The 139,981-nt window shown below is 54.1% G+C and overlaps 2 protein-coding genes and 1 pseudogene across 2 annotated transcripts; 2 read left to right on the top strand and 1 right to left on the bottom strand.

Moving 5' to 3' along the window:
- Positions 1 to 17,728: 17,728 nt before the first annotated feature.
- On the top strand, positions 17,729 to 20,247 carry LOC122207217 (elongin BC and polycomb repressive complex 2 associated protein). Its single transcript, XM_042917137.1, has one exon. The coding sequence runs from the start codon at positions 18,182 to 18,184 to the stop codon at positions 19,319 to 19,321; it is 1,140 nt and encodes a 379-aa protein (XP_042773071.1). The 5' UTR covers positions 17,729 to 18,181; the 3' UTR covers positions 19,322 to 20,247.
- A 13,406-nt stretch (positions 20,248 to 33,653) lies between these two features.
- On the bottom strand, positions 33,654 to 51,528 carry LOC122205866 (annotated as a pseudogene).
- A 15,220-nt stretch (positions 51,529 to 66,748) lies between these two features.
- Positions 66,749 to 129,649, top strand: SRCIN1 (SRC kinase signaling inhibitor 1). Its single transcript, XM_042914479.1, has 19 exons — positions 66,749 to 66,872; positions 90,104 to 90,405; positions 93,427 to 93,525; positions 103,789 to 103,984; positions 104,650 to 104,848; positions 105,256 to 105,349; positions 105,858 to 106,732; positions 107,867 to 107,959; positions 108,210 to 108,253; positions 108,572 to 108,759; positions 109,807 to 109,982; positions 115,185 to 115,315; positions 115,469 to 115,616; positions 115,957 to 116,200; positions 116,659 to 116,893; positions 118,503 to 118,657; positions 118,920 to 119,072; positions 123,427 to 123,573; positions 129,287 to 129,649. Exons 1-19 carry the CDS (start codon positions 66,749 to 66,751, stop codon positions 129,419 to 129,421), a joined length of 3,738 nt encoding a protein of 1,245 aa, XP_042770413.1. The 3' UTR covers positions 129,422 to 129,649.
- The last annotated feature ends 10,332 nt before the right edge of the window (positions 129,650 to 139,981 follow it).

Here is a 139,981-nt window from a genome sequence, read left to right as displayed (position 1 = left end):
TCTGGTTCCCAGAACCGAGCGGGGGAGGCTGAAGAGTGTCGAGGTTTCGCTTCTGCCTAGCCGGCCGGGCGCTTGGTTTCGCGCGTCCCGGGGACTGGGGGCGCGCCCTCCCCGTTAGAAAGCCCCGGGCTCCGGGAAAGAACTGCGCCGGCGCCCGCGGGTTTGCGTTTCGTTTGCGTCTCGCTTTTCCCTCCCGAAAGCAAAGCTTCTGACCTTGGGGCGTTCAGAGAGGTTAAGTTACTTTCTCTAGGTAACCCAGTAAGAGGCTTCAGGTGGTTTCCTGCTGGGTGGGAAAGCCTGTACGTGGCCGAACGGAAAGAGGAGCGCTAGCGTCAGAAAGACGTGGGTTCAAGACCCAGCCTAGCCACTTACTGGCTTTGACCATCGGCTAGTATTGCGTTATCTGCGACCCTCAGTTGCCCCATCTCAGAGTGTGGACGGTAGTACCAGCCCCAGGGTTGATGTGAATAGTGACATTGTCAAGTCCCCGGCACAGGGAAGGGTGATTTCCCAGTCAAAGGTTATGACTCTACGGTGGTCTCTCCAGTAGGCCTGGCTGGGGTGCGAGGGCGGGTGTACAGGTTCTTTCCTAAGTCAGACCTCCTGTGCAAGAGGGAAAGAGGATTGATTTAAAGAGGAACTGGTGGTAGCGAGGGGATTCCCCAGGCATTAGGCGGCCAGTCGTCATGATTATTGTAAATAGTGACTCTGCATGGGTGGGATTTTTGACTTTTCAGATCTTTCTACGGGAACAGCACGGTACTTAGTGTAAAATCCTGCCTCTGGCATTAGCTAGCAGGGTGACACAGAGTCTCAGAACCAAAGTTTGCCAATCTGGAAGATGGGGATAATTGGATGCCCTCTTCCAATCCTCGGGGCTTTGGCAACTCCAGCCTGCCCAGGTCCCAGCAGGTGCTTTAAGAGCTTCCAGTAGCCCAGGTAGTCCCTCGGATTACATTAGAGCATGGGGGACTTCCTCTAGGGATGGAAGATGGATAGGAAAGGAAGAGGTTCGTGGAGTGAAGTAGCCATCTGCCCCAATTTTCCCCAGAGCTACCTGGAATCTAGTTCCAGCCCTGCCCCTAGCCGGCTGTGACCTTGGCCAAAGCCCTTGCCCTCTCTGGCATTTGGTTGGGTGACCAGATCTTGAAAATCTCCTTGGAGTTAACATTTTGTGGTTGATGACTTTGCTCTTGGGAAGTTTCCAGACTGAGAGATGCCAGATGAATAGCGTATTTGCCCTGCTGTGTTCCCCTTTTCCACCAGTTCCTCCTGAAGTCTCATCTCCATTCTTCCTGTTCTAGTTGCTGTCACGACAGAAGTTGAACAAGTTGTATTATTCAGCCTTTTAGCAAATACTTCATTGAATCATCATGGATGGGCCCTAGGAGAGACACAGCACCCAGGATGGTGGGACTGACAGACATATAGAGAAATAACTTCAAGGATATAAGAGCCATGCTAGTGCTCAGAACAGTGCTGACACGGGCAGAAAGAAAGTAACTGTGTTCATGGAGTCAGAGAAAGTCTCAGCTGGGACCAAGTGTGTACAGGCAGATAAGAGGCAGGGCATTCCAAGCAAGGGGGGGTGGGGTGGGGACAGCACGTTCAAAGGCACAGAGGTAGGAACCAGCAAAGTGTATACTGAAGGTGTGCCTTGTGGCAGCCACCAGGTTTTTGTGGTTTGTGTGGCCAGAGAGCAGGAGGGAAGGTTAGAGGGATAGCCTTAAGGCGGACGCTAGATTAAGGAGATCTTGGATGTTTTGGTGAGGAGTTTGGGTTTAATCCTGAGGGCAGTGGGGAGTCTCACTGAGGGCTTTTAAGAGGTGCAAACCATATTTGCACATCGGTTGTCAAGTCTGGGGTTGGTTAGAGTTGGGGGGAGGCTAGAGGTTGGGAGATTGGTTAGGATAGCAATTCTCAACCTTTAAAATGCATGGGAATCCCTGGGGGGTCTTGTTAAAATGCAGATTCTGATTCAGTAGGTCCGAGGTGGGGGTCTGAGATGCATCATTTTTAACAAGTTCCCAGGTGATACTGTGTTGTTGATCCGGAGAGCACATTTGAATAGCAGGTGGTAGGAGACTTATAAGGGCCCTGCTGAGAGAAGATGGTTTGACTCCAGCAGAGCGGAGGGGGATGAGTGGAGGGCTGGGTATGAAGATGTCAAGAAGGTGGGATGTTAAGAGTAGGACTGGGGCTGCTTGGGGGGCGGGCAAGACCGAGGGGATGACTCCCAGAGGTGTAGCCTGGGGGTTTGGTGAATGGGGCTTGTCTGTCCTCTCACCGGTAGACCCCAGGAGTGAGGGGAGGGGCGGGGGTGGAGCTGGTAAGGAACCGCTTGAGACATGCTGGCATCGGGTGTGGCACACGGGGCGGTGATGCTCGGTAGGCAGTTGATTGTTTGTGTCTGGATCGGCAGAGTCTGGGCTGGAGAGACCCAGAGGGAGAGGGCCAGAAGGCTCTCCTGAGAAGTTGGAGGGTTCGCGTCATGGAAGTCAGAGAGGGACTTTGAAGAAGGAGGAAGTGATGCCAGGGTCACATGCCATTGGGAGGTCAAGAGAGGAAAGGGTTCTGCAAGGAGGAGGTCCCTGGTGATCTCAGCCCGGAAAATTCCAGGCGCTGGCGGTTGTGGGTCAAGCGTGGATTGGGAGGCGAGAAGGGAGGGGGTAGTGGAGTACGCGCTAGGGGGATGGGAGGGTCAGGAGACAAGGATGGACACCTGGGAGGATTATGGTGCCAGCGGCAACAGCTCACTTTTGATGGAGCTGGTGTGCCAGGCACGGTGCCAGACATCTAATGTGACAGGTTCTCTTCTTGTCCCCATTTTACGGGGAAGGGGACGAGCTTGGGGGCACAAAGAGCATACAGCCAGTAGGTACAGAAGCAGGATTTGAACCCTGCTTTTAACCATGGGATCCAAATTGTCCGTAAGAGGGCTGTTCTGGAGCCAGTTCAGAACTCACTGTCCCCTTCTCCCCAAGCCTCTCCCTGTCTGTGACACCAGTACTAATTCACTGCCGGTTATTTAGCCCACTACCATTTCCTGACCCCTACTATGTGTATGCCAGATAAGGGGGCAGACGGTGGTGATGCAGAGAGGATCGAAGCAGGTTGCAGCCCTGCAGACATTCAGGGTGGAGAGGAAGAGCCAGCTGGTGGGCAGGCGAATGGCGCCACACAGTATGATGTGTTATGATGGGGGCTGGGCCACCCTACGGGGAGAGCCCCTTCCCCGGCATCTGCCTGGGGAAGTCGAGCAAGGCTCCTTGGAAGGGACAGGGTCAGAGCTGTGACTTGAAGGTGACCAGGAGTTTGCCGGGTAGTCAGGTGAGGGAAGCCCTGAAGGCAGAGGACCGGGAAGTGTAAGTGTTAGCGCGAGAGCACCGCTGTGTTCCGGGGGGGGAGGAGGGTTCGGCGAAGGAGTAAAAGGAGAGGGCAGGGGAGGAAAGCGGACATGAGAGCAGATGGGAGGGAAGGGATCAGGGCACCTCACATGTGGACCAGACTTGACCCCAGGAGCATGAGATCCCGTGGAAGATGCTGAGCAGATGCACATAATGACAAGTCCACTGTGGCCGCAGCAGAGTTGGAGGTCAGAGGGTTCACGCGGATGATGGAATGACCTCGGAAATTATTGCAGTGCCAGGATGTAAGTTCCATTGAGCAATGATTTTTTTTTTAATGTTTATTTTTGAGAGAGAGAGAGACAGCGTGTGAGCGAGGGAGGGGCAGAGAGAGAGGGAGACCCAGAATCGGAAGCAGGCTCCAGGCTCTGAGCTGTCAGCACAGAGGCCGACTTGGGGCTCGAACCCACGAACCGTGAGATCATGACCTGAGCCGAAGTCGGACGCTTAGCCGACTGAGCTACCCAGGCGCCCCTTCACTGATGTATCCTAAACATCTGGGTCAGCATCTGGCACGTAATGGGTGTTCAGTTAATACTTGCCGAATGAATGAATGAAGCAGCCGATGAGTCAATGGATGAATGACCATTGCTGGGAGTAAGGAGTCAGGCCTGTACTGGAGTGTGGTACTGGTGTGTAGGGATGGAGAGACAGGAGGTGTAGAGGGTGAAGTAGAGAGAAGGGAGTAATGGACAGTAGGTAGTCATGGAGTGTGAAGGTGACTCCCAGGTTTCTTCTTCTTTTTTTTTTTAAGTTTATTTATTTATTTTGAGAGAGAGGGAAAGAGAGAGAGTAGGGGAGGAGCAGAGAGATAGAGAGAGAGAGGGAGAGAGAGAATCCTAAGCAGGCTCTGCACTATTAGCACAGAGCCCAATGTAGGGCTCGAACTCACGAGCCATGAGATCATGACCTGGGCTGAAACCGAGAGTTGGATGCTTAACCGACTGAGCCACCTAGGCGCCCCTAGTTTTCTGTCTTAAACAGCAGGGCTCCTGAAGAAGTGAGGAGGAGGGGGAGGAGGGGGAACAGGATTGGGAGAGTTGATGAATTCGCATTGGGGCTTGCCGATTTTGAGGTCGAGCGGACTGTCCCTGAAGAGGGTTGGATGTGCGTGTCACTTTAAAAGTTGTAAAATGCTTTTGAAGCACACGTGATATTCTTCCCACCTCCTCTGCCATATCCTTGATACTCTGAAAAAATATCAGAGATATCTTTGAGCATTGTCAGCAATAGATGGTAACTGAAGCCCTGGTGTGGGTGAGATCACGCTGGGAGGCTGTGCAGGTGCAGAGAGCAGAAGGCCAAGGCCGGACGCATTTAAGAAGGGGCAGAGGGAGAGAAGCCAGGGAAAGAGCATGAGAAGTGTCCAGAAATGGAGGAGGACCACAGAGAAAATGGTGTCATAGAAACCAGGGAGGAGAGAGGAAGGAGAGAGGGAATGGCTTGCAGGGCAGGTGTCTCAGAGTGGGGCAGCTGGTCCACGTGGCGGAGGGGACGGCAGTGGATTGCATGAGGAGGGGGAGACAGTGTGAGTCCAGACGACCTCCCGAGGGGCTGGGCTGAGAGCTAGACGGAGACACGGCAAGGGGAGAGGCGGGGAGGTCAGGGAGGGCCGGCTGGCCGTTTTCCAGGTCAGTCTCCCGCACGAGGCTTGGGTGGACCAGAGCAGGTGCTCTACTTCCCCCAGAGAGAAGGAAGGAAGTGAAGGATGTCACTGGTGAATGTCTGAGTGTAGGACTTTTCTGCTTGTTAGCATGCATTTTCTCTTTTTGCAACACTTTTTAGTCCTCTGGGTTTTTTTCCCCCAGTTCTATTGAGATACAATTCATAACTTTGTATTAGTTTCAGGTGCACAACATCATGATTTGATATATGTATATATTGTGCAATGATTACTGCAAGGAGTTTAGTTAACATCCATGGTTCTCTGTTTTTTTTAATCAACTTTGTATGGAATAATTGACATATAATCAAACGCACACATCTTAACCGTACAAGTGATGACTTTTGACAAATCTATACAGCCACGTAGCCGCCTCCCCAGTAAAGATATAGAGCATTTCCATCTCCCCAGAACGTTCCTTCATATCCCATTACATTCCTCCAGACGCAGGCAAACACCGATGTGATTTCTATCACTGTAGATCAGGAGAGATTCATTTTGCTGGTTCTAGAGCTTCATAAAAGTGGAATCTTACAATGTGTACTCTTCTGAATTTGATTTCTCTTACTCTGCACTGTAATTTTTTTTTTCTGAAACAGGAAGCACAGCCATTGCTGGGTGGGGGGCTCAGGCGGAGAGCAGGAGAGGGAGCCCCTTGGGGCTGGGGGACATCAGCTGGGCAGTATTCCCCAACGGTGGCCCGCAGCAGAAGCAGAGAAAGCAGCTGCGTGGCTTTGGGTTCAGGTAGGAGTCGGTGCTCAGAGCGTTGAGCCTTCTGGGTGCAGTTTACCTTGGCCATGGCAGGGTACAGGGTGAGGCCCCGCGGCTGGCTGGTGTGAAGATGAGGAAGTCTGGACTCAGAAGGGGACGCGGAAGGCCTTCAGGATGGATGGCGGAGTTGGGCTTGAAAATCCCGGAGTCGTGCCTGACTTCCCACTCTCCACCGTTGGCCTGGCCACTTCTGTCGAAATGTCCCTGGGACCTTTGTCTTTGTTCCCCGGCCCAAGCGCCTTGAGCTCGAACCTCTGCTTGTCTAGGCTAAGCCTCTGCTGGGACCCATCCCTCCTCCCTATTGTGGGGTCTCTTTATCCTGATCTGCAACCCCTCTCGCATCTACCTCTTTCCTCTCACCCTCCAAATGGGCTCAGGCCACCTCCGTCCAAAAGGCCACTCCCCGGCACTTGTCTCCTGGTCTCTCTGTCTCCCACCCCTGCTCTGCTTTGTAAATCAGGAGACCTGATTTACACCACTCGAGTTGACTCTCCGGCCCTCCTCACCCCTGCCGAAATTGCTCTGCCAGGGGTCAGTCACCAGTCACCACCTGTCGCCAGTGTTTTCTGGAGGTCATCGCCTGGCCAGTGCCCCGCTTTCTGTTTCAGAGGAATGCCCCACTGGGTGATCTGCCCTAGAAGTCTCCATCTCCCCTTCGCTCCCCACCTCCCCCTGCACCAACTGCTTCCCCCACAGCCTCCTCCATCTCCACTGACGGCAACTCAATCTTTCTAGCTCTTCGGGCCCCAAACCTGAATTTCTGATTTTGCTCACGCTCTGCTCGGTCCGCAGATCCTGCCAGCCTCACCTTCACGATGCACACACGAGCCCAACTCCTTATAGGGAGGGGCCCGTAAGGTCTCACAGAGCCTGCTGCCCCAACCCCTCTGGCCCCGTCTCCACCCTTCCCCTCGTTCCTGTGCTGTGGCCACACCAGCTTCCTTGTTGTTTCCCCGTGCACAGCTGGCATGCCCCTGCCTTCTGGTGGGCCACCTTAAAACTGCAACCTGTACCCTTTCTGCCCCACCCCTCATCTTCCTTATACTTTTCCTTTGTCCTTCACCGGCTCATTATCCCTGTGTTTCTGTGTGCGGTTTGTGGCCCCCTCCGATGTAAGTGCCACGAAGACGAGGATCTTTTTGGATTTGGTTGCTGTATTCAAGGGCCTAGAACTGTGCCTGACACATACTCGGTGCTCAGTAAATATTTACTAAAAGAACTGAAGGAATTCTGAGCATCTGTCTTCGTGCCCTGGACACGGAGCTGTGGGCCCAGGATCCAAGTGTCGCCAGTCTGAGGCCCTCATGCTGTGTTCTGGAGGAACCAAGTGGCCAGGACAGAGGCCGGTGGGGGGCCCTCTTGGTGGCTGTGCCCGCGGTGCCCAGGGGGTGCCGTGTCCGATGCCAGTTCCTGCTGAGAGACAGCTGTGCTCTTTGCCTCTTGGCCCCAGGGCTCCAACGCTAGGTGATCCTTTCCATTTCTCTACTTTTCCTAAGAAGCCAGAGGCGGTTTCCCAGACCCCTGGCTGGTTCATCTCAGAATCGCTAAGGCCAGCAGCTCCTTGGTCACGGTCCTGCTTAACCTCTCCACGGCACTGAATCCTCACGACCGCGCTGCACGCCTCACTCTCTCACGTTTCCCAGCCACCTTTGCGGAGGTCCTTTGCCTCTGCCCATCCCACAGGGGTCCTCTTCCCCATGCACATGACTTTCCCTGGCAGAGCGTGTTCACACCTATGGTTTCTACCCTGACCCATGTCCCCGTGAGTGAGTTAGTCCTGACTGTTCTCTAATCCAAGACCTCCCCCCACCCCCAACCCCGGGCTCCTCAGACCGCATCCACTTCCACTTATATTCGGTCCCTGGGAACTGCGACCAAAACTGAAATGACATCTCCTCATCCCTGGGCCCACCCCTCCTCTTGTCCTACTTCAGTTAATAGCCTCCTCTCTCTCCTGAGAAAGAAACGTGAGGGTCCTTCTCGAATCTTTATCTCTCTCCCTCCTCCTGTGAATCAGCCCCCAAGTCTCATAAAACCTGCCTTGTAAATACCTCTTAAATCAAAGTTTCCCTAAACGCAGCCCCCTTTCAGCCCTAAGCATCCCTGTGGCAACCTCAGCAGGTGCCTCCCAGTGGACTTCTGTTAACCATCTTTCTCCTCGCTGTACCTCCCAGTGGCTCTTGGAACCGATCTCTGGACTGCACTTCTGCTGGGCACAGAATGTTCAGGTTCCAGGACCCCACCCTCAGGCGGCTCCCTATCAGAGGGGGCATCCACACTTCTAAGCCCCAGAGGCAGACAGATGCTAGCTGAGAGGACAGACAGCCCATCCACTGGCTTCAGTCTCTGACCCACTCGAGCCAGGAGACAGACTGTAGGGCTCTAGGCTCACTGTCATCCTGTACCTCGAACAGAAAACAGGTCTCATCAGAATGAATGTAAGAGTGTCCTTGCTTTGAATGAAATGCCAAAGAAGGATAACTTAAGCTAATTATCGAGTCATGCCGGAAGCCAAATTATAGACATTGTCATGTAATAAACACCATTTCTCAAGAGAGTGGCTTGGAGACATCTGGGCAGCTGGAAGCCTGAGCTCATTATCTTCCCCTCCAACCTGCTCTGTCTCCTCCTACATCCCACCCATGATGTGCGGGAAGCCTCAGCTTCCCCTCCTCCCCACAGCCAGCTGCCTCCAAGTGCTGCCGATTCTCCCTCAAATACCTGTCCATGCTTGTGGTCACTGCCTTCCATCAGACCTTCACCATCTCTTGCTGCAACCTTGGGCGAGTGATGGGTGACGCCTCCATTTCCCTCATCTGCAAAATAGGATTTTTGTTTTAAACAGAGCGGAAGGTTTCACTTTGATCAAGTATGCCAAACCCCGAGCACACAGTTGAGTTCAGGCTGAGCATTCAGGAAATGCTAGTTCTCCTTCCCTTCGTGCTTCCTCACCCCTTTCCCTTGCCAAGTCTGACCACATGATTTCCTTGGCTTAAAAGTGGTCCTTAATTCCCAATCCTACAGGATAAAATCCAAATTTCTTATCAAGGCAGTCACCCCTTTGAGTTCCTGCCCACAGTCCTCATCACCGTTCAGCCACACTGACCTACTTCATTTGTTTATTAAAAACGTGGTCATCCATGGGGCGCGTGGCCGACTCAGTTGTTAGAGCATGTTGACTCTTGACCTTGGGGTCCTGAGTTCGAGGCCTCTGTTGGGCATAGAGCTTACTTTAAAAAAGTAGATAAAAAAAAAAACCAAAACAAAACAGTCACTCCAAAGTATTATCCCACAGATTATTTGCTGGCCCTAAAGGAAGAACATGCAACTTCTCAATAAATAAATCGGCTCTCACCAATGGCACCTACCAGTCAGTGTTCCGTTACTAAGGCTGGAACTCAGGCATTGAGGACACAAGACGTCGTGCAATATGAGGGAAGCATTACCCACGAGGTGTTTTTGCTAGTCTAGTCAACCTGAATCTAATCAAGCCTGTAGATCTAATTTCCAGTTTTCAGGAAATACAGGATAAACAACACCACAAGGAAGCAATCAGAGAAATCTAGAAGGTGGGACATGATGTCTGTAATTTACTTAAAATACTTCAGCAATTCAACAACTCAATGGCATGGGGGAAAAAGTTATTCTAGATTTAAATGAGACTTAAGAGACATAACCAATTGCAATGTGTGGACCTTATTTAGATCCTGGTTGGAACAAACCAAATGCAGAAACATTCTGGGAGGACGCTTAGGGAAATTTGAATATGGGCTGGATGTTAGATGATATAAAGGAATTATGGTTAATTTTGTAAGGTGTGAGCATAATATTGTATTAAGAGAACTTCCTATTTAGGGATGAACAGTCATGCAAACCCTAAATCACTTGAAAATATTTCAGCAAAAATGATAAACATGCAAAAATGTTAATAATTCTTTAATTTTTTTTTAATATTTATTTTTGAGAGAGAGAGAGAGAGAGACAGAGACAGAGCCTGAGCGGAGGAGAAGCAGAGAGAGAGAAGGAGACACAGAATCCAAAGCAGGCTCCAGACTCTGAGTTGTCAGTACAGAGCCCAACACGGGGCTCGAACCCACAAACTGTGAGATCATGACCTGAGCCGAAGTCGGATGCTTAACCGACTGAGCCACCCAGGCGCCCCCGCAAAATGTTAATAATTCTTTATATAACTACCCATCTAGGTAATGGGTACATAGGGGTTTATTTAACTATTCTCTCCTGCTTTCTAGGTTTTCAGATGTGCATAATAAAAAAGATTTTTAGAACGTATTTGAGTGCCAACCACATGCCAATCACTGGGCTGAGGAAAAAATCTAATGTGCTTCTTGTCTACGTGAAACAGAGTGTGGTAGGAGAGAGGTGAATAATCAGTTAATCACACTAATAAACGGTGACAACGGATGAAAATGTCTTGAAGGAAGGTGCACAGGTTTCGAGGGGGGATAAAGTTGGAAGCTGACCTGGCCACCGTCCGGAGGAGTGGGGGGAGAAGTTTTCTCCAAGGAAGGAATGCTTCATCGAAGCTCTGAATAGGAGCAGGTGTTGGCCAGGTACAGGCGAAGGGAGGTGGGGGGAAAGTTTGCAGTTGGAAGGAACAGTATGTGCTAAGGGAGGGAGCGGAGGGAGCTCGTTGTTTAGGCACTAGAGGAGACCTGGGTGGCTGAAGGGAGAGAGGATGGCACAGGGGAGGTGGGAGGGTGAAGGGGAGGGAACCCATCCCCTCTGCCCAGGAGGACCTGTGGGTAGAGTTGTCAGTCTTAGGTAACCCTGCCTGTGAGCCGAATTAATGATTTCACTCTGCATCCGGAAAGCAATGGGAAGCCATTAAAAGGTTTTGGCGGGGGGGGTGGAGGGGGAGACACAACCCGACTTGTGGCTTAGAAAGATGACTGGTAGCTATGTAGAGGGCATGGCAGGATGTGGGGGTACTGCCGGGGCGGGGGGAGTGGAGGTGGGCAGAAACAGACACGGCCACATGATTTGCAGGAGGTGTTAGCTTGGAGGGCACTTGGGTTTCTGGCTATGGAAACCTTCCGGGACAGGTTTCCCTGGAAGTGGCACACGGGGCAGAGGAGGCGGGTTGGTGCTGGTCTGGGACAGGCTGATTTTGCTGGGCTACCGAAATACGTGAGGTAGAGGCTGGGCGGGCAGTGGCGTGTCTCGGTCAGAGCTGAGCGGAGAGGTGTCCGCGAAGCGCTCCCAGCTGGACGGATGCTAACTGTGCAGTGCGCACAGAAGGTCCAGAGAAAGAAGAGAGAAACTCTGGACAGAGCCTCGAGGACCCCCGACCCTTGGGCTGAGGAGGGGAGAATGAGCCTGCGCTCGCACCACAGCGGGGAGCAGCCAGCGAGGCAGGTGGACGCCCAGGAAAGCGGTGCCCAGGAGGTGAAGGACTCGACGGTTCCTAGAAAGAGGAAGTGGCCAGTCATGTGGGATGCTGTTGAGAGGTCAAGACAAGAGGGCTGACAAGAGCCTGCCAGTTTTGATGAGAAGGAGGCCACCGGGACCTCAGCAAGAGCTATTTCGGTGGCGGGTGGGGGTGGCAGCAGATGGAAGTGGGTTGAGGAGTAAGTGGGAAGTGAGAAAAGGAAGACAGTGTGTAGACAGCTCTTCGGGGAATTTGACTGTGAAGGGGAGGAGAGAGGGATGGAGACTAGAGCCTATGGGGTCAAGGGAAGATCTGGCTTTTTAATGGGAGGGACAGGCTGATGGAGTTGGCTGTGTGAGAGAGATGAGGGATGGCCCGGAGGGCGGATGTGGCGGGACCAACGCCAGGGCGCCCCCTCTACTTAACGGGAGGGAGATGCTGATGGCAAGCGCCTGTCTCTGTTCCTTGCTCGGCTGTCTCTGTTCCTTGCTCGTACTGCTTCCTCAGTTGGAATTCTTCTCTCGTGCTTCCTTTGGTATTCCCATTCATCCTTTAGAACCTAAGTGGGAGGTCCCCTTCTCTGAAAAGACTTCCCTTCTGTAGGGTTGCCCTGACTTTACTGTTCCAAGGACCATGGTCACCCCTCCATCGCACCTTCTCAAAGTAGCCCATAATGTCCACCTCGTCTGCCAGCTGCATCCCCATCACCTCTGAGTACCCAGAGCCTGGTCTGGGGCTTGCCGCAAGGAGGGGAGAGCGCTCAGTGACTGTGGGGTGAATAGATGAATGAACTCACTACAGACCTGCGGAGGAAATACAGCAGGAGGAGGGCAAGCCTGGAATAATTCCTAGGGAGATGTGGAGCAGGGGTGGGAAAAGGGAAGACACAGAAGGGGGAAAGGCTAGACTGTTGCTGAGAACATTGCCATTCATCAAGGGCTTCAATGGACCAGGCATTAAACTTATGGGTTTCTTCTTTACTCCTCACAGTGTCCCCAGGAAGAGTATTGTCTGCTGGTATATTCCTTGGCTTCCCCCAGTTTCCTAGACTGTAAGCTCTATGGGGTGGTGGCGGGGGGGGGGAGTGGTCTGTCTTGCTCGCCACTGTGCCTCCAATGCTAGACGGGCACGCAGATAGGGTTGCCAGGTGAAACACAGGATGTTCAGTTAAGTCTGAATTACAGAGAAGCAAGCATTTTTCTAGTCTAAGTATGTTCCGCAATTTGTGCTACATTTGACAATCCTGTACACAGTAAATATTGGTGAGTAAACCTTGCTTGATTGAATGACACAATGGGGATGCAATCAGTAAATTCCAGACCGTGGGAACTATAATTTAAAAAAAAAATTTTTTTTTTTTAATTTTTGAGAGAGAGCACCAGCGGGGGAGGGGCAGAGAAAGAGGGGCACAGAAGATCCAAATTGGGCTCTGCTCTGACAGCAGTGAGTCTGATGTGGGGCTTGAACTCATGACCCTGAGATCAAGAGGCACAGGCTTTACCTACTGAGCCAGCCCTGCACCTCCAGACTATGGTGATTCTAGTATCAATAAATTGCAAGGAGAAAATAAAAAAGAGTTAAAGGAGGAATTTATGAATTAAAAGAGAGTTAAGAGACGTATCATCTACTTGAAATCCTTCTTTGGATCCTAATTCAAGCAAACCAAAGTGTAAAGAAAAAGATATTATAAGATAATGAGAAATTTGGACATTGGCTGGCTATGTGATGTTAAAGGATGACCATTAACTCTTCTTAGGTTTGATAAGAGTGTTGGGGTTATGTTTGTTTCGAATGAATCGTTATGTTGTGGAAATATGTATTGAAATATTTGGGAATGACATTGTATGATGTCTGGGATTTGCTCTCAGATAACATGGAATATGTTCTATACCTTAATTGTGGTGGTTACATTCATTCATGAAAACTATTTGAACTGTACATTTAACATGTACATTTATCGTATATGAGTCGTACCTCAGTAAAGTTGGTTTTATTAAAAATTGGAGTAGGGGAGGAAGTGGGTGGGGGTAAGACTGAAACAAGATTGGCTATTGGCTGATAAGTGTTAAGGCTGGATGTGGGGTACACAGAGGTTTGTTATACTTTTCTGTTTACTTTTGTACGGGTTTGAAAATTTCCATAATAAAGCACTTTTTCAATGGCATGAAAGGAGATGCTATTTCTATTTTACAGATGAAGACACTAAAGCAGAGGTTAAGTAACTTGGTCCCGAATGACACAGCTGGTAAAATGATGAGTCGGGGATATGAACAGACCATCTGAGTCCAGAACTTAAGCTATTAATCATGGGTACAGATTTCCAGAGAGGGGAGATCCAAGTGTGCTTTTGGCTAGGGGGACGCAGCCCTGCTGGGTGGGAACAGAGTCTGACTTAGGGAATTCTGGAAGTAAGAAGGGCAAAAATGGTGGTGGCTACATTGCAGTGGGTCAAGAAATAGTTTCCCTCTTAGATTCATTGTCATGGGGGTAGACTTATGGTTAGGAGTGTGGTCTTGGGACCCAGCTGCCTGGGTTTGGGTCCTGGCTCTCACACCTGATAGCAGTGTAACCTTGGGAAAGTCACTTAAAATCTCCATCCCTGGGACCCTGGGTGGCTCAGTCGGTTAAGCGTCTGACTCTTGATTTTGGCTCAGGTCATGACCTCATGGTTTGTGAGTTTGAACCCTGCTTCAGGCTCTGCGCTGACAGCATGGAGCTTGCTTGGGACCCTCTTTCACCCTCTCTCTCTGCCCCTCTCCTGCTTGCTCTCTCTCTCTCTCAAAATAAATAAATAAACTTAAAAAAAAAAAAAACTTCTTTCCTTACTTACAACATGAATATTAACAGCAATATAAAATGGTGTAGCCAGTTTGGAAAACAGTTTGGCAGTTTCTTAAAAAGTTAATACAATTTGGGGCACCTGGGTGGCTCAGTCGGTTGAGCGACCGACTTCGGCTCAGGTCATGACCTCATGGTTTGTGGGTTTGAGCCCTGCGTCGGGCTCTGTGCTGACAGCTCAGAGCCTGGAGCCTGCTTCGGATTCTGTGTCTCCCTCTCTCTCTGCCCCTCCCCCACTCATGCTCTGTCTCTCTCTGTCTCAGAAATAAATAAACATTAAGAAAAAAAAATTTTTTTAAGTTAATATAATTTACCATATATCGTGGCAATCCCACTCTTAACACAAAAACATATGTCCACACGAAGACTTGTATGCCAATGTTCACAACAGTGTTATTCATAATAACCGAGAAGTGGAAACAAACCAAATGTGATTGGTAAACAAAATGTGGTATGTCCTTACCATGGGATACTACTCAGCGATACAAAGGAACATACGTACTATGGCACGGATAAACCTCCAAAACATTACACTTTTGTGAAGAAGTCGGATGCAAAGACCGCATAGGGTGTGATTCCATCTCTATGAAATGTCCAGGAAAGGATCTATAGAGACAGAAAGTAGATTAGTCACTCAGGGCTGGGGGTGGGAATGGGGAGTTACTGCAAGTGGAGATGAGGGATTTCTTAGGAAATGTTCTAAAATTGGATTGTGGTGGTGGTTGTGTAACTCTATAAATTTAATAACAATCGCGGACTTGGATGCTTAAAATGGGTTATGTATGGTGCGTAAAAATAAAAAATAGTGCCTATCTCATAGAATTGTTATGGGGATTACATAACCTAAAGTTCCTAGACAGAGAATGGAATGCAGTCAGTGCTGTAGAAGTTATTATTATTGGGCTGGACCTCTGGGGCCAGTTCTCTGCTGTGCCTCCTTCCAGGGAAAGGGCCATTGGGCAGGTATTACTCCCAAATCCTTGAACAAAGGCCTTGGGGTGAAATCCAGATGGGTCACGGAAGGGGAAGGGTCTCCCCAGCTCTCTTCCAGGTCTCCCCAGGCCCTTCCTATCTCTCGTTCTGGAGGTGTCAGGTGGAACCCAGCATCCAGCCCTTTCCCTCTTTTTCTGCCATGGGAAGGAGGGGCTCCTGAGAAGAGTGTTGCCTCCTTCTCTGGCCGGCTGAGGATGGGGTCAAGTGCCCTCTACCGTCGGCAATGGGAATTGCAACAGCTGGGCCAGCCCGCTCACATCGTGTTTCCACTCTCCTGACGGTTGTGAAGAAGCTACTGTTGTCCCCTTTTCACTGACAGGGACACCGGTACTCAGAGTTTCTAGGTGACCTGCCCAGGTGGCACAGCAGGCACCTCCCCCCCCCCTCCCAGAAGTCCAAACCTTCTGAAAATGGACGCTTGATGACTCCAGGTCCTTTCAGCTGGAGAGTTAACTCACACTAACCCCTACTGTTTGTAAAGTTCTTCCATGCCCACAATGAGCTTTCCCATCCGGGCTGTATTCTGGGGTGCCTGATTCAAGGAAGGGGAAGAAGGAAAAGTGGAGGTGGAGGGAATTCCTTCTCCAGGGAAGTACTCCCAACAGTAATGATCCCCAATAAAGCCCCTAAACCCAGATCTGGAGCACCGAAGGCTTTTGGAGTGGGAGAAAGAGGAGGCCATTGTTCTGCATTGTTATGTAAGATGCATTCATTTATTCATACAGAAAAGTCTCTTGAGTCAACACTGCACTAGGCACAGGAATGCAAATACCAATGAGACTGTAGGGGATAAAAGGAGTTTCCCAGTTCAGTTTCCTGCAGGGGGGGCCCAAGCTCCCTTCCCAGGCATCTCAGTGGCAAAGAGGTTGGCGTACAGTCAGGTTGAAGCAGATGCCCTCTGCCCCACAAGCAAAATAAATATGTTACTGCTGTTTCAGGGTAAGAGTTCTCAACATTGTCCCCTGGAAGAGACAGCTGCGAAGATAATCATTCTTCCAGGAGTTTCCTCCTGTGTGTGTGTGTGTGTGTGTGTGTGTGTGTGTGTGTGTGTGGTGCCGGGGGGTGGGGTGGGGGATGAATGGCCGAGGGTGGGGAGGGGAGCTAAGGCTTTTGGAGCACTCAGGAACCCTGGAGTCTAGACCTGGAGGGACCCCAGGATCTCCCCTCACGACAACTGCCCTGAAGACTTCTTCAGAAGATGCTAGGGGGTGAGTGTTTGTAGCAATAGAACACCATACCCCCTAGTTCCTCAAACCCTGGCTCCTCAAGGCCTTTATCTGTGGTCTCTGCAGAAGGGAGATGGGGAAGGCAGACCTTCCTGATCTCTTTCCACTCAAATGTTATTTGATGACATGTAGAAAACCAATTCTTCTGTTGTCACTGCCAGAGGGGCCAGGATGCATCATTTGCAACCCTCCGAAACCCTCTCTTACCCTGGCCCCAGAATGAGATATTCTCTCTGTGACACCCTCCCCCACTTCCACATTGTTACTCTAAGCTATCATACCATTCTCTCTTTATGTTTCTGAGGATGGGAAGCAGCCATATTCTGATAACCTGATTTTTATCAAGAAATATTCCAGGGATTCATTCATTCACTTACAAATATTTATTGAGCACCTATCATGTCTGGGCACTGTTTTAAGCAGTGGGGATGCAGTGGTGATTAAGACAAACTTCTCACCAGCTCATTTCCAGACTAATGAGAAATAGACAATGAAGAATAAATACATTCACAGACTTTCATATAATAGTAAGCTGTACAGAAACTAAAGAAAGTTAAGGGGATGGAATGTGCTGTGGGGAGGTGGTCCTACATTTTCAGAGCGGGGGCAGGAATTCACTTTTTTTTTGCTTCACTCTTCTTGGGAGTGATAATGAAGGTCTGGGTGTCCCCTCCTCTGGACTCCTCAGCCCGTTTTGACAGCTCAAGCTTCAGAGGGCAGAGTCTTGGTATTGGAGGGGGCCGCAGAGCCAGCCCCTCAGCGTTCAGTCAAGGGATCATTAGGAACGGCATCAGAGAAAGGGAAACAAATCTTTTTATCTTCTTCCGTGGGTATAGTAATATCTACCCCCCGCCCCTCTCTGAATTTACCTTTTCCTTTCCTCATCTTGCACATACCGAATTCCTAACTAGTTTTCAACACTTTCTGAGCCCAGCGTGTGCCAGGCACTGTCCTAGGGGACCAGAACAGAGGTAGGAAACATTCTCTGCCCGCCGTAGTCCTGCTGTCCAAAGCTTGTAAACAGCCATTGTCTAATTTCACCTTTTCCCTCAACACTGTTTTTGTGATTCATCTATGTTGATTCACGGAGCCCCAAGCGGGTAGATACGAATATTCCCATTTCGCAGATGCGAAAACCGTGACCGCTAAGGGAAAAACGAATAGCTTTGCGACGGCTAAATAGCGGGACGCCACCGGGCCACGTGCAGCGGCGCGTTTAGCCCCTCGCGATCCCACCCGCACACGCTCCTTCCTTCCCTCCCTCCCAGCCGCCGCCGCGCCGGGTCCACGTGTGTGTGTCTGTGTGCGGAATGGGGACGGGGGCGGTGCCGCCGGAGGGGTGGGGTCCGGGCTCACGTCACAGGCTGTGCCGTCCAATCAGCGGCGGGCTCGCGGCCCCGGCGCTGGTATTGGGGCAGCGAGGGGGCAGTTCTCTATAACGCGGTCTCCGGGAGCCAGCGGGGAAGAAAGAAGCCGAGCGGGCGGAAGGCGCCCTCCCCGCCGCCTGGGCCCGGGCACCGGGTGCCGGGCCCGGGGTCCTTCCCGCCTCCCGCGGCCGCCGGCCGCTTTGTTTCCCCAGCCTCTGCGCTCTGGGCTACTCAAGAGGGGCTCCCGCCGGGGCTGCGCGGGGAACGCGGCGGCGGCAGGAAGGGCGGCCGACCGGGCCGGGACTCGCAGGGACCCAGGAGTCCGGCCGCCGGGAGGGCCGCGTGACGAGATCGAGGAGGGAGCCAGAGCCCCGCGGCCCAGGGTTGCGGGCCGGGGGCGCCCGTGAGCAGAGACCTCCCCGTCGAGGGGGGGCGATGTTCCCCTCGCCCGTGGGCTCTTCGGGCAGCCAGGGCACACCGCCGCTGGGACCAGGGCCCCCGCAGTGGGCACCCCCCCGGGCGGTTCCATGGAGACTCTGTGCCCCGCTCCCCGCCTCGCAGTGCCGGCGTCCCCGCGAGGGTCGCCTTGCTCCCCGACACCCCGGAAGCCGCGTCGGGGGACACAGGAGTTCTCTCCACTGTGCCTGCGTGCCCTTGCCTTCTGCGCCCTTGCCAAACCTCGAGCGTCCTCTCTGGGCCTGGGGCCTGGGGAGTTGGCGCCGCGGGCCCCGGTGCTGGTGGGCCCTCGCGCCCCGCTGTGCACCGGCGGCTGGGCCCCGGATGGCCTGAAGCACCTCGCGGGACAAGCCGGCCGGTCCGGTGATCCGAACTCCCCGGCCGGTCAGGATGCAGAAGCCGCAGTGTGCTGGAGCCGTGGCGAGGAGGAAGAGGGCGGAGGCAGTTTCCCGCACTTCAGCTCCCGCTCCGGCGTACCTCCCGGCCGCTGCCCGGCGCCTCGGCGCCCTCGGGAATCTCCGACCAGCTCCGCCTCGGCTCCGCCTCGGCCAGCCTCGGGTCTCGACTCCCAGCCTGGCCCCGCCGCCAGCCCCCATCAGGAGCCCAGTTCCCGGCCTCCGCCGCCACCTGCGGGCCTTTCTACCGAGTCCGCGGGTCCCGGGGCTGCGCCGGAGCCGCCCGCACCGGGACAGACGGCCGCAGGCGATGGAAACCCCCCGCAGGCCGCCCCCGAGGCACCAGCCGCTAGCCCCTCGACGGCCAGCGGAGCTTCGGCCGCGCCCGGCGATCTCCGCCAGGAACATTTCGATCGTCTGATCCGCCGGTCGAAACTTTGGTGTTACGCGAAGGGCTTCGCCCTCGACACTCCGAGTTTGCGCCGGGGGCCCGAGCGGCCGCCAGCAAAAGGGGCCGCCCGGGGAGCCGCCAAGAAACGCCGGCGACCGCCACCCCCCCATCGCAGCACGCAGCCCCGCCGCCCTGCACCGACGCTCCCCACGACGAGCACCTTCAGCCTCCTCGACTCCTTCCCCTGCCCCCCGGCCCTGGTGGTAGGGGAGGACGGAGACTTAGGGCCGGCATCCTCGCTTCGCCTCCAGGGAGACTCTAAGCCCCCGCCTGCCCACCCACTGTGGAGGTGGCAGATAGGGGGTCCTGCTGTCCCTGAGCCCCCAGGCCTTAAATTCTGGGGGATCAACTTGGAGGAACTCTGAGCAGAGACCTCTCCTACCAATGGGGAAAAGTTGGGGCCACGGCCAAACTTTGGGCTCGAGGACGGGGCCTCGTGTCTCGCATTTGCCTGTTCCCTTTACGTTTTAAGGGCTGCGGTCAGAGGGACCTCAAATGACAGTGATCTTCAAGCACCTAGCTGTTTGGGGTGACACCCCCTCCCCCTCATCCTTTGGAGTCGAACCAAGGGCTGGAGTCAGGAGAAGGCTTAACGGAAAAAGGCTTAATGACATAGATTCCAATCCCTCCCCTCTTCCATCTCGGATCTCTGGGGGCAGGGCCTTCACCCCAGGGGGAGCAAAGGAGGCTACCGCTCAAAGACAAGGAAAAAAAAAAAGAGGGAGAGAGACCTTGGTGATGGACAAACCGGTTGTTTCTGTGGGCGAGCCTGGGGATGAGGGGGCTGTGGTGGGGGTGGGGAGGTGATTGGCAGCTCCCTGGGGGCATCCCCCACCCCCACCATCCAGGCCTTTAACCCTTCACTCCCCTCAGGCATTCCCCCCGCGCTCCCAGCATCACTGGAACCTTCCTAGAGGGGGCAGCTCCGGCAAGGGGAAGATCACCCCCTCCCTGTTCTTTTCCTAAGCCCTCTCCCCGCCCTCCCTCCCCCCAAGGCAGGTGACTTCTAATTGGCGAGATCTTCAGTCTCAGCCACCAACCTTTCCCTTTTGTCCAGTTTTGGAGTTTCTTCAATTTTTCCTGTTTGTTTTCAGTTTGTAAGGTCTGATGGGTGAAAGAGGACCTTCTCCCTGGATCCATCCACCCCCTCCCCCCGTTTGCTTCTCCAATTAGGAGGGGACCTCCTCCCCCTCCAAAAGCACAGACTTTGCCTGGGGAAAGGGCCAGAGACTGTCCCAGGGAAAGTAATGGAAGGTGGAAGAAATCAATAAAATCAGACCAAACCAGTTGCCTTTCGAGGTCCTCTCCACCGATTTATGGATGGGAGGGGATGGAGGTAGAGGGCAGGCCTGGGTCCATTTTCGGACACCCAAACTCAGCCCCCTCAAAGGCTAGAGATGAGAGAGCAGCTCTTTGTAGAAGGGTAAGTTAAAGCGCTCTTGACCTAACCTCAAGGGTCTGGCCAGGCTTGAAGGGGCAAAGTTTGGGTTTGAATGGGAACTGGGCTGAGCCATCATCAGCTTCCTCCCCTAACTTCAGGCATTTCAGGAGTTGTCAGGGACCTGATGGATCCGATGGGGGCAGGGCCAGGGGATTAGTTTTGAGGTCAGAGGTTCTGTTTTCCAGGGGGGAGGGGAGAGGTAGGCCTGGACCACGCCCCGCCCCGGTGGCTGGGACGACCCCCTAGAGCCAGAGAGGGGGGTGAAATCGCTTTCTCCTCTGCCCAGGTGAGGTCGGGGAGGCGAGCTCTTAGGGAGACTCCCCAAGTTTGGGTGTGATGGGAACCTGGGGGTGGTGGATCTGCCCGACAAGTGAGTAACCCAGTGACCCTTCTGCCCACACCAGTGAAGAGCCACCCCTTTCCCCCCAAAACGGGGGCGAGGGAGGAACAGTTCCCACATACGATACTGGGGAAGGACTTGTCTCCTTTTCTGTGAAAATGCTTTGTAAAAAGTTGTTATTGTTTGCATAGAGCAGATTCTTGAGAAAAACTGTTTTGGGCCACAAAAGTTTTGTTTGTTTTAAAAGCTGTCTCTTAATTTTTTCTCCCCCCCCCCTCCGATGGGGGTGGGGTGGGTGGGCGTGGGTTGGGCTTTGCTCTCTTTCTCCTCAACATCTGGCCTTTATGAACCCTGCTGACCTCCCCTCCCCCCTCCAGCTGTGTTGTGGGGAGGTGGGGGGAGGGCGGGGAGAGTGCCTTCCACTCCTGGGCTACAGGGGTATCCGTCTTATTTTGCCCCCCCCTCGAGAATGGGGAGGGAAGCCGTGAGGAGTGGGGAAAGAGTCGCTGTGAAGAGGGGGTCATGTGTGCAAAGAGAAATCCAGAAAGGCAGACCCCCCCCCCTGTTTTAAAAAAGCTCTCTGCTTTTAGTAATTGTGGTCCTGGTCAGCTTTGACCCTTTTCAACCAGCCTGGGCAGGAGGGTGTGAGCTCTGGGCCAAGAGTCCTTTTCGGACTCCACTTCCCTGAGCAGTGGCATGTGATGCAGTTAATTTGTCTTCCCTCCTCCCTCCTCAAATGAAAGCATCAAACATTAAACGTTAGCCTGGAAGGAGTCCGGGGCGGTGAGTTGAAAAACACACCTTTTGGCCAGACCTGGAACTCCCCTCGCTTGCCGAATGGTTTAATTTGGAGAAACTCAGGGCTAGAAGCCTCTCTAGAAGCTTTCTAGTCATTTTGCAGAATAGAGAACTGCATTCGTTTCCTGTGGCTGCTGTAACAAATTACCACAAACGTGGTGCCTTCAAACAACAGAAATCTTTTTCCCTTCTAGTTCTGGAGGCCAGAAGTCCGAAATTAAGGTGTTGGTAGGGCCGCGCGCTCTCCGAAGGCTCTAGGGGAGAACCCCTTCCCTGCCTCTTCCAGCTCCTGGAGGCCCTACTATGTTCGCCACGGGACCGTCTGCACGTGGCCCTCCCCTCTTCTGTCTCTTATAAGGACACTTACTGGGTCCCAGGCCCACCCGGATAATCCGGCATGACTTCATCTTGACAATGTTCATTTAGCTACATCTGCAAAGACCCTGGTTCCAAATAAGGCCGCATTCACAGGTTCCAGAGGGAGGGGAGTTAGGACACAGACCTTTTTGGGTGCCACCATTCAGCCCACTGCAGAAACCGAGTCCCTGTAAGGAGAAACTTGCCCAGACTTTCTGGGGGAAGGAAGCCTGTGCTGCAGTTTGTGTGTGTGTGTGTGTGGGGGGGGGTGGTTCTGGGGTACTGCCCCTCTGGATGGGGGGAGGGGGCTGCACATCTCCCTGAATTGGAGCAGCTTGGGGAAAGGGTAAAGTTGGACTCCTTACTTTTTCCAGACTGCTCTCATGGATGCTAGGACTCCCCCTCCCCCAACACTCATTGAGCCGGGAGGGGAGCTCAGTCTCCCCAAGAGGGTCCCGGGAGGCTCCCCCTTCCGTGTTTCCTCAGTCTCCGGAGCCTCCGCCGCCCCAGCCCCTGCTCCCAGGTTGTCGGTGTGGGTGTGCGTCCTTTCTTCTACCTCTCCCCATCCAGGCTTCGCATCCTCTGTGGCTCAGCCAGTGATCACGGCGTGTTTGGCGGGATCAAGGGTCTTAGCTTCTGCCTGGATCTCTCTTACTGGGTTTTCTCTTTTCCTTTAGTTTCAGAGGGTCTCTCTCCGTGGGTCCCTATCTCTCCACAGCTCTGGGGCCAGTTGTCTGCCCCATCGTCAGGACCAACTGCACGCCCCCGAGAGAAAGTGAGTACCTCCTTAAATCTTATTCCCAAGGCGCCTCGCCTGCCTCACCCTAGTCCAGCCTGTTCACCAACACCTCCCTCCTCCTGGGAGCCGCCCACGCACCCTCTGCTTCTTGCCTCTTAAATCTTTGCGACTTGACTCCTCCCTGAAATGGCTTTTTCCAGGGTCACTCATGACATCCCACCCCCAAACACAAGTCCAATGGTCGCCTCCCGGCCATCCTGACCCCTGTATCTCTCCGTGACCCCGCTGGATGCTCACCGGTGCTCTGCTTCTCTCCTGTAAGAAGTCCCTCCTCCATTTTCTGTGCTTCCTCTTCCTCTGACCTCAGGAAGCTTTAACAGACAGGGAGCCCAGTGATGTCCAGGTGGCGTCTACTCTCCCCCCCCCCCCAAGGCTCCCCACGATTCCCTTTGTGTCTCTCTCTGAAGTCTTCATCCTGCACTTGCATGGGTAAGTGAGTCAAAATTACTGTCCCCGCCTCCTCTCCCTCCAGCTCTACCCCTCTCCTGAGCTTTGGTCTCCTATCTCTGAGTGGCTACTGTCAACTCATACTTTCCCTATTGAGAACCAAGCTTCTTGTCATCGTCCCCTGCCCACCTTAGTCCCCGCCCCCTCCCCCATCAAGCCCACGTTCTGGTTAGAGCTCTGCCTTTCTTCCCTAGACTCAGCCCCTTGAATTCTCACCCGCCGCCTCTCATTTGACTCACTGCTGTCTATTTCCAAACCTCTGTCTCCTTCTGGCCTCTCGAGTAGCTCTTTGTATCCTCTCCAGGAGGGTGCAGCGCCCACAATGTCTAGCCTGGACCATTGCAGTAGCCACCTAACTAGTTTCTGTATCTCTGGTTTTCCTCTGATCCCCTCTGATCCCATTACTTTCGAACTCAGCAGGTCCCCTGATTTTATTAAATGCAACCCCCTCGGCCTATCATTTGGGGCCTTCTATGATTCGACCCTAACTCGCGTGGCTCTGTTTCCTCACTTTATACACCACGTGGTCCATCACATTGGATCACCTTTCCTTCCCCAGCCACCCTCCCTTTTCTCTACTTTCATTCTCCAAGGCCCATGTGAAATGCCGTCTCTCCCCCAAAGTCTTCTCTGATTCCCCCAGTTGAATGTCATCCGTGGCACTTTCAGACCCTCTTCACTCTTTTCTGTCTGGGGCAGGAACGGTGGAGTGGGGTGGGAGGATGTGGGCTTTTGGAGCCAAGCACTCCCGGTCCCCCTTTCCAAGGAGAACCTGGGAAGCTAAGTCAGGCCCCCGGGAGGAATCCCCTTTCTGACCTAAGCTTTCATTTCATTGCTTTGGCCTTAACTGAGTGTTATGAACGCTAACTGGCCCCTTCAAAGTCACTCCTGTAATTGTAGAAACTTCCCAGGAAGACACGAGTGTGCCAACGCCCCCTACCTAGTGTGTTTATATTTTTTTTAATTAAAGGTAAAAAAAATTGAGGTTATTGATGACAAGGTTATGATTGTGATTTTTTTTCTTCATCTTTCTACAGTCATCTTGTTTCTCTGGCTTCATCTGTGTCCTGTACACAGCAGGCACTTAATCAATACTTGTCCAATGTAGAGTGTACATTTTAAAAAGGCTTATTTATATTTAAAGGGCTGGACTGCAGCTTGGGGAGTGGCACTTGGCCAGGATGCAGTTCCAGAGGCTTCCACTAGATGCTGCTGTCTGCTAGCACCAGAGGCTGGAGAGGGTGGGTGGGGAAGGCGGTGAGTCTTCTAAGCTATTGAACACCTCCCCGGGCTGGGGCTTGGTGAAAGGGATGTGTAGGACAAGATCTCTGCATTCGAGGAACTTCGGTGCTTTGCAGGTGTCCTTGCTTTCATAACAATCGATGGGTATTCTTATCTCTGTTAAATAGATGAGGAAATGGAGGCTCAGAGAGGTTAATCGATTTGCCTGAGGTCACACAGCCAGTGGAAGAGCAGTTTAATTCTGGGCCCCCTGACTGGGTTTTCCCCTAATAGCGGGCGTCATAGCAAACACTTACATGGCACTTGCTTGGAGGCAGGTGCTGTTCTCAGTGCTTTATGCTTGGTTACTCATCTAATCCTCAGGACGGTAAGAGGTAGGTGCTATCAGTATCCCCATTTGGCAGTTGAGGAAACTGAGCTACAGAGAGGTCAGGCCTCTCTGAATTGTGCTGATGGAGTTTGTGCCTGTAATGACCACACTGCTGCCATGTTTTACTACCCCAGCAGCGACCGGTTACAGACCAGAGGTAGCCTCCCGCCAATATCTGGGGGTCACAGAACTCTGTGCCAGAGACACAAAGACACAGAAGCTGACCCTGAGGGGCCTTAAGCTGCATGGAAAAAGCAGGACATGCAGCCTCCTCCTTAGGGTGTGGGCTCTCCACAGATATGCTGGGCTACTCTAGCTGAGTGGTTTACCCTTTCTGGGCATGGGGAGAGGGATGTGTGATATCACCACCTAAAACCAGAGGACTCTGTAGCAAGAAGTGACTCTCAGACACCAGAGGTTTTTGTTATCCGTGATAATCAATTGCAAAATTATAGCACTTAAAAAAAAATAGAGATGGGGGTGCGTTAGCATCCGACTCTTGATTTCAGCGCAGTTCATGATCTCCCGGTTCATGGGTTCGAACCCCGCGTCAGGCTCTGTGCTGACAGCTCGGAGCTTGGAGCCTGCTTTGGATTCTGTGTCTCCCTCTCTCTCCACCCCTCCCCTCATTGCGCTCTGTCTCACTCTAAGAAAAATAAATATTAAAAAAATTTTTTTTAAATAAACATAAAAAAAGAGTCTTTATCTTTTAAAAAACACAGGTAAAGTTATCTACTTTAAAATGCGCAAAAGACCTGTTTGATTAACATTTACACATGCACGTACCTGTGTGATCACTACCCGTTTCTAGTCTAGCCCTCTGAGTAGCTCCCTCAGACTTAGTCCCAGTCAGTCCCCTGACCTGGACATAGCCACCTTGCTGGCCTCTGTCGCTGCAGATTCACTTTAACTGTTTTTAACCTTCATAGAATTGAAAGGTACTTTTTTGGTCCTGGCTTCTGTTCAGCCTTATACAATGGTATTCATCTTATTGTTTCATGTGGTAGTTGTTTATTCTTTTCATTGCCATGTAGATTTCTATGGGATGAATATTCCACAATTTGTATATTCTGCTCATGGATGTTTGGGTCATTTCCAGTTTTTAGCTTTGTATATAAAGCTGTGTGGCCCAATTTTAAAGACACTGGGAGGGGCAGCGAAGAAGTGAAGGGCGCTAACATTTACTCAAGCATTAATTGGACAATGGGTTACGGGCTGGAGATGAGAAATGGCTAAAACCTTGTATTTCACTCCCAGCTTAGTAAGGGAGAGAGACGAATGAGCAAACAGCCCCAGTACTACATGACAAGATCGAGATCAGTGAGGCCGGGGGCACAATGGAACATGTAGGAGGCCTGGGGGATCAGGGAGGACTTCCCAGGGGAGGAGATATCTGAGTTGTGTCTCAAACATACATAGGAATTCATGAAGTGAAGAGGTCCAGGGAGGCGCTGAAGTCAGAGCACGAAGTGAATGGGAGCTTGAGTGAATGGGACTCTTTTTTAAAAAATATTTATTTATTCATTGAGAGAAAGAGAAAAATATTCATTCATTTATTTATTCATTGAAAAAATATTTATTCATTCAAAGAGAGAGAGAGAGAGAGACTGCATATGCATGCATGAGCGGTGGAGGGGCAGAGAGAGAGAGGGAGAGAGAGAGACTTCCAAGCAGGCTCCACGCTGTCAACGCAGAGCCAGACACAGGGCTCGAACCCATGAACCGAGAGATCATGATCTGAGCCGAAATCAAGAGTGGGACACAACTGACCGAGCCACCTAGGCCCCCTTGAATGGGACTCAGGCAGATCCTACTGCCCAGAACACAGGGTACATGTGACAAGAGATGAGGTAGACAGAGGTCAGATCACAAAAGATCTTGTGTATCAGGGTAAGGAGTTTATTCTGAAGGCAACAAGGAGCCTCTGAAGAGTAGTCCAATCAGATTGTGGCGATCATAAATTTTCCTTTACTTATTTTTTGTTCGACAAATATTAACCGAGCCCCTACTATGCGCAGGGCATTGAACCAAGCATTGAGTGACACCATGAGCAAAATAGGCAGGGTCCTGGCTTTCTGGAGCTTGCGGGCTGGGGGGCAGACAGATCGTAGTCAATAATCACACAGCTGAGACAAGCACTGTGAAAGAGGTGTGCCAGGGGCCAGAGGCTATGCCCGGGGTGGGGGGGGTTGCCCTCATCAGGGAGAGCAGAGGTGCCTTTGGGGAAGCAATCTTCGTGATTAGCTCAGAAAGATGACTAGGAGTTCATGACAGAGAGAGGGGTGGTGGGGAGAGTGTTCCAGGCAGGAGGGACAGCTGGATAATGGTCCTGGGGCTGGGGGCATTAGGTGCATCAAAGAACTGAGTGTGGCCGGAGCCTAGAGTAGGGGGAGAGGCTGCACCGGGGCAGGGCCAGGTCTTGCAGGGCCCTGTGGGCCGAGGTAAGGATTTTGGCTTACCAGAATTGGTTCTCAGAGCACTGGGGAGCCAGAGATGGCCAAGCGGGGCTGTGACAATCAGATTTGCTTCGGGGCTCAGGGAAAGACCGAAAAGGGAGAAGAGAAGAGGGCTAGGGCCTTGACGCATGCCCACGTTTCGCCGGAGGATGGTGCGAAGTATTGGGGGGCGGGTGGAGGCAGGGAGACCAGCTTGGAAGCTGTGAGAAAGGGTGGAGGAGTCAGCAGGGAGAAGCAGAACAGAGTCCTCATCGGAGAGGCCTTTATACAATAGAAATACCAGCATTGGTGACGGATGGAGAAGAGGAGTCTGGGAGTCTGGCTGCGATCCCAGATTTGGGCCCATGGTGCCCTGGTGGGCCTGCTGCTCAAGAGGGAAATCTGGACTAGAGATAGAAATGTTTGGAGTCGTTTGCATATGACTGGGCAAGAATGACCAGGTAATGTGTGTCAACTGAAGAGAGATCCAAGAAGTGAACGGTGCGGGACATTAATGAAGGTGAGAAGGACAGCTAGGAGGTAGGACGGAGGACAAGGAGGCTGTGGTGACCACTGTTGGTTGGCCACCAGAATCTGTGCTCCCATGGCTGCCCAGCTGACTCGCCTCCCAGCCTCCCTCGCGGTCAGGTGTGGCCATGTGATTTCGCTCCCGCCAATGGGGTGCCAGGGGGAGGTAGTGTGGGCGCTTTAAGACCCTAGATATACCTTTTCTTTCTTTTTTTTTTTTTAATGTTTACTTATTTTGAAAGAGAGAGATAGAGAGCGAGTAGGGGAGGGGCGGGGGCGGTGGGGGGAGACAGAGAATCTCAAGCAGTCTCTGCCCTGCCAGCGCAGAGCCCAACGCGGGGCTCGAACTCACAAACTGTGAGTTAGTGACCTGAGCCGAAATCAAGAGCCACCCAGGCGCCCCTAGATATCCCTTTTCTACACTCCTTTTCCCTTTCCTGCGCTGGAGCCCAGCATGGTGGCCACCCAGCTCCAGTCTTGAGTCACCAGTAATGCCCTAGGGGGCAGTGCAGCAACACCACAGAAAGAACCTGGGTCTCCGAATGCCTGCCCAGTGGGTCCCCACTGCCCTGGAATGTTCGCTCTGAATGTGTGAAGAAAGCTTTACATTTTTAAGCCACTGTCTTTTTTGGATTCTTTGTTATAGGAGTTTAGCTTGACTAATACAACTCAGCCTAACTCAGCTAATACAATTTAGCATAACCCAACTAATGCCATTGATTAGCCTAATAAAAAATTAGTAGCCTAGCACCATATAAAATTAAAATGCAATATAATAACACACTAGCCCACATAATACACTATAACTTATCCTAACTAATACGAGAGCCAAGGGAGGACAGTATATCAAGAAAGAGAAAGAGGGGGACAGTGTCGAATGTTGCACAAAGATCAGATAAAATAAGGAATGAAGACCGTCTACTGGCCTTGGCAACAAGGAGGTAGGTCGCTGGTGACTCTAGCGAGCCCTTCCAGGGGGTGCGCTGGGTGAAATGGGAGGTAAGGAAGTAGAGACAGCAGGTGCCACCATCTCTTTGAGGAACGTGGATGTGAAGGAAAGAGATAGAGAAGGATCTGGAAGGAGACCCGGAGAAGGCAGGTTATGGTGGAGCTGGGGGACATTGGGAGGTTGGAGACACTGGGAAAAGGATGAGTGAGGGAGGCCTCCGTGGAGGGGCAGGGGCTGAGACCATGAGCTCAGGTGGACAGGGAGGGAAATGTGTGTTCCCAGACATGCTCTGACTCACGTGCGCATGCACACAGACACGCACGCACACAAGACACACACACACGCACACACACAAGAGACAAAGAGCAGACAAGCGTGAAGACGGGCAAGTTGGCAGCTGTGGGAGCAGGGAGGCAAAAGGACTTTCCAGAGAGCTTCCATTTGCTCTGAGAAGTAGGAGACTAGGTTGAGGGGTGTCATGGGGGAGGGGAGACGCTTGGGTAGAGCTCAGCTGAGAGAAGGAATCTGCTGACAATTCAGAGACAGTTGGAACCCCGGAGCTGGTGGAGGCACCAGACTTCCTGGGGGTGGGAGCTTTTCCCAGCTGAACGGAGCCTCTGGGGTCTAGGAGTGCAGCAGGCAGGTGGGCAGGGGCAGGGTGGGATTTTTTCCCATGATAAGCAGAGGAGGTCAGAGATCATGAGAATGAGGGTCTGAAGGGATGGAGCCAGAGGTTGGACAGGGAAGGCCGTTGAGCCAGGGGTGGGGGGCAAGAATTCAGTAGGAAACTGAGAAGCATGGAGGACGTTGGGGAGGGCACAGAGCGGCTGCATGGAAGGAGGGAGGACTGGAAGTGGGGGAGGTTGGCTAGAGGAGGCTGCTTACCTTTCCAGCTTTGCAGGGACCCCAAGGCCACCCAGGATGACAGCCCGACTTGGGGTGGAGAGGCATTCTGGGAGTGAAGAGCCAGAGTCTTAGAAATATGGGGGTGTGGGCAAGGCAGATAGTGGCATGAGCCTTCCCTCTGCCCCTAGCCTGTCCTCCCCGGGCCTCAGTCCCCGTGTCCTCCTGGGCCCAGTGACTTCCTGCAGCCCAAGATAGGGCTGTTGGGAGGCAGATGTGGGAGATCCCCTCTACCCCCACATAGACATCGACAGGCAGACTGAATATGACCTCTTACATTTATGTGGCAGAGCTTAGCCATTTACAAAGGCTTTCATATCCCCTACCTGTGCGATCAAGTCTTTGTTTTCGCAGAGGAACATCTGAGGGATTAAGATGCCCAAGGACCTATAGTAGGGGGTGTTTTCTCCCACCTCCTGTGATGTCAACAGACCACGGCCTCACGACCTTAACTTTATTGCCAGGAAAACGGAAGAGAAGTAGCCGCCACCCTTGATCCCTCTCGTGGAGGTACAGGGTCCTGTCACTTGGAAATAAGGTATCTCGGGTCCATCGGGTGGGCACAGTAGAGGGAAGAGGGGGCCCTGGGGATCCATTCTTGGGTTTGGGGTGATTCCCGACCCCATGGCGGTGGCAGCATGGCAGCAGGGGAGCCATGTGCCTCCTTCGGTGTTTTCCTCGCCTGGAAGATGGGGACCTGCAAGCACGAGCTGGAGAGGGAGCGGGAAGCCTCGTGGGGAATTGTATCTGTGGCTTATGAGGGCCTGTATGTCTGTCCATGTGGGTCCATTGGTCCTGCGAACAAGGGAGCCTGTGTGTGTGTGCCCATGAGGCGGTCCCTGACGTGTTCCTGAGTAGGGGAGGCATTTCTGGACATGCAGACATGCACACATGTGTGATAAGTCTGAGTGTGTTGGTGACGCACGCCTGTGTCTGGTGATCCCAAACGCACTGAGCGTGTGTCTGACTCTTGGCTACGCGGGGCTCTGTGTCCAGGAGTGTGTAAGGCTGTGTCCCCTCTGAGGCAGAAACTAGGTCAGCGTGCATGCGGGGGTGAAGTTAGGGATCGATTCTCCAGCAGTAACAGGCCGAATGGGGAAAGAGGGCAGGGGTGGAGGAAGGGGAGGGCACAGGAAAAGGTATCCTTGGACCTGGGAGCCCCCAGCCTCTTCCTGACACCTGCCCTGGGGGGAGGGGGATAAAGAAAGGAGCGCAAGTAGGGGAGAACCTTATCACACAGGGACCAGGAATGGGGGTAGTGGAGAAAGGCAGAAGCCGAGATGTGGGGGGCGACCCGGCCTGGGCCTAGTGGGGTGGGGAAGCCAGATGTTGCACGAAACAGATGTCTGGAACTTTGGTCAAGAAAAAGGTCTCTTTTTCCCTTGGAAAAGAGGCTGGTGTCCCTCTGGCCTGAAACCTGCGGCAGCAAGAATCCATAGCGACACCCCTCCCTCCATCCCTCCTTTCTCTCCCTTGACCTGGAGGTAAAGGAAAGCGGCAGGTAGACCCTGAGTGGCCTCTTGCCTGGGTGGGGTAGAGGATTGAGGGCTGTCTGGTCAGATGGGAGAGGGAGGGCTAGATTTCATTAAGAAAAAGATGGAGATCTTCTGTCCCCAGGTACTGATGGGGGGAGGGGTCTTTGCCAGAGATCTGGGGAGAAAGAAACCTCCATTCTTTTTTTCTTTTCCCTGGGGAAGGACACAACAAGGTCAGGGCACACTGCCAAGGGACCTGGCTGCATGGGAAGGGTCTCCTATCCCAGGGAGTGAGATCCTTACTCCTTTGGGCCCCAAGTTCCCTAACCAGGGAGACCCTTGTTTGTCTTTTCCCCCAGTGCTGGACACCCCTTGGGGGCCCCTAAGCCCTAACCCCACAGCCCTGCATGTCCCTGGGTGTGCTGGGAACTGGGAATCAGAACGCCAGGGCCCCGGATACGGCAGTGGGGCCCCCTACCCGATGCCAGGCCTCCTCGGGTAGGACATGCTCTCCCCGTGCCAGGTCCCTGTGCCGCCCCGGCCCCGCCTCCACCTTCCTGCTTCCTCCTCCATCCGAGCTGCTGAGGCGGAGGCAGCACCTTCTCTCTCAACACCTTCCCCCTGGGGCCCAGCCAAGTACCACTCAGCCGGTGGCCAACAGGCTCACAGCAGCTCCAGAGCTGGCGGCTCGGCTCCCATCCCTCCCCTTCCTTCCGCAGCATCCTGCCCCTCCCTTCCCGTCTTCGTCTCCTGCATCCCAGGAGTCCGCGGAGAGCCCCTGCCTTGTCTGGGGCCCACGCTGCAGAACTTTCTTTAAGTCAGGGGCTTTACCGGGCGCCTGGGTGGCTCAGTTGGTTGAGTGTCTGACTTCGGCTCTGGTCGTGATCTGCCTGTTCGTGGGTTCGAGCCCCGCGTTGGGCTCTGGCCATGATCTGGCTGTTCGTGGGTTCGAGCCCCGTGTTGGGCTCTGTGCTGACAGCTCAGAGCCTGGACCCTGCTTCGGATTCTATGTCTCCCTCTCTCTCTGCCCCTTCCCTGCTCATGCTCTGTCTCTCTCTCTCTGTCAAAAATAAATAAACATTTACAAAATTTTTTTTAAAAAAGGTTCCCCGTCAGTCCAAACCCTTGTGCACTCCACATCACCCTGTGCCAATGTGGGTGTCAGCTTAGTCCTTTGGGGGTTCCAAGTCAGCCCAGACCCCTGTAGGCCCGGGGTCTAATTTCTCTACTTCAATCTAATTTCTCATGGGCTCCATGATACTCTGAAGCCATGTGGGCCCTGTATTCGTTAGTTCAAGCGCCCTAGACTCTGTCACCATGGGCCCTGTGAGCTACAGTGAGTCTGGAGCCCTGGGGACTCCAGTGTGGGGCGTGGGCTCATGGGGCTCCCTGACACTCTGGGCTGGGAGTGCCATGTCGACTTAGGCCCAGGTCGGTGCCGCTCGGCTGTAATTCCTTGACCAACCGGACACGGTGGATAGATACTCTCTTCATCAGCACCCAGGGCCCCTGGAGACTCGTGTGGGTTCTAGGTGCATCCGAACCAAGCGAGCTCCCTGTGTTCTAAGTCCTTGCAGACCCTTGCTGCTCGATCGGAGTTCACGGGCCAGCAGCACTGGCATCACCTGAGAATTGCTGGAAATGCGGGATCTTGGGCCCCACCCAGACCTTCTGTATAGGCAGCTGTGGTGGTAACCAGACCGCCGCGATTCACACGATACCGTAAAGTTTGAGTCGCATCATCGTCAACTTCACGTCAGTTTGGATCAAGGCAGAATGACACTGGCCCCATGCAATCAATGGGTGACGCCCAGACCAATGTGGGTGCTAAAGGGCCCCCAGAGCCCCATGAGAGTTGAGGTGCTCTCCCTGTGATTCCCAAGATCTCTGTCTCCTGTCTCCCAACTTTCTTCGTTCTTGAGGCCTTGCCTCTCACCGATTTCCTTCTCCAGAACCAAATGCTGGCCCCCCTGCCCTGCATCTCTGGCCCCCTCCGCAAAGAATCCAAGCACAAAGGGCTTTTGTCATCCCCACTCTGAGCTGGCTTTGGGGATCCTCCTGACCCTCCCTCCCCACCAGCCGCCTGCCGACCTTAGGCCACCCCAGCTGGAGGCTGCTGCGGTAGTTTTCCATGCCTGCTGTTTTCTGCCTCATACACACGTTGCACAGAGAGATCCAAAGTCTATATCTATATATACTTCTCACTCCCCCACCCCCGGACGGCGTGCGTCTCGTTTGCCAGGCTGTGGTCGTGCAGTCTGTCGCTCGTTAAGGCACTGTCTCAGATTTGCATGTTTAATATTTTATCCAGGAAGCGCTCCTGGCTGGGGCCCTGGGAGGTGGCGTGAAACCGACAGAATGTCAGGCCCCGGAACGATTGCTCACGGGTGGTGACGGTGGGACGAGTGTCTGGGGGACTGGAGAATGGTGACGCCAGTTCCTGGCTGCTTGTCTGGCTTTGGCATTGGGGTGGGGGTGGGGAGAACAGATCAGAGATCAGCACCCCCCCCACCTGCAGAGGGAGCCTCCCTTGCTAGGGGCACTTAGCCATTGGAAGGGTGAACTCTGATTTGAACTTGCTATTTTAGGTTCAGCAGTTCCTCCGGGTCACCGTCATTTCAGCGTCTGGGGATTTTCCAGTGGGAAGGAGCCCTTTGGCTCTAGGGAGAAGCGGCAAGTCACAGGGCAAACCGTGGAGGTGGACGAAGCGGGTGGGAGGAGATAGGCAGAAGAACAGTGAGTTGGCCAATGCCGTGCGACCTTCTGGTGTCATTGAGGTCTCTGGGCTCCTGTGAGTGACAGAGGAGGACCATCGGCAACTTTGCTCCCTCCCGGGCGTGTCAGAGACCTGAGTGAGTGGAAAGCAGCGCAGAGTATTGAGGGCAATCTTTTCTGTTCCCAGATATTTGTAAAGAACTTAGCGGGCAGGAGGGGGGGAAAGGCAGGGGAAAGATGAGGCTGTGCCCCAAGGGCAGATGGAAAAATCTGAAGATGGAAGGGGGAGGGGGAGGGGAGCACAGACAGACACAGGCCTTTCATTCTGACCCTTGGGAGGCATGAAGTGCCTGATTGTGTCCGCGTCCAGAGGTTCAGTGGGGCCGGGAGGTCGGGAGGAGAAGGGAGAGCCCTGCTCCATCCCTCAGACCCCTGGGAACAAGATCCCCACACATTCTGCTGTAGTCTGGCAAGGCTCCTACAGAAAGGGCTTCTTAGAAAGGGCAGGATGGGGCCTGGCCCCAGACCCTGCTCACCATCCCCCCTCCCCTGCTCTGGCCCTGGAGGTTTATCTGGTTGGGGGTAGGGACCAGGAAGGGGTGGGGGGGAAGGGTGTGTGTGATTATCCCTCAGCCTGCAGCTGGGACACCCTCCTGCCCCCAGAGCTGCCTGCTCCACAGCTGTTCCCTGTTGCTTCCCCCACCCCCCCACCCCCCGGGGTACCAAGTTGGGGAGTTCTTCCTGGGGTCTTGCCTCCGTTCTTACTGCTGCCACTTCAGTGCAAAGACTCTCTGTTCTGCTACCTTGGGGGATTAGGAAGGGGTCCCCCGTCCTGGGGTTGGCTGCTGCCTCCACCCAGGAAAAGGCATCATGGTTTGATACGGAAACCTGGAAGCCTGGTTTGCCTCTCTGGTCCATTGCTGTGCCCGCACGGGGCTCAGCCGGAATGTCAAGGGGTCCTCCCCTGTCGGCATCCCCACCATCCACCCAATAATAAGGAGCCGGAAAGGAAACTTTACGGGCTTCCAAACGGCCACGATGGACTCCACCAAGCTGTGCACCAAAGCACAGATATAGTACATGTTGGGGAGCTCTCTGCTCCTCACAGTGCGCCCCATCTAGGTCAGTGGTTTGCAAAAGCCTTTTACACCTGGGACTTTTTGTCCAAAGGGTATCATGCAGAAGCAGAGAGGAACAAAGCCAGGACTGCTGCAATGGAAACCACTGGCGGGGAGCTGGTGAGACCCGCCTGCTCTATCCCTCCTACCTCTTGGAAGCCTCTCCTACCCCTCCCGCCTCCCCCCTAGGGGCTCCTGAGAGGCCCCGCAGGACTCCTAGCGCTTAGCAGAGCACAGTTGGAAAAACACTGATCTGCAAAATCTGGTTTCTTAACTCCTGGAAGCTGCCAATCAAAAGGAATGAGGGCCGCAGAGATAGGAGTGCAAGTGACAGTCCCACAGGTGACAACTCGATGACAAGAGACAGAATGATGCTAAAAAGCAGACATGCAAACCTGAAGGGCTCGAGGCTGGGGCCAATTTAGTTTTGGGGTGACCTTGAATGCTCCTCAAGAATCTCTGGGGGCTGGACTGGGTAACAGCACCTGCTCGGAGTGGGGGCCTGGGTGTCAGTGGAGGGTCATGTTTGGTGGAAAGGAATTAGACGCGAAATTTGAGAAAGACTGGCCTCTACAACAGTTCAAGTACAAAAACATGGAACCAGCTGGGCCCTTGGAGCTGAACTCTGAGCTCAATGAATATGTAGAGACTCACCCAAAGAGTACAAGGCCTAGAGTTTTGAGCAGTGGTTCTCAGCCGCTGGGGTGATCGTGGTCCTCTCCCGATCCCCCGCCCGCCCCAGGGGACATTTGGCAATGTCTGGGGACATTTTTGGTTGTCATGACTAGGGGGAGGGTGCTATTGGCATCTGATGGATAGAGAGAGACCAGAGATGCTGCTAAACATCCTGTGACGCACAGGAAAGTCCCCCTCAACAGAGAACCCTAGAGCCGAATGTCAATACGCTAAGTTGAGAAGCCTCGGTCTAGACTCTAGATGATGCTGAGATCTTTACTGTATCTATTTCCCCCTCTAGGATATGCTCCCATAAGTCAGAGATAATGAGTCTTCTACCTTTCTACAGCATCTGCCTCTGCACCAAGTAGGCACTTTACAGGTATTTGTCAGATGAATGCATAAACAAACAACTCGCCTGGACATGGCGGGCAGCTCTCTCCTTCCGGCCCAGGGCCCAGTTTGCCGTGGGGGGGAGGTGCGTGCCACTTCTGCAGTTTAGTTAATAGACCCTGCAAGGGTCCCTGACCCTGGACAACCCTGGGAGAAAGCTGGGGCGGGCTCACCCAAAAGTGCTTGAGCGGTTGACTCAAAAAGAACAGATGCTCATTCGCGATGTAATTTACATATCATTTGCATATTGCTTTGGATATAATTTGCATGCTGCTCCTTTAAAGTCAAAAGGCACAGATCTCCTGTCCTGTCCTGCCCTTCCCTGCTTCTGCAGAGGCCTCTGTCTGCCTCTGCTGTCTTTCTTCCTACACTCTCTAGGAACACTCACCTGTTGGGCTCACATTTGCTTAGGTTTCTGGGGGGCGGGGGCGGGGGTCCAGCACAAAAAAACTTTGGAAATATGCATTGGGAGATGCAAAAAAAAAAAAAAAAAAGGCAGACGCCTTGCATTCTGCCCAAACCTTGGGGTCAAGGCCGTGGCCTTTAGTGTCCCACATGCTTGAGTTTCAATCTGGCTTCTGCCATTTCACAAACTGTATGACCTTGAGCAAGCTAATCTCTCTGCCCCTCAGTCTCCTTATCTGTGTAATGGGGGCAATAATGTTTACCTCATAGAGTTACTGTGATGGTTCAACAAGAAAATCCATTAAAGTGCCGGGCGTTTGGTCGACACTCGAGAACTGGAAACAGTTGTGCTTACTGTTACACCTGGTTTCTTTGAAGTCGCTGTCACCAGGGAGGAGCTGCTCCTTTGGACTCTGCAGCTAGTCTCTTCCCTGATCTGTCTTCCATTCCTGCCATTCTCTCTCTTCTTGGCTTTGAGTTGCCACCATCTTCTGGGTTTCCTTCCGTCTTGCCAGCCTCTCCTTAGTCTGATTCCTTCTCCTCTGTCCTACCTCTAAAGTTTGGAGGCCCCAGGGCTTGGTCCAAGACCCCTCATCTTTTCTCCCTGGGCGTCCATGGCTTTAACCATGAGCCCCACGCCAGGGACCCTCAATCATCTCTCCAGCCTGGAGAGATAATAGTCAGCATCTACCTGATACCTCCATTCCTGATATCCAAAAGGCATTTCAAAATCCAAAATTGCGATTTCTAGTCCTTTTCCTCTCCCATGCTTCCCTACTTCCGTACATAATACTGTCTATCTACCCAGTTGCTCAAGCCCCAAACCCAGAATAAGCCTTTGATTTCTCTCCCCCTCACCCCCTGTGCTGGTTATCTATTGCTATGGAACAGATGACTCCCCAAACTGAGAGGCTTAAAATAATAAGCATTCTATTATCTCACATAACACATGCTTCTCTGGGTCGGGAATCCGGAAGTGAACTCGCGGGGCTTCAGAGCCTCTCATGAGGTTGCGGTCAAGATGTCAGTGAGGGTACAGTCGCCTAGAAGCTTGCCTGGGCCGAAGGATCTGCCTCCGGTGGGGGCTCATTCACACGCCTGTTACGTTAGTGCTGACAGTTGGCAGGAAGCCTACATTCCTTGTCATGTGGACGTGATAGAGCTCTTGAGTGTCCTTATAACATGGCAGCTTGGCTTCCTCTGGAACGAGTGATCTGAGAGAGAGAGAGAGAAAGAGAGAGAGAGAGCAAAGAAGAAGTCGCAATGGTCTTTTCTGATCTCGTGTCCAAAGTCACACGCTGTTAATTCTGCTGTATTCTATTTGTTGGAAATGAGTCACTAAAGCCAGCCTGCATTCCCGGGAAGGAGAATGAAGTTTTCTCTCTTGGAGGGAGGCATATCAGAGAATCCGTGGACGTCTTTTAAAACCACTGTCTAAATGTGTCTTGAATTATCTACTTCTCTGCATCTCCACGGCCCCCACGCCCGGCCTACTGACGCCTCATGGCCCACCTCTGCGGTGGCGGTGGCCTCCTGGCTGACGGTCTTGCTTCCAGCCCATGTACAATCCGCTCTCCGCACAGCAGCCAGGACGGCAGCGGGACAACGTAAACCAGGCGTGGGGGCCTCCGGTTAAGGGTGACGACTTGTGTCTCCTCTCCCTTTTAAGATCCCACTAAAATGGTAGTAAAGAAAGAAGGAAGACCTCAACCCACAAGGACTGAGAAAACGATATCTCAGCAGATAAAGGATTTCAGCAAAGTTGTGGACGACTAGAAAAGGGCTGAGGAAGAGTCACAGACATAGAGACCAGGACAGAGGGAGACAGAAGATAAGAAGGAAAGGGGGTTTGGAGGCACAGATTGCGCAGAGGGGCGGAGGTGGGAGCACAGTGGATCCCTTCCACCCGTGCCCTGCACAGAAAGGCAGAAACAAGGTTCCCACGTCCGGGCAGAACACCAGAAGTTTCTTATCTGGGAAAATTGAACGCGCCAAAGAAAAAGTCCCTGCACTAACGTGTGGAGCATTCCTGGTGAAACAGCTGGCTTTTTGCCCAATCACTAAAAAGCAAAATCCACCAGTAAAAAAGCCTCACTCGTGCCCATCGAACTTCCAGTTTGCTCTTTCGTGCTGTTCCCTTACATACAAATGGCTGAGCCAGGATCATCTGACAAATGAAGAAAACTCCTGTGTCAGCTCGGGTCCTCTGGGAAACAGACACCAGATGGAGTTAGATGTACAGGAGATTTACTGGGGATAATGCCTGGGGGGAATAGAGACAGGAGGGGACAGAAGTCGACAGGGAAGGTCTTCAGATTGCAGTGCAGGATCGGCATGTGAGAAAGAAGAGAGGGAAGGAAGGAAGACTGGGTAGGAAGAGTTTCAGAGGGTGGTGCGGCTCTGACAGAGTCCCAGCCAAAGCTTCAGAGCAAAGATCACCCAGCAGGGGAGCCCGTTGGGCAGAACTGTCTGGGTGCTAATACCCCCAACCGGGCCCCATAATTGGCGAGAGTTATCTGAGGAGATCGTGTCCTCAGTTCAAAAGCTGTAGTTCGTCCAGAAAGTGTCAGAGCTGAAGTGTGTCGGTTGACAGCACTCCTCATGTCAAATTCTCTCTCCCGAAGTGAGAGCTGGGTAGTACATTTCCGTGGGGGCTCCGCTCTTGGCATGCAAGAGGAAGACACAATGAAAAAAGAAAAGGGAAAGCCAAGGAAACAGAAGAAAACCAAACAACCAACCAATTAAGGGGTGCCCGGCTGGCTCAGTCAGAAGAGCAGGTGGCTCTTGATCTTGGCGTTGCCAGTTCGAGCCCCACGTCGGGTGTAGAGGTTACTTAAATAAAATTTTAAAAATACTTAAACACCCAACCAACCAATTTAAACACACCGCTCCTGATAATTAATATCATCTAGTAGTTATTAAAAAAAAAATAACAGAATGCAGGGGTGCCTGGGTGGCTCAGTCGGTTGAGAGTCCGACTCTCGATTTTGGCTCAGGTCGTGATCCCAGAGTCACGGGATCGAGCCTCGCATCAGGTTCTGCGCTGAGCATGGAGCCTGCTTAAGATTCTCTCTCTCCCTCTTCCTCTGTCCCTCCTGCTAAGGCTCATTCTTTCTCTAAAGAGAGAGAGAGAGAATGCAGTGAAAAAAGAGCCATAGAGAATAAGAAAGTGTTCTTGCAAATTAAATATACAGAAGGGTTGGAAAGGCAAAACAAAAGGAGTCACTGAGAGAGTAGCACAAAAAGACAAAAGAGGAAATTTGTTGAGCGCCTGTTACATGCCGGTGTTGTTCTGGTGTCTGATGAAAAGCGGCAAACAAAATTCACAAAGCCCTTGCCCTTCAGGGTCTCCCAAGACGGGGAGTATGTGGGTGGGCCAGTCCAGGAGGCACAGTATTCCACTAACAGGAGTCCCAGAAAGAGAAGACCGCGATGAGGAGGGCAGAAAGTTGACCAAGAAATACCGCAAGAAAATTTTACGGGATTGAGGGACACGAATCTCCAAAATAAATGATTTGAACTCCTGCGTTAGCCCCAGGTGGAGCACCAGGGAATGGGTTTACCCTCCCGCCTGCAACAACTAAAAAGCGGGACAAAACACTTGCAACCGTGGGGTTCGGACTTTGGAAATCGGGGCAGCCGCGGACGGTGATCCCTGAGAGGAGAGGAGCTGAGCTATTAGTTCTATGGTCGTTCCTGCCTGCTGCCTGGAATAGGTTCCCCGGCCACAGCACAAGGAGGGATAACTCAGGCAGAGCCTGGTGGCCTCCTGGAGTTTGAGGAAATGTACACAATTGTGCAACCAAGATGGTGGATTTAAACTTGGCCCCATGGAGGGCGCCTGGGTGGCTCAGTCGGTTAAGCGTCCGACTTCGGCTCAGGTCACGATCTCGCGGTCTGTGAGTTCGAGCCCCGCATCGGGCTCTGTGCTGACGGCTCAGAGCCTGGAGCCCGTTTCAGATTCTGTGTCTCCCTCTCTCTCTGCCCCTCCCCCGTTCATGCTCTGTCTCTCTCTGTCTCAAAAATAAAAAAACGTTAAAAAAAAATTAAAAAAAATAAACTTGGCCCCATGGATAATCACAATCAATATGCATGGTCTAGACAACCCAACTGAAAGGCAGATATAAAAGGATGACCCAACTATATGCTAGCCACAAGAAACCCACTTTATTATTTATTTTTTAAAGCATTTGCTTTTTTTAAAGTTTATTTATTTTGAGAGAGAGAGAGAGAGAGAGAGAGCACATGCAGAGGGAGGGGTAGAGAGAGAATGCCAAGCAAACCACGCTGTCCATGTCGAGCTTGACCCAGGCCTTGATCTCACGAACTGTGAGATGATGACCTGAGCCGAAATCAAGAGTTGGGCGCTTAGCTGACGGAGCCACCCAAGTGCCCCAAGAAACCCACTTTAAAGACGAAAGTAGGTGGGAAGGAAATGATACACCAGGCTAACACTAATCAAAAAGTCTATATTAATATGAGACAAAATCGATGATAGAATGAAGATTGTAGCCAAAAGATGAAGAGGGCCATTTCATGATAAAAGGATCATTTCAACAAGAGGACACAGTTCTAAAGATTTATTCTTTAAAAAAATTTTTTTTTAATTTTATTTATTTTTGAGAGAGAGAAAGAGTGTGAGCCAAGAAGGGGCTGAGACAGAGGGGGAAACACGGAATCTGAAGCAGGCTCCAGGCTCTGAGCTGTCAAGACAGATCCCGACGCGGGGCTGGAACCCATGAACCGTGAGGTCATGACCTGAGCGGAAGTCTGGTGCTTAACTGACTGAGCCACCCAGGCACCCCTAAAGGTTTATTCTTTACCCCACACTGACTGAGCCAGCCAGGTACCTGTAAGAGTTTTCTTAAAAAAAAAAAAAAATCATGACGGTGGTGCCTGGGTAGCTCAGTTGGTTAAGCATCCGGCTCTTGATCTCGGCTCAGGGCATGATCTCACAGGTAGTGAGATCAAGTCCTGCTTGGGGTTCTGCACTGACAGCATGGAGCCTGCTTGGGATTCTCTCTCTCTGCCCCTCTTCTGCTCACATGCACTTTCTCTCTCTCTCTCTCTCTCTCTCTCTCTCTCTTTCTTAAAATAAATAAATAAAACATTAAGAAAATAGAAGCAATCATGAGTGGACGTTGAATTTTTTTCAAATTATTCTTCTGCCTCCATTGAGATAGCCATCTGGGTTTTGTATGCTATTCTGGTAAAGAGATAAATGACATTGATTTCTAATGTTCAATCAATCTTGCATTCCTGGAACAAACCCAATTGGGTAGGACGTATTATCCTTTTTATATATTACTGTATTAGATTTGTTAGTATTTTTGTTTAAATTTATTCCCATTAAAATTTTTTTTTAAATGTTTATTTATTTTTGACAGAGAGAGAGACAGAGCATGAGCAGGGGAGGGGCAGAGAGAGAGGGAGACACAGAATCCGAAGCAGACTCCAGACTCTGAGCTGTCAGCACAGAGCCTGACACGGGGCTCGAACCCATGAACCACGAGTTCATGACCTGTGCCAAAGTCAGACACTTAACTGACTGAACCACCTAGGTGCCCCTATTTCACTATTGATGGACATCTGGTTTGTCCCAGTTTTTGGCTGTACTTTCTTTTTTCTTTTCTTCTTTCTTTCTTTCTTTTTGCTGAAAATAAACAGGCATATTTCTTGTCTATGTACCTATGTACCTATTTCACCTATGTACCTAGGAGGTGAGTTGATGGACCATAAGATAGATTATGTCTATCTTGCGTAGAAGCTGTCAGTTTTCCAGAGGATTATACCCATTTACACTCCCATCATAAATGTTCAGTTTTTAACATTTTAGCCATACCCGTAGATGTGCATTGGTATCTCATCGTGGTTATAACTTGCATTTTCCTGAGGCCTAGTGGTTCGAGCACTTTTTCATATGTGCATTCACACGTGTTCACCCATTTGTATTTGTTGGCTATTTGGATATCCTCTTTGGGGAAGGGATTTCAAATGTTTTGCCTATTTTTGAAAACTTGGATTGCGTGATTTAAAAAAATGAATTAATAGGAGTTGTTTATGTATTCTGTGGTTTGCTTTTTCAACTTTCATTTTTTTCATTTTTTTATTTTAATTTCAGTATAGTTAACATACAGTGTTGTATTAGTTTCTTGTGTACAATATAGTGATTCGTCACCTCTATACATCACCCGGTGCTCATCATAAGTGCCCCCTTAATCCCTATCACCTGTTTCCCCCATCCCCCATTCTCCTCCTCTCTGGTAACCATCAATTTGATCTCTATAGGTTTTGTTGGTTTTTTTTTTCAGCCTTCTCTACTTTTTTTTCTACCAATTTTATTTTTCTTGGTTTGCCTCTCTTGCCCCTCCCCCCAACCGACGTTCATTTGTTTTGTTTCTTAAATTCCATATATGAGTGAAATCACATGAGATTTGCCTTTTTCTGATTGGCTTATTTCACTTAGCATTTTACTCTCTAGCTCCATCTATGTCGTTGCAAATGGCAAGATCTCATTCTTTTTGATGGCTGAACAATATTCCATTATTTATATACACCACGTCTTCTTTATTAATTTTCTTTATGGTGTCTTTTGTGAACAGAGTTTTTCAATCTTAATAAGTCAGATACACTACTTGTTCATGTTTACTGGTATTATGTCCTGATTAAGACATCTTTGTCTACTCCAAGGACGTGAGAATATCCTGTGATTTTTTTTGACAAGCTTTATTGTTTTTATTTTTCCCACATAAGCCTATGATTCATCTCAAATGAATTTTGGGGTATGTTTGAGATAAGAGCCAAGATTCCATTTTTTCTATGTGGCTATCCAATTACTCTAGCACCGTTTATTGAAAAGCACCATAATTTCCCCCACTGAATTTTAGTTATAACTTTATTGTAAATTAGGTGATGATATATGTGTAGGCCTGTTTCTGTTTAATTACAAAGCTGTTTTCCAAAGTGGTTGTACTATTTTACATGCAGGAATGTTTTGGTTGTCCACATGTTGCCGGTATATAATATTTTCAGACTTTGATTGTAGTCATTCTGATGTGTATTCTGTTGTAGTTTTTAAATTAAAAAAATTTTTTTTAATTTTTATTTATTTACTTTGAGGGGGGCAGAGGGAGGCTCTGTCAGAGCACAGCCTGATGTGGAGTTCAATCTCACGAAACTTGAGATCATGACCTGAGCCAAAATCAAGAGTCGGGAGCTTAACTGACTGAGTCACCCAGATACCCCTCTATTGTGGTTGTAATTTGAATTTCACTTGTGACTAATGGTGTTGAATATCTTTTTTAAAAAGTTTTTATAATTTTTAACCTTTTTATTTATTTTTGAGAGAGAGAGAGAGAGAGAGAGAAAGGGAGACAGAGGATCTGAAGCAAACCCTGTGCTGTCAGCGCAGAGCCCAATGCGGGGCTCAAACTCACGAACCCATGAGATCATGACCTGAGCAGAAATCAAGAGCCACTGCTCAACCAACTGAGCCACGCAGGTGCCCCTGAACATCTTTTCATTTGCTTATTCCCGCTACAATATCTTTTGTAGTGGGATATCTTCAAGTCTTTTGCTTATTAAAAAAATTGGATTGCTTGTCTTTCTAATTATTGGATTACAGAAGTTATTTACTGATTCTGTATATAAATTCTGTATCAGATATATGAATTATGATTATTTTCTCTTACTTGGTGGGCTTTTCATTTTATAAAGGTATTATTTGATGTGCAGAAAATTTTAATTTTCATTACATCCACTTTACTAGTTTGTTTTTTTTTTTTATGGCTAGTACTTTTTTGTCCTAAGATATTTTTGCCTACCCTGAGGCTGCAAAGATATTTTCCTACATTTTCTTCTAGCAGCTTTATAGTTTTAGCTTTTTACATTCAGGTCTATGATCTATTTTGAATTAATCTTTGTGTATGGTGAGAGGTGAGGGTTGGGGTTTCTCCAACTGTTCCAGCACCAAAACTTTCATTTTCCCATTGAGGTACCTTGATGCCTTGTTGAAAATTGGTTGACATTATCTATGCGAGTTTGTTTATGAGCATGCTTTTCCATTGATCTGTTTGTCTATCCTACACCAATACTACACTATCTTGATTACTATAGCTTTGTAGTAAGTCTTAAGCTCTAGCAGTGTAACTTTTCCAAGTTTGTTCTTTTTCAAGATTGTTTTGACTATCTTAGGTTCTTTGCATTTCCATATAAATGATAGAATCATAGAATCAGCTTATACATTTCTATTTTTTAAAACCTGCTGAGACTTTTATTGTGATGGTATTGAATCTGTAGATCAGCCTATGGACTCATGACATTTTAATGTTTTGTCTTCCATTCTATAAACATCGGGCATCTCATTATTTATTTAACTTGTCTTTTATTTCTCTAAGCAATGTTTTGTACTTTTGGTGTAGAGGTCTTGCACATTTTCCGTAAAATTTATTCATTGGTATTTTATATTTTTTACATTATTTCCAATAGTATATCTTAGATTCTTAATTTTTCAATTGTATGTTGTGTATATATAGATAGGCAATTGATTTTTGTGCGTTGACAATAAGTTAAGTTCACTCAATAGCTCTAGTAGTGTCTGTAGATTCCTTAGGGTTTTATATCCACGCAATCATACTGTATAGATTTACTTCTTTTCCAATCTTTTTGTCTTTACATCATTTTCTTTCTTTACTGAGCTAGCTAGGAAAATGTTGAATAGAAGAAATGAGAGTAGGCATCCATATTTGTTCCTAGCATAGGGGGAAAGCACTCAGTATTGCAGTACTAAATGTGATTTCAACTGTAAGATTGTTTTGAGATATCCTTTATCAAATTGAGGAAATTCTTATTCTAGTTTTCTCAGAGTTTTAAAAACCATGAACGGGTATTTTATTTTATCAAAAGCTTTTTCTGCATCTGTTAAAATGGTCAGATAGTTTATCTACTTAATTTAGTTAATGGGGGTAGTTACATTGGTTGATTTTGCAATATTAAATCAATCTTCATTGCTGGACAACACTGCATTTGGTCATTACAATGAATTAACTTTTTAAAAAATTACTAAATTTGATTTGGCATTTTTGTATGGGATTTTGCATCTATGTTCATGAGAGATATTGGCTGTAACTCTCTTTTCTTGTAATATCCTTGCCAGGTTTTGGTATCAAGGTTAAGTCTCATAAAATGAGTTGGAAAATGTTCTTTTTTTTCTCTATTCTCTGTATTTATGTAAGGTGGTGTTATTTCTTCCTTAATGTTTGGAAGAATTCCCCAGTGAAGCCATCTGGGCCTAGAGATTTCTTTGTGGAAGATATTAAATTAAGGATTCAATTTCTTTTAACAGACATGTAGGCCCATTGTGATCTCAAAAATCATAATATTTTTGTGACAATTTTGGATGTTCCTGTGACATTTTTGGCTAGTTGTGTTTTTTAAGGAAATTTCTCATGTAATCTAAATTTTCAAATGTTGACATGAAGTTGTTTGTAATATCCTCTTGTTATCTTTTTAACATCTGTAAGCTCTGTAGTAATGCTTCCATGTGTATTCCTAATATTAATTATATGTTCTTTCTCTCTCTCTTTCTCTCTCTATCTCGTCTTTCTTGCTAGATTTTTATCAATTTTTGTGGTCTTTCCAAAGAACCCATTTTTGGCTTTGTTGATTTTATTGAATGTTTGTTTTCTATTTCTTTGGTCCTCATCTTCTCAGTTGTGTGCTTTTCTTTAGTGAAACTCAGAAGCCTGGATGTAGGCACACTGAAAGCAGAGTTGGATTAATTAATTTTTAAGATATTATTTAAAAGATAATGCTGCCCTTCACTACCACAAGAGCAAGGGTTTTATTTGTTTTATTTAATGCTATGCCCCTAGCCTAGAACAGTGATTGATCAGAATAGGTACTTAATAAATATTTGTTGATTGAATGATTCTGTGCTCTTTGGAAAAATTCAAATCATAAAGCCCATATTTAGGGTTAAAACTGCATTCTCTTGGCCTTCATTGCCACCCTCTTAGGGATTAAGATTGTTAATAGTGTGTGTGTGTGTGTGTGTGTGTGTGTGTCCTTCCAGACCTTTTTATATGCATAGACATATATTTAAAAATTAAAAACAGAATAAGGGCACCTGGCTGACTCAGTCAGGAGAGCATGCGACTCTCTCTCTCTCTTTTTTAAAATTTTTATGTATTTATTTTGAGAGAGAGTATGAGCAGAGGAGGGCCAGAGAGAGGAAGGGAGAGAAAGAATCCCAAGCAGGCTCTATACATGGAGCTGGATGTGGGGCTCAGTCTCATGAACTGTGAGCTCATGACCTGAGCAAAAATCAAGACTTGGACGCTTAACCACGAACTGAGCCATCCAGGCACCCTGAGCATGCGGCTCGTGATCTTAGGGTCATGAGTTCAAGCCCTACATTGGGTGTGGAGCCTACTTAAAAAGAAAATTAAAAACAATAACATTTATACATAGTTTTCTGAAAAATTTTACACGTCAACAACAGTTGAGTAAATATTTTAAAGCATAGATTAAATATTTGAATTGCTCTGGTTTTTAAGTGATAGAAATATAGTTCAAATGGGCTTCGGTGGAAAAAGAAGGCAAGAGGGGTTTATTGGCTCACATAACTAAATCCCTAGAGGCAGCTGACTTCAAGCACAGTGAGGTTCAGGTGCCCAGATTTTGTCTTCATCAATCTTTCACCAATACATGGCTTTGATTTCCTTTGTTTTGGCTTTATTCTCAGAGCAACTCTTCCATATGAAGTCAAGATGGTCTTAGAAGTTCCAGACACAGGGGCGCCTGGGTGGCTCAGTCGGTTAAGCCTCCGACTTCGGCTGAGGTCAAGATCTTGCAGTCTGTGAGTTCGAGCCCCGCGTCGGGCTCTGTGCTGACAGCTCAGAGCCTGGAGCCTGTTTCAGATTCTGTGTCTCCCTCTCTCTGACCCTCCCCCATGCATGCTCTGTCTCCCTCTGTCTCAAAAATAAATAAAGGTTTGGGGCGCCTGGGTGGCTCAGTCGGTTGAGCGGCCGACTTCGGCTCAGGTCATGATCTCGCGGTCCGTGAGTTCAAGCCCCGCGTCGGGCTCTGTGCTGACCGCTCAGAGCCTGGAGCCTGTTTCGGATTCTGTGTCTCCCTCTCTCTATGACCCTCTCCCGTTCATGCTCTGTCTCTCTCTGTCTCAAAAATAAATAAACGTTAAAAAAAATATTAAAAAAAAATAAAGGTTAAAAAAAATTAAAAAAAAAAAAAAAAAAAAGAAGTTCCAGACACATTCCACCTGCTCTTCTTTTCTGGGAGATTGGAAAAATCACAGTGTGGTCTCTAATTTGACCCTCATTTAGATCATACACCCTGCCCTAAACCAATCAATTTGCTTGAGGGAGGATGGAATGCACTGACTGGTAAAGCCTACGTCACATGCTTCAAGGCTGAACTGGAAGGCAGGGCCAGTCCTACCAAACCACATGCCAGAGAGTAGGAGAGGAATGGTTCTCCAGAGAGTATGGGTGGGGAGAGGACTGTTGCTAGAAGAAATGATAATGGTTGTTGAGCAAGCTGAAACAATAGATTCCCATTAGAAGTAGAATAGCTTTCTCAAAGCTCATTTTGAGGAGTAATGACAAACTGCCTCCAAAACTGTGGTACCATTTTGTATTCTCATCAACAACTTGTATATTTCTTTCAAGCGTTTTTTTTTTTTTTTTGTTTTTGTTTTGTTTTGTTTTGTTTTTAGTAAACTCTATGCATAATGTGGGGCTTGAAGTCACCACCTTGAGATCGAGAGTCTCATGTTCCACCAACGGAGCCAGCCAGGTGCCCCTTTCTTTCATGTGTTTCATAGTTTAACTCTTTATACTTAGATGTTTAATCCATCTGGAATTCCCTTTTATATATGGATTTAATTTAAGTATTTTTTTTCCATAGATAGATAGCCATTTATTCCAGTACCGTGTCCCTTCCTTGCTAGTTTGCAATGCTGTTTTTATCATGTGCTAAATTCCCCTGTGGTGGGAGGCGGAGACTGAGAGATATCTTAGAAGGTAAAACTGAATGAGAGTGCGAGGGGGAGAAAGGGATCCAGGGTGACCACGTTTCCTGTTTGAGTGATTGTGCAGAACCAGGAAGTAGGGAGAGGAGCAGGAGTAGGGATGGGGGCCTCAGAGAGAGAAGGAAGGTGGGTAAGTCAATCAGGGACATGTTGACTTTGAGGTGCTCATGGACATTAAGGACATATTTAATAGAAATACATGATAAACTTTTTATTACAATATTCACCATATGAAAAAGGTTTTTGATATTGCTTCTGGACTATTTGTTCTATTGATCTGTTAGCTTATTGATTTACTTGATCATTTTACAAATGTTTGTGAAGTATCTAATATGTGTGAAGACAAATCCTATTCTTACTATAATACCGACTATTTTATGGTACATCTGGATTAGTGGTAATGTAAGCAATTCCCACTCAGCCCATTATCCTTATTTTTTAAATCATTTTTTTCTCTTGGTACCCATTTACTCTTGCAGATGAATTTTAGAATTATCTTTTCTAGTTTCAGTTAAAGAACTCTGTTAGAATTTCAAACTCAAGTTGCATTGGATTTATAGAGTAATTTGGAGGAAATTGACAGCCTTACCAAAGTATTCTACCATTGTGAGAAAATGGCATACATCTCTCCATTTATTCAGGTCTTCTAGTATGTCCCTGGCAAAATTTATTCCTATGTGTTTCATGGCTATAATTGCTGTTATAAATAAAATCATTTTAAAAAACATTTTAGAATTGGTTTGTGTTGGTAAAAAAGAAAACTATTGATTTTCCTACATTTTTCTTTTAACTAGCCATTTTACTGAACTTGCTTATAAGATTTATAAGGTTTCAGCGGAATCTTTGACTTTTCTGACTAGATAATAATATATCTGCATGTAGAGATGATTTTGCTTTTCCCAGTATCTATATCTCATTTTTTTCAGATTAACGCTACTGTTTTATTTGATTATTCCTTCTTTTTATTTACTTTTATAGCTCTATTGAAGAATAATTGACAATACATAAAGTACACATATTTAAAATACACATGCTCTGTCTCTTTCTCTCAAAAATAAATAAACGTTAAAAAAATCAAGGTACTGATTTCCAAAGTGGTTGTGCCATTTTCCATTTCCACCAGCAGTGTATGAAAACTCCACTTGTCCACATTCTCACCAACACTTGGTATTATCATTAAAGAAAATTTGTTCAGCTATTCTAATAGTGATATCTCATTGTAGTTTTTTTAAAAATATTGGTTCCTTTCTCTTTGTTTTTTTAAATCTTTATTTAATTATTTTGAGAGAGAGAGATGGGGAGCGAGTGGGGGAGGGGCAGGGAGCTAGAGAGACAGAGAATCCCAAGCAGGCTACCCGCCATCAGAACAGAGCCTGATGTGTGGCTCGAACCCACGAACTGTGAGATAATGACCTCAGCCCAAATCAGGAGCCAGATGCCTAACCAACTGAGCCACCCAGGTGCCCCTCATTGTAGTTTTAAGTGACATTTCCCTAATGCCTGATAATGAGGATCTTCCCGTATGTGTATTTGCCTCCCTTGTTTAAGCGTCAGTTCAAAGCTTTTGCCCATTTAAAAAACTGGTTTGTTTGTTTTCTTATTGAGTTTTGAGAGTTCTTTGTATGTTCTGGGTAAGAGTCTTTTATGATATATATGCTAGGCAAATATTCTCTCCCAGTCTGTAGCTCTTCTTTTTGTTTTTGTTTTTAAAAATTTTTTTAACATTTATTCATTTTTGAGAGAGACAGAGCATGAGCGGGGGAGGGGAAGAGAGAAAGGGAGACACAGAATCCAAAGTAGGCTCCAGGCTCTGAGCTGTCAGCACAGTGCCCGATGCAACCTGATGCGGGGCTCTCGAACTCACAAACTGTGAGATCATGATCTGAGCCAAAGTCAGACGCTTAACTAACTGAACCACCCAGGCGCCCCATCTTCTTTTTGTTCTTTAAACAGTATCTTTGATACAGCAAAAATGCTTAGTACTGATGAAATCCAATATTTCAATTTTTTTTATGGTGTTGTTATCTCAGAAATCTTTGCCTAACCCAAGGTCACAAAGATTTTCTCCTATATGTTTTCTGCTGGAAATGTTATACTTTTAGGCTTCTGTTTAGGTTTAGCATCCACTTTGTGTTAATTTTTGTACAGTGGTGTGAGTTATTTTGTTTTATTTGGAACATAGATATTCATTTCAACAAATGAAAAGACTATCCTTTTCCCACTAGACTGCCTTTGCATCTTTGTGGAAAATCAAAGACCATATTGATGGACCTGATGCAGGCTCGAACCCACGAACTGTGAGATCATGACCTGAACTGAAGTCAGACGCTTAACCGACTGAGCTACCCAGGCGCCCCTCAACAGGACCCTATCTTGATTACTGTAGCTTTTAACAGTCTTGAAATTAAGTAGTGTAAGTCCTTCAGCTTGGTGATTTTTTTTCTTCCACAGACAAAGCAACTTACTAACCCAGAATTTGTTCTAATGCTGCTTCTTCTTTTTTTAATGTTTATTTATTTTGAGGGAGAGAGTACACGAGCAGGGGGAGAGGCAGAGAGAGAGAAGAAAGAAGATCCTAAGCAGGCTCCATGCCCTCAGTGGAGAGCCCAACGTGGGGCTTGATCCCACGAACCGTGAGAGATCATGACCTGAGCCACGATCAAGAGTCGGTTGCTTAACTGACGGAGCCACCCAGGCACCCCTGTTCTGGTGTTTCTTGTTTGCGGTTGCCAACTCTCTGAAGATTCTGCCCAGATCTCTCTGTCCCTGAGGTGTTAGTTTGTGGCCCCCATCTTGGTCCTTCTCCACCATTTTCAGCCCCTCCAGGGCTTGAAGGATGCTGTGGGTCACATTCTTGGAGCCTTAGCTGAAGTGGCTGGGCACGACGCTGTTTGTCTGTTGGCCCCCATAGATCTTGGTCATGGATCCAACTTGGTGCAGCCAGAGAGATACTCTGTGGAAATGCTCATGTGTGGAACCAGTTCTTATCACAAGGAGCAAGCTCTTGATGCTTGGGCAGCTTGACAGTGTCTGCCCATTTAGGAAGCTTCAGCTTCCCAAACTTTTTGAGAAAGGCTGCTGGAGCTCTGAAGAACCCCTGAAGGTTCACGTCTTTTGCAGTAACTCCAGCCATATGTGGCCTCAGTGCTGACAGCCAGGGGATAGGGCCTTCCAGCTACCTGCCCCCACCTTCTTTTGCAAAGTTATTTTGGCTATTCTAAGTCCATTGAATTTCTACAAGAATTTTAGAATCAGCTTTTCAATTTCTACAAAAAAAAAAAAAAAGCTCCTGGGAATTTGACTGGGATTGTGTTGAATTTATAGATCAGTTTGGGGATAACTGATCTTGACTATTGAATCTGCTGATCCATGAGCATAGTATAGCTCCTCATTTACTGAGGTCTCTAAGCAATATTTTGTAGTTTCCAGTGCACAGGTCTTATACATTCTTTGTCAGTCTTTTCCCTAAGTAATTCATATTTTTAAAGTTGATTTATTTATTTTGAGAAAGAGAGAGAGAGAGAGAGAGGGCACATGTGAGTAGGGGAGGGGCAGAGAGAGAGAGAGAGAGAGGGAGAGAGAGAATCCCAAGCTGACTCTCACAAGCCATGAGATCATGACCTGAGCCGAAATCAAGAGTCAGATGCTTAACTGGCTGAGCCACCAGGCGCCCCTAAGTAGTTCATATTTTTAGAAATATAATTGATTGTATATCTTGATCTTATAATCTTGCTAAACACACACGTTAGTTCTAACAGCTATTTTTTAGGTTCCATCAGATTTTCCACATGAAAATCCGTGCCATCTTCGAACAAAGACAGTGTTACCTCTTCCTTTCAGTTCTGGATGCCCTTTTACCCTTGCCTTAGTGCCCTGGCTAGAACCTCAGTACAATGTTGAATAGGGATAATGAGAGTAACATACTTGCCTTGCTCCTGACATTAATAGGAAATCTACATTTCCTGACATTAATAGGTTCTTCTACAAAAATTCACACTTTTAGGGACTCCCTCTATGGCATCATGGATTCCTCTTCTCTGTTGGATTTTGCCATCAGTATAGTCTAATATGCTTTAAAACTCTAGGATATTTTTTTCTCTTTTAAAGGGGTTTTTGAGGATGGAGTGGTAAACAGATGTGCTAATGGAGACTTCTTGAATCGGAGGTACAGTGTTAGGGTTTTGCCAGGCAAGTGTGACCACAAAAGACAGAGGGTAAGAAGTTAAGATGATCTGATAAAGCAGAGACTCTGGGCTGAAGAAGAGAAGAGAATGAAGACAGAAGGGGGCTGACAGATGGGAAAATCATCTCAGGGTCAGTTGACTGGGGATTGAAAAACAGTTGTCTGAAGAAGAGTTGAACCAAAGGAGCAGAAGGTGAGTTCAGAACGGAAAATGGGAGCACGCATAGGTGGTGACAGTGTCCAGGATGGGAACAAGGGTGTGGGCAGAGGAGAACGTGAGTTGGCATACAAAGGTTGTAGAATGGAGATGCTGGGACTTTTAGAGTTACCCAGGGTGCATTAGGAATTGGGATGCGAAGAGGTTTCAATAAATGCGAAGCAGGGCTGGGAGGTCAGTGGACAACAGTCATGAGGGAGAGTGGCACAGGTGGATGGAGCAGGGGCTTTTTGCAAGAAAGTGACAGAGGGGCGCCCGGGTGTCTCAGTCAGTTAAGCATCCGACTTCAGCTCAGGACAAGATCTCGCAGTCCATGAGTTCAAGCCCCACATCGGGCTCTGTGCTGAGAGCTCAGAGCCTGGAGCCTGCTTCAGATTCTGTGTCTCCCTCTCTCTTGGCGCTTCCCTGACTTGTGCTCTGTCTCTCAAAAATAAATAGGCATTTTTAAAAGTTAAAAAAAAAAAGTGACGGAGTGATGTTCTGGAAGCAGCAATGGGGAGCTAGGAAGGACCTGACTCTTATCTCCTGACCCTTGGCGCCGTCCCAAGAAGGGGTCACAAAAGCAGCAACGACCCAGGGAGGTGCAAGAGTCGTTCCCCCCAGGTTTTGGGCCAGTTCCTCTACCTCTGGTTACACTTGGGGATTGGAGTTTAGCCCTGGCCTGCAGCCCAGTGACTGGAGGGCAAGGTGTGGCCCGTGGCCTGGAGGTAGAGAAGAGCCGCGGACTTGGATTCCTTGGGCAAGTCATTTTGCTTTTCTGAGCCTCAGTTTTATCAACTCTAAAATGGGATTTTAGACTGAGCCTGGGTGGTTCAGTCAGTTAAACGTCCGTCTCTTGGTTTTGTCTCAGGTTGTGATCTCACGGTTCGTGAGTTTGAGCCCCCGCGCTGGGCTCTGTGCTGACAGCGCGGAGCCTGCTTGGGATCCTCCCTTTCCCTGCTCTCTCTCTCTCTCAAAGTAAATAAATAAACTTAAAAAAATAAAATAAAATGGGATTTTACACACACAGGGGATTAAATTGAATAAAATAATATCCCAAGTGCTTAAGAATGGCTCCGACTATGATTATTTTGAATTCCTAGGGTCAGACTCTGCTTTTCCTGTCCCTCGGTAGGAGTTTCCTGATTTTGGCCCGAAGCCTGACAGACGAATCTGTCCATCCCCTTGAAAGCGAAGAGCTGGGTCCCTCCTCCTCAGGGCTGCATAAGGGTCTTGAACGTGTTCCCTGAACCTCGGGGCTCTTATAACCCCGGAGGTTCTTGCCTCAGATCCAGGGCTGGACCGGGTCGGGAGGCTGGGCAGCCCCCAGTCTGCAACCGAACAAGGAGCAGAGGCTTTAGGTCCTGGGAAGGGAGGAAACAGGAAGCAAAGTGTGCACCTATCACCAGCCACCACGAACAGGGGAGGAGGGGGTTTCACTGGCGTCACCCGGGTTGGAGGGGGGGGGCCGCCCACCTGGGAGGCTGGCAGTGACCTAATACACGGCGGGCTACTCCGCGAAGCAGCTCCCCGTTCTTCCAGATGCAGAGAACATCAGCGATTTGCCCAAGTTCCTGCAGCCAGTAGGTAGGACTTAGTGGGTGCGACTGGAGACTCTCCCTGTGCCGATAGCCCAATCTCCTCTAAACCCTCATCTGGGGGAGCGGGGACTGGTTTCTTTTCTTTCTTTCTTTTTTTTTTTTCAATGTTTATTTGGGGGGGAGGGGCAGAGGGAGGGGGGGGGGAGAGACACTTGCTCCTTGGCGAGTCATTTAACTTCTCTGAGGCTCTGTTTTCTGATCTGAGAGTGGCTATCTCATGGGCTTGCTGTGGGCCCTGTAGCCTGGTCCAAGATGGAGACTGAGATAGGGGTGCAGGTTGGAGCCGGAGTCATTTCTTTGAGAGGGACCCTTGGCTTTTTTCCGGGAGGTAGTGACAGAAGAAGGGGATGGGCTCTGGGGACAGACAGACCTGGATTCTTATCGCACTTACATGCTGTGGGACCTTAGGGAAGGGACTTGTGCTTCCCCTTTGCCTCTTTACCCCTGAAACCCAGACTTCAGTTTCCACGTTGATAAAAAGGCGCAGAGCATACCTACCTCTTGGGCTTGCGGAAAGGGTCAAGCAAGGAAATGTTGCAAAGTGCCCGTAGTAGGTGATTCGTAAACACGGTGTCCAGATGTCGCCTCCACCAGCCTTGCCAGGAGAATCCCTTGATGAGCAACCCCCACCCCAACCTTTACCTCTTTAAGCTAGCGGATCACTAACTTCTGCAGGGAATTCCTTTCTCAGGTTGGTTTCCCCTCCTGCAGTCAGGAGAGGTGCCCCTGCCAGCAAACTGGAGAATGACTTGGTCAGGGTGGCTGGTGGCTCAAAGAGAAGTCTCACTCGTCCTCTGCACCTCCGCCCTTCCCAGGGTGATTTGTCCCTGCCCACAGCGACATGTCCTTTCTGAATCGTGTAAGTTAAAAGCCTCCCTGGGCACCTGCAGGCGCCCCCCCAACCTTCCTAGCTGGGCATTCACCATAACACTCCTTCTCCAATGCTAGTACCCCTCTGCCCAGCCTCTCTTGCTGCCCTGGTCAGCCCTCGACCTCCCAGCCTCAGTGACTGCAACCCCCCACCCCCCCCAGCATACCCCTTGGCTGGGAACACCCTCCGCCCCAGCAAAAGTTTTGCTCACCTTTCAAGGCCCAACTCAGATATCAGTCGTCTCTCCCCTAACTAAAGCTCTCCCAGACCCCTTTCCCTGCAGGACTAACTGCTCCCTCCTCAGTGCTCCACCCCTAGGCTAGCCAGGCACAATGCTCCCGGGGCAGTGGGATGGTGTCCACAAATCACAGCTGTTCTGCTCCTGCTCCTCTGGGAAGAGGGCAGATATGGCTGGTCTCTTGTCCCATCCTGTCCAGGCGTCTGGACACGTGCTCAGGGCCCTTCAGGGTCCCCTGTGCAAACGTTCCCAGCCCCCATCTGGGCTCTGAGCCCCAGAGGTAGCAGGTGTACCCCTCATCCGGCACGGAGGTTCTGGCTCCGCCCCCCTTGGCTCTAGGCAATGCTATAGTACAGATGGGAATGTCGAAAATATCCGTGACATATTCCAAACTGGCCTACTTTCCTATCACGAGAGAGTCTGGGACTGAGACGGGCGAGGACACGTGAGATGGGAGTTTGGGACCTCTTCCCACCTCTGTCTTCCTCTCTCAGCTCAGTTGTTAGACAGGAGAGGGATTTGCAGCCTCACCCAGCAGTCCCCCCCCCCCGTGCTCTGCAGCTGCGCGCTGGAGGTGTTGGTGGGGAGGGTGGCGTGGGGGTGTAAGGGGTCTGGCGGAAGTTGGTGAAGGAACCAAGGCCGGGTCCTGTCGTGGGAATCCTCCAGCCCCAGGAAGGCAGTGGAGTTCATGTCATTGGACTTGGGGGCTGAAGGCTTGGGTTCCAGCCCTGCTTCACCTGTGAAGCCTCGGGCAAGTGTCTTCACTTCTCTGGGCTTTGGTTTCCTCATCTGCAAAATGGGCTCCTCGTGATCTGATCCTTGCTTTGCCCTCCTTGGCTTGGTTACGGGGTTGCCATGAAGACCGCAAAGCTCTGGACCCTGACTTATTGGTCCAGCTTCCAGGCTTCTCACCCAGGTGGGGCTGTGCCCTTGCACGCAGGTCACCAGCTCTGGCCCTCTGCCTCCCAGCAGGCCTGGCCGGGCCACCACCCTTAATCCTGGTTTAATGCTCTCTGAGTAGGAAGTCACCCACAGTCCGGCCTGCTGCCAGGCCCTCCTCACCCCTCTTGCAACTGGCAGGAAGTTCACACTCAGAGCTGATCTCAGTCTCTCTTTCTGACATGGAACGCCTGGAGGGTTCTGGCTTGTCTCCTCCTTCACCCAAAAAGTGATCGTTGTTTCAGTTCCTGCCTTTTCAAGATGGACGCATCATCCTTCTCTGTGTCTCGAGGTGGACAGGGTCCTTGGGACATTTCCTAACTCTGATGAGGCTGGATTTCTTTCTCCTTTCAGGTGCCTTGTCCAATTTGGGATTCTATGGGTGTGTGGGGGGGTGGGGAGGGGGGCGGGGCGGGGGGGGGGGAGAGAATGCCTGCCTCAGTTTCCCCAGCTGGCACACAACTAGAGAAATAAGTGACTCAATTGGGAAAGATCGGTTGCTGTGGATCCATTAAGTGGGGCAAGAACAGAAATAATGGTTCATATTTAAAACACTTATTGTGCACACACCCTCTAGGAATTTATTCTACAGATATGCTCACATTGTGTGAACTGAAATAATTACCAGGGTATCTCTTGCACCGGACGTGGCCCAAATATCCATCAACAGAGCACTTTTATTTTATTTCGTTATAGGTTTCGTTTTTAAGTTATCTCTACACCCAGCATGGGGCTCGAACTTACAACGCCAAGATCAAGAGTCGCAATGCTCCACTGACTGAGCCAGCCAGGCGCCCCAACAGGGCACCTTTATGTGCTCTGGTGCAAACAACGTCCGGTTTATATCATTGAATGTATCTCCCCTGCTGCCGTGTGGGTAAGAGAACACAAAGAAAATGCTGGTGAGCACGTGGGCAAGCCCTGAAAGGCCAAAGAAAGTGGAAATGGTGTTTGCTCCTGGTGCTGGACCTGGGTACCTGTGGGGCCAGAGGCCGTGATGGGGAACCTGGTTTTCCGCTCTATTTCCTTTTGTACCTTTTGAATTTTGTATCACTTGCAAATAGGACTTCCTACTCAAAAAATAAGTCAAATTAACTTTTTCTCACTCCTGGAAATCTTGTATGCCACTAATTTTTGGTCCCCAGTGGTTATTGCTGCGATCAGAACCCCCCCCGGAGAAGGAGGGTAAAGCCAGGGGTAGGGCAGGGAGTGGTATGGAGACCTGGGAACTATCTTGGGACGGAGGGTGAAGCCCAGAAGGCCTGGCATAGAAGAGGTAGACGTGGGCGAATAGCCACAGGAGTGACCCGGGAGGGTCGGGACAGTAGACTTCCCAGAATCCACGCAGCGTGGACACTCTGGAGGGTGGAGAAGACGGAAGAGACCAAGAGGACTGAAGCTCTGCCTGCGGGGAGGAGATGGACGGCCCCAAATGAAGCTAAGTGGGTTATGAAAGCCCAGGGCAGAGGAAACTGCAGCTAGAATGCGTTTGCACGTGAGGAGGGCAGGGGTCGGGAAGGCTTTACGCTGAGGAAATGGAATTTGAGCCACTAGAACTGGGAATCGGGTGTCAACAGGTGCAGAAGAAGGAAAGATCACCCTGTGGTGGGGACAGTATGGGCAAAGGCTGGCGTGCGAAGGGAAGATACAGAGCACGCATGCACACACGCAAGCACGTGTGTGTGTGTATGTGTGTGTGTGTCTGTGTGTGTGTGGTATTGCAGGAGGTAGCCAGAGATAAGGCTGGAAAGATTTAGGGGACAGATCTTGGAGGGCCTCGAATGCCAAGCTAGGACCTTTATTATGTCAGGCATTCTCCCCTGAGGTGAATGGATCCTTAGGGCAGTGCTTCTCGAACTCTCTGAGGGTGAAAGACCTTTTTATTGTTGTCAATTTCCAATGGACTGTGAACCCACATTTAAAAAAATATAGTGAAGGGACACCTGTGTGGCTCAGTGGGTGAAGCTTCTGACTTTTCAGTTCTGGTCATGATCTCATGGTTCGTGGGTTCGAGCCCCACATCAGGCTCTGTGCTGACAGCTTGGAGCCTGGAGCTTGCTTCGGATTCTGTGTCTCCCTCTCTCTCTCTGCCCCCACCCCCACTCATGCTCTGTCTCTCTCTCAAAGCTAAATAAACATTAGGGGTGCCTGGGTGGCTCAGTCGGTTAAGCATCCGACTTCGGCTCAGGTCATGATCTCACGGCTTGTGAGTTTGAGCCCCGCGTCAGGCTCTGTGCTGACAACCCAGAGCCTGGAGCCTCTTCAGATTCTGTGTTTTTCTCTCTCTCGCTGACCCTCCCCTGCTCACACTCTGTCTCCTTTTTCTCTCAAAAATAAATAAACATTAAAAAAATTAAAAGATATAAATAAACATTAAAAAAATTAAAAATAAAAAAATAAAAATAAAAAATATATAGCAAAAATGACCCTGTTCTAGGATGTTGTGGGAATGTCAAATCCCTGTAAAAGTTTCTCCACACTTATTCTCTATTTCTGTACTCCTCTTGTGAACCAGTGGCCACACTGGTCTGTGGCCAACACTTTGAGTACCTTGCCCTGGGGGTCCTTGGAGGGGCTACAGAGGTCAGGGAGACCCACAGATTTTTTTTTTTTTTTTTGGTGGATGGGCGTGTATATTCATTTCTCGAGGGAGAGGGCACAGAACTTTTGTCAGGACCTTGACAGTTAAGGTCCTCAAAGGACACAATCCCCTGTGTAGGGGGTCATCACTGAAGGCCTTTGAGTGGAAAGCTCTAGTGGGGCAGAAAATGTGCCTGATTCATCCTGGGACCCCTCCCTACCTCACCAGCACCCAGAGCAGCCCGCCCCGGGGTCTCTCAGTGGAGAGAAGATTGGAAGAGGTTCCGGAGAGCAGGGGGCCCATTTAGAGGGTGATTAAAATCATCAATGGGAAGGAAAACCAGACGGCTTTTTAAAACTGTGTTTGGAGCAAGAAGGTCAGGGAGGGGTGGGTCTACGGCTTCGGGGCGGAAGGCACTGGCACGTTAATATGGGAAGCTAGCTCCTCAGGACCCAGCTGTGAGATCATCCTGCCTGTCGGGCAAGCAAGATCCTGAAAGGGAGACTCTCTTGGGGTGGGAGCCGGGTAGAGGAGGAGGCTTCGGGGATGCAGTGTGGGTCCAGAAAACAGCATCCTGGGGTCCTGCAAACATCTTCTGAGGTGTCAGGGGCCCGGGGCGTCAGGAAAGGCCAGGACTCATGGGGGCACCAGCTCCTGTTTCCAGCAAAGGTAGACGCTGCAGGTGGGTGGATGGAACGAGCTCCCTGGAAGATCCCTACTTCCATTATTACCTTTTTTTTTTTTTTTTTTTTTGAGGTGGAATTCGGTAGCATTTAGCGCATTCGGCCTGTTGTGCAACCGTCACCTCCACTGAGTTCTGAAACATTTCCTCACCCCCAAAGGAAACCACATACTCATTAAGCCGTTGCTCTCCGCACCTTCCTCCTCCTCCAACCAGATCTCTATGGACGTACCTACTCTGAATATTTCACACAGACAGAATCATGCGATATGTGACCATGTGTGTCTGGCTTCTTTCCCTTAGCCCATGTTCAGGGGCCGTCCACCTTGAAGCCGGTCTTAGCACCTCACTCCCTTCTAGGGATGGATAGTATTCCGTCGCATGAATAGATCACACGTTGTGTAGCCGTTCATCCATTGAAGGACCATTAGGCTGTTGGACGGTGTGGTAGTTCTGTGTTTAACTTTCTGAGGAATTGCCCAACTGTTTTCCATAGTGGCTGAACGATTTTTCCTTCCCACCAGCAACGTGTGCGAGGGTTCCGCCCACTTTCACGATTAAACAGGTGGTTGCTCTAACCTTGGAAGGCAGGGAGCTGGCTTCCGGGGTGCCAGCATGGGTAAAATAGGTCAGGATGATACCTGCATCCTTCCCCCACCACCCACCCTAGGCTTATAAGGCTAGTCGGCAGGTCTGGGAGGCTGCTGGCTGGAGTGGGGGCGTGGGAGGGTGTCCTTCCGTTTCGACCAAGGCATGTAGGTCAGATGGTGAAATCTAAAGCCTCAAAGCCACGCTGGGTGTGGTCCTGCAGGAGTGGGGCTTGTGGTCCACCTGGGTCCACTGGTGACTTACCAGTGAAGCTGCATTAGCAGGCAAAGCCGTAAGCTGGGAAAACCAGAGGATAGTCCCCTCCACCCGACCCCCCCTCCCCGAGCCCGCCCCATTGGTTCTCAAAGCAGCTCTTGGAAACTTGTTAGAAATGCGAATTCCCAGGCCCTTCTTCAAAGTTACTGAATCAGAAACTTCAGGAATGGGCCCTAGCAGCCCTCCAGGGATTCCGATCCTCACTTCAGTGTAAGAACCACTGCCCGACCCTGAGGGGGAGCCCTAGTTAATGAGGGGGACTCCGTGCTCCAGTCTGATGGCAGAGATAGGGCCCCTGTCGGCCCTCTGACAGGGAAGACAACGACTTGTGCTCAGAAAACTGCCAATCAGAGGGACATGTAGGCTTCTCTTCTTTGGCTTGAGGTGGCTGCAGTCAGGACCCCAGAGGAACCCCCTCCCACATTCTCTCTCCATTCTTCCGAAAGTGGGTTTGATGTGCTAATGAGGGCATCAATTATGGAGCGTCATTAGCATTCATTACAATAAGAAGCTGGAGAGGGGGACCACAGGGACTGAAGGACAGTCTTTTGAAACCTGCTATTCACTCCTCTCCTATAGGGTGGGAGGGGGAATGGGAGGGCCAGGAATGTGAGAGGTGACATTTAGGGGCTCTCAGGCGCTAGGCTGTGGTCCGAAGGGCGCATGCCTGGGGCAGAGGGAAGGCCCTCCTCCTCCTCCCGTCCCCTTCCCATGCCAGCTTCTGCACCGGACGCCAGGTCACTGCCCCTGGTCACTCCTTCTCCAGAACAGGGTCATATCACAGTTCCCTCACTGCCTGCAGGCCACCGTTGATGGAGTGTGGATGTTCCAAACGGGGCGGGGGGGGGGGGGCCCTGACATGCCCTGGTTGGACAATAGCCCCACTGGCAGGGGGCTTTCTCTAGGATCAGGGATGGGGGGGTCCCACGGTGGCCGAGCGAGCAGTCCAGCATATTGCAGCCATGATTTCCACATCATCCTTTTCCCTGTGCCTTTCCCTAGAGGCCCACGTGCCCCTCTCTGCCCACCCCTGGTCCCATCTCCCTCTTTCCGCCCAGATGTTTGTGCAGGTGTACTCCCCGTTCTGATTGTGCCTTGGGGAAGGAGAGGCCGAGAATCCTCACCTCTAGCGTGCTCCCCCATAACCTCCCTCCTGCAGCTTCCCGGAAACAGGCAAGGGGGCTGCGTGCAGTGTGTGAGAAGGGCAAGGTGGGCGGTTAAACTGCCCTTTGCGCCCTCAAACACGCCAGCGGTCCCTTCCCCACCAAGAGCAGTGCCAGAGATGCAGGGGAGGAGGGCCAGAGGGAAGTTACTTGTTGAGGAATGAGAGTGGGGGTGGGGTAGCACCTGAGGCATCTCAGGTGGAGGCAGCTGGCATATTGGTTGTGCCCAGGCACCATGCCAACTTACAGGAGCAGCTCTCGTCTCTCGGCTAGAGAAATAATGCCTGTGTTGCTCTGTCCCTGATCACAGGTGATGGCTTCTCCAGCCTTTTCCTTACCCCGGGAGACTCTGCCTTGGAGATGACTGGGGGGGGGGGGGGGGGGCACCTCTCTTCCCTGCAGATGGGGCAGAGGATCTCATGGGGTCAATGCCATCTGCCCTCTGGCTCACTGGGGGGCCTCAGGGTCTTTGTTTCTGTTCAGAAGCTGTATCTTTTCTTATCCCTCCTTGCGACCCAGCTGCCCTGCGTTGGGTGGGTGTGGATGAAGCAGTTGGGGGAATAGGGGGTCAAATGGACTCGCAGCTCTGCAGATGATCAGGAATGTTAAGGATTTGTCTTTAAAAAGCAAACTACAGGGGCCCCCAGGTGGCTCAGTCGGTTGAGCGTCCGACTTCAGCTAGGTCATAATCTCACAGTTTGTGGGTTCGAGCCCGCTTTCTTGCTCAGAGCCTGGAGCCTGCTTCGGATTCTGTGTCTCCTTCTCTCGTTGCCCCTCCCCCGCTCACGCTCTGTCTCACTCTGTTTCTCAAAAATAAATAAACGTAAAAAAAATTTTTTTTTAATAAAATAAAAAATAAAAAGTAAACTACAGGGGCATCTGGGTGGCTCAGTTGGTTAAGTGTCCGACTTCAGCTCAGGTCATGATCTCATGGTTTGTGGGTTCATGGGTTCGAGCCCCGCGTCGGGCTGTGTGCTGACAGCTCAGAGCCTGGAGCCTGCTTTGGATTCGGTGTCTCCTCCTCTCTCTGCCCCTCCCCTGCTCACGCTCTGTGTCTCTCTCTCTCAAAAATAAATAAACATTAAAAAAAATTTAGAAAGTGAACTACACAGGGGCGCCTGGGTGGCTCGGTTGGTTGAACGTCCGACTTGGAAGTCGGCTCAGGTCATGGCCTCTCGGTTCATGATTTCGAGGCTTTGAGCCCCACATCGGGCTCACTGCTGTCAGCACAGAACCCGCTTCAGATCCTCTGTCCCCCTTCGCTGCCCCTCCCCCCACTCATGCTGTCTTTCTCTCTCTCCAAGAAAAAAAAGAAAAACAAAAAGTGAACTACACAAATAAAAAAATAAGATCTGGATCTGATTTAAGCTCCTCTCTATGGAAGAGCTCCTTATGACGCAGGAGGTCACCTTAGGGTGGGGAAAGCATTGTCTTGCTGATGCCTTTGGAACTGTTCCCAGTCTCTGGGGGGCTGGTTCACAGAACTCCTCCCCCCAGTCTCCATGTGACGGGGCAAGCATTTTTCCAGTCATCATCCAGGGCTAATGCCCAGTTCCTTAACCTGGACATACCTGTATGTCTTAACCTCAGATACATTCCTGAGCCCAGATCTCTTCCATCCACTGAGGCTGCCCCTGCTTCTGGCAGTCCATAGGGTTAGGAGGTGGTGGTGGTGGTGATAGAAACGAGGCTGGGAGCTTTGGAGTCAGGCAGATCCGGGTTTGAATTTCAGCGTTGCTGCTCTTAGATCGGGCTATGGCTGTTGCTCTCTGAGCCTTAACTCTTTATCTCTGAAATGGGGCCGAGAATGCCCACTTCCGCAGGGTTGAGAAGGTCAAATTAGAGACTGTGAGTAAAGCACTTGCTGATTCCCTTCTCCTTAGGTGGGCACAAAGTGGGGCAGGGAAGAGACCCTGCCTCAGGGGGAACCCCACAGGGAGAGGAAGGGCAGAGTCTGTATAGTTGAGTCAGAGTCCTGAATGGAGGAACAGAAGCTAGAGGCCCCGGGCTGCAGGCTCTGAGAGGCTCAGGAGGCCGTGTCCAAGCAGCTGGGGGGAAGCCACCCCTCCTCGCACTGCCCCCTCCCCTACACAGGGCCTGCTGCCTCCCATGCCCATCCTGGGCAGACAGCCAGGCAGGGAGCTGGCTGAGTGCCCACGGTGTGCTCAGCGGCCAAAAGATGGGCACCGTCCAGTTGGCAGAGGGAGAGGCAGCTGGCCCAGGATGGGAGAAGTCAGGGTGCCGACTGGGGTCGTGTGCCCAGACTGTGTGTCTGAGACACCGCTCTTGGCTGCTCTCCTGAGCTATCCTGCTGGAGCTGGGAAGGCCCTCCCCTCACCCCCCACCTCCTGCCCTGGCCCTACCACCTAAGTTACTGCAACTGGAGATTAATCTGTAAGGGGCATTGGAGACTAGCCCCTAGCCAGGCATGTGGCTGGCTCAGGGGCAGGCCTGCGGGCGGGCAGGAAAATGGGAGAGCCTAGATTAAGGTTGCAACCGGGTAGACCAGGAAGTGGGGAAACCGGTTTGCCATTTGGGCCACTTGGGGTGGGGTCTTCTCTCCTGCCTCTCTGCCTGCCTGCCACTCTGCCTGGTGTCCTACAGTGAAGAGGTGTACTGTGTCCCTTTTCTGCTCCATCTAAACTGGCTTTGGGAATGCCAGGAGTAAACAAAAGGGGCAGGGGACTCAGTCCACCTTCCCCTCCCCAAGAGAAGCTTGGGAGAGGAGGGACAGGACAGAGAACAAGAGGGAGAGAGGAAGCAAGTAACCAGAACAGGAGGAGGGGTCAGGGTCAGGGTCAGGGTCAGGGTCAGGGTCTGTGCCGGTCAGAGCTGGAGAAGTCTGTGGAGCCAACAGGTAGGCCAGGGTGGGACAGGGAGGGGGTGGGAGTCGAGCGGGGGCGGGGCAGAGCTGGTGCTCTTCAGGCTGCCTTCGAAGTGGCAGTGGCATCTCCAAGAGAGGTGTGAGAAGGGGCTGGAGCGCCCGGCTTCGGGGTCCTACTTGACAGATGAGCAGACTCCCCTCCCTCCCGGCACGGGCCTCTGCAGTTCCAGCAGATGCCTGCAGGAGGGGCCGCAACCGGAGCTGGGGGCAAGGAGACAGCCCAGCAGGGGGCGCCGGGGGACTGGGTGCCTGCGGCAGAGAGGTGTCTAAGGCGCGGGGGAAGGGGGTGTCCCGGTCGAGGCAGAGGAGGGTCCAGACTCTTCCCGCATCGGGCAGCTGTGGCTTCCGGAGGTCACCTTGGCTGAAAAGTGGCCCCCGAGTCCCCGCGCTCCGCCTTTGCCTCCCTGCCCGGTCCCTTCCCAGATGCTTTTCCAACCCAAGGTGTGCCAGGGCTTGGAGACCGAGAAGTCCCCTCACCTCGAGGTGCACCCCTCTCCTCCGAGGCCGGTCCCGGGCCTCAGGGATTCATCTCTATCGTGGCGAGAGGATTGCATGGGGTGGGAGAAGCAGGTGGAGCGGGGAGGGGAGCATGAGCGCGCCCCGCACCCCCGGCCCGGCCGCGCGCCGCGGGATCCCGCCGCGCAGCTGGAGGGCGCGAGGCGCAGCGCCCCCTCCCCTCCTCCGCTCCCCGCCACCCGGGGCGGCCCTTTGTACGTTCCGGCCACACGCGGGTGCCCGCGCCGCGCGCGCTCCCGCCCGCAGTGACACACCCGCGCCGGCCCGCGCGCGCGCCCCCCCACACATACACACACACATACACACACACTCGCTCTCGCACACTCGGTGACACGCCCGCGCGCGCGCGCGCACCCACACGCCCGGCCGCCGGCGCCCTCCCAGCTGGTCCACCCCGGCGGGGCCCGCGCCCCCGGCCCGCCCGCCTGGCACCGCGCCCCGGGGCTGGGGCCGAGCGAGGAGCCCGCGAGGCGGCGAGAGGGCGAGCGCCAGGCAGGCCGGCCCGGGGCCCCCGCCCCCCGCGCCCCCGCCCGATGGGGAACGCTCCGTCCCAAGGCATGTCCCTGTCTCTCTCCTCCCTAATGTGCCTCCATGCTTAAGTGGAAGGTATTTCTGTTTTCTTTGTGTGTTTTCCCTTCGGCCGGGGGCGGGGGCGGCGGCCGGGCCGGGGAGGCGGCGGCCGGTGGGGCGAGGGATGCTCCGGGCGCAGGTGTTGGGGGGGCAGGGGACCGCGGCGTGCGGGCTTGGGAGACGGACCCGGGCGACAGGAGTCCTGGGACCAGAGGGGGTCAGGGATTGGCGAGGCTGGAGACCGAGCGGGGAGGGCCTCGTGATGCCCGGGGGAGGGGGCCCGAGGGGTGAAAATTTAAAGGGGTACGTGTGGAGGGAGGAGGGGTGGAGAGAAGGAAGGGGGATGGACGGTGAAGGGAGTGGGGGAGGGGAGTGGTCCATCCGTGGTGGAGGAAGAGGAGAATGCAGGGGACGTGAAGGGGACGGAGAAGTGGGGGGAGCCTCAAAGGCCTCTCTTTCCCCCAGGTCCCAGAATGGGGTGAACACACTTGGACGGTGGTGGTAGGCGCTTTGCGCCAGCCCCCCAGGGAAGGAAGGGGATGAGTGCATTCTGGGGTTGGCTGTGTTGCCAGGATACAAGCCTGTATTCCCCCCGCCCCCCTCACCTCGAGGCCCTAGCCCTGGAGACCTTAGAGCCTAGGCAGCAGTTGCTGAAACTGGGGACCAGCTCCCCGCTCAGCTGGCGGGTAGGGAGGGGCCATAAGAGGGAGTGGCTGGGGGGAGGGGCTATTTGATCTTAAGCCCTCCCCCTGCGGAGGCCAGAGGGCAGGGGAGGGCGCCCCCAGCTGGGGGGAGCATCCGGGGTGAGTGAGGAGGTAGGGACCGCTGGGGGCTGAGGGGCAGAGGGCGGGGCTGGGGAGGGACGCGCCATAGCCCCCCCTCCCCTCCCACGCACCCCCCTGCTACGTCAGAAGCTCCCGGGCCAGCTCCGAGTCCTGTCGGTGGGGGCAGCAGGATGCTGGTGGAAGCAGAGGGGGCCGGCCGGGTGCCTCCGCAGCTCGGCTGGCAGGGCCCGGCGGGGCGTGTGCGGCTGCTAGTGCTAGCCCCCCCGCCCCACCCCTCCCCATGCAGCCCTGGCAGTGCCTCCGGCGCTTTGCCCTGGCCTGGTGGGAGAGGACAGCCGAGGGCAGCGCGCGATCTCCCAGGGAGGAGGCCGGACCGAGGGACCCTGGGGGCCGAGGGGAGCCAGGTGAGCAGGAACAGGGATTGTGCAAGGAGGAGATCCCTGACTGTTTTTCCCCTCTCTCCAAATACTATGGAAGCAGGAGGTCCTGCAGCCCCCAACTTTAAGGGAAGTGTTTTTCCCCAGTGGCGGGGAGGAGGGGGGCACCTGACTGAGACGTTTCAGATGTTGGAGCTACGGTTGTTTGGGGGGAAGGGGAAACAGATGAGGATTGGCGGTGGGGGATAGCTGACCAGACTTCAGGCTTGTGGGTCTGAATGTTGCTTGGTGGGGGGTTTGAGCACTTTGCGGGGTAGGATACCTTATTCCGGACTCTGGCTATCTTAGTCTGGGTGACCTTGAGCCTATTGCTTTGCTGTCTAACTTCGTGCCTCAGTTTCTCTCATTCCCGTCCCTATCCTTCTTGCTGGTTTTAAAGAATGGATGATGCATTTGGTGGAGACTGTCACTATGAAAATGTGAGGCTCTGTCATTATTGGTGGCAGCTGTCATGGTGGGGTGGTTTTTCTGGCGTGGTTAGGCGTGTGTATGTATGTGGGGGGCACTTTGGGTTTATGCGTGGGGGGGTTGCTGGTTCTGGTTGGTGTTGGGGCCACTGTGAGCAAGTGTCAAGGCCTGGCATTCACACAGGAAGGAGGACTCCAGGGGAGCTAAGAGTTGTTGGGCTAGAGACTTAGCTGGTGGCCTGGTGTAGAAGTAAGGCTTGGGGGTGAGGGCTCTGGGCGTAAGGGGAGGGGGTCGCGGGAATAAGACCCCCCCCTCCACCCAGATTGCCTGGCACCCAGACACCATTGGCAGCGAGTGCAAAGGCTTTGCCCTGGCTTCTTGCCACCATGCCTTGGGGACAAGAGGGTCTTTGTCCAGTGCCCCCCCCCAACCCCCACCCTGTTCCTTCCGCCCTTACCATGATGGCTGATTCTCTGTGATGACCCTCAGGGCTCAGATGGAGACGAGGGTCCCCCATGTGCTCTGGGGATCTGGAAGAAGCAACTGTGGTCCTTGGGCAGTGCCGAGTGGAGAAGGGGGAACTCTCCTAGGGGAAGGATCCCTGGGAATGAGCCATCGGGAGCCCTGCCTCCACCTCAGGCCTTCTGCTTGCCTCCTTGCTTAATGGGGGGAGGGTCGGGTGGAGGGGGGAAGGACTCTGGGGTCTTCATGCTCTGATTCCTGCCAGGCTCCAGGTTTCTCAGAGATGTACAAGGTGCAGCATTGGGTGCTGGGATGCAGAGCCTTAGATGCTCTCTCTTTCACTCTTTGGCCAAGGACCCACCCTGGAAAAAGGGTTTAATTAGAACCATTGATTCCTTCTTTGGCTGCGGGCATTGATCTCAATGGTGTGGTCAGAGCTGGGGGTGGGGGGTGGCATGGTTGCTGTCTGCCCGGTGCCAACTGGGCTCTCTCTGACAAAACCTAAGCTTAGGAGGGAGGGGGCTGGGCTCTTTAAAGTAGCGGGTCTATTTGAGCCCCACCCCCACCCCAGGTCAGGTCTTTGGGGGAAGAAGGGTGCTGGGGTTGAGGATTTGAACAGAGGGAGGGGTGTCTGGGGCTCAGGATCATTCTGAGTGGTGGGCCTGGGGCTCTGGAATGGATGGGCAGCTGTGGGTGGGTGGGATCCTGTGAAGGGGAGATGCCAGGTGGCCTGTGGGCACTGGGCAGGCAGAGAGTTCAGGGGAAAGACCTAGGGCTTGCCATGAAAGCTTCTCTTTCGAGGAATCCCAAGCACTTATCTCCTTCAGCCCTGGCAAGGAGATCCAATTTCTTCTTTTACTTGTGTCCTCAAGGCACAGAGAGGGACAGGGACTGCCTCGGAGGCCCAGCAGGCCTGGGTGTGGCCTTTGAGCCTGGCTTCCTGACCGAGTGGCCCCTGCCTAGGCACAGAGAGCTGAGGGTGAGGCTTCTGGCAGCCTCGAGTCTGGTCTCTGGACTTGGTGGGAGGTGGGGGACAGCTTGTGCCCCCCAAGCCCCCGGCGGCCTGCCGTGGGTGGGCTGGTGCAGGTGCAGGCTTCAATGAGCCACTCAGATGCTCTTTGAAGAATCCCTTGTTGGCTTCCTAGGGCCCATTCGAGCAAAGATAATAAAAATCTGGCCGTCAGCGGGTTTGAGGGCTGCACTCGCTTCCCCTTCTTTCATTCCCAGCTCTGAAAAGCAGAGATGAAGGCTTTGGATTTGGCTGCTGCCCCGAGGGAGAGAGGGAGGGAGGGAGGGAGGGAGGGAGGGAGGGAGGCAGGCAGAGGAGGAGGGACTGATTTCCTGGCAGCCCCTGGAATCGCTGGGGAGGTGGGCAGAGGGGCAGGGGCCTGGTCCCCAACTCCTGCCAGACAGCCTCCAGGCCTCGATGGGGCTCCTATGCCCGATACCCAGGCCTCAGCTTTGTCCTTCAGTCCCAGAGGCCGGGAGCCCTCCCTCTCTGCTCCGCCGCTCCCACCATCCCCACCCTCCCCCCTCTCCGCTCTGCCCTTCAGTCTGCCCCCCTTCCTCCCCTGCCTCCCCTCTCTCTACCCCTCAGTTTCTCCTGCTCTGCACTTCACTCTCTCTCCCCACCTTGTCTCCTCTTTCCTCACTCTGTCTGCCCCCTCCCATCTGTTTGCCTTCCTCCCCCCAGCATTGGTCCTGCTTTCTAGGACTGTCTGGAAGGTTGAGAAGCCAAGTTGGGGGTGGGGTGGGGTGGAGGGCAGCCGCAGCCATTGGAGGGACAGGCCTGGGTTGACTATTATGGTCTGTCAGGTGCCATAGTTATCAGAGTCCGAGCGGAAGGGGCTGCTGAGCACTTAGAGATGTGTGTGTAGTGAAGGGCGCTGTCCCCCTCCCCGCACCACAGCGGGCACCTTGCCCTGACACTGGGCTTCAGACACTCCAGTTCTCCTGCCGCCTTCTGCTGCTTGGCTGCCGGAAACCAGCGCCTCTGGCTTCAGGCCCCTCTGCCCCTCGAGCCACACGCGGCCCCAGGCATCGCTGCCGCCCTTGTCCACTCTTCCCTTCACTGCCACCACCGTTTCCAGGCTCAGAGGTGGGAAGGGAAGGTTCTGAGAAGCCCTTCGCCCTATCCCCGCCCCTCACCCCCAGTCTCTGGTAGGCCTTCCTGGAGCCCCATTTAGGCCCTGTGCCCTCTTTGTCATCTTGTCCACCTCCCATATGAAGGACAAGACCCTCCGGAAAGAGCACTAGACTCTGAGTAAAGACACCTCGTTCCCATTCTTCCTCGGCACCCAAATGTCCCAGTGACCTTGAGCAAGTCCCTGCCTGGTGCGGGCCGCTTTCCTCACCTGTGAAATGAGGGGGCGTGGGCTGGATCATCTCCAAGGTCTCTTCTGACATTCCGTGGATGTTGTGTCTCTCTTCTGGGTGATTTGCATATGCTTTGCATATATTAATGGTGCCTGCTTGAAGGGGGAAGGTGCCACCCACAAGGACCAGAGTCCCACCCACCATTCCCACTTCCCTTGCCCATTGGTCCATGCTTTTACTGCTAGAATCTCCCAGGGGATGGAAGCTGAGGCCTGAGCATTCCCCGGGGAGGTGGGTCTGGGCCCTCAGCTCCAGACATGCCCAAGGTAGGATGGGGAGTAGCCCTAATGGAGGGGATCCCTACCCTCATCACTCCTGCTACCAAAGGCCCAAACAGGGAAGCCAAGGGCTGTGTGACTTTATCACAGTGGCCTGTGGCTACCGTGGGGTGTGTGAAACCCCTCTGAAGCTGGCTTGGGGGCCTCCCTTCTCCATTCTCAGGGCCTGAGCACCCGCTAGATGCTAAGGCGCTTAGCTAGGTGTACGAATTCCTCCTCTCGCTTCAGCTACCATCCACAGCCCAGGGCTGGTCATTCCGTCTTGTACTCCTGCCCACTTCTGCTCAGGCCCCTGGGCTCTGGGTATGTGTGGGTTGGAACTTGGACCTGAGAGCTGGTCACTGAGGGAGCACTAGTTCATTGCATATCTGGGCCCTGCCTAGTTACCACACCAAAGGTGAAGCCCCGTGCTCCCTATAAGGGTCACAGATGTCATCAGGGAGAGAGAATCTGCTGCCCCGGGTTCTGTCCCCACCTCCATCAGCCCAGCAGCTCTCTTGAGGACTGCCCCCAGGGCCGTCACCCCTGCCACTTGGCCTGTGCCCTGTGTCTGGTGAGGGCCAGTGTCATGGGTCCCAGCCTCCAGTCCTGCTTCTGTTGCTCTGCCCCCTAAAATGCCCGTCACCTGGGGCAAGACTGGGGTAAAAATTGGCAGCCTGGAGAAGTGCCAGGTGATCGAGTAAGGGTGACCGAGTAAGGGTGAGGACATCTGAAGACAGAGCAAAGATGTGCCCCACCGCCAAGGAGGACTGAGCCAGAGGAAATGGAGCAAGAGGGATCAAGGTTAGATTTAGTCTTAGCGAGAGGCCGTCCCAGGGGGCAGATTAGTTTCTGACCATGGGATTGCTGGGAAGATTAAGTGAAATCGTAGATGAAAATGTCCAACACATAGCCCGATACGTATTAAACACTCAGTAAATGGCGTGGGGGGAGAGAACAGATGTTTCTGAAACCGGCAAAGACCCTCCCCTAACCTTGAGACTCAGGCTTTTGTAGGGGATGAGGAGTTGGAGGGACCGTTCCCAGAAGAGCTGTTTCTCCCACACTCGGGCTCCTTTTCCACCAACGCACCCCTCCTGCCTCACGCATGCCCTGGGCTCAGGGCCCAGCCACCCTGGCATACCCTGGCCTCATCCTCTCTGCCGCAGGTGGGCAAACAGAAGGGTTTGAGGGCGAGAAAAATGTACTTCTACCCTTCCCCCAATCTTTGCCCAGGACAGCTTGAAAGGAAACAGGCCCACGCTGTAGTAGGAGGAATAGAGGTTAGATAGGAAAGAAAACCTCCCAGAGTGTGAAGGGGGGGCGGTACTGTAAGGTAGGGAGCTCCCGTGGTGTTTTGCATCTTTGACCGCAGTGATAGGTGTGTGTGAGCATGAGTGGGCTGATGTCGTACCTAGGGGCAGGGGACTGGTTGGCATGACCTTTGAGATGACCTTTGGGCCATCCTGAGGAGCTTGATAGATCCAGTTTAACCTCCTGTGGCTCTTGTGGTTGGCAAAGTACAGGGGTCCATGATGGAGAGGGGTCCAGACCTGCTGGGGAGGAGAAGGGGACAGGGTAGTCACTCTTTAATCCCCTAGGGCAGAGAGGTGACGGGCTGTATAAACAGCAAACATTGGACCAGTATCAGGTTGCCTGCCTTCCCTGCTGCTGTGTGACATTAGGCGAGTTAGTTGCCCACTCTGGTCTTCAGTGTCCTTGGTATGGGAAGAGAGGGTGGAACCAGAGAATCTCTAAGGTCTCTTCCAGCTGTCACAAGTTCTAGCTACTTCCTCTCCCCTGAGATAATACATGCCTCGCCACAGAGAGGGTGGGAAGAATATTTCCGAGCTCCAGCGAAACCGGGTAAAATGGAGATTTGGCCCAGGAGAGCATTGGCACAAGCGCTTGAGCGCGGGCACACCCCCACCCCCCTTGCAAACAGTCCCTCATTCTCCAAAGGCACATTGTGCCTAAGTCTACCCTCTCAGCCCGGCGGATGGATAAGGGAGCGGCTAGAAGATTCAGCCATCTGAGTCATAAACTCAGTTTTCTGCTCATCCCAGCAGAACTCATTCCATTCCATTCGGAGACTTGAATCCAGTCCGGATTTTCCTTCGCAGAGGCCCTACCCGCGGGTGGCTCCTCTCCCCCACAGCCTTTTTCTGGTTCCGGGTGGCCTCCGCCACCTGGCCCAGTTGACTGCATGTCCCGGTATGGAGTCACGGAAGACCGGGAGGGAGTTGGGTTTCCACCCCCCCCCACCTCCCCGCAAGCCTGCCTGCCTCACCTCTGCAAACATCCTCAACCCAGCACACCGGCTTCTTTTCCGCCCCAGCTACAGAGCTTGCTGGAGCCCTCAGACCCAGAGACCCCAACCGAGAAGTCCAGACCCAGAGACCCCTGTGGAGACGCCCTAGCTAGAGCTGTTTGTGCTAAGCAGGCTCCCCACACCCCCAGGGCCTGTGATAATTGCAGACACAGCGGGCATCTGTGGCGTCACCCTAGGCCCCAGCGTCTGCCTCATTGGGGAAGAATTAATGATTCCATCTCATTGGGAAGGCATTCCACGGCTCACTGAAGCCTTTTCAGAGGAAGACTCAGCGCTCTGCCTGCTCCCCTGGGCTGTCCCCTGCCCACTTCGCTCCCCCCCCCCCACTCCTGCTTCCTCCCCCCCAGGGCTAGGCTGGCCTGATGAGTCCCCATTCCCATCCCAGCCACTTTGTAAGTAAAAGTTAGGGCTCTGCGGAAAAGTGAGGGCCTTTAGGACTGACATAGACTCTCACCTTGCCAGCCCCCTGACTTTCAAGACTCTCCCTAACGTGGGTGCTCAGGGGATTTCTGGAAGTTAAAAGAAGGCTAAGGGGTGAAAGGCTCCCTGGAGCCTCTTCCGTGGGGGAGGAGGGAGAGCAGGAAAGGGGCCCCTGGAGGGCCAGAAGTCACTTAAAGATGAAGCCCAAGAGATCCTGATCCAGCTCCTGTGGAACCCAACAGCTCACCCCCCCTCCCCTGGTCCCTCCCTGACCGCTCTGCAGCCCGGAGTTAGAATCTTCTGCCTCCTAGGATGGCAGGAAGAGGACGAGGCAGGAAGAGACTGGAGCAAAGCCTTCTCTTCCACTTGTTGTCCTTAAGAAATAACTTATACTGGAGCATGGCATGGAAGGAGGGGAGACGGCCAAAGCCTGAGGAGGACAGAAGGGAGCCAGCTTGGCTCAGGGGTCAAGAGCTCAGGCTCTAGAGTCAGACCCATGTGTGTGGTTTGGGACAAGTCATTTTGCCTCTGAAGCTCACTTTTCTTTCCTCATCTGTAAATTTAGGCCGATGACAGTGGTTTCCTCACAGGGTGGGGACCAGGATTAAATGAAGTAATTTAGGTAGCCTTCCTAGCACATTGTAAACCTTCACCAAATAGTAATTTCTTTGTCTTCATATTCCTCGAGTCCAAGGGGACTTCTCTTCCTGGAGGAAGGGGCGTACATGAGAAAACCTCTTTAGTTTTTTTCTAAAACCCAGATCCTCACCTCAGCTTATCTGGGACTGGGTCCCCGGAGCTGCCACTCAAGGCTGGTGGTGGGAAGGAAGATAGGCCTCCTGGGTCTTCACTCCCCTGCCCCACCCTGCGCCCTCTGTCCATCCGTCCCTTCCACGCGCGACCCCCCACCCCACCCCACCCCACTGCCTTGTCCAGGAAGCCCTCTGGGGCTAGATCCCTACGCGAACATTCTTGATTTCTTCCCTCAGTCAATGTCCCAGCATCTGGGTCCAACAGCTGTTTCTCCCTGGGATGCCTGCGTCTTGGGTAATCGGTGGGAAAATTGGAACCATGAGATTGGCAGGGGGCTCTGAGCACTCTTGCAGCCAGACGTGATGCGGGTATGGATGGGTCTGAGCCAGCCAAGGGAAGGCTGTGCCCGAGAGGGTGCCCGGCCGCAGTGTCTTGGGGAGGGGGGCGGTCTGAATGCCATGTGCCCCGGGAGGAAAGGCAATAGACAGGTATTAGAGCAGGAGGGGAATAGGGTGCCGTTAGGAGGGTGCAGGATGGGAGGGCCGCAGCCACGAGGGACCGCTAGGAGAGGGCCTGCACCCTGGGCGTTGGGTGGGTGTGGAGGCAGGAGTTAGGTGTAGAGCTTCAGGCAGTTTGAAGCAGGGGTGCCATTCCCCGCCGCACAGCCCTCAGCAGAGTGCGAGTGTGTGAGTGCTTGTTGGGTGTGAAATGCCTCTGTTTCCTCCTTTGCAGGCAGAGGAGGGAGCCCTTCCTCAGGGTTAGGGGGTGAGTGGAGCAGATGGGGGTCTCGGGCTGAGAGAGGGCTGTCAGCAGGGCAATGACGGGAGGCCCCTCTGACTGTGAACCCACCAGCCTTCCAACCGGGGGTGACCTTGGTGGGGAGACACAGATGGGCGCTCCAAGGTGCTGTCATGGGGATCTTATGTGGGCACTCCAGGAAAAAGCCTGCCTCTGCTTCTGGGAGGAGAACCAGGCCTGGGTTGTTGGTTGTCTGTCCTGGGGCCCTCCTTCTGAGGACCTCATGTTTTCCGTGTTGTCCTGCTGTCTGTCCTCTTGTCTGTCTCCCACCAGTGTCTCTGCCCCTTCAGCCCCTGCTCTTCCTCCAACACCCAATCTCTATCCCGCCTGCCCCCCGGCCCCCAGTGACCCCTAAAGGCACAGCTCCTAAGGCTGTGCCTTGCCCTGTCCCTGCCCCCCTCCACCCCCATGGCCCAAGGCCCCTGCCCCCGCCCATCCCATGTTGGGAGCCCCACCCTGGGCCCCTTGCTCTCTCCAACTCCTCCCCTCTGGCTCTGGGCATTCATTCACGACTTTCCTCCTTTCCTGTCCCTCACCCAGGGCTCCAGCGTGCAGCGGGAGGGAAGGCTCCAGGACTCTGTTCCCTCTGTTTAAAGTCTCCAGGTTGGTAAGCCAGGAGGGAGGCCTCCCCCCACCATCCTGCCTCCCACTGCTCCTTAGCCAAATGCCTCTCCCCAGCCTAGAGGGCCAGAAATGGGGGAGGGGGGGCTATCCCTGATGGGCCCAGGCCTTTGCCAGGGGAGGGGGCCGCAGAGACGTGACTCTGGGGAGGGCAACTTGCCTGGCAGAGGATATGTCTATGTGTGCATGTGAGTTAGTGCGTGTGTATGCATGTACATTATGTGCTGGCTGCAAAGCCTCCGTACAGTTGGGGCTGGGAAGGGGGGAGGAGGCAGGAACCCTTTGCTGAGGGGACTGGTGGCCTGGGGAGAGGGATTCAGGAGCAGGGGGGGCCCTTCTTACGGAGGGAAGCCCGTGTTCCAGCAAAGGCCAGAGGGTGGGAGATGGGACACGGGACCATACACTGCCTCAATACAAGTCTATTTGGTTTATAGGCACTTGGAAACCTGTGATCTTATTTCAACCATTCAATTACTCATTCATTTGTTCATTCATTCATTCATTCCTTAAATAAAGATTTATTGAATACCTTCTCTGTGCCAGGCACTGGGCTAAGCTCTGAGTCCAGCAGTGAGCAAGACAGATAAGAGTTCTTTCATTGCTTAAGTGGTGAGCAAATAGAGGTTAAGGAGTTGGCTGAATTCACTGGCTGTGGAGCCTGGGGCTATGGCTCGGCCAGCTGACTGTGGAGTACCTACCCCCGCTCCAGAACTGTGACTCTGTGTCCCTGTCCACCCCGGCTCCCCTGCTGGCAGCTGCCCTGTACTTTATGGCCCTGTAGATGTCCCTTGACCTGATGCCGCCCCTCACATAGTGTGCCCCCCACCAAGTAAGCAATGATTGAGGCCTCAAGTCCCTGGGGACCCTGGAGACTGTGGGCAGCATTGCCCGGCCAGTGCTGAGGTCACTTCAGAGGGCCTCAGGGAGCCGACCCCCTACTTCTGTCCCCAGGACCAGGAGACTGGAGCACTGGACTTGAGAGACAGCCTGACCTGGATTCAAATCCTCACTTAAGCCATTTAATTCCTACCTGTGTGGCCCTGGGCAAGCCACTTTCCCTCTCTGAGCCTCAGTGTTCCTGCCTGTAAAATGGCAGGGTTGTTGAGATTACAGGAAAAACAGCAGCTGGTCCAGGGCCTGGCCTAGAGCAAGGGCTACCCCATTGCTGGTTCCCTTTCTGCCCGCACCCCCTCCCACCCTGGGGTCGGGCAGCCTGTAACCCGTTATTGTCTGGCTGCTGCCCTGCCCTCCCCCCCCCCACCTTAGGAGAGGGGCTGCAGGATCTCCATCCTGGCTGTTTGCAGACTCAAGTCCTCCAGTGCTTCTCCATCTCTCTGAAGGATGCTTCAGCCTCAATCTGGGCGGGCAGCTGGGGGAGGCAGCTCTCCTTGCCACTGTGGCTGCTGCCGCCGCCGCCTTGATGGCTTTTTAATAACTTTGCTCGGAGACAATCTGCAGAGCGCTCGTTTGTCTGCCTCTTAATTAAAATTACCGTTTTCCTAAAAGAGCAACGAGGCTGCTCCCCTCCCTCCCCAACCCGTGGCCGCTGCCTGAAGGAGGCAGGAGCGACTCTGAGACTGCAGCCCTTCTCCTCCGCCCCCGTCCTGGTCACATGGGCCGACCGCCCCTTCCCCACACCCACAGCAGAGGGGCTGAGGCTCAGCTTTCCTGGTGGGCTTGGGGGTAAGGAACCAGAGCCTGAATGCGCTCCTCTCTCACCCACCCTTTTCTGGAATACTCCCAGAGACGGGGGGAGCTCAATCCCTTCCAAGACTTACTTCCCCCATCCACCCTGTCCTACCTGCCCATCCAGACTGGACTAAACGGAGGTGGGTTTTGGCCAAGCGTGTGAAAGATTATTAGAATGCATGGGGTTGGGGGCGGGGGGTGGTGGGAGGCACCCGTGGAGGTGGACACGGTGGGGTCAGCGCTTCGCCATCGACTCTGTTGACCTCTGAGACCCCTTTGTGGGCTCCGAGTCGACAAGGGAGCGGAGGCCTGGCTGGGGGGGGGGGGCTCATTTAGTCCTTGCTGAATTGGGGGGCAAAATCATCCCTGGCAATAATGAAAATACTAAGGACCGATATTTATTGAATGTTTACTTGATAACACGTGGGCCATATGCTGGGCGAAGCTCCGTGCGGGTGTTAGCTCATTTTACCCTCACGGCTGGCCTGTGGCCTCCAGGCTATTGTCTCTGTGTTGCAGGGGGAGGAGACAGACCAGAGAGGTTAAATAACATGCCCTGGGTCACACAGATAATCCATTATGGCAGCCTTGGGCCTCCTCCCCTTCCTTCCATTTTACTTGCCACCCGAAGCCCTTCTTAAGGTCTAGCCTCAGTCTCTCATGTGAGCAGGATTCTTCCGCAGTTCAGGCCACTGAGAACTGACTCTGAGGTTCATCCCCACCTTTCTCGTCCCACCCCATTCCTGGCTCCACCCTGGGGCGTCCTGGGGGGGGTCTCCGGACCCTGGAGTGGAGGAAGGTGGGGGGAGGGAGACTAGAAGTTAGAGCCTTCCCGTTTCCAGACCTCCTTTCCTCGGGCACAGTTCCTCTCCACGTGGGGAAAAGGCCATGGGGCCAGGGAAGAAGTGACTCAGTGACTCAGTTGTGACCAAGCGGATGCTGCTTGGTTGCGAGACCAGGGGAGGTGGCCTGCCACTGCAGTTTCACAGGTGAGGCCCACCTGATAAACCATTCCGGAGGAGTGGGACGCGCCTGGGGTCTGGAGAGCCAACACCAGGGAGAACCTTCTTGATGTCTGTGTCTCCATCAGTTCCCATTAGGCCCGGCCCATCTCCTCTGTGAACCTTCGCTTCTGTGACTCCTCTTCCAGGAAGAACCGCCCCCCTTTGTCACCTCCTCTTCCGCTCCTCCCTGACCACCTCCAGGCCTGCCCCACTGAACTCCCTGTCACATCCTTTATGGTGGAACCGACTAGGGCACTTTTACTCTGGTGGGGGGGCGGGTGGAGTTACCGGAGGGCCTTCAGGGGCAGGAAACGAGTGAGGCGGTGGGTGAGGACAATGGGGAGCAGGTGCATGTACATCTTAAAGACATCAGAGAAACGAAACACCACCGCCAGCCAAACAACATACCCGTGCCCCAGTGTGGCCCCAGTGTGATCCTCACTAAACTGATTCATTTGTTACAGTTCCACACAGAGTGGATGTGTACCAATCGTTTGTTGAGTGAATACGTGATCGCACATGTAGCTAGGCGTGGTGCTAGATACTTTACATAGTTCATTCTTCCCGTCTTCCCAGGGTAGGCACTGTTTCCCCCATTTCGCCATCGGGGAAACTGACATCCAGAGAAATAAAATGACTTATTCGAGATCACGCGTAGGTGAAAGGGCCTGGGCAAGATTTGAGCCTTGGCTGGCTGTGTCATTCCTGTTCTGTTTGGTCGTGGGCATGCGTGCGTGTGACACGTTGATGCATGCATTCAGCACCTGCCCTGGGTAACAGGGAGCACTTGTGTGGCCAATGGCCACCTGGTCGCCAGCCCTAAGTGCCTTGCGGAGAGGTAGGGTTGAAGGAGGTGAGGGCTGCAGAGGCAGGGAGGGAGCGGGTGCCCCTCACCCCAGCACACCCCTCCTCCCTTAGCTTCCGGTCCCATCCCAGAAGCCGGGGATGGTGGCGTGGTGACAGGTGCCGAGCTGCAGAGATGACAGCAGTGCTGATTCCCCCATAATTACTGTCTGATGAGACGCCAGAATTAGCCACCGCACGAGCATGGGATGCAGATATGGGGCACGGTGCGGGGAAGCAGCTGGGGGTGAGGGAGGCTCTCCCTCCAAGCCTAGGACCCTCCAGCAATAGGGCAGGGACGGCACCCCGCCGGGTGGAGGAAAGGGGGAAGGAAAGGAGGAAGTAGAATAGAAAGGAGGAAGCACTGTGTGGTTAATATGCATCAGATATTACTATGTGGGCTGTGGTTTTCCAGTCCTCAAAGTGGCTAGGCATGCCCCTGAGATGGCTGGCTGCCGGACAGGGCACCAAGGGCCTCAGGCCACTAAGCAGAGACTCACGGGCAGAGCAGGCTGCCCACTGAGTACATCATTTGGTGCCTGGAGCTTGGATCTGACTTGCTGGGGTTGTGCGGGATATAGTTGCCGGGAAGGGGCTAAGCCCCAGAGCAGACTCCTTGAGTCACATGAGCGAGGCCAGGCACCAGAGGACAGATGGAAGTGCCTGGAAGGGGCAGGCAGGTTCAGCTGACCTTGCCAGAAGAGTCATTCATTCCAGGGAGGAGGAGTCAAGTTGCCCCCCAAAGTTGGAGGTCAGGGCAGGCCTGAGAGTTAGTTGCAAGAGGTAAGGGAGGTAAGGGCAGGGCTGGGGATGTCCTAGGCACTTGTTACCCCGGCGTACGTGCCGGGGGGCAGGAGGAGGGCTGGTGAGGGCAGAAGCAGAGAGGGGTCATCTGGGCTGCTTGGACCTCATCGCACCACTGGAGCAGTTTTGAAGACCACCAACTAAGAGGGCTGGTGGCAACAGGGGGCTCGCCCAACAGACGGCAGTGCAGTTGGTTGGGGGTGGGGGAATGAAACCAGGCTGCAGAAGGAAGGACCTGAGGCGTTGGGCTCAGAAGAGGAGATTCAGATTCCAAAACCTTCCTCCTGCTCTGAAGGGAGAGGTCAGGACCCATCCCCGGGCCCCTCTGAGGGCTGTGGGCACAGGCTCTGGCTCATTTCAGGGCAGGAGGAACCCCGCACGATGATTGACCACTTGGATGTAATGAGCTCTCCATTCCTGGGGGAATCCAAGCCCTGGCTGGATGGCGTTCCTGAAGTAGGGAGAGCTTACAGTTCTCCTGTGGCAGGGGGCAGGAGGCCTCTGTAGTCACCTAAGGTGTGAGAAGGGGATTGAGGGAAGGTAGGAGGGTGAGAAGGTGGAAGTCTGTGGAACATTCTGCCCAGACTGAGCATCTGTGGCCCTGGAACAGCTCTGCTCCCTGCCCCGCCTCCAGCTGTCCCAGCTCCGCTCTGGGGAGAGCCTCCTTGGATCTTCCGGTGTGTGTGTGTGGGGGGGGGGGGGGGCAGGGTGTACAGGACACAACAGGGGGCTGGGGCTGGGCTGAGAACCCCCCCCCCCCAGCTGAAATGAGTCTCCTCTCCTTGTCAGTTCTGATCCTGGACGAGGTACTCATCCTGCACCCCCTTTTCCTCCCCTGTAAAGTGAGAGAGAGCAACCCCACAAGGGGACCCTGAGAACCGAGCGAGCAGAGGCCACAGAGCCCCGGCAGACTGTCCTGGGTGTGCGGGGTTGTTGGGGTGGGGGGGCAGTGTCACTCAGGCCGATCCGCGCCTCCCACAGCACCCAGATGGATGGGTGGTTTACTTGAGAAGAGACGGTTGGAATCTTCGAGTCCTGCAGGTGGAAGCGGAGGCTGCTTATTGCTTCCTTCTCCCGGATGGGCTCTGGTGGGAGGGTTCAGGTAAGACAACAGGGACAACTTCTGAAAGATGCCCCTGGCATCTGAGCAGGCTTCCCAAGTCAGGCAGGAAATCTGAGTTTCCTGCCTTCTCCCGGCCTCCGCCCTCCAGAGTCTTTCTGGGTCCTAACCTGGTGTGCCCAGGGAGAGGAATGACAGGGGCGCAGATCTGACAGTTTGTTCTCTCTTGGCTTGCAAGGCAGTGGAGGAGTTAACCCACGAGGTGAGGGCTGAGTCTTGGAGGCCAGCGGCCTGTCCTGCACGCTTTGGCAGCCGGTGGAAGCAGTCGAAGGCACACAGGCCCCTCACCCTGGCGGAGGAGGCTGAGCACCTCTAGAGGTAGAATAAAGGCTAAGCATGTCCAGTCCTTGGCCTTGGCTCGTTGGCTAAACAACGGTCAGGGTGGAGCGGCCTTGAGGTCAGTGGACCCATCCCTCTATTTCAAGAAGGAATGTAAACACCTCAGCGAGGAAACCCTGAACTTGGCAAAGTAGGAGAGGGGCCGAGGACGTAGCTTCCCTGTGAAGCTTTGGCTGGATTCAGGTTAGGCAAACGGGGTCCCCACTGTCTCGTACTCCAAGCTGGAGCTGGATTGACCCGGCACTCGAGGGAGCCCCCAGATGCACTGGAACCTCTCAGAGAGGGTCTTTTTTTTTTTTTTTTTTTTTAATGTTTGTTTATTTTCGAGACAGCGCAAGCGGGAGAGAGGCAGGGAGAGGGAGACTGAGGATCTGATGCAGGCTCTGCGCTGACAGGCTGACAGCAGGGAGCCCGACGCGGGGCTCGAACTCACGAACCGTGAAGTCATGACCTGAGCCAAAGTCGGTCGCTCAACCGACTGAGCCACCCGGGTGCCCCGTGGAGGGGGTCTTAAATGTACACGACGTGTATGCATGGGCACAGCGTGCTGTCTTGTCCCCGTGGCACCTGAGAGGGCGGAATGGGGATCCAGGGTGGCGTCTGGGTGGTGGCTCCAGGCCTGGCTGGTCCTGGGTGGACCCCTCTGTGTGTAGATGCCTGTGGGGGGTACGGGCGAGGCAGTTTGTGACTGGGTATGGGTTGGTGAGCACGTACTGGGCAGTGGGCGGGCACCACGGTGCACAGGTATGATGGCAGAAGCTGAGCGAGCTGGAAGCACCAGGCCGCTGGCTGTTCCGGTGGCGGCCGAGGGAGCTGTCTGGGTGCTGGCAGCGAAAAGGCCTCCTAGACAGGGGCTGACCCCAAGAAGGATGGTGTCTGTGAGGAGGACATGGAGGGATCTAGCAAGCCTGGGGCTCCTGCCCAGCGTTTACGAGGCCCTCGCTGAGCACTGGGTGTAGGACAGCATTTCCCTGTGGGAAGATGGGAGTGACGGATGGGGCTTCTGTCCCTCACTTCCCACACACTGGGGTCTGTCTCTCCCCCGGGGAACAGGAGGTCTCCTTCTGGGCATGCTCTTGGTCTGAGGCAGCTTTAGGGGCGTGGTCCCTTTGTCCACGCTTGCCGCCCTGGCCACAGCACCCCGAGGCTCGAGTGTCCCTTGGGAGAGCAGGAGCTCTGGCAGCCTCTTCGGAGTGGAGGCAGAGCCGGGGCGGGGAGGGGGGACAGGCGCCTGCCTCCCTCCCCCCCCTCCCTCTTGTGCTCGCTCCTTCCCTTCCTCTCAGCCCGTGTTCCTCTCTGCTGCCTCTCCAAGGAGATGTAGAGCTGACAGGATGCCTTCCCCGGGCGCGTGATGGTGGAGATGCCATGCAGGAGTTAGCTTGTTAACGCGGCGCCATGTGGGCACACGCCAGGGCTGTTCCCAGCTTTTCCAGCAACAGCTTCAGACCAAGGGTGACATGCTCCCCTTTGCTTCTCCGCCCCCTCCCTTCCCGGGAAGTCAATTAGCCAGATCTTCATTAGTAGCTAAAAAGCAAAACCCTACAGTGCGGGGCCTGATAAAACTCTGACAATCGAGTGAAAGGAAATCAGGCAATGGGGCAGATCAGGAAGGAACTGTCCCCCACACGTGTCCTTTGTGCAGTGCACAACCTGCATGCCTGTCTACTGGGTGTTAGTAGCTTTAAAAAAAAAAATGAGAGGACTGAGGCTCAGGGAGACTGCTAACCTACTCAAGGTCACACAACTAGCCAATGGCAGAGCTAGATTTACACAGAGCTTCCTCACCCCCAACTTCAGCAATTTTGGGTCATGTCCTAGCCTTGCCTGCTTCTGGGGGCAGTGCAGGAAAGAGGGAGGGCGGCTGGCTTGTTGGCCAAGGAGGGGGAGTCTTGTTTGAGGCGTGTGGTCAGGGTGCCATGTCGGGACCCTGATTTCTGTGTGGTCAGCATCCCACTGGGCTGGGCTGGGCACCTGGGGGTGTGCCTGGGCCATGACCCACAGCTCTTCTCGCTTTGAGACCCAGGTTGCTGTGGTATGTTTTCCATCTTGCTGCTGATTCCTCCTAAGGAGATGGTTAGACGGTGTCCTCCTGGGGCCTGGGGCCTGGAGGGGGGCTCCCTTGGCAATTATTTTCTGGGAAGCGGCATAGTGGAATGGAAAAATCCTTGTCCCTGGAGGCCAGGATGCCTGGGTTCCACTTCTAGCTCTGTCTCCAGCTCTTGTGTGGCTGGATCAGGGCCACTCTCTGGGCCTCGGTTTCCTTCCTGTGAAGGGCATTTGGCTGGAGGAAGAGCAGAGAGTGGTTTTCAAAGCACAGGCTCGAGAGGTCACTCCCAGCCTGCTGTGGGGAGGGAGGTCTCACCTGGCCAGGGCTGGGGGGGGTGTTCAGTACGGTGTGGCCTGTGGACCTGGGGAATTGCCCTCCCTCCCTTCAGGGAGCCCAACTGCCCTTTCTCTTTCAAATCCAAGCTCTACTGGGAGCAGCTGGGACCCAGCGCCCCTCCCCGCCCCCAACAGCTCCTCCTAGGCAGGTGAGCTCTCCTTCCCCCAGCCCTGAGGAGGTCCCTTAATTAGATTCCAACTCGTTTACCAACTAAGTGGCCTTCGGTGGGTTTTAAATCTGCGTAAATTGGTTTGTGTTTTTCTGCCTGCATGAAGCTGTGACTGGCAGGGCCCTGCACCCTCCCCTGCCTCCTGGCTCCCTCTGGGGCTCTGGGGCTCCCTGCCCCACACTCCTCCTGAGTCTCCCTGCCCGGATTCCCTGGGGGCTGGGGTAACAGAGCTCCCTGGGCATGGGGTGGGGGTGGAAGGGCTCCACGAGCACCGGCATGGGCCACAGTCCTCTTCCCCCTCTTCCTCCTCCTTCCCGGGCTGACGGGAGTCCACATGGTGACTCTTGTGAAATCGCTCAACCCCCAGGACCCCCCTCCCCCCCCCCCCCCCCCCCCCCCCCCGACACCTTCTTGCCTTGCCCACCTTCTCCCCACTGCCGCAGTGTTCAAGCAGTGGTCCATCTAGGACCACCTAGGGGGGATGGGCTCCACCTGGCCTCCTCCCCTTTCTCTGTCCTCCCCCTGACACCTTGGGGCGAGGAGAGCTGCCCTTCTCTGGGGACCCCGTGAAGACAGCCTGCCTGGCCTTGCCCCTGTCTCCCTAGTGTCCCTGCTCCTAGTCACCAGGAAGTCACCTTTATTGTCTAACCATCACCCCCATGCTTTCAAGATGGCTCCCTTCCCTCCCAGGCCTCCCTTTCATGGGTTCCCCTCCCCCTTCCTCTCTGTCTTCCCTGCCAGACCAGACAGGCTGTCCTGAGGTGGCCTGACGCTCAGGAGGGTGGTGCTGGGGCGGTGGGGGATGGGGAAACAAGGGGGTGCCAGGGTGGGGGGTTCTGGCCCCCTGCTCTGTGCCAGGAAACGGACAGGAAGCCCCGTCCCTAATCCTCAGCCTGGCCAGCCTCCTCCCCTCCAACTGCCCTTCCTCCCACCACCCGCCCCCACCTCTGAGCCTCTGTTGGAGTGACAGGGAGACTCAACAGGGCGCTGGGCATTAGCAATTTGGGGGGATATTACACAGGAATGTTTACAGAAAGGCAATTGCCCGGAAAATGACTTTGGTTGCTGTGGTATGGGGCGGAAAAGATGGTTTTAGAAAACAGACACAGATGGGCTTCTGCTCCAAGGACCCACAGACAGACAGCGGGGACTGAGGGGCACGGGCACACAAGGAGCACAGAGCCAGGGCCACCCAAAGACAGAGAGCCCAGCGGAGGGTGTGGGGCGGGACAGGGGATGATCACCTGACCTGATCCAGGTTCCTGGACCCTCTGCCAAACTTGACCTTTGTCCTCTGGCCTCTGACCTCCCAGCACAGTGTGCTTCCTGACTGCAGCAGGCACCCAGCAGGATGGAGTTGTCAGGCACAATTGGTAGTGGCAGTCGCCTCGGGGCTCCTCCTGGGTGACTTGGGCTCCTCTTGCTTTGGCTGCAGACGGTGGGACTGGGGGAACCTCGAGCTGCAGAGCTGCAGGTGTTCAAGAGTGTGTGTGTGTGTGTGTGTGTGTGTGTGTGTGTGTGTAGCACTTTAGGGTCTAAGCCAGGCCTTCCATTCTTCCAGCAATCTCCATGCACCCCTTCTCTTGCCCTGCCTGCGGGCCTCACCAGGATCTAGCCCCGCCCCCCCCCCCAACCCGGGGACCTGCTCCCTGAGCTGGTGCCCAGCCCCACCTCTGCCCAGGCAATGGATAGGGCACACCTGGGAGGCCTCTCAGGTCCCCAAGGGAGGGGCCTCACCTAGCCTCCTGATCTCCAGGGAGAGGGTGACAGGGACCTGAACTCTGGGTCTTGAGCTTGGGGTCCTCACTGCAGGGGCCCCAGAGAGAGACCCCTCTTTTCCGGAGCTTATAGCTTCATTTTACTCTCGACTTCCTCCCCTTCTCTGCTGTCCTTCCCTCTCCCTCCCCCCTCCTCTTCTCCTCTTCTCTTCCTCTGAAGATGATGTCATGTGTGACTGTTGCCCAGTGGCAGCCAGAGGACAGAGTAGATGGTGACATCTGGGGTAGAGACACCAGGTGGGGATGGGCTTGATGGCTTATGAGATGGTGTCACTAAAACTTGGGGATCTTAATTCTCATCAGGAGTTATAGTGATCTCATGGAAAAGAATGCAGAGGAGGATAAAAATAAATCAGGCTCATAAATAAAGGTGGAATTTGGAACTGGTGGAGCAAATAACAATGTCGCCGTTTTCCCAAGCGTCTGCGCCTTTATCCTCAGCCGGCCACTGGGGGCGCCCACCTCCTCCCCGCCACCCCAGCCTCAGGCGCGTGTCCCTTCCCCATTGCCCAGACTGGGAAGGCTGAGCTGAGGGTGACAGAATGCCCTTTCCCTACTTTTCCTTCCCCTCCTTCTGAGCTAGATTTCACCAGTCTCAGGTATCTTCTCTGCAGCCTGAATCTCTGACTCAAAAATTACGATTGGCCTTGTACACCTGGGTGTCCTTGGAGAGGTGGCAAACCCTTGGACCCCAACTTATCTCTCCGGCTCCCCCAAACCCCCATCCCTCAGGGGCCTTCAGTCCCAACATCCCTTCCCCAGTGTACCCCAGCTCTGCTCCTCCTCCACAGCCTTCCTGCCCTTCCCCTTCCCCTGCAACTCCCACACCCCTGCCCCAGTAGAACCCAGCCCTGCATACCCCCTCAAGGCCTCTCTGTCCCATCTGTCCCCTCTGCCACTCCCTCAAGACCCCTACCCATATGGATCCCTCACTGCCCCCTGCCACCTGCCACCAAACAGGAAGCATCGATCTGCTCAGGGACAGGGTGCCCAGAGCCTGCTGCTTGCTAGATTGGAATCGATCTCCAGGGCTTTTCACTGGGCTGCTCAGTCTGGGGAGGGTCACGGCCACTCTGGGGACTCGCTGGTGGCTGGAGCAGGCGCAGGGGGAACGGGAAGGCTGTCCTGCTAGGGGCCAACAGCCAATGTGCCAGGAACACCTTTAATTCAGAACGACACAGTTTCGCTTCCATTGTCTTGCCAGCTTCTCGCTCAGGGCAGGCAAGACAGGGGCAGGGTTTAGAGGTTAACATCCCGTTTTACAGATTAGTGCCCTCAGGCTCCGAGAGGGAAGAGTCTGGTGGACTGAATGAGTAACCAGAAAGGCTGACCGGGGCTCCTCAGGGAAGGAGCTGACTCATAACCCAGGGTGTGTGACTCTGACCTGGGGTTCTTTTCCTTCCAGTGTCCTGACCTCAAGTGCCTGGCCTGACTCCAAGGGAGAAGTTCAGGCCTGAGTCCTCTGAGCCCCACGGGCCAGCTTCTCCTAAGGGCAACAGGATGGCTCTGCAACTGAGAAGCCCAAGTCAGTCCTCCCGGCCCCCTGGGGCCCTGCAGGAAGGAGGGAATATGCATTGAGCCTCACTCCTTTCCCCAAGCTAGTTTCTGTCTTTGTTAAATAAAGCCTAGGATCTCAAATCAAAGCCCCTCCTCCCCACTACCCCTCAGAGATAGCAGATTGTCTCTCCTGTTCCGCCCCCCTCTGCCAGCCCCCAGAATCCTGCTCCTGCTTCTGCCCTGACTCCTCCCACCACCAATGCCGGAGCAGCGGACGGGTGAACCCTGACCTCAAGGAGGCAGGGACAGACCTGGCTTTACACTCTCCATCAGGGCTGCTCGGCAACCCCCTCCCCAGTGCACTGCCCGCGGTGAGATTTATAGGACTGCAGTCATAAATAGGGCTGCAAGCACATGTCCACTGTCCGTGTCTGCTCCCCCTCCGCTGCCCGCTCTAGCAGCCCGGACCCCTCCTTGCCAGCCCCGCCGTGCCCCTCTAGCCGACCTGGCAGAGCCTGGGTGACCCCTGGACCTCCCCATAGTCCCTGCTGGTCTCTGTTGGCTTCCACCCAAACATGCTAGGATGTCTCCCTAGGAGCTGGCATGGGGAGGTGGGGATGGGGGTTAGGAGCTCTTGTGGGTCCCAGAGGGCAGAAGGGCAGGAGCGGGGAGAGGAGAACTGGAGGCCCGTCCCCCGCACCCGTGTGTGTCCAGAGCCCTTGGAGGGCACGGCGAGCCTGGCTGGCACAAGGAGAGAGGTCCCTCTGGCTCAGGCAGGGCTGTGCCAGACTCTAGAGCTGGGGCTCCAGCAGCAAGGCCGGTGGGCAGAGAGAGGGCTGCGGCCATGGAGGTGCCCAGTGCACATCCCCGCTGGTGGTGGGGGTAAGTGGAAGAGAGAGAGAAGCTAAGGATCATGGCTGGAGCACCTCCAACTTCTCCTGGGTGATTATTCAGGTCATTCCTTTTCAGCCACATTCACTGGTACCCTGGATTGCCACCAGACCCTCAAGGGCAGGGACTGGGCCTTCATGAAAATGGCCCCAAAGTTCCCAGCCTCACTCAATCAGGGGCCATCTTTGGGAATTTCCTTCGGATCAGGGACCCTCTGCACGCTGTGAACTCAATATGTTGTTCATTAACTCCCTTTGAACCTAAATACATTTACTTAAAAGGAAACATTATCTCCTTACCTTCCCAAGGAATCATATCCATGAAATCAGTGGCTGGACCTTCTATTTGGAGTTTTCCTAATCCTTATGAAAATAAAGGTATGAGTGTTAAACTGTGAAACAGTGTTCCTCCCAAGGTCAGCTCTTATGTCTCTGGACCTCATGCCAGAGGGAGGTGAGTGCAGTGAGAGGGACAGACGCCTGGGCGTGGGGGAGGGAGGAGGGACCCCAGACCCAGTGCCAGGCTGAGGAGACAGCAGGTAAACAGAAAGGAGTGCCCCGTGCTGTTGTCATTGTTCTTATTAAGAGACAGTTGTTGAGAAAAGTGTGATGGGAGGGGATGAGGCAAACCTAAGAGATGTTGGGATCGAATCTGGCCTGCACCACTCACAGTGGCTTTGAGCACATCACTGGACTCCTCTGACCTCGGCAGCCCCATCTCTGAAGTGTGGCCACAGTGATAACCCCCCCACAAGGGGTGCTGAGAGGCTCGCAGGCCATAATGACGGCGGTGGGTCAGGCCTTCGGAAGCCGTGGAACTCTGTGTCTGTGGAAGCCATTCTTCCCTTAGTTTTGGTGGGAGGTGCTGGGTCCTCCGCTCCCCAGATCTACATGCCTCAGCCATAGCCTAGGGAGGAGTGTGGGTGTGGGTGTGTGTGTGTTAGGTGAGGGATAGCTTTGCCTGAAATGTGGCTGAATTTCTTCTGTCCTCCTATGGTGCACAGGAGGTGACGGAGGCCTGGCAGCAGGCCTAATGCCCAGTAGATGTGTGGAGGGAGGGGGCTGACCGGGCACTCCAGCTGGATGGAACCTGGCTGGCTCCCAGCATCCCCAGCTTCCTCTTCTTTGCCCCAGTTGGCCCTGTGAGTCAGCCCCTGTGTGGGTGCATAGTCTGCTGCAGGGTCCGACGCCCCCAGACCTAGGCTACGCTTGGGGACTGCGGCTTTGAGGCTGGTGGATTGTGGGGCTGGGGGTATGCCAGGGAGACTGTGTTTGTCTCCCTGCGAGGGACACCTGGCACCTGTTGTGGATGATACCACAGCTGGCATGGGTGACACTCTGGAGCCACTGTCCCAGCTTTGAGGCTGGAGGATGCGAGACAGCAGGGCTGGGCCTGGCGAGGCCAGGACTTCGGGGCTGGTGGGCATGTGGGGAAAAGATTCAGGGTTCCGCGTGGGGACCTCAACCCCCGGCCTTCCCTCTTTTCTGCTTCTGTACTGTCCTTCGTCCCCTGTGCGTCTCTTAAAGGTCTCCAACTGTGTGTGTGTGTGTGTGTGTGTGTGTGTGTGTGTGTGTGTATGTGTGTGTGTGTGTGTGTGTTGGGAGGGGAGACTGAAGAAAGGGGTGGTGGGAGCGGGGAGGGTCCCAGGGTGAGGGCTTGAGCTGTTCTGTCTGCTTTCTTTTTCCTTTGAGTTTGTCCCACGTCCATCTCTCTCTCTCCCTCACTGTTTTCTCTGTGCCCAGCCTCCCCTGTCTGTCCATCTGTCTGTCTCTGGGGAGGGAGGGGAAAAGGGGGGTCCCCGCCCCACTCCTTAGAGGACGCTCATGAAAGGAAGACAGTACAGGCTCCTTTCCACACCTTTCAGGAAGCATCTAAAAGGAAACTCCCCTTCCCTCAACCTGTTCACACTAGCATTAGGAAGAAGGGGGTATGTGGCTAAAGAGGGATGCACGACCCAGGCTCCCAGCCCCTCCCTGGCCTCAAATAACCCCTCACTTGTAGCCATCACCCTTCCAAACCCACCCAAAGAAAAGCACGAAGCTGGACCCCGCCCTTGCGCCCCAACTTCCTTGGAGCCCTCCCCCCTGCTGCCTCTTAGGCGTCCTAGTGGGGGGGTGGGGGCAGCCCGGGTCTCAGCCCCGTGCCTGTTGCCCCGCCTTAGGCCTGCCCCTCCCCGCAGTGACCCAGGGGAGGGCCGGGCAGCCCCGTGCTGGACGCCCCGTGACCCCGCCGTGCGCCCTCTCCCCTCTCGCAGATCCGGAGCGGAGCAGCCCCCCCATGCTGTCTGCGGACGATGCCGAGTACCCGCGGGAGTACCGGACCCTGGGGGGCGGGGGCGGCGCGGGCGGCGGGGGCCGGCGCTTCTCCAACGTGGGGCTGGTGCACACGTCGGAGCGGAGGCACACGGTGATCGCCGCCCAGAGCCTGGAGGCGCTCAGTGGGCTCCAGAAGGCCGATGCCGACCGCAAGCGCGATGCGTTCATGGACCACCTCAAGAACAAGTACCCCCAGCACGCCTTGGCCCTGCGCGGTCAGCAGGACAGGATGCGAGAGCAGGTGAGTGGGGGCTGGCTGTGGGCTGGGGGGGGGGGGGTCTGACGCCGTGCTTCCCTGCCCCCCAGGCTCATCCCTATTCCGAGAGGCATCTGAAGAGAGAGCGGGAAGGGGGTGGCAGGGAGATGGCCTGGTTGGCCTTTTCTGGAGCCTGGGGAGGTAGGGGGTGAGGGCTCAGCCTCCAGACCTCTGCCCTTTCCTCCCGGAGTTGGGAGCCCTCGATGGAACAGAGAGGCAGAGATGCTGTTGGATTGGGCAGAAGGACAGGAAGGCTGTCTTGGAGGCCAAAGTTGTGGTGGGGAGGAAGAGGGGACAGTCTTGGGGGCTGACTGTTCCGAGCCTGAAGGTCCGTCCAGCCTGGAGTTGAGGCTCTTGGGGTTGGCACCTCTGTGACATGGCCCCCTTTGGGAACCTCAGTAGGCTGGGTCTGATGTGCCCCCAGCCCCTGCAAGAACAGAGCCCAGGACTCTTGGGGCCTTTTATCCTCCTCCCTCCCTGTTCCTTCCCCCCCGAGACTCGCTGTGTGACTTCTGGCCAGAGGCTGCCTCTCTCTGTGCCTTGGTTTCTCTCCTGCCATCAGTAAGGCTTACAGAGGCGTCAGGGTCCCTGCTTCCAGACCAGGGCCTGTCTCCTTCTGTATGGGGTGGGATGCTTCACCTGTAAACCTCTCCCAGATCTTTGAGTTCCTGGATGCACCTCTCCATTCAACTGTGACCTTCTTGTCTGTAGGAAAGTTCTTTCCTGGGGGTAGCCTTCTGCCTATAGTCCCACATTGGCGAGATGCCTTGATGGCTGCTGAGACCCAGGCATTGTCCCCTGGGAGAAGGGAAGTGGGGGAGAGGAGTACATCTCACCCACACTATTTCAGAAAGGCTGGTGGTGTCGGTCCCTGATCCCACACCTGTCTTGCTCTGTCCTCCTTTCCAGGTACTGCTGGGTGTGGCTGGGAAAGGGGAAGAGTGTCCCCATTCCTGTTGTCACAGCAGGGAACAAGGACACATTGGCACATGTGGCCCCTGATGTCACCCCCAGTTCTGTCTTGCTTTTGCCTTTTCCCAGCTTCAGAGTCCTCCTGGGAGCAGAGATCTGATTGGAATAGGGGAGAGTTGCATTTGGAGATGTGGCCCTCACCCTCAGGAAGCCCCTCTCAGTGGGTTCCTTCTGTGTGCTCTGGCTTGGGAGGAGGGGCAGGGGCATTTGTGATCTGGAGGGGGTGGAAGAATGCTTACACGGAAGTATGAGGGGCACAGTCAGTTGGGAGAGGGTTTAGAGGAGAGGAGACCAGGTGGGCAGGCCTGGTCAGGAAAGGAATCCTGGAGGAGGAGGGACCTAAACTAGGTTTAGAAGGATGAAAAGGGTCTGAATGGGCATCGAGGAAGAGAACGTCGTTTGAGGAGCCGGGAAGATTGGGAGGTGAGCACGGTCCTGAGTTGGTTTAGGGACTGGTATAGAAGCCCACCTGGCTGGTGCAGAAGGGAGGCAGTGGGAGGTGTGGGGGCAGACTGGAAAAGTGGGGCCAGATGGTGGTGGCTAGGAGGGCTTGGTTGTTTTTGGATGGTGAATAGGGAAGAAAGAGAGGAGGAAGAGAAGGTGTTAGGGAGGGTGAAGAGATGGGGGGTTGGAGAGAAGGCTGAGCAAGGCTTGCTTGCTGCCTGGACCGAGGAGCCAAAGACAGAAAACCTGGGTAGCAGGGAGCTATGGGTGCCTTGGGGAGGAATAAGTGGGTGGGAGGGAAATGTTGGGGGGATGGGAGACAGGAATAGGGGAGGTGAGTTTGCAGAGCGGGGAGGGCATTCCCAGGGATGTCCATTAGGGGCGCCATAGGTACGGCCCAAGACTGAACCAACAACAGCTTCAGGAGGCCAGGTGAGCATGATCTGGGCAGAGTGGCAGTGGGACCTGGGGCATAAGCACGGCCACCAGGGCAGAATGGAGTCTGAGAGGGGAGAGGGCCATGACAGTGTGGAGGAGGAGGAGGAGAAAGGCCCAGCAGGAGGACCACCAGCGCTTCCGAAGTCAGGAGGGAGAGAGAGAAACAGCCATTGGCACCGGCTGGGACCTGTGGGTCCAGAGGGTCCCCCTCGTTTCTCGTGGTGTGGTGAGGTCATGGCCAGTTTCAGGGGTTGAGGAGCTTGGAGGTGGTGGCAGAGCTGTGGCGCAGAGCAGTCTGGGAGGTTCGGCCATAAAATGATGAAGATGGCAGGGGTGATGGCCTCGAGGGGCAGCAGGCCTGCGAGGGAAGACATGGGCACGTTTGAGGGCCTCGGACGTGTCCGGCACGTTCCGTGGCACAGATGGGCGCTCAGCAAATACTTAGTAAATGAGTCAAAGCACAGCACCTTGCTCACGAATTCATTCCTTTGTTCATTCACTCATTCATTCCCTCGAGTAGAGTGAGTGGGTAGGATCTCAGACGTCTCCCTTGCCACGGAGGGCTCGGTGGCTAAGCGTAGTGCCGGCTGGGTGAATGTCGGTGGAATGAATGAAGGTGAATGGCTTTGGGGATGGCGAGGGGGAAGAAGGCCTTGGGGGAAAGGTCCTGGGTTAATGGGTTTCAAGTCTTAGGTGTGGTGTGGCCTGGGGTTGGGAGACAGCAGGGAAGAAAGAGGTGCTGTCGGTGCAGAGGCACGTGGGAGTGAGGACCCCTGCGGACTGGTTCCCCGTCTCTGTGAGGGAAACGAGGAGCTGGAGGAGAGGACAGGTGAGGAACAGCTCCTTGGTGGAGCGTCCAGGGAGGCAGTCAAAAATTGAAGAAAGGGAACTCAGGAGTATCTGACGGAGGAGACCCCCTCCTGGGCTGAGGCAGCCCCCAGTCGGACACGAGAGAAACATCCAGAAACAGACCAGGGGTTCTAGTTAGAGATCCAGCCTTGGGAAGGGACCAGCCAGTGTTGCAAGTTCCCTTTGGGGTGTGAGTTCCGTGCCAAACCTTGCCCCAGGAATGTCCCTCCCCGCCCCGTCACAGTCCCCCAGCGGCTCCTGCCCGCTCCCCCTAATGGGGTATCCCCCCCTTCGCACACACAGGTTGGCGGCTGGACCGTGGACCCCGTGTGCCTCCTCAGCTCCCTCTGCTCCCACCTCCATGGCGACTCCGCCCCCTCCGGGGCTGGCCAGCCGGCCCAGGTGAGTCACCCACTTCCCTCACACTCCCCAAACCCCTGGAGGAGTTTGGCTTGGGGAAGACTTTTTTTTTGGAGGGGGGATATCTAGGACTTTAATTTTGCATCCCTTTCTTTTATGTAGGAGCCTCCAGTTTCCGGAGACTCGTGCCCTGTACTCTCCCCTGATTATCTGATTCCGACCACTGCCTCCCCAAAAGTTTGGCTTTGGGGAAGGAGTTTTTTGAGGAGGAATATTCAGGTTTTGAAAACAATTTTTGGATTCTTTTCTCCTTTAAACAGGAGTACCTCCCCTATCCTCATCCATCGGTTTTCAGGAGACTCCTGGGCCCTGTACTCCGTTCCCATGCCCACAGCAGACCATCTCACTCCCATATCCCCACCCTACCTTTCCATCTCTGAGCAGAACCAACCTTCCCCTGATGCCTTACCATCAGGGAGTTCTTCACCATGTCTCTCTACCACCCTTCTCAGTACGCTCAAGGCTTAGTTTCCAATTTTTAAGAGGACTTTGGCATCTAGCTATTTGTTCTGAATTTGTTCCCGGATTCCTCAGCAAGCCTCAGTTTCCCAGATGGGAAGATGGATCTCAGCTTAGACAGGAGCACACTGAGGCGGGGCTTGGGCTCCCAGCTCAGGCTTGGGCCCTGCCAGGGAAGAAAAGTAGGCATCTGGGGCCCAAACAGGGAGGAGGGGTCAGGGAGTCAGAGTTGCAGCAGGGAAGGGGCCACCCTGAGAGGGCCTTGGCTTGAGGCTGTTCAGCTGTAGGAGGCAGAAAAGATGCAGAAACGAGGAGTCCAAGGGGTAGCATGGGTACCAGCTTCACTTCCTCACACGTCCTGCTCCCCCTGGGGACCGGCAGCAAGGCTTGACTTTTTCAAGGAGAATTAGAAGGAAAGATGTGACAGCCTAAGAAAGGGCAAGGCTCCAGAGCACGGACGTTTTAGCGGAGTGTAACTCAAGTCTAGCGACAGATTGGCACGCTCGGCGTCACCCACAGGGCATTCGGCCTGCTTCCCTTCTTGGCTCTCGGCCCCATCTTGACTGAACTTCGGGCAACAAATGTGTCTGCCCCCAAGGCTGGATGGCAAATGGGATAGACTTGTCCTGAGTGGCCAGGTGCACATGGAGGCTAAGACGGGGCTGGGACAGGGATGGTGATGGGGCAGAGGATAGACACGATGTGCCTGGGGCATACAGAGGCCTCCCCAGATGACGTGTCTTGGAACTAGATATGGTTGGGGTGCCGGAGAGGAGTGAGGCTGAGCTGGGTGAGCTCAGTTGTCCCTGGTCATGGGGCTTTAGGCCTGTCCACATCTGGAATTTGCTCTGATGGAGGAAATTCCATCAGAGTTTGAAAAGACCCTGACCCCAGGGCTTTGTAATTACAGAGGCAAGCGGCTGTTCATAGGCTCTTGTCATCACTTGCTACTCAGTGCTTATCACACTTCCCCATGGCTGAGTCTGAGGCTCTCCTTTATGTAAATGAAGTGTAGGATCAGAGAGTGTCAGCAAAGGCCGGAGTTACACAGCAGAGCAAGATCGGAGGCCATCAAGGAAGCTTAGGCGTCCTAGGCCTCCCAGACTTCGCTGGGAATGGAGTCATCGGAGAGCTGAGGAGGGCAGCGGTGCACAGCTGAGACCCTGATGGGGAGAGGCCATGATCTCGAGGGTGACAGGTCGGGAGGCAGGACACTCTTCCCCCCAACCCTAGGCCAGACCTTTGGGAGTGGGAGCCTAAAGAGGACCCTGGGAGAGGACCAGAAGCTAGACTCCAAGCCGCAGCCCCTCCCCCGCTTCCACTAGGCTGCCTAACCTCCCTCCCTCCTTCTGCAACCCGAGTCCCGGGCGGCGGGCCGGCGTATCGGGTGACCGCGGCGACGCAGCCACCAGCCTCCGCCGATCCTCGGCGGGGCTGCGCCGGCGGGGCCGCGCCGGGGGAGGGGGCCGGAGAGAGGATGTGCTCGGCGGCGCGCCGCGCCGCGCCAGGTGGAGTCGCGGTTACCGGGGCGACCGGGGCCCGGGCCGGCTCCGCGGCGGCGGCTCTCGCATTGCAGCAAAGGGCACCGGCGGCGGCGGCGGCAGCGGCGGCTGCGGAGGCGGCCGGGGGAGGGGAGAGCCCGGGCGGGTGGGAGTAGGGGGCCGCCCTCCCTCCCCCGCCGGACGCGGGACCTGGGGCTGGGGGCCCCGCGCATACACCTGTGGCCGCAGGTAAGGAGGAGCGGCTGCGGGGGCCGGGGCCGCAGCCTGAGGTTCCGCGGGCGGCGGGGCACGGAGACGGGAGCCAGCTCCGCGGCTCTGAGGGGCGGTCGGGGGGTGGGAGGCGCGCAGGCCGTGGCGGTTCCCGATCCCCGAGAAACGCCCCCTCCCCTCCCCCACCGCGTTCGCAGCCTTCCGCGTGGGCCGGACCCCCACCCCGAAATGCGGCTGGCGCCCCCTCCCCCATCCTCGGAAAGTCATGACCTTCCTGGGGTGCGCCCTTGCCCCCGGCGCGGCGCTGGTCCCGCAGCGCCCCCTCCCCCAACCCCCACGTTCTGCATTGGGGGGGGGTAGGAGGTGAGGGTGTCGATGGGCATACCTGGGGGGAGGGTCGTGAATGTGCGTCGTGGTGGGAGGCTGGCCACACGGGGACACGTTAGGTAGCCCTGAGGGTGCTGGTGTTTACGTGGACTAGTGTTCACAGGAGTTGAGAGGTGGGTGTGTGCGCGGGTGCACGCGGAGCCAGGGGATTAAGGAGCGGGAGGTGAGACCCGTTTGCTAGTCCTCCCTTTCCTGGAGGATGCGTCGTCGGGGCTTGAGGTCAAGGAGGGGTCACGCAGCTCACCTAGCCTACAGGGGACGTCTGCCAGAGGAGCGAGGAGCGGAGAGACCTCAGCTGGCTGGGCTCAGGCTCCCAGGGGGCACGGCCCCGCCCCTCCCAGGGCTTGGCCCCGGAGAAAGGGATCAGCTGCAGCGGGAGGGAAGAACCCCACTAAGGGCTCTTAAGGTGGGGAAGGGAGGGGGTTAACTCCTCAGCCCCCCACCCCCACCCCAGAGGGAAGAAGCTGTTTCCTTTTCTCACCTGGGAGTTTGAGGACTCCCCAGCCTTGCTTTCCAGGGTCACCGGGAAGCTTCCCCCTCCCGTCGTTCTGAAAGCCTTTTCCCTAGACAGTGAATGCTTGGCTTCCAAATCAAATCCTTAAGGACACTCTTCATTTTGCCCCCTGCTCTCGTAAGATTCTTTCCTACAAGTGAGTACCCTTGGCAAGGGCTCTCCCACTCAAACCTTCCTTTTTTCCACCTTCTCACCATCCTCTGGGAAGGGGAGACCCCCCATCTCTGAATATAGGGGATGGAGAGAGCTCCTTCCTGAAACTGGAGGTGTTTGCTGGGGGTGAAGGGCCAGACCTCTCTTGGGCCCTTCCTGCTCTTTGCCCTCCTTCCAGGCAGTTTCTGGTGTTGGGAAATTCCCAGGGGAAAGTCTCAGAAGGCTGAGCAGTGCTGGGTGCCAGGAGATGGTGGGAGTGGTGCCAGACAAGAGTATTCAGAGACATCCCCTCCCCTCCTATGGGCTGGTCCTAGTTTCTTCGCATTCGTTCATGGTCAAATATTTGTTGAGGGCCTACTGACATATAAGGCATTGTGTTAGGCAAGCAGGAGGAACAGACAGCCAGGGAAAGGGTGAGGAGGTTGGATGGGGAGAACCCCACCTTAGCAAATGGGGGTGGGGAGCTCTCTGCTCTCGGTCACCCAAGGCTGTCCTGTGGGTTTAACACCCTGGAAAGAGAGACAGAGGATAGATGGCATTTCTAGGGACTTCTCCCCACTTTTGTCCTCCCCTTCCCCCCCAAGGACACTGAGTTGCCAGGAGACTATGTGTCTTATTCCTGGTGGGGCCAACACAAAAGAGGATCTTTCTTCCCACTTTCCAGAGAGGCCGCGGGGGCAGAATCTACTCAGTGTGCCCTACAGGCCAGAGCCCAAAGTCTCAGCCTCACTCCAAGTTTGCCAAGCACAAACGCAGCAACTCTTCCATTGTTACCCTCTAGTGGGGCTTGCCTGGCCTTTCCTGTGGCACTGATGCTCCCCAGTCCTCTTCCCTGTCCCCAGGTAGTGACCCCTCCCTTCTGGGTCTGACTGCCCCACGGATGTGCCCAGCCTTGGGAGTCTGGGCACACCTAGTGTGGCTGTAGCCAGGCCCCAGAGGCGCAAGGCGGCCCCAGCCGTCTGCACATACTGAGTCTGATGTGTTGACACTGGGGGCTGGGTGGGGGTGGGGGATCCTCTGCCTGTTTTGAATCAGGAGTTAACCTACCTAATGCACGATGTCTGGGATGTCATAGGCAGGCGGCAGTGGCTCCGTGACCTGACGAGTGGGGGGAAGGAGGGATGAGACTTTCTCTTTGTATGTGAGCATTGTGTGGGTGCTGTTTTGTGTGTTTCTGCAGTTGAGGTGTGTGTGTGTGTGTGTGTGTGAGCGTGCACACACTTGTGAATGGTATCTTTGGGTGTCTCTGTGACTCTGGGGGATGTTGACAGGGGATGTGAATGGTGCCGGCGCCTCTGTATTTCTGTGCGGGGAGCTGGAGCGTGTGTGATGCAAGTGAGGGGCCTGCGAGGGGTACATACTTGTGCATGAGTGGGACTGCTCTCTGTATGAATGTCTCTGAGCTTCTGGGGTTGTTTCTGACCGTGGAGGGCTTCTCTCCAAGTGCTTGTGTCCTTTTGTGAGCGTGTTTTCGTTACTCAGGGTGTATCTGTGGCCATGTCCTTATCTGAGAGCGTCTGAGAGTCTGTGCTCGGCTCGGCGCGGGGCCTGCGTGTTTCGGGGCACCATGGGTGGCCTGCACGTATGCTGTGTAATGATGGTGGTAGAGGAGGGACGGCGGCCTTCTCTGCAGAGCCGTCCATCACCGCCAGGGCTGCAGACATGACTCCCATCAGAAACCTTCCCGTGCCCTCTGCCTGCCTCTGCCTGCCCCCCGTGTGTCCACTCCCTCTGCTGCCCCTCCCCTTCCCAAGGCCACAGGCAGCTGTGGCTAGGGCCCATTACTCCAGCCTCTTGCCTCCCCTCCCCTCCCCTCGGCACCTGTGGGCAGCCCCTGGCACCCACGGGGGTGGCATGTGTCCATAGATTGTTCTAGGCATTGGCTGGGGCACAGACTTTGCTGTCCCCTTCCCTTGCCTGGCGTGTGACTATCTTTTGTGTCTCTTGGAGCCAGTACTGGGGGGGAGAGGTGGCAATCGTAGTTCGGACAGGGATGGCCCTGGTGAGTGAACCCCTTCATCCCAGCCCAAGTCTGGCCTCACCCCCACTCTAAAGGTCTAACTCCATCCCAGCAGTGCCCCTCGACTCAGCCTCCGACCTACTCCTCTCGGCCATGAAAGCATTCAGGTGGCACAGGATACCCCTCTGTGATGTCCTGCCCCTATCAGGGATCCTCAGTGTCCCTCTTCTCTGTCAGTGGCTCTGAGGCTGGGGAATCTTGTCTGCTTGTGCCAGGCACCCCAGTGCCGGGCCATCTGCTGCCTCTGTCTTCCTGCTGAGGCTGGCACCGGTCAGCAGGGTGCCCTCGGCTTTGCCAAGAACCAGCCCAGCCTCTGGCCTCCTTCCTTGTCCTTAGCCATCTGGAAGGGCCTTCTGGTCTCTGGGGAAGACAGGGTGACCCTAGGTTGTTGTGAATGAGGAAGAGCCTGAGTTCCCCTACTCTAGGGGTGCAAGGAGCCTTCCTCTCTCATCTATCCGGCCAGAGGACGTTGTCCACACTCCCAGTCTCTACGGCCCCCCTTGCTGCCCATGGCTCCCCGTGGTGGACACCTGTCCACTTTGCTCTGTAAATCCAGTCCATCGTGGTACACAGGCCTCCCTGCCCTGGCCTTGGCCCCCGGCCACCCTCTTCTACCCTGTGCCGTATCAACCCCCCCCCGTCCCCCGCCCCGGACTCCAGTTCTGACCCCACGGTGCTTCACTCAGATACTTTCTGCCTGTTCGCCTAGTGAAGTCTAAATTGAAACCCACCCAGCTGGCCCCAGCCCCTTTGCAGCCCAATCTCCTACTTTCCCAGGCCTTACACCCCCAGCCAGACTGGACTAGTGACCATACCCTCAACACGCTCTCTGCTTGCCTGCCCCTGGGCACTTGCCTGTACTGTCCCCTCCGCTCAGCATGCCTTTCCTCCCAATCTCCAGCTGCTCATTTTTCGAGACCCAACTCAAATGTCGCCTCTTCCAGGAAGTTTCCCCTGGCCAGTCACAACAGATGCCACTTCTTTGACCCCGCAGCTCTGATTCATCTCTGCTAGTGTCTCATGGGTTCTCTACATCATGGTCATCGGTGCCTTTCCCACCTGTAACTCTCCGAGTTACCGTGACTAGAAGGCATAGCTTGTGAACATCTGGAATGGTTCTCCCTTGTCCCCACCAGGCAGCCTGGAGCCTGCTCAGGGCTGGCCTGGGTCTCAGTAGGGGATGGGATGTACCAGGCACTGCTTCCTTCCTGTTCCTGGGAGGGCAGAGGGCCCTCGTCCCAGAGCTGAGTGCTAAGCTCAAAGGGTCTCTATCCCACCTCCACCCCTACTCTCCCCTCCCCACCCTCGCATAACCATCTCTTCTCTTATTTCCATCAGCAGCCAAACTACTGGAGTTTCAAGGTCAGTGCGTGTGCTTCTCTGCTTCCATGACAACTGCATGTGCTCTCCTGCCCCTGGCCCTCCCTGCACATGCTTTGCACAGGGGTGTGCGTCTGCACGGGACCTTCTGGTGTGGGCGGTGGGCTTTGGGGCTGCAGGCTGTGGCTGCTGCTTTGAGAGAGTCCGGGTTCGCCTGCCAGGGGCTCATGGATCCAGAGTGGGAGTTTGGGCCACCCCTGCTGGGGATCTAGGCTGGGGGTACTTAGGCTTTCCCAGGCTGGGAGGGGCATTTTGGAATGAGAGAGGCTGCCTGACATTTACCTCCCCCTGGAGACACTGCTGGCTCCGAGGCAGGGACCTGCATCCCGCGATCTTGTTAAGAGCCCGCTTCTCTGGACTCGGCTTTCATCTTCCAGGGGGGCCTTGGGTCTATGATGAGCCCCTCATCCCTTTCCTACTTGGCACTTTGGGGAGGTGGTCAGTGCCAGGCAAGAGAGTCACAGCTCTGCACCCCAAGCCTGTTGCCCAAGTGGAGGGCTAAGCTCAGAGACAAGTGCCTTCCTGCCTCTCCTGGACAGTTTGGATTATCCACAGCTGGAGAGCTCTCTGCCCCCTCCCGGGGGCATCCTGCTGAGCCCTGGGGGAGCGCTCTCAGGTGCCTCCTCTGCCTCTCCTGGCAGCCAGGCCCAGGACCCAACCAAGTTAGGCTGCCACTTGTGTCCCAGAGCCTCCAAGTCCCAGGCACCATGACAGGGACTCATGACAGGGACAGTCATCTCATTCTGAGCATCTTGTTTGCATGCACGCTCCCAGAGAGAAGTCCTTGAATCAGAGAAATCATGGAGTCATAGACACATGTGAGGCACACAACTTTTTTGGAGGAAGCGGTAGAATGTAATGGTTTAATGCATGGGCCCAAGAGCCTGGTGGTGTATTCCAGTCTGTTACTAAACTAGCTGAGTGACCGGCGGCAACTTACATAATCCCCTGGGCCTCAGTTTCTCCTCTGTAAAACGGAACAACATCGGCATCATAGCATTGTTGTAAAGCTAGAAGAGATGAGATACTGCACGTCCTAATCACAGTGCCTGGCTCCTGGCGAGCCTTCCATGGTAGCTCTTAGAATCACAGAAGCTGACTGGGTTCCCAAATCAGAATCACCTTGGGAACTTGTCAAAAATCCAGAACTCCAGAGATTTGGATTCAGTGAATGTGGGGTCCTGGAAAGAACGCTTTTAAAAGCTCCCAAGTGACCCTGCCCCAGTCTGTGGGCAGCCTTTGGAGACCTTGGATCCTAGTCTGACCGTCCCCACTCAGGGTTCCCTCTGCCGGATCTCTGACCAGGAGTCATCGGCTCCTTGCTAGAATACCTCCAGTGACAGGCGCACACTGCCTCCCACAGCAGCCCCTTCCTATCTTTGGACAGCGCTGCTTGAGTTACCGTGTTATTCTCTTGCCATCTCCCTCGTAGATAGGAAGTCCTGGATGTCTCACTTTTTTTCTGCCCTCTTGACTCAGCCCAGGACTAGAGAGAAGTGCTAATGGGCTTTCTCTCTTCTCAAGAGGGTTTTCCACAAGGGCTATGAGAACGGAAAGGTGTACCTGGGGCCAAGATGGAGACGGACGCTAGCAGGGCAAGGGAATGTGGCTATCTCTTCTCCCAAGGGTTGCCTCGACAGGCATCTGCCTTCTCTGCAGTCAGCCGCCCCTAAGAACCCCCACTTCATTCTGGCCCCTGTTCCATCTTCTTACTGGCACCTCACCTGTGTCCCCAGGCACTGTGGCTACCCTTTACTCTTCATCCCTGCTAGCTGCCTCATTCTGCCTGAATTCTGTAGGCCCTCCCCCATTTCATCCTGGCAGCCACTGGCCTTCCAGTTGCCTGGCAACCTCATGGCCGCCAGACAGACCTGGTTCCCCACACCGCTTCGGGGCTGAAGGTGATAGAAAGGGGCACAGGCTGGCACTGGTGATCAGCCTAGTGCTGAGTCACAGGGTACAAAGTCTGGGTATATGCGCCCCCCATGTGGGCTTAGTTCCCACGCTGCCTCCCTCCTCCACAGACCCATACCCACTCACTGGCCAAGGCATTGGGCTTCAGACTGGATGCCCCCTGAGGGCTCCAAATCTGACCTTCAACCTCCCCAAGGCCCCCAGGCCACCTCGGGCACAGCTGGGCACATTGCCCATCAGAGGAAGATGCTCTCTTTTTTCCAGAGTGCTAATCCAATTGGAATATTAAATTGAGTTAATATGAAGATGGAGATTAATTAGGGGCTAATCAGGATGGGGGAAGGAGGGAGCCGAGGAGAATAAATGATTCCTTTCTAGAGATACTTTTACTTTTTTTAATTACAAAAGTGATATATACTGATCGTGCAAAATTCACCCAGCAGACAAATGTATAAAAGAGAAAGCTTTGTCTCAACCCCAACTTAACCAATGTTAATGGCTTTCAGTGATTTGTTGTTGTTAAAAATGGATAACTTACTTTATAGAAAAGTACAATTGGACAACATGAATTTTTCCTTGATAATATATATAAATATGATACATATGTGTATTTAGTGTATGTAACATGGAATATATATAACATAGATCTGACTTACTATCTTCTCCCTTAAATAACAGAGTTTCTGACAGCACCCAGGTTTAAGGGAAGAGGCTGGGGCAGAATGGCAGGAGCTGTGGCCCTGAGTGACAGCCCAGCCTTTAGCCAAATGTAGGCTCTTAAAGTGTAACGGAAATCATGGTGACCCCTCCCTCAAGGGGAGAGTGATCAAGCTGCCCCGGGGACAGGGGACAGTCACTGGGTAACACCCTTCCCTAGCCCCAGCCGGATAGCACCCTCAGCTGTAGCTTCAGGACAAGGGGCTGCCATGTGGGGTATTGAGGGAGGCCTTTCTAGAAGGCAAGCCAGGCCAGTTGGCTGTGTGGCAGCATGTGCCTCTTGCAGGGAGGGGCTGAGGCCGGGCACACATGCCATGTGCTCATGGGGACCACACCAGGCTTAGCATGTACATTGCATGTAGTAGGCAGAGTCTGTTTGAAACCAGAGTCGAGCTAGCTTTGGGCTGGTTCTCCCAGTCAGCCTAAGTCAAGGACATTGTGCCCCTCTTTGAGGGCCCATACCTCCCAGAGTTGGGATCCTGGGATCCCTCATTCTTTTTGCTTCCTCCCTGGACCCTGTTCCTGCCCCCAGCCGACTCTCTGAACTCCACGAAGGATAAATTCGCCGCTCACAAACCCGCCGCTTAATTAATGTCTGGAACTAATGCCCCAATTTGCTCAATGATTCTGCTGCTCACCTCAGTGACAAATTTGTGTTGTTGTTCTTTGGAAGCTTAAAATAGCAGGCGTGCCCTGGCTCCCGCTCAGATGGTTTCTTGTCTGGCTTCCCAGGGTGCCTGAGTCCTTTGCCCACTCCTTACCTGCTGGGTGCCCTAGGGAGGCCAAGGCCCTAAGTGGTTGGGGAACTCTCCTGTAGCCACACAGCGAGTCTGGAATCCAGGAGACTGGTGTGTGTGTGTGTGTGTGTGTGTGTGTGTGTGTGTGTGTGTGTAGCTGGCTGGCAGGGGCTCCCTGGGCCCGGATAGAGGCAATGGGCAGAGCAAAAGGGGCTCATGTTTGATTCCTGTCATCCTGCCCTGCCCCTGCAGACCCGCAGCTCACGCCACACTCAGGGAGCCCAGCCCGGGCTGGCAGACCAGGCAGCCAAGCTGTCATACGCCTCGGCTGAGTCGCTGGAGACCATGTCCGAGGCGGAGCTGCCCCTGGGCTTCAGTAGGATGAACCGCTTCCGACAGAGCCTGCCCCTCTCCCGCTCTGCCAGCCAGACCAAGCTGCGCTCACCAGGTACTACTCGCCCAGTCCACCCTCCTCCTGGCCACTGGCTCCTCCCTCTGCTCTGCTCACTCTGAAACCCTCTTCACCCCCTTCACCATTCCATCTCTCCTCACCCAAGCCCCTGGCTCCCTTCGCCACATTCGCACCTCCCTGCCCCCCAGCAGTCTCCTCTCCTTGGGGCCTCTCCCTCCTCAGCTTCTCTTCCTAGCCCTCCTCTCTCCCACCCCTTCGCTCCCTTGGCACCACCTGCCCTATCCCTTGCTCTCCCCATCTCCTCTCTCCTTCATCCCCATTCACCGGCCCCCTCTTCCTTCATTCCCCTCTTGCTCACCTCTCTTCCCCTCAGCGACAACTCCCTCTGTGTCTGGCGCACCTGCTCCTGCCCCCAATTTCATTTCCTCATCCAGGCTCCTACCTGCCTGGGGTCGAGGAGGTGCCTTGAGAGGACGGCAGCATGAGGGGTGCCTGGGTGCACCTGCACTCCGGGGGCGCGTCTGGTCTCAGACCCTGCCTCTGCAGGACCAGCGCGGCTCCCGAAGGTCCCCCTCAATCTCCCAGCCGGCGTGGTGGCCGTGGTGGTGGTGGCGGCGGTGGCCGTGGTGGTGGTGGCGGCGGTGGCCGTGGTGGTGGTGGCGGCAGCAGCTCTGACAGAGAGGGCGGCGTCTCCTTCGCAGGGGTGCTGTTTCTGCAGTTCGGGGAGGAGACTCGGCGCGTGCACATCACGCACGAGGTCAGCAGCCTGGACACGCTGCACGCGCTCATCGCGCACATGTTCCCGCAGAAGCTCACCATGGGCATGCTTAAGTCGCCCAACACCGCCATCCTCATCAAAGACGAAGCTCGCAACGTCTTCTACGAGCTGGAGGACGTCCGGTGGGCGTGGCCCCGGGGGCTGGGTGGGCTTCCCCAGGCTCCTCCTCTGAAGGGGGGGAGCTCGATTCCCCAGGCCTTTCCCTCCCCAGCTTCCTCTTGACCCAACCTCAGCCCTTCCTCTCTCCTTCCTAGATCATCTTACCCCCTCCCCTCAAAATCATCCACCCCTGCTTAGCTCGTTTTGGCTTGAGCTAACCTGACAATGGCGCGTGAGGCCGAGGAGGTGGGTGGGGGTGGAGGCTGTTGCGTGTGTGTTGGTGGCAGGCAGTCTGAGGCACTGAGCAAGAAGTTAGGAAGAGGCCAGGGGCCCCTCTTGCCACCCCTCTTCCCTCTTTCTGGAGTAGCTACCCCTCCTTATCGCAGAGCTGAGGGATGGTGACCCATTGCACCTTCCCCTTCTCCCCCAGGGACATCCAGGACCGAAGTATTATCAAGATCTATAGGAAGGAACCATTATACGCAGCTTTTCCTGGCTCACACCTTACCAACGGGGACCTCCGGGTATGGCTGGGGATCCCCAGGGGACTGGGGAGGCTGGGCAGATGGGGTCCAGGTGCACAGAATCTAGTTATTTGTCACCAGGGATCAAAGCCAGCTTTTGGGGAAGGGAAGAGAGGCTGAAGCAGAGAGTGGCTTCCACTAACTGTGAGGTCATGGAGGGGTCCCTCCCCTCATCTGCCATGATCCCCTCCTCTGCATCCAGGATTTCCCCAGCAGGCCTCCGGATAGTCTAGGGGGCCTCTATCAGGGACCACTGCTTCCCTTCTTGCTTCCCCAACCCTCACCACAGAGTAGGCTGGGGGTTGCCTCTCTAGTGCCTCTCCATCCGCCACTTCCTCCATGCGGGGACCCCCGATGGGAAAGGGGCCCAAATGCAGCAGGAGGGAGGGAAGGCGGAGAACAGAAGGGACTTCCTAATTGTCAGGGGGGAGATGTCTCCTTAAGCAAGGGGCAAGGGATTCCCCTTTGTGACCAACCCTGTGAGGTTCTGGGACTGTCTTCTGCACAGAGGGAGATGGTGTATGCCTCGAGGGAGTCGTCGCCCACACGGCGTCTCAACAACCTGTCTCCGGCGCCGCACCTGGCGTCCAGCTCTCCGCCCCCGGGGCTGCCCTCCGGGCTGCCATCGGGGCTGCCCTCGGGGCTGCAGTCGGGCTCGCCGTCGCGCTCGCGCCTCTCCTACGCCGGGGGGCGCCCGCCCTCCTACGCTGGCAGCCCGGTGCATCACGCGGCCGAACGGCTCGGGGGCGCCCCCGCCGCCCAGGGCGTCAGTCCCAGCCCCAGCGCCATCCTGGAGCGGCGCGACGTGAAGCCAGACGAGGACCTGGCGGGCAAGGCGGGCGGCATGGTGCTGGTGAAGGGTGAGGGGCTCTACGCCGACCCCTACGGGCTGCTCCACGAGGGCCGCCTGAGCCTGGCCGCGGCAGCCGGTGACCCGTTCGCCTACCCGGGCGCCAGCGGTCTCTACAAGCGCGGCTCCGTGCGCTCGCTCAGCACCTATTCGGCCGCCGCGCTGCAGTCCGACCTGGAGGACTCGCTGTACAAGGCGGCGGGCGGTGGCCCGCTCTACGGCGACGGCTATGGCTTCCGCCTACCGCCCTCATCGCCTCAGAAGCTGGCCGACGTGGCGGCGCCCCCCGGAGGCCCCCAGCCGCCGCACAGTCCCTACTCGGGGCCGCCCAGCCGCGGCTCGCCAGTGCGCCAGTCTTTCCGCAAAGACTCAGGTTCTTCGTCGGTCTTCGCGGAGAGCCCCGGAGGCAAGACCCGCAGTGCGGGGGGCTCCTCAACGGCCGGAGCCCCGCCTCCCGAGCTCTTCCCCGGGCCTGGGGAGCGCCCGCTGGTTGGATTTGGGCCGCCGGTGCCAGCCAAGGACACGGAGACCAGGTGCGGGACGCTCGCGAGGCCTCAGGGCTGTTGGGGGTGGGGAGAGGGAACACATTCGGTCTGTGGCAGGGTTGCGTCCTGGACTGTGAGACCCCAGAGTCCTTTGTAGACCCAGAGTAGCCTTGAGAGTTCCCTGGAATAATTTGGATATGACAGGGAAGACACTGGAGAGACGGACATGCCATTTTCCTTCCTTCTGCAAGACCTGGAGGGGTTGGATGAAAGGGCCCCAGACAAGGCCTCTGGAGACCTGGGTGTACATCGGATCCCTAAACCTCAGTTCCCCCAACTAAAATTGAGGCTGAACCAGCCCTCCGAGCCTTTCCTGCTCAGAGTTTGCAGCCATGAGAGCTGTCCAGCACACAGTCAGCTGAAGTCCACTGGGGAGGGGGTGCTGGTAAGAAATAGGAATGGGGAGAGAGGCACATTCCATTAGGTAGCCTCCAAGCTGGGGAACTCTTGCCTGTTATTCAGCTCCAACCTAAGGATACAGGGCTGGAGGAGGTAACCAGAGCATTGACCTATCCCCCTTCTGTCCTTGGGCAGTGCTGCCGAGATATGGAGAAGCAATTCACATTCACACAGCTCTCCTGTGGCTTGTGTGCCAGGCACTGCACTGGGCACTGTGGATGCCAAGTTGGGAGAACCTGATTCCTGCCTTGTTCAGTGGGGATGACACATTAAAAAAATACTTGCACTTCCTTTGAGAGAGTAGACAGGTGGTGTGGAAGGAGGGACTCCTTGAAGCTGTTGAGGACTCCGGGATGGCTTCTAGGAGGAGGTAGGGAGGAGGGCATGCCAGGAAGGGGGAAAACATGTGCAGAGGTATATGTGCAGGGGCCCCACCTCCCTGAGGTGGGGCCCATTAGAGAGCCAGTATTGAGAGATGGGGCCGGCAAGGGAGGAAATGACTGTCCGATGGAAAGGGGCCTTCCCAATGTTAGGTGGGGGACTGTGGGCTTGAACCTTTGGCATTGGGGCCCTCTGAATTGTCTGTGCTGGTGGCTGGGGAGGGAATGGTATTTCCTTTAATTATCAATCTTAGGAATGGAGGCATTCCTTAGGAACGGGGTCCCTCAGCAAGAGGGACCCCATACCCAGAGAAGTGTTGCTCAAAGCCACTATCCTTTCCAGAGAGCGCATGGAGGCCATGGAGAAGCAGATTGCCAGCCTCACGGGCCTGGTACAGAGTGCCCTACTACGAGGCTCGGAGCCTGAGACCCCCAGGTAAGACTCTTCTCTCAACACTAGTGCCATGGCCTATGGTTGAGGCAAGAGGAAGGAAAAGTGGGCAGCAGAAGCCTGGCCCAGCTCTGCCAGTGTCTCAGTGTGTGAATCTGGATGAGACCCTTTCCTTCTCTGGGACTCCATCCTGACATCAGGGGACTGGAGGAGATTTTGTTCAAGTCTCACCCAAGCTTTGATGGTCTGGGGTCAGCCCGGACCCACTGATGGCCATCTTTTCCCTGTGCCACAGCGAGAAGATTGAAGGCTCCAATGGAGCAGGAACCCCGTCAGCACGTGAGTGACCCTTTGCCCCTCCCCCACAGGTACTTGCCCTCTCCAAGCCTCAGATTCCTAATCTGTGAAGTGGGAATTAAACCATCAGCTATGTCACTGGGCTTCAGTGGATCAATGAACAGTCACCTTAGCCCAAAATGCCTTTGCCCTGGTGCTTTGCTCCCTACAGAAGGGCTGAGCCATTAGTTGGGGCAGGGAGTCAGAGCCCCGTGCTTCTCTAGCTACTGTGAGGATCCGGGGTGGGAAGGACCTTGTCCAAACCCCTTGCAGGCTCAAGGTTTGTTCCCTTTCTCCCATCCTCGTGGTCCCTCTCTGCAGCCTGTGGGTCAGGCAGCCGGAGCAGCGGGGCCACCCCAGTGTCTGGCCCTCCCCCGCCCTCGGCCAGCAGCACTCCTGCGGGGCAGCCCACTGCCATCAGTCGTTTGCAAATGCAGCTGCACCTGCGTGGCCTACAGAACAGCACCAGTGACCTGCGCAGCCAACTTCAGCAACTCCGAAAGCTCCAGGTACAGTCTGCTCCGGGGCCTCGCCCCGTGCCCCGCCCCCTCAAGCCCCTCCCAGACACGACCCTCCCACTCACGCCGCAACCCCTTCCCACCGCTCGCCCTTGCTCCCCTCACTGCGCCCTCCTTACCCTTTCCCTGAAAACTCACCGTTCTCTTGGAGCCCCAGTCCGCCCCCACTGAGCCCTTTCCCCCAGTCAGTATCCTCAGGGTAGTCCCAATTCCTTCTTGCCCAGCATTCTCCCCCTCCCCTCCTTTGGGCGGAAGTCCCCCCCGCCCCAGATCCTCTCCCTTACCCCTTCCTGAGTCCGCACAGTTTTCCCCGCCCTCCCCCGTCTGGCAGATGGTCCCACCAGTCAGGAGCCTGGCATCGCTGTGCCCGCTCCTCCAGAGGGCCCCAGGGCCCATCAGGTGAGAATAATGAACAGAGACAGGCTGGAGAGGGGGCAGAGAGTTGCCATCTGGGCAACGGATAAGATCTCACCCACCCCCGCCATTGCCCCAACTCAGCCTTAGAACTGGGTTCGAGAGTTAAGTTAGTCTTCTCGCCCCAGCCACGGAAGCTCTATCAAACCCCACTGCTTGAGTCTTTCTTCGAAGCCACAGCCATGCAGCCGCACGGTCGGCACGGTCCTACATAGGGCTTCCTCTTGCCCCCCAAATATGCCCGTCCGTTCTCCTGTCTCTGTATTTGCCCAGCACGTAACCTTGTCCTCCGCCCCCCACCCCACCATCATAGCCCTTCGCTCCTGCTCACGGCCACAGCCACGCAGCCGCACCCTCAGCATGTTCCAATTTAGCACTTCTCCCGCCACCATCCCCCTGCCTTTCTCCTCCTGCCTCTATTCTTCCCCAGAATTTAGCCCGGGGCCTCTGTTTCCCACCATCCCACCCCTTCGCTGCTGCTCGCGGCCGCGGCCGAGCAGCTGCTGCTTCGGTGGAGCCCGCCCAGCCTCCGGCTACCCTCTGCCCGCCTCCTCCCGGCCCTTCCCCTGCTGCGCACCTCCATTCCCTCCCACCCTGGTCCATCGGTCCCTCTGCGCCCCGCAGCTACAGAACCTGGAGTCATTGCGCGCGCTGCTGAAAGGCACAGAGGCGGAGCTGAGCATGCGCGTGTCGGAGGCTGCGCGAAGGCAGGAGGACCCGCTGCAGCGGCAGCGCACCCTGGTGGAGGAGGAGCGGCTGCGCTATCTCAACGACGAGGAGCTCATTACCCAGCAGCTCAAGTGAGGCTGGGCCCCCGGGGCGGAGGGAGGGCTGGGGGTGCGGCCTGGGCCCACAACCTGGTTCCACTGGGAGGTGCAGCTCCCTTCCTTCTGAATCACAGGTGACGTTGGTCTGGTCTGAAGCCTGAGTTCCTTCTCCTCTGTGGCCTGATTTCTCTGTGACCCACAAACCTTTGACCATCTGGCACAATTCCTGATTTCTTTCTTTCTTTTCTTTTTCTTTTTCTTTTTTTTTTCCTGGCTTGACGCCCTGCTTTTGCTATGCTTTTGCTTCCTCATGGTCCACAGTCTGGCTTCCCCTTGGCCTGCAGCCTAACTTTCATGTGGCCAGCAGCAGGATTTCAGTCTGTCCTCTGCCTGCTTTCATTCTGGACCTGTGACCTGTACAAAGTGACCCTTGGGGAGCCACAGCTGCCACCACTCTACTTCCCTGACCTCCGAGGCCCGATGTAGCCAAGGAAAACCCTCCTCCCATCCTAGTCCACTAAAACAAGGCTCTAGCTTTTTCAGAAGGAATGAGGAACAGAGAACATCCTGCTCCCAGTTGCTTAGACGTGGAAGGGTTAACCAGAGACAGTCCTCTGATCCAAATTTAGCAAATGGCTGTCTGGCCAAGATTCCGTCGTCTGGCACTGTTGATGGGAGAAGCTGCCTTTTGCTGTCCGTCCACTGAGTGAGCACCCCCGCCCCATGGCAGCCTTCCCTCATTAGTCACTGGGGTCTGAGACAGAGGTCCTGCTCCTTTCTCTGGCTTCCCTCTTGGTGGCACAGGGCACAAAGGGACTTGAAGTCCAGCTCCAGCAATGAGAGACTATGTGATCAGGGTAGTTTCTGCCCTTCTCTGTTCTTCAGCTTCCTTATCTGTGCCCAATAAGATTTTTGCTGTTCTTTCCAGGGAGGGCTTGGGTTCTACTGGCCAGTGACTTGGGGAGCCAGGAGAGGAAAGGATCCCAGCTTGCAAGGGGCTCCTTGAGAAGGGTCCCTACTTCTCAGCCTTGGGCCCACACAGCCTATGCATTTCAGTAGGGCACAAGATTCCCATGACCCCTTGGGGCTGAGGTGAAATAAGGGGCCACTTCTCTTGGAAGTAAGCTGGCGGCAGCCACCCCATCACTTCCAGTGTAAAAGCTTAAGGACAACATCAGTCAGATCTCCAAGTAGACTGACGGCTGCCATCACCCCTCATCCATTGACCCAACTTTTCTGTCCTCTCTTTGTCCCTTTTCACTCAGCACAGAGGAGCTGGGTTAGAATTTTTTAAAGGAACTTTACTGAGACATTAAAGGAAAATAAAAGAAAATATAAAAGCATAGAGGCAGAAGAGATGAAAAGACAGATTGAAGCTTCTGTCATATGCATGTCTGGTCCTCAGCTTCCTGGGGGCCTCAGTTCTCCAGGAGCACACAGACTCCCTGCCCGCTGTCTTGTTATCAAACTCTGTTCATACGGCTCGCTTGAGAGAGTTTGGGCTACTACGTTGCTTCTGGCAGGATTCTCCATCCACTTTGAAGGGGGTCCTGCCTTTTCGGGGGGCGGCCCGGGCTGGGCTGTACATCAGCCCCACAGTGGCTCTAGCTTGGCTTACAAGGGCCCTCCCTGCCAGCTCCCCTAGCATCCCTGGGCTTTAGGCTGACCAGCAGGCCCATCCTTACCCCTATCCTGGCTGTAGCCCCTGAAGGCCCACTCTTGTTCTGCTTTGCTCTGCCCCTTCCTCTTGCCCTGGCATCTTGCTGGAGGTTAAGGCCAATTCTGTGCTTCATTCAGCTTGGCTCTCTCACCTGTTTTTCTACCGAAGCATTTGATCCCTGTCTAGACGTTACCCTCTGCCAACTGAGACCTTTTGGCCTCTGGAGCCCAACTAGAACTAACCCAGTACCGGCTTTGTAGGCATACGAGCTACTCAGTCACAAAGGGCCCCATGCTCTTAATGGCCCCATACTCTGCTGTTGTCATCTTGGAATCTGTAATGATTTTTTAACCAGGGGCAAAATCTTCATATTCCACTGGGCCCCATAAATTATAGAGCTGGTTCCGTCCTGACCCTGCCCTCTCCACCCCTCCAGGACTGAACCTGGGTCTGGAAAGCCCAACCACTTTGTGATAATGGTGTCTAGACTTGCACCAGTCTGGGGTTCATTTGCAGAACCCGCACAAGTTGGGTCTCCCAAAACTTCAGCAGGTTTTGTGATCAGAAAATCAAGGTGACGGGGCGCCTGGGTGGCTCAGTCAGCTGAACATCCAACTCTTGATCTCAGCTCAGGTCTTGATCTCAGGGTCATGAGTTCAAGCCCCACGCTGGGTGTGAAGCCTACTTTAAAAAAAATGAGGTGCTAATTGCGCCTAAGGAGGACCTAGCCTCTTCTGCCTGAGAGTTGCAGTGTCGTGTCCTCTTGAAGGCTTACTCGAGTCCTCCTTTAAATGGGGGTCTCTTCCCCTCAGAGTGATGTCTGGAAGTGACCATTTTACAAGACTGGCAGACCCTGAGCCAGTTAGGTGTCACGCATAGCAGGGGAGAGTTGTTGTTTCCCACGTAGGAGAGCAAGGGCTGGGTGGGACAGGGATGGGGATGGGCTGATGTTAGGTCCAATGTGGAGGTGAGATGCAGCCGAATCCAACAGCCGAAGTCAGACATGAATAGATTCTGCTTTGCTGCAAAATAGTTGCATGACCTGAAACAAGCTACTTAATCTCCCTGAACCTTTTTTTTTTTTTTAATGTTTTAATGTTTATTTATTTTTGAGAGAGAGACAGAGTGTGAGTGGGGGAGGAGCAGAGAGAGGAGACACAGTATCCAAAGTAGGGTCCAGGCTCTGAGCGGTCAGCACAGAGCCCGATGCAGGGCTCGAACCCACGAACCATGAGATCATGACCTGAGCCGAAGTCGGACGCTTAACCGACTGAGCCACCCAGGTGCCGTCCCCCCGCCGCCCAACCCTTTTTAATGCCAAAGTTCATTGTGTTAGTTAGGGTAGCTGCTATAACAAATTGTGTAATGATTTAAAAGTAATAGACATACGTTTTTTGTTTTTGTTTTTTCTCTCATGGAACAGTACCGGGTGGGTTAGTGGAACAACTGTTTTCCATGCAATCATTCAGGGACCCAGGCTAATGGAGGTTTTGCCATCTCCAATACATGCCTTCTGAGATCATGCCAAGGGTCCTTGCCTTTCAACCCATAGGAAGGGGGGGAAGAGCATGGAGGAGCTTACAGGGGAGGTTTTAATGGGCAGGCCTGGAAGCAGCCTATACGCCTTCAACTCACTTTCCATTGGCTGGACCTCAGGCATTGGCCATTTTAACCGCAAGGGATGCTGGGAAATGTAGTCTAATGTCTGAGCTACCGTTTGTGTGTAAACGGGAGGTAATAATGGCTCCCCACACCCAGGATTTTTTGTGAGGATTAAATAAGGTAATGAAAGTGGAGGGCTGAATGTGGCACCCGGTGTGCTATAAGCGCTTCGTACAAGTTAGGCAGCTCTTTAACCGCCAGGGCTGAGTCACAGGAATGTGTCCTTGCTCCAGTGTGGTCTGTCTTTTCATCCGCTAGTTGGATGGAGATGTATAGGCATGCTGATAAGATTTGCTAGTGACACAGAGCTTTGAGGGGAAGCAAATCTGTTGCAGGGTAGAGCCGAGATTCAAAAGTTGTTCCCACCTGGATTGTTGAGCTGAAATCCGGCAGATGGCATTTGACAAGAATGTATGTAAAGCCTTGCATGTGGGTCAGGGATGTCAGTGACTCACGTACGGAATTGGAATGACCTACCTGGACAGCGGTTCCTTCTTTCACTTATTCATTCATTCCACAATTATTTACCAGACACCTATTCTGCTCCAGGCACGGTGCCAGGTGCCGGGAATTGGAGATGAATCCAGAAGACCCGGTCCCTCTCTGCCTGCCAGGAGCTACACAGCCCAGCAGGCAAGAGCTCCAAGGGTTGGTGAGGGAGGCAGAAAGCAGACTCCCAACTCCCAAGTGTAGAAGTTCCCACTGAGACCTGAGGAAGGAGTGGGAATTAGTCACACGTGTGCATATGTGTGCATGAGTGTGTGTGTGTGTGTGTAAATGGAATGTTCTAGGCAGAAGAAATGGCATCGGAAAGGCCTAGAGAAGGCAGCAAGTACAAGGACCTCAGAGAAGTTGTAGACCGTTCTAAACAGAAGGAAGCCAGAGGAGGACAGGGGATGTGGCTGGAGGGAAACTAAGAGCAGCCCCCAGGGACTGACCCCTTACCACCCCTTTCCCATGTGTATTTGCTCCCTTAATCCTCACAATGGCCCCTGGAGGGAAGAACTCTCACTACCCCCCCCCCCCCATTTCTTGGATAGGAAGGTTACAGCCCAGAAATAGTACATAACTTGTCCAAGGTCTCTCTGCTGGGACGGGCAGAGCTGGGATTGGAATTTGGATCTGATTCTAGAGCCAAATTTTCAACTACTACCCTCATGCCCTTCTTGGCTTGGATTTTAGCTTCAGGACGATGGGATCCATGTAAGGTTCAACGCAGGAGGTAATGACTTGGTGTGATTTTACATTTTAGAAAGATGTGGGGCTTGGGGTTCCTGGGTGGCTCAGTCGGTTGAGCGTCCGGCTCTTGGTTTCAGCTCAGGGCATGATCTCACGGTTTCGTGAGTTTGAGCCCCACGTCGCATCAGCTCTGTGCTGACAGTGCAGAGCCTGCTTGGGATTCTCTCTCTCTTCCTTTCTCTCTCCCCCTCCCCCACTCATGCTGTCTCTGTCTCTCTCAAATAAATAAACAAAAATACTCTTAAAAAATAAAGATGTGGGGTTTTAAACGGCACAAGCTCAGCATAAACCTGCTGACACCTGAAAACAGTTTTGTCCTCAAGGGAAGAGGCTGAGTGCCTGGATCATTTGAGAAAAGGTAGATGGACATGGCAGGGGCCACCCCTCAAGAGAGGAGACCCCACAGGGGCACATGCAGTGGCCTCCCGTTCCCGGAAAGGCTGCCAGGTTCTCTGCTGCCTCTTTGGCAGGAAGGGCAGAGGATGCAAGTTATAGGGAGGGAGATTCGGGCTGACGTTTGGCATTTCTCTGAGGTTTGATCTCACCTGGGCCTGTAGCCTGGTGAATGGCTTTTAATTGCGATCCGACCGGTGGCCTGATTTCTTTCCAGCTGCCCAATTTCAGGGGGCTGGGCTGGGGCCAGAAGGGCTGAGGGGGTCTCTCTCTGGCCGCAGTGACCTGGAGAAGTCGGTGGAGAAGATCCAACGGGATGTGTCCCACAACCACCGGCTGGTGCCTGGGCCGGAGCTGGAGGAGAAGGCGCTGGTGCTGAAGCAGCTCGGGGAGACCCTGACTGAGCTCAAGGGTGAGCCTGGAGGCGAGAGTGTGGCACGTGGTCCAGTGGGGGAGTCCCTGCTTCACCCCCACCGCCCACCCCCGGGCGCTGCCCTCCCTGCTGCCTGTCCTCCCTGTCCTTGGAGCTGCTCCCTCCCCAGCTCACTCCTTCTGGTCCCCTCAGCTCACTTCCCAGGCCTGCAGAGCAAGATGCGGGTAGTGCTGCGTGTGGAGGTGGAGGCCGTGAAGTTCCTGAAGGAGGAGCCGCAGCGCCTAGACGGGCTACTCAAGCGCTGCCGTGGGGTCACAGACATGCTGGCCCAGATCCGAAGGTCTTTCTATCCCTGACTTCTTAGCTCCGACCTCCGATTTCCCAGGAGGTCACACACTGGGCGTAGATCAATAGATCGGCCTGGCCCCTTATCCTGACTCCTTTAGAGGTCACTGATATGCCAACTGGATCTGAACGTCAACTCTGACCTGTGACCCCTGGCATGGTGTAGGCTTGGCTCTCCCTTATGCTGGATGCAGTCACTCCTCCCCAGACCCTTCCGTCTGTCCTGCAAGATCCCAGAGCCCTCCTCACACCCTGCCTCCCCCAGGCCAGGCTTCCCTCACACGGGGCCCCCAACACGTGGGTCTCACAGCTGCCCCTAACTCTCCCAACCCCAGGCAAGTGGACGAGGGTGTGTGGCCACCCCCCAACAATCTCCTGAATCAGTCCCCCAAGAAGGTGACGGCCGAGACGGACTTCAACAAGAGCTTGGACTTCGAAATGCCACCCCCCAGCCCTCCACTGAACCTCCATGAGCTGAGTGGGCCCGCTGAGGGAGCCCCTCCTACTCCTAAGGGCAACCCTACCAAAGGCCTGGACGCTGCTGGCAAGAGAAGCGTGGACAAGGCTGTGTCTGTTGAGGTGCTGGGCCCGGGATGGGGGGAGGCACAAGCCAGGCTCACGTATTCTCACCACCATCCTAGATTGGGAAGTGCCAGCACGTGGGTACCTTTTCCTGGGGGAGGAGGAAGTCTGAGAAGCACATGGATGGTGGCATTAGTTCTGCCAGACAGAAAAGCATTTTATGAACCTGTGACAGTCAAGGCAGTGTGATGCTGGCATAAGAATGGGCCGTGTGGTCAACGAAGCAGAATAGAATGTCCCCCAACAGGGCTGAGTGTATCAGGAGAGTAGCGTGTGACAAAGGCGGCATTCCAGACTTACAGGGAGACACTCAAGGAGAAGTCTGAGGGTCCCCCAGGGGCTGGATCAAACTCCCTTCTCCATTCCTGGCGTGCGTGGCTGGGGGAAGGGGCTGCAGCCCCTGAGGCCAGGAGCAGGCAGCTGCTTCAGTGCTGATTCTCAGTCTTCCTGTCAAGGCTGCCGAACGGGACTGGGAGGAGAAGCGGGCAGCCCTGACCCAGTACAGCGCCAAGGACATCAACCGGCTGCTGGAGGAGACGCAGGCAGAGCTGCTGAAGGCCATCCCTGACCTGGACTGTGCGAGCAAGGCCCACCCGGGCCTGGCCCCCACCCCTGACCACAAGCCCCCTAAGGCCCCCCACGGCCAGAAGGCAGCCCCCCGAACGGAGCCCAGTGGAAGGAGGGGCTCAGGTATGGGGGCAGGTAGGGGACTGGCAAAGAGCCCAGAGGAGGGGGGCCCCCATCGTCAGGAGCTCTGGGGTTGGTGGGGGAGGCCCTTGGGCGTGAGACCCTCTGCGGTCATCCTGCCAGAGGAGGGAGGTGCTGGGGCATCAGCATCCTGACCTTCAGCCGCTATAGGGAGACCCAGAGGGCAGGGTAGCGCTGGACTCCATCCGGGGCTTTTCCCGCTGCCGTGACTGCTGCTGAGAGACCCACGCAGGGAGGATGAGCAGGCCCAGGCTCTGTCTGCATGTCATGACCAAGCATGTGCTCTGAACCAGGCTGTGCTCAGACAGGGCATGGTGCTGGTCCCTACGGTCGTGGTTTCTGTGCTCCCCGAGCCCGTGAGCTCACAGGGGAGGCAGAAATCCAACCAGGAATAGCAGTCACCATTCATTCATTCCTGCTGTACGTATTTGTTAAGCACCTACTGTGTGCTGAGGATAAGGAGATAAGACACTGCATGTTTCCAAGGAGCTTAAAATTTAGTGGCGGTGTAATACTAACATTTTTGTTTATTGGGCACTTACTATGTGACGGGAACTACTCCAAATGCTTTCTATATATTAATCCTTACAATTTTGCAACAACCCCAGGGGGCAGATACGGTAATTATTCCCATTTTATAGATGAGAACACTAAGGCACAATGTAGCTAAGAGATCTGTCCCAGGCCATGCTTAGTGGGTAAACCAGAAAATAGGACACAGGTGCTGCCTGTAACGGTGGCCACGCAGTCCTAGAGAAGGCCCTGGAAGAGCGGGAAGGGCTTTCCGTTGGAGGTGACTTTCCACTGGAGTCTTGAAAGCAAGTAGGCCTTTCCATGGACAGTGAGAGAGGGCACTTCAGGGAGAGGGAACAGCATGTGCAAATGGCCGGAGGTGTGTGTTTGGTGTCGCTGAGCAGGGTTCAGGCCAGGAAGTAGCAAGCAGAGCTGAGGCTGAAAGATGGGCAGTCATGGGGGGTGCTGGGCCAAGGAGTTTGGGCATGGTTTGGAGTCATGGGGAGCCACTGGGGCTCAAAGCAGCGGAGTGTCAGGCTCCAGTGACTTTTCTGTAGGTTGCCCTTGGAAACAGTTCCCACCCCTGGAAAAACGGGGAGGGGGAGCCTGGTGGGTCAGGCCGGGCTCTTGCACGTGTAACTGCTGTCTCTTGATGGAGAAGAGAGGAAGGTGTGTGCAGGGCAGCCGCTGAGGGGCAGGCGGGAAAGAGATGGACGAGAGCAGCGTTTTTCAGACTTGAATGTGTGCGTGAAATCGCCAGAAGATCTGCCAGAATGTGGGTTCTGATACAGCAGCTGTGGGTGAGGCCTGAGCTTCTGCATTTCTAACAGGCTCCCAGGTGCTGCCAGTGCTGCTGGTCCGCAGACCGCACTTTGAGTAGCTGGGGTGGGAGTGCACTAAGAGGAGTGACGGGAGTGGGTTTCACGGGGAAGTGAGCGTGAACAAGGAGGGACCTGTGTCCTCCTCCCTAAGCTTTCCTCTCCCCTCCTCCCTGGAGGAGGAAGCAAGGTTTCTCCCCTTGGTGCACGGACTCCGAAGTTAAGTGTTCCCTGACCCCCAGCCCCTTGGCTGCCCACAGATGAGCTGACGGTGCCTCGATACCGCACAGAGAAGCCCTCCAAGTCGCCCCCGCCGCCCCCTCCCCGCCGGAGCTTCCCCTCCTCCCATGGCCTGACCACCACGCGCACTGGGGAGGTTGTGGTCACCAGCAAGAAGGACTCGGCCTTCATCAAGGTACCAACCCCACCTGGGGCAGCGGGATACCCAAGATGACCTCTGAAGACCCTCTGGGGCGGAAGGAAAGGAGGGGGCTGGCCAGTGGTGACTCTGTTTATGGCTCGGGCTTCCACCACGGGAAGGGGGCCTCTGGCAGGGGACAGAGGAAGCGGCAGATGAGGAGCTGGAGCAGGAAAGGCCCCCCCGGATGGGGCCTGTGCGGTGAGCTGGTGCCGGAGGGGGGCAGAGCCTGGTCCTGACGGGGGCCTGGGCCTTGCAGAAGGCCGAGTCCGAGGAACTGGAGGTGCAGAAGCCCCAAGTGAAGCTGCGCCGGACCGTGTCCGAGGTGGCCCGCCCGGCCTCCACACCACCCATCATGGCCTCTGCCATCAAGGATGAGGATGACGAGGACCGCATCATCGCCGAGCTAGAGGTGGGTCAAGGGCATGCCTGGTCCCTGAGTCCTCGGCCAGGCTCCTCCCTCTCCCCACCAAGCTGACCCCACTAGGGAGGGGACTGGGCTTCCGGGCTCCTGCTGAGTGCTGGCCTGTTCGGGACCCCTCCTTCTTTGCTCGATTTGGCCACCCCTGTAAAATGGGGGGAGGGGGCCCGAAGTCCCTCTTTGCAGGTTTGAGGGTTTTTTTATGGTAGTCTCTGAAACCACCCCCCCCCCAACACCACTGCCCCGAGACCCCCTATGCTCTGAGACCCCCGGGCCTGAATGTTCTGAGAACAGAGTGCTTTAACACCCTGATACCCACGTACCTTGAGCGCCCTCTGTGCCGTAAGTCACCCATCCTCAAGTGCTCTCAGCCCCTCTCCCCAAGTGGCTGGAGACCCTGACTACCTAGGCCTCGGGAGGAGGAGACAAGATGGAGGGCAGAGTGGCCAGTGAGCATGGTGAGGGGCTGAGGAGTAAGGCTGGCATCCCTCCCGGTGGGCCACAGGCCAGCACCCCTGTCCTCCTTGTGCCCCCTTCTCCAAACCTGCCCCCACCTTCTGCTCCTCAGGTGTTTGAGAGAAGCTCAGTGTCTTCCCTCCCCCCCACGCCCCGCCGCCAGCCGATCCCCACCTTGCTGGCACCCCAGGACCTGGGGCCCCCTGGGGGCTCAGCCCAGGGCCCCACATGGAAGGTAACGGGCTGTCCCCCACCCTCTCACGGCTCTGTCTCCGCCTGTGCCTCCACACCTTCCTCTCCTCACCTCTCACGCTAACCTGCTAACACGCCAGTCACGTCCCCACGTCTGGCCACTGCCACAGCCTCACCCGCCTGGCCTCACCCCTGCCCTGCCACGAGGACAGGCGCGTAACCCTTCCCTCCCTCTTCGAGACTCTAGCAGTCTGGTACCTGGTGGCGCCTTGTGTCTGCATTTTCTTACAGGCTTGATTCTGAGTTGGGTATTTCGTTCCAATCCGCAGCCAGAGTTCAGATCTGACCCAGAGCCTGGGTTTTGTCTTGGTCCAAGATGGGAGCTTGGATCTTGCTCACTACATGACTTTAGGTCCAACTCAGAATCTGACTTTGTCCTGAGCCCTTGCCTAGTCCCTGCACCTGACTCCTCTCCTCTGCTGCTGGTGCCAGGTGGGGGCTCCGTTTCCCCCCCTAGAATCTATGCCTTGCACCGGGGGCCAGGAGAAAGGCTCACTGATAGCCTCCTTCTATCCCATGGCCCCAGTGGTCAGGGAACTTGGAGTAGAAGCAGCCTATGCCCTTCCTCAGCTGCTGGTTTTGTCTCTTAGCATTGGGAAGTTCTTCCTTCTCTCTGACTTCAGTCCTTGCTGCTGTCCTGCTACACTTATTCTCTCTTTATTCTTTCTTGGGAATTGGGGGTAGACCTGCTGTCTGCACCCCCCTCCCAGGGGACTGTGCTTGGGGAGGGGGACCTGGGGAAGGCGGCCTGGGAATCTCTCCCTCTTCCCAGTCAGGTTGGGGCAGGAGGGCCTCTGCTCTGGGGAGAGGGCGGCCTCCTGTGCACACACATGCTCACCTACCTTGTCTGGTTCTCTCTGGCCCACAGTGGGCTCCACGCTGTCTCGCACCTGATTTCTGGCCTGGCTTGAGGCTTGAGGCTTGTGGTGCTTTGGCTCCCTGGCCAGGGGGAGCAGATAGGCACTAAACAGGTGGACACAACTGTCTGCTGGGCAAAGGATGGGCACAGAGCAGTCTAAGGAGCCATCTGGGGATGAGCAGTACGGAAGGGGTGCCCCATGGGCTGGCCATGCCCTTGGCACTTTGGCCCACTGCACCCAGCTGCTCCTGCCTCTTTCTGGCCTTTGGGAGCTAATCCTGAAGGGGTCCAGTGGGCAAAGCCCCCCTGCTGGCCTTTTGGGCTGGCTTCCCCTCTGCATCCTGTGGCGCCATCGAGCAGTGGAGCCGGGCAGGCATGGGTCGCCTCTCTGTCTTCCCAGCCTGCACCCCGCCACCTCCAGGTAAGCAGGTGGCAAGGCTGGGTGGGTTGCCTTGGGGGAGGGAGGCTTGAGGTCCCTGCTGCCCCCCTGGAATATCCCCATGGCTCCTTTTGGTGGAAAGAGCACTGGACTTGGAGTCAGACTGCCTGGGTTCAAATCCTCGCTCTGCCACTAACTAGCTGTGGGTAAGTGACCTTGGGTGGATCTCAGGACACCCACCCTCAATGTCCTCATCTGCAAAGTGAGGACCACAGGAGCGGTAGCCATTTCGTGCCGAAGAAGAATTTGGCTGAGCCCCTCCCCTTGTGGCTGTGAAGCCCTTGGAGAAAGCTCCAAAAGTAGAGGAGCTCACTGCCTCTGGCCAGGCCAGGCCTGCCTCAGGCCAGGAGTCTCTGGCCTGAGATTAGGGTGACAGCCCCACCCTTCGAGGCCAGGTCAATTCAACAAATAGCTAATATTTGCCAAGTGCCGACGCTGTTCTAAGCACACACTCGCGTGAGCTCACTTAATTTTCCACCACCTCTCTGCTCTTGTTACCTCATCGTACAGATGGGCAAACTCATGGGAGGACCCATGGGACCTGCTCCCAGAGTTTAACGTGGGCAGTGAGAGGCAACCCCGTGTCTGTGCTTCCCGATAAACCAGCGTCTCTGCCAGCAAGTGGGAGACCACAGTGTGGGGTCGGAAGAGGCCCGAGTTCTAGTCCAAGCCTTGCCTCTGACTTGTTGAGCGAACTCAGTCACCACCCTCCCCTGCCTCAGTTTCCCCATCTGTGAAAGGAAGGGGCTGGGCTCACCCACGTCTGACCCCCCTGCCCGCACCATCCTAGCTCAGGGTGTTTGGTTTGCAGGGATCATAGTCTCCCTCATCTTTCTTCTCCCCCCAGGCTGCCCCAAGTCCCAGGGCTTTCTGCGTCCCCCAGATCATCTTGACGGAGTGTACCCCCAACCCTCCCTCCCCACCAGAGGCCAGACCTGAGGAATCCGGTCACAGGACAGCCCCCACCCCGCGACCCCGGACCCTGGCTGGCAGTGGGAGGGGCTGGGATGGTGCACAGGCCCTGCCAGAGGTAGTGACCAAGGCTGCCCAGCCCAGGAGCAGCTTGGCGCCTGAGAAGGACGGGGCGGCTCAGAAGAGACTGGGGACGAGGAGCTGCGTCACAGAGGAGGGAGGAGCCGGCGTCCCCTGTTCTTGGGGACCAGCCCCTGACGGGACTCTGGAGCCCTCCACTGCTGACAGCCACCCAGAGGAGACCCCCAAGGACATGGGACAGGATGTCCAACCCGGCAGTGGGGAGCCCAGGGGCCAGCCCGCTGCCGGCCTGGGCTGCACAGTGAGAGGTGCCACCACCCAGCGGATGGACAGCCTGGAGGAGACACTCCGGGAGCTGGAAGCCACTCTGAGCCAGATGGGTGCAGCCCTCGCCATGGGGCCCCCTGGCAGCCCCCCACCCCTGCCACCCGGTCCCCAGGTGGCTGCCTCCTCCCCTAGCCTCTCCCCCTGCCTTCATGCTCTAGACTCTGTCCTCAGAGCTGCAGAGTGGGGGGGCTGCAGGGGCACCACACCAGGCCCCTCCTCCCACTGGCCTTTTCTCAGCCCCTGCCAGCCTCCTGAGAGCCCGGTGCCATATGGGGTTTGCAGGCAGAGCCTGGGAGGCTGGGAAGCTGGCCTACCCAGGGATCAGCCCAGCCAGCCCTGGCAGGGACCGGGGCCTCTCCCCTCTGCTCTGTATCTATAAACCAACAAATAAAGTTCTCTCCTCCTTTTCCATCCCCGCGCTCCCCTCCCCCTCTCCTGTCTGACTCTCTTTGCCTCTGTTGTTTCTCTGTCTGCGCCTCTGACTCCCCAGAGCCCTTGTGGGAAGGGTGGTACCTGGGGTGGTTCAAAGGAGCTGGGCTTGTCCATCTCTAGGGAGACTTCACCCCCATTCTCCCGTTCAGAGGAAGACATAGGTCTGGGGCTGCTAATCTGACTCTGTCTGCCATTATAAAGACCCCGCCTCAAATCTCAGGCATGCTCTGCCAGACCCAGCAGTGGGGGTGATGGCAAGGACTCTCACTTTGGAAGTAGCTTCCCCGGGAGAGTACCTGCTACCCCTGGGTTACTCAAGGAAACCACCAAAGAGCCCTCCCTGGGGAGCTGTTGGGAACCTGGCTGGGAGGCCCCTGTCCCCTCTTCTGCATGAAGGCCTTAAACCTGGCCTCAGAGAGTGGACCTGGGTCCTGGACTGGGATGTGGGGCCCGGGAGGTCCAAAGGTCTCCAGTTGCCAAGGGCCCACAGAGGAGGTCCCAGCCCAGCCCCAGAGATCAGGTCACCCAGCGCCTAGGATTCCGGAATGATCCTGCCTCCAACCCCCACCCTGTTCCTCTTCCTGCAGAGTGGTGGTGGCAGTGTGCCACCCATGAAGGTGGTGACTCCAGGGGCCTCTCGGCTGAAGGCAGTCCAGGGCCAGGCAGGCAGCCCCGACAAAGGCAAGCATGGCAAGCAGAGGGCCGAGTACATGAGGATCCAGGCCCAGCAGCAGGTAGGTGTGGGCGCGGTGGGATGGGGCTTGGCCCGTCCTGGCCCCTCCCCCCTCTCCCCCCCCCCCCCCGCCCCCGCAGTGCTGTGTGCTCCTGCTGTGAGCTGGGCATCTCCTGCCAGCTGCCCAGAGACCTCCTCCCTGCCAGCACGGCCCCACCAGTTCCTTGAGCCATCTTTTCCCTCCTCCCATCAACCCTGGCTCTCTGGAGCTGCTCTACAACATACATTTTTAACCAGGCTACTCTCCTTTTAGGAGACCCTCACTGGGAGCCGAGAAGGTCTCTCCCCGGCTGCTCCTGGAGGAGGGGGAGCCGGAGGACTCATGTCCCCACTGGCCCGATGCCTGAGGCCCTTCCAAGGCCGGGCCTGCCCTGGGGTGTGGGAGCGGGTTGCCACGTCCCTTTGTCCTCCTGCTTCTGCTCCGCTTCCTCTCCCTGCTCTCAGCCCCCCTCTCGCGGGGGTCGGGTCCTCCCCACTCTCCTCTTGGCCTCCCTCTTGGATTTTGGGCCGTCTCCCACCTGAGGGAGAGACCAATTCTGCATCTGCTTTTCAGTCTTGTGTTTGGGCTTTGGTGGGTTCCACTGACGTCAGTGGGGAGGGGGAGATGTGGCCCCCAGGTGGGCTGGGAATGACAGGGCTGCTGTCACCTCTTTCAGATTTAGTCAGCGGGCTTGGGGGCAGGTGTATGGAATTGACAGCCTCACCTGTGGGTGTTTCTGCCCTTTGGCCTGCCGTGTGGCCTGGTCAGAAGGTGCAGGGTGGTCCCTGGGCCTAGATATTGAGAGAGACCTTTAGCGCGCTCATTTGGTTCAGTAGCATTTCTGAGCACCTGCTGTGTGCCAGGCCCGTTCTGGGTGCTGGGGTGGGAGTGGGTGCTGTAAAATGTCCACATACTGTGACCTGAAGAAGGTTCTAGGCTCAGAGGCAGGAGGTTAGAGACGGCAAGTCCAGCTACCTTCTTTACAGATGAAGGGACAGCTCAGAGAAGGAAAGGGGCTTCCCAAGGGCCCACAGCAAGGTGGTATCAGAGCCAGGATGGGACCCAGGAATCGCAAAGCCCTTTCCACCACATGGCCCTGGGACGGCCCTGGGCACGAAAGGCCCTGCCTCCCTGTCTGCTGGTTCCCTGGAGAGACCCCTGGAGACGGGCCACCCAGGCCCCACCCGCCCCCGACCAGCTCTCCTCACTAGCTCCCTGCTGGCCCGCCATCTTCCTCATGGGTCCCCAGACATGTCCTGCAAATCCCACCCCCAGCTCTTTGTCCTGCCACCACAGTGCACGAGTTCCCCTCGTCCTGTCCGGGCCGGTCCCTCCTTCGTGTCCACAACAGCAGCTGACATTTGCTCACTTGTGCCAGGCTCACACATTATATCGTTTCACATTCACCACACCAGTCCGAGGAACATCCTCCTGATCCCCCTTTGTTAGATGGGGAAACTGAGGCTTTGCCCGAGGTCAGGCCGCTGGCAAAAAGAGCAGGACAACATCCAGGCTGTGTGAGGCCCCTCCCCCCACATACCTTGCCTTCGGCCGCTTCAGTGGGCACCTTGCTGGGCTACAACTATGCTCTGTCATCTCTCTCCCTGACTTCTCCCGCTCCAGGCCCCCAGCTCCTCTCTCCTGCCCCCTTGCCCCCTCTGTGGCCTCTACGCCCTCTCCTCCATTCAGTTCCCAGCCCACCGCACCTTCCCTCCAGCCTCATCCCAGGGCTGGGCTAGGTCTCCAGTGGCCCCCAGACTTTCTCTTCCTCCCATGCCCTACTCCTCTCTCTGCAGGATGTGCAGTATAGACCCTGCCCCCCCACATACACACGAATGCACGTGCACACACACACACACACACACACGGGGGAGCTGTGTGTAGACCCTCCATTCCTTGCTATCCTCTCCTCCCTTGTCAGCCCTCACCCTGACCCTCCTGACCCCTTTCTGGGCGTTTCTCCTCTGCCTGTTCACTTCGCTGGGCCCCACTTCCTCCTGGGCCTCTTAGCTCTTCATACCACACACACCACCTCCCCCTGGCACCCTCTGTCCCTGCCCGGAGTCTCTGTTCTGAGCCCAAGCCTGCCCATTAGAAAATGTCACCCTCCCTCCCCGGGGCATCCACCACGCTGGGGAGTCTCGGTGGTTCCTCCTTCCTCCCTCACCACCTACTGTCCATGGTTCTCTCCCCACCAGGACCACAGGCCTAGCCATCCCTCTCACTTGCACTGTCTAGGAGCCTTTCTTTAAAAAAGCACCTTCTCCCTAAGAAAGCGATATATGTTCCTTGTGGGAATTTCTTAAAGAAGCAGCGGAAAAAAATCATCCTATGCCTCATTACCTAAATGCATGCCCTTCGAAGGTCTCCCTGTGACTTCTGTCACCTCTAGCCTATTTTCCCAGACCTGCGGGCTGGGGAGGGATATTTACAAAATGCAAATTATCGATTATGTCATTCCCCCAACTCCAAGCCCATGCCCACTGCTCCCTGCCGGGTGAGAACATCACCCAGGGTGCTTTGTGACCAGCCTGGGTTCCTTCCTCCTGGCTCTCCTGACACCCTCCACCCCACACCCTCGATTTGCTCCAGCCACACTGGGTCAGTGTCCTCTGGGCCCAGACACTGCTCTGTATGGGCCCAGGCTGTGAACTTGGTCAAAGTCCTCGGCCTTCTGCAGGCTCCTCTCTCATCTGTACAATGGGGACAGAAACCCAGCAGCGGGGTTCTGAGGTCACATGATACCTGGTGTGGGAAAGAACTGTGAGAGCCCCCATGGTGCTCTGCTCAGGAGAGTCCCCATAATCCTCCACTGCCCTGGACGTTTGTCAGTGCCAAGGGCCAGGCAGTGGCCTTTCTCCTATCATGTGGTTCTAACATTTGGGGCTCGAAGCTGCCTTCGAGGAGGAGGTTCTAGGCTTCGCTCTCAGGGGTTCTAGGCACACAGATCTGTTTAGGAGGAGGAGAACCTTCCCCAGGAGCCCCCAGCTGACCTCCCCTCTCTTCTCATTGCCCGTTTCCAAATCGGTCACTGGCCAGGAGAACAGAATTGTTCCAAATGTGTAGATTGCTCAGGACCCACCCCACCTGGGCTGAGGGAAAGGCCCACGTTTCCTGATAGATGGAGGCCTGATTCAGGCAGGATTTCATCAGCGAGGAGGGAGGGCGTGCGGGCCTGGGAGGAAGTGACCCTGGAGGAGGCACCAGCCAGCAGGGTCTGCCGACATGAGATGGTCTGTGCCTGTGCGGAGAGCCGTGACCTAGCTCAGAGCTGCAGGCCAGCACGCTTAGGGCGTGGAGCGGGTGCTAGACTCTGACCCATGGGAGGAGGAGGGCGCAGGGCTCAGCCCTCTGGGCCCAGCTAATGGCTCTGGTCTCCTCCCAGCTGAAAGCTGAAGGTTTGTGCCTTGCCGCAAAGGTGACAGAGCTCTGTTTCTCCAGACACAATTGGAAGTGACAGGGGAAGACTGGTTGGTGAAATGAAGTGATAGAAAACTTGAGAGACAACTGCTGTGTTACCTGAGAAGTGAGCTGCACGGGGACAGGAGCACTGGGCACAGGCGGCATGCTCCCTCAGCTTCAGGAGCGGGGACTTTAGATGTCGCCACGGCCAGTCTCCTGGAAGGGAGGGATGGCTGATAGGGCTTTATAAACAAGAGCTCCAAGAGAAGCTACAAGCGATCTTGGTCTCCATGAAGAAGGAGCGGGGGTGTCCACACAGGCCATTTACAGGCCTTGCGCCGGCTGTGGGAGGAAGGGGCCCTCGCCTGGGTGAGGACATGTCACCGGAGTGAATAGTCAGGTGGCTGTACAAGCTGGAAGGCAGATATTTCAAAGACCAAAGCTCAGAATGGACCAGGGCTCTTGACAAACGCTAAAGGGAAGGAAGAGAAAAAGCTTTTAACTAGAGAGATGGGTTGAGAACAAAGAGGACAGCCCGGAGGGAATCAGCAGCCAGCTTGGGGACACGGTGAGATGTGAGGGGACACAGGGGGCTCCCCTCCCACCCGGCTTTGGGAGAAAGAACTTTGAATGGGAAAGGGTAGGAGGGGAGGGGCAGGACTGGAGCCCAAGGCTAGTGACCCAGAGTGAGACAGCCTTAGGTTGCCTTGTAATGAGCCTGTGTCCGGGCCCAGGTACCGGGACCCTGTGAGCAGGGGCCATGCCTGGCACATGGCCCTCGGTCAAAGGACTGAGTGAACGGAAAGATCTTGTGGCTGCAGCCCTGGAACCTCTTTGAGTCCAAACAGAAGAGCTACAGTAAAGGGGGAGGGGTTAGGAGGCCCAGACGGGAGACCCTTGCCTTGATTTTCATAAAGGGAAAATGCAGACTGCAGACGACTTGTGCGATGAGCAAAACCCAGATGAATCACTGCACGTGTGGAAGAAGAAATGGTGATCATCAACAGCAAGGGCGGGTTCACGGTCAGCCAGTCAGGCTGCCCGAGATCTCGTTGCCCTTGCTGGCTGCTGGAGGCGCTCTCTGCCTTCCCTACCGGGAGGCATCTGCTAGAGCCCACCCAGTGGCGGGTGGTAGCGTAGGTGGGTGGGAAATGGAGTGACCTTGCCCAGACCGAGGCTGTGGGAGGTCTCTAGTGATGTGCCACAGCACTCTGTTTCCTTCCGCTTCCTTCCTTCCTTTTTTTTTTTTTTTTTTTAATCAATGCTATTTATCATACTAGTGGCTTTGCGGGGTGGGGGAGGGGTGGACGACTACAACCACAGAGAGAAACCCGATCTGCGGAGCCCCGTCCCAGTGGCTCTTAAGGTCGTGTGCAGCAGGGTCACCTAGGGTGCCGGCCTAAAATGCAGATTCCCGAGCCTGAGCCAGAGGTACCTTCTGGAGCAGGGGCCCCGAAATCTGCATTTGTGACACATCATCCTCTGGAGGTGATGCAGGTGGCTCTGGAACCATACAAAGATCCAGACCCAGTAGGGACACAGGGAGTCCACCAGAGGCGGGAGGAGGCGCGGCTCTTTCTAATTATCAGAGCTGACCAGTGAGGGCAGACACTTCACGGGGGAGTGACCTCCCATGACCCACAACCCACAAGGCTGAAGGCTGGAGGAACACTTGTAGGGGATGCAGTGGGGCTTCCTGCCTTGGGTCAGAGGCTGGAGGCAGTGAGTGCCTTTTCTTCCAGCTTGCGGTGGGAGGGGTTGGGGGGTTCTTTAGAGAAGTGCTCCCCCGGGGAGGACAAGCTTGCCCCTTAGTTGTCCCCATAAGACCTTCTGCTTAGTAGCAGCCTCCTGCAGAAGGCAGAAGGGGCCCTGCGGGGCTGCTGGCCCGTTGAGACTAACACCCCACCGACTCCCAGCCTGGGCCTCTAGTCTCTCCGCCCGCACCCCTGTGGCCGCCAATGTCTCACACCTTCCTCCCTCTCCTGTCCTCCCCACTCCCACCTCCCTGTCCACCTGTCCTTGGTGTGGTCTCCCCTGTGTTTCTCTGGTCTCTCTCCTCCTCCTCCTCTCTTTCCCCTAAGTAACCCTGGTCCCTAGGCTTTTTGGGTCCAACTCTGTCCCCACCCCCTACCCTGTTCTGTCCCCCACTGTGGCCCCTTCCTCCCCGTCTCAGGGGATGACTCTCTCCAGATGCCCCTCTGGCTTCTTCCTTTTGCAGTTAATGTTCTCTTGGATTTGTGGAGGTTTTTCATTTTTAAGAACTTCAGCTGGGGACCAGCATGAAGGCTCTCCATTCCTCTCTCTGACCCCCTGACCCCTGTTTTTGTTCCAGGCCACTAAACCATCTAAAGAGATGAGTGGGTCGAATGAGACCTCAAGCCCAGTCTCAGAAAAGCCCGCGGCTTCCAGAACCTCTATCCCTGTATTGACTTCCTTTGGGGCGAGGAATTCTTCCATCTCCTTCTAGAAGCCCCCTCCCACCTCCACCTCAGCCTGTCCCCCCTCCTCACCCCTGTCACTTCTCTCCCTGCTCACCTTCCTCTCATCTCCACCCTACCCCCACCCCATTCTCTGGACCCTCTGAAGGGTTTGCCGCGGGTGTGGCCCTCCTCCGCTCTCTGCACCCATCCCCTTGTTGGTGTTTTTGGTTTTTTAAACGACTCACTTCTAATTATCTTTTTTTTTTTTTTTTTTTTTTTAAGTAAAACAGTAAAACTAAAAACCAAAACACACCACCTTCCCTTGATTTCCTGTTTCTGGCCCGCCTCCTGTCATCCTTGCTCCATTTTCTCTTTACCCACGCTTCCTCCCAAGTCCATCCCCACGTTCCTGCATCCTACGCTCCCTTCCTGAGAGCACCCCAACCAAACTCTGAGCCACGGAGACTTGGAGCGGCGGGACACCCCTCTCCCCTTCCTCGGAAACCTCCCCGGAGGAAAACCTGGACGTTGGACCAACCCCACTATCAGGCCGGCAGCCAGGACGCAGGGAGACTCTAGCCCTGGAGGTGCCCCACCTGCCGGCCTCAACAGGACTGAACTCCACTCCGCTCCCTTCTGCTCGTGCCCTGTGGGTCTGGAGTCATGATGGGTGGGGCAGGGGTGGAGGGGCCGGTATGAGGCCTTTGAATCTGCGTGTCCGTGTCCGTGGAGACGAATTGGCTTCCTGGGACTCCCTTTTTGTGGTGAGGAGCCACCTGGCCCGTGCCGAGCGAGGAGGGGGCCCTGCTGGACGGTTGGTTGTGGGTGGCGGGTTGAGCAGACAGCCTGACCCTGGGGGTCACTGCCTTGGAAGAGGGCAGCCCCGAGGAGGGGTATTTGGTACTTTCAGTTTCCTAATTTAGCACTTTAAATGACATTAACTTATTTAATGGGGGTAGGGTGGGCAAGAATGAAGGGCCTAGAAAACTAGATTTGGGGACCTGGAGGGTGGGAAGGGGCTGGTTGTAAGGGAAGTGGGGGGAATAGAGAGGGTCTGATGGGGGGGGCGGTGAGGACAGCTCTGACCCAAAGGTCAAGTGACATGACCTTCAGCCATCTTCTTTGAGGTAATGAGGGTTTTCAGGGAAGGGATGAGATGTGATTTTTTCAGCGGGGAGCTGGTGACCCTTGGTGAGTTCCTTGAGGGTCCCTGAGGCCTGACCAGCCAGCCAGCGCCCCTAAACCGACCTGTGGATGCCTGTGTAGCTTAAGGCCAGGTCCTGAGAGGAGGAGAGAAAGACCAATTTTGGTTCTCAGCCCCAGGCCACCCAAGGGCACAGTGAGGGGCCAGCAAGGGGGTTACACGAGTGGGGGGTGGTGCAAGGAGGGTCCCCAGGGAGTAGGATTCTTATTTGGAGCACAAAGTGGGGTAAGCACAGGGGAGACTTTGGAGTTAGTCTCCCCAAGTAAGCACAGAAAGAAGGAGCCATTGAAGGGGCAGAACCCCCTAGTCCCTGGGGCCTGGCTGGAAGGTCAGTGCCTGGGGAGAGCCAGGGGAGCTGTTGAGGGCTGGGGAGGGAGGGGCAACCAGGGTTGTGTTTCTTCATTTCTTTTTGTTTTGTTTTTGTTTTTGTTTTTGTTTTGTTGGTTCATCCTTGTTTTCTAGCTTTGGATCATTTTTGTACAAAGGCAAGCAAGCCTTTTTGAAAAATAACAAAAGAAGAGGAAAAAAAAATCCCTCCTGAAAAAAAAAAAAACCCTTGGAAAATAGAAAAAAAAAAAAGGACCTCATAAATGATGCAATTACTTTTAATTGCAGGCAACTCTTTACATTTAAGTGAAGTGTCTTAACATTTTATATTGTTTTAAAAATATATTTACATATTATATATATATATAATATACGTAATATAAATATATATAAATATTTAAAAAAAAAAAAAGAAAAAAAAAACCACGGCGCTCTCTCCCTGGCCGCTGTTTCGGCGGGGGAGGGGGGCTGGAGGATGGGCACATCGGCCTGGCTTCTGTGGTCCAGTGAAATGGTTTGCTTTGATTTGGCTGTACAGAGACCCCCTGACTGGGAGGGGAGGGGGGAGTGGTGCCCCCTCCTCCCTCCACTCCATTACTCTTTGCTTGCTACTTTTCGCTTGCCCCCACCTCCCACCCTCGGCCCTGTGACCTGAACGTGTGCCCCACCGTCTTTGTCCTGAGTTGAACGTCCCTTTGTGGGGGGAGGAGGAGGTGTCCATCCACAAGGGGCAGATGGAGGGAGCCGTGGGCCCCACCCCACCCACTCACGGAGAGCCCAGTGGGATTTGCATCTTTCTTTCCCTTTGGTTCCTGCACATTTCCGGGCTGAGAGGCGTTTGTGTGGAGTTGTGCGCAGCCTGTGTGGTGTGTGTGTGTGTGTGTGTGTGTGCGCGCGTGCGCGCGCACTGGCACAGGTCCACTTACCCATGTGTGGAGGGAAGCATGTGTGTGCACAGGCGTGACCTTCTACGCGGGTGTGCGGGGAGGCATGCGCACTAAGTGCATGTACCCTGCTGGGGCGTCGGCACGTGCCCCCCCTGCATGTCAGTCCAGGGAGCTTCGCGCATGAGAAGGCGTGTAGTGTGTGTGTGCAGACACGCGTGGCTGCGAGAGACTCGTATGTGTGCGGGCCACATACGCGTGGACAGGGGTGTACGTGAAGGTGCATGTGACCGTGTGCGGGCATGTGCGTGTGCACAGGTGTGGAGACTCAGGCGCGTGGGAATGCCTGCGTGTGTGTTCCATCGGCCCTGCACCGCTCGCTTTGGCTCCCCTCCCAAGCCCCCAGCCCCTGGCCCTCTGCAAGCCCGCAGCACGTCAATGCCCCCCAGCTGCATGCGCCTCGCTGCTCTGTCCATCAGTGTGTGCTTGACCAAGAGAAAACTAAGACGTCCAGGGGGGTCCCTGTACCTGGTCCCCCCGCCCCCACCCACTGTGCTGTGTTACTCGCATGGGGGGGGTTCCTTTCCCGCCCCTTCCACAATATGCTGTTTCCCCAGGAGCCTCCGGCCCGCGGCTCTGAGAGGGGGTCCAGGTGAGGCCCCACCCCCACCCCAGGCTGAGCCCCGGCTCCGCACCCCCGCCCCGTCCACCCCGTAGGGCCCGTGTTGGTGTAGCAGTGATGGCTTCTGTGGATATTCTGTGACCTCTGTCAGTGTAACTTGACAATTTCTAAATGGAAAAGGATTGCTGTGTTTTCTCTGTCTCTCTTTTTTAATGTCCTTTTTCTTCTCCTCACTTCCCTGCTCTCTTTCCTTTCCGGTTTTTCTAGCCGAGTGTTTGGGGCTTAAATAAAACTTGTTTCTTTTTCCTCTCCTGGATCTCCTTTCTATAGGCTGCTGTCTCATTATTTCTCACCTTCGCCCTGGAAGGTGTTGGGATGGATGGGGCGGAGATGGGGAATCTGGCAGGTAACTGCCCTGCAGCATTGAAAGAGGAGGGGGCAGGAACAGGGACCCTTGGGGCTGCCGCCGTCCCACAAGCCCATGAGAACCCACATCATGGACACGGGAGAGGAACACCGCTGACTCGCGTCACCGCCCTCGGTGAGGTAGCCACGGGCATCTCTTACACCTGAGACCACAGAGCCAGAGACGGGAGGTGACTTGCCTGGAGTCCTACCACTAGTAAGATGCAGAGTCAGAATTTGAATCCAGCTCTGCCTGCCCCCAAACCCAGTGCTTCCCCCCCCCCCAAACCAAGTAGGGTCTGATTACCTCCCTGTGTTGGGGCCTGGCCTCCTGCCCTTTGGGTGGGATGATCCTTCAACATGTCAACCGTCCTTTCAATGGCAGCTTTCAAACTTAAAAAAAACAAAACAAAACAAAACCAAACAGCAAGAAATGCATTTTGCACCTTTATGATGTAGATGTGTACACACGCATTCAATGAAACAGCACTTACTGTATACAACACACTCTGCTATCTCCTGTTAAATCCTAAACGTTTTGGTCACAAACCACGGAATCGACTTCATGACTCGCTAATGGGTCAAGACCCACAGTTCGAAAAAACAACTTGTCTGAAGATCTAGTCTCAGTCCCAATCACGGTGCATTTCTGCTTTCTCCTTCTCAAAGGCCTGCCGACCCCACTTAACCCCGTGGTGTCGTCTGAGACTGGTGTCGTCAAGACCCCTGAGAGGAGATTTATCCTTGATTCTGGCTGGATGGGGGTCCTGGGCCCTGACCCTGTAGCCAGCAAGTTGCCTGAACCTTCCAGGTTAACCACATCAGAGTCCCGCCTGTCCCGCCAGTGAGTGGGCCAGATGTCCTGATAGGGTTTTTCAGGTTTTCCTGGAATTCTGAAGGCTGTGCCATGGTTCCAGCATGTGCTAAGGGGTCCTTGAGGCTGTCCTTCTAGACACTCTCTTGCTTGATTGAGGCCTGGGGTATTACTGTGTGTCCTGTACCTCTCTGACGCTCGTCGGCCTTTCTATCCCCTGAGCTGATCACAGTGTCCTGGAACAACACTCTCCCAGGCCTCGCTGGACCCCAGTCTTCTCCTAATGGCCAATAACGTCTTTGGAGACAGAAGTTGAGGCCGGCTCACTGTCTGGACTCCATGGGTCACCCCCCGGCTGAGCGGCCCTTCAGACCCTCCGATGGCCAGACCTCATCCCTTATGTCCTTATTAAAGCGTCAGCAGGTCTTGCCTTCCCTCCCGCATCCTATGTCCAGAAAGCTGGGAAAGTAGACAAAAGCCCCTCATCTCCGAGAATCACCCCACTCACTCACGGTTCAAGAGCAAGTAACAAACGGGACCATCAACTGCACGCCAGGAATTATGCCGGGCGCCTCATCCATCCTTCAAACGCCTCCCGCATGTCTGCTTGCCGGTGCTGCTCGTCCCTTCCTCACTGGGACTGGGGCGCAGCATTTAGGAGGGGAGCCCGCCAAAATACACGAACGCAGATACTGGGCAGAATCGTGACAGATGGTGACTAGTGCCATAGGGAAACAGGTTGTGACAGTGAGGGGGACCACTCAGACAGGGTGACCAGCTCTGAGGTCACATTCGAGTGGCGACCTTAAGAATGACGACTGATGGGGTGCCTGGGCGGCTCAGTCAGTTGGGCGTCCGACTCTTGGTTTCAGTTCGGGTCATGATCTCACAGTTTGTGAGTTCAAGCCCTACACTGGGCTCTGTGCTGACCGCATGGAGCCGGCTTGAGATTTCTCTCTCGCGCTCGCTCTCAGCCCCTCCCCGGCTTTCTCTCTCTCTCTCTCTCTCCCTTGAAAAATAAATATATAAACATAATAATTTAAAAAGTGATGCCTGGGTATGCGGCAGCTGGTGGTGAAGTGCCCCAGGCAGAAGGTCCTGAGGTAGGAAGTAATCTGTGGGGTCTGGAACATGGATGGAACCCTAAGTAGAGTGAGGAGGGGAAAGGGTGCACGCCATGAGGTCAGAGCGGTGGGCAGAAACCCCGTCATAGGAGCCGCATCCTGCGGATGTGCTAAGGAAGGTGCATTTCATCTCAGAGCCACGGAAACCGATCAGACGCTTTTAAGTAAGACATTGACGTGACCTGACCCTATTTCAGAAGTTACCTCTGGCTGCGATGCCAAGAAAAGATGGCGGGCGAGGGGCAGGGGTAAGTGCAGAGCCATCTGGCCGTGTAGGTGAAGCCAGCCTGGACTCAAGCTAACAAATCTCTGGCTGAGGGAAGGGAAACTGAGTATCAGCGCCTTTGCAGCTATGAAATGATGGAGTCAGAATTCAAACCCAAGACTTCTCCCTCCCAACAGTCACACTTTCTTCATCCTTTACGATACTCATCACTTCTATTAAGTGTCTCTTTACCCCTGACAACATGGTCTGTGGGGATCATTACCCCCATTTTACTTTCAAATATGCCACACGGTATTATTAACTGTAGTCATTATGCCATACATGATCCCCATGACTTATTTACTATATAACTTATACCTATATAACTTATTTGTACCTTTTGACTCCTTTTACCCATTTTACCCACCCCCTATCTCCCACCTCTGGCAACTACCAATCTGTGCTCTGTACCTATGAGCTTGTTTTTTGTTTGGTTGGGGTTTTTTTTTTTTTTAATGTTTTTTAATGTTTATTTTTGAGAGAGAGAGAGAGAGAGAGAGCACAAGTGGGGGAGGGGCAGAGAGAGAGAGAGAGAATCTGAAACAGGCTCCAGTCTCTGAGCTGTCAGCACAGAGCCCAACGTGGGGCTCGAACTTGGGAATGGTGAGATCATGACCCGAGCTGAAGCTGGACACTTAACTGAGCCACCCAGGCACCCCAGGCTGGGTTTTTTTGTTGCTTAGATTTCACATATAAGTGCACTCGTATGGTATTTGTCTAATGCCCTCAAGATCCATCAAGATCCATCCATTTGTTGCAAATGGCAAGGTTTCATTCTTTTTTTATGGCCGAATAATATTCCATTGTGTGTATAAATTTTTTTTTCAACGTTTATTTATTTTTGAGACAGAGAGAGACAGAGCATGAACAGGGGAGGGGCAGAGAGAGAGGGAGACACAGAATCTGAAACAGGCTGCAGGCTCTGAGCGGTCAGCACAGAGCCCGACGCGGGGGCTCGAACTCACGGGCCGTGAGATCATGACCTGAGCCGAAGTCGGACGCTTAACCGACCGAGCCACCCAGGCGCCCCTTCCATTGTGTGTATAATACCACATCTTTATCCATTCCTCCATGAACCCTTAAGTTGTTTCCATGAACAGGGGGTGTATTTCTTTGAGTTAATGTTTTCCTTTCCTTGGGACAAATACCCAGAAGTGGGACTTCTAGTTCTAATTTTTTGAGAAACCTCCATACTGTTTTCCACAGTGGCTGCACCAATCTACATTCCCGCCAAGACTTCCTTTTCTTAAAAAAAAAAAAAAATCTTCCAAAATTATTCTTTTAGTATTCACGTTAATTTCTAATGCTATCATATTAATAAGCGTCCTTAATTTAAATTTAAAAAAATTTACTGAGACTAAATTCACACCACATACAATTAATTAACATTTTAATTTACTTTTTTTAAAGAGTGCCATTTAACAAACTTTTAATGTTTATTTATTTTGAGAGAGGAGGGGGAGGGGCAGAGAGAGAGAGAATCCCAAGCAGGCTTTGCACTGTTAGCGAAGAGCCAGATACAAGGCTCGATCTCACGAACTGTGAGATCATGACCTGAGCTAAAATCAAGATCATGACCTGAGCTAAAACCGACTGAGCTACCCAGGCGCCCTTAATTAACCTTTTTTATTTATTTAAAAAAAATTTTTTTTTTTAACATTTATTTATTTTTGAGACAGGGAGAGACAGCATGAATGGGGGAGGGTCAGAGAGAGAGGGAAACACAGAATCTGAAACAGGCTCCAGGCTCTGAGCTGTCAGCACAGAGCCCGACGCGGGGCTCAAACTCACGGACCGCAAGATCATGACCTGAGCCGAAGTTGGATGCTTAACCAACTGAGCCACCCAGGCGCCCCTAATTAACCTTTTTTAAAGTGTACAATTCAGTAGTATTCAGTGTACTCACAATGTTGGGCAACCACTATCTCTCTCTGGTTCCAAAACTTCTTCCTCACCCCATGAAACAACCCATACCTAAGCAACCTTGCCCCATCCCCACCCCACCCCTTTCCCTAGTAACCGCTAATCTGTCCCTAGGGGGTTGTTTGCTCTCCATATATATCATACAAAAGACATCGTATAATTTGTGACCTTTTGGGTCTGGCTTCTCTCAGAATAACTTTTCAAGGTTTCCCCAAGTTGTCACACGTATCCGGACTTTGTTCCTTTTTACGGCCAAATAGTACAGTGTTGTATATACGTACGACAGTTTATCTGTTCATTCATCTATGGACATTTGGGTTGTTTCCACCTTTTGGCTACTATGAATAACGCTGCTATAGACATTCACGTACAAGTTTCTGGGCGGATGTATGTTTTCACTTCTCTCGGGGCGATGGCATTGGTGCGTCATGTGTTCCTGTGTTGAATTTTTTGAGGAACCCGCCAAGCTATTTCCCGCAGCGGTGGTGTTAGTTTACATACTAACAATCGAGCTGGGTGCCTGTTTCTCCACATCCTCACCAACACTTGTTGTTTTCTATTTTCTTCTATTTTTTTTTTTCTGTTTGTTTTTGAGAGAGAGAGAGCATGAACGGGGAAGGGGCAGAGAGCAAGGGGGAAAGAGGCTCTGGAGGGGACTCTGAGCTGTCAGCACAGAGCCCAGTGGGGAGCTCAAACTCACCAACCATGAGCTCATGATCTGAGCCCAAGTCAGACACTGAACCAACTAAGCCATGCAGGCGCCCCTCTAGTTTCTTGATTTAAGCCATCCTAGTGGGTGTGAGGTGGTATTTCACTGTGGTTATAATCTGCATTTCCTTAATGAGCAACGAAACTAGAAAAATACAGAAAATTAATTTAAAATGATAAAAATTAATAAAACCAAGAGTTGGTTCTTAGAAAAGGTAAAATTGACAGAGATTTTGCTCTCTCTCCCTCTTTTTTTTCCCTTAGTCAGTTTGGCTAAACATTTGTCAATTTTTTTTGACATTTTCCAGGAACCCGCTTGTAGTCTTATTGATTTTCTCCATTTTTTTTTTCTATTTTCGATTTCATTTATTTCCACTCTTATCTTTATTATGTCCTTCCCTTGGCTTGCTTTAGGTTTAGTTTGCTTTTCTCTTTCTAGTTTCTTTTTATTTTTTATTTTGAAAGAGAGAGAGAGAAAGTGGGGGAGAGGGGCAGAGGGAGAGGGAGAGAGAATCCTAAGCAGGCTCCATACTCGGTGCAGAGCCTGACTCGGGGCTCGATCCCACGACCCGGGGATCATGACCTGAGCCAAAATCAAGAGTCGGATGTTCAACGGGCTGAGCCACCCAGGCACCCCTCGTTCTAGTTTCCTAAGGTAAAAGTTTAGGTTATCGACTTGAAATCTTTCTTCTTTTCTTTTAATTTTTTTTAATGTTTTATTTGTTTTTGAGAGAGAGAGAGAGAGAGAGAGAGAGAGAGAGAGAGATTGAGAGCAGGGGAGGGGCAGAGAGAGAGAGGGAGACACAGAATCCGAAGCAGGCTCCAGGCTCCGAGCTGCCAGCACAGAGCCCGACGTGGGGCTCGAACCCACGAATCATGAGATCATGACCTGAGCCAAGTCGGACGCTTAACCAACTGAGCCACCCAGGAGCCCCTCTTTCTTCTTTTCTAATACACACATTTACACCTATAAATTTCCCTGGAAGTGCTGCTCGAGTTGCATCCCATAAACTCACACATGTTCTGTTTTTGCCTTCATTCATCTTAAGGTATTTCTAATTTCGCCTCAGATTTCTCCTTCGACCCACTGAGTTAGGAGTGAACTTTTTTATTTCCACCTATTTGTGAACTTCCCAACAGTCCTTCTGTTATATTAATTTGTAATTTAATTCCACTGTGGTTGGAGAGCAAACTTCGCGTGATTTCAATCCTCTTAAATTTCTCGAGGCTTGTTTTACACCCTAGCATATGGTCTATCCTGGAGAATGTTCCATGTGCCCTTGAGAAAAAGTGTGTATCCTGCTGTTGGGTGGAATCTTCTTTAGCTATATCTGTTAGGTCTAATTGGTTTGCAGGCGTCCGATATTTTACTTCCTTACTGATCTTCTGCCTCGTTGTTCTGTTACTGAAGGTGGGTACCGACGTCTGCAACCATTATTTTGAATGGCTTGCTTTCCCTTAAATTCTGTGTCTGCTCCAAATTTTGTTGTGAGAAGCATATGTATTTACAATAATTTCATCTTCTTGATAAACCCTTTTATCATTATAAATGTCCTTCTTGTCTTGAATAATAGTGTTTGCCTCAATAGCTATTTTGTCGCAAACTTGCATAGCTACTCTAGCTCTCTGTCGGTAACTCTGCGTGGCATCTTTTTACTTTAAACTTTCTTGTGTCTCTGAATCTAAAGGAAACAGCACGCAGTCTGATCACGTTTTTAAATCTATTCTGCCGATCTCCGCCTTTGATTGGGCTGTTTGCCCCATTTACATCCAATGTAATTACTGAGAAGGTAGAATTTATGTCTGCCATTTTGCTATTTTTTTCCCATGTCTTATGGGGTTCTTTGTTGTTCTCTTCTATTTCTCGATTCCTGCCTTCTTTTGTTTAGATATTTTCTAGTACCAAAATAATAATAATAATAATAATAAAATTAAAAAATAAAATAAATAATACAGTTTGGGGGAGTGCCTGGGTGGCTCAGTAGGTTAAGGGTCTGACTTTGGCTCAGGTCACGATCTCACAGGTTTGTGGGTTCAAGTTCTGCGTCAGGCTCTGTGCTGACAGCTCAGAGCCTGGAGCCTGCTTTGGATTCTGCGTCTCCCTCTCTCTTTGTCCTTTCCCCCGTTCACACTCTGTCTCTCTCTCTCTCTCTCAAAAATAAACATTAAAAAATAGTAATAATATAGTTTGGATAAATCCTGAGTTAATTTTAGTAGCGTACAAAAACTTTGCTCGAGTACAGCTCCATTTCTTCCCACACCTTTGTACTATTATTGTCATAGAAATCTCACCTCTACGCCTTACAAGCCTGCCAACACAGTTTTGTAATT

Source organism: Panthera leo, chromosome E1 (assembly GCF_018350215.1).
Source record: "Panthera leo isolate Ple1 chromosome E1, P.leo_Ple1_pat1.1, whole genome shotgun sequence".
Classification (NCBI taxonomy): Eukaryota; Metazoa; Chordata; class Mammalia; order Carnivora; family Felidae; genus Panthera; species Panthera leo.
Note: the sequence above shows the minus strand (reverse complement) of the source record. Positions and strands in the feature narration are given on the sequence as shown.

What these genes read in the sequence shown, in the direction of transcription:
- SRCIN1 (XM_042914479.1), top strand. Translation starts at nt 66,749, where the DNA reads ATGCAGCCCTGGCAGTGCCTCCGGCGCTTTGCCCTGGCCTGGTGGGAG. An exon ending in GACCAAGCTGCGCTCACCAG is followed by an intron (nt 103,985 to 104,649) that starts GTACTACTCGCC and finishes TCTCCTTCGCAG; the next exon opens with GGGTGCTGTTTCTGCAGTTC. An exon ending in TCGGAGCCTGAGACCCCCAG is followed by an intron (nt 107,960 to 108,209) that starts GTAAGACTCTTC and finishes CCTGTGCCACAG; the next exon opens with CGAGAAGATTGAAGGCTCCA.
- LOC122207217 (XM_042917137.1), top strand. Translation starts at nt 18,182, where the DNA reads ATGGAGACTCTGTGCCCCGCTCCCCGCCTCGCAGTGCCGGCGTCCCCG.